Consider the following 144,179-nt stretch of genomic DNA (forward strand, 5'->3'; position numbering starts at 1 on the left):
GATTTCTCTCTAAGATACATGCACTGTCCAAAATGTAAACTGAACCTTTGCTACGAGGTTATGTGAATTTATCTCATTTCCCCCAATACTCTTTATTTCACTTCTGTGTTTCCGTGCCTAGCCACATTTAAATTCTTCTGTTGCTTTTGTGATATAATGCATGTCCTTGCCCAGCAGTTTCTTGCAGTGATCCCCTGTGCATAAAACTCTTTAGATCTCCTTGCTGCACTTAGGACCTTCTAAGTAAAAATTAAGGTTCTAATTTTGCTCTATAATGCTGATACAAAACTTTTATTCTTATGTAATATAGCTCTAAGATAACTATTTTTTAAAAAACAGTAACTAAAGGTAAAATATTAACAAATTCCATGTGTGGCTTTACATTATCCACTTTCTCCTTTCTGCAGCTTTTAGTCAACACAGCTAGTCCTGCCACATCTGAACACTGAGAATTTACATCAGTCTTTACAGCACAGTGGCAAGATTCACATTAACATTCCTCCAAAATACATGTATTATTTCCTTCCAAAGCACAAATGGATTGCATGATTACTATGCTTTTGTCTGTAATTTTCTTTTCTAAATGAAAATAATAAAGTCCTGTGTCCTGAGTTTGGCTAGGACAGGCTTAATTTTCCCCAAGATGGCTGGGAGGGGCCCACAGGAAGGATAGCCAGATGAGCCAGCCAGTAGGGCTCCACACTGATCTGGTGTACACTTTTACAGGGGGAGAGCTGGTCCTGGCAGGCATGGAAGTTTTCTGGTGGAGGAGTTACTGCGCAAGATCACCACATTTTATATAATTCATTTTATATATTACTTCATCAATATTATTGTTATTCCTGATGTTTCTTCATTTTTTGTAGTGTTTTATCAAACTCTCTTTAATTCAGCCTGTGGGGTTTTTACTTTTTTCCCCGCTGATGCTCCTTTCTATCCTACTGGGTGGTGGGGTCATGTGAGCATCTATATGGGGCTCAGCTGCCAGCTGGGCCCAAACCAGGACATCCTGTTTAGGCACAATTTTAAACAAGTAAATATCAATTTACCTCTAATTCCTTTCTGAACCTATTAAGTGAGAAAGATGTGACTTGTTCTGAGAAGTTCATCATGATTACTTACTTAAAGGATTATGTCCCATTGCTCTTTGGGTCAGATGCCAGCTGTGCTAAGTCCCATCTTTATGAGTGTTAAGGACACACCTGCTAAAGTCATTCTTCTATCACAGGCTTGTCTTTCTGTCTTTGACCACACTTTAAGAACACAGCTTCACTGAGACTTTCTCTGACTTTCCCTTTATATGGTTTACTGGCTTCATTATATTAGATGTGGTTTTTGCTTCTGCCTTCAGCATGTATGCAGGTGGGGTTTTTTTTGTGTTTTTTTCCTTTGGACTGAGGGAAAAAAAATCCTTCAAATTAAAATCTGTATAGTTTTTACTTTACCTTCTCATAAATCACTTCCTTATTACACCTTCTCACTAAGGACCATAACCTCATCTTCCATGATATGGGTTAGAAGTATACATAATTATATTTATATAGTAACTGTTTCATATATTTACTATTCATTGTCACATTCTAGCATATCAGAAAAGATCTGTAATTATACTGAAGCAGCAGATATGTATATTTTCTTACATTTTATTGTTTGGCACCTTAAACAATGGAATTTTTGTAACAGCAGTAGCTGTAGCAAACAACTCTTAATTTTATTATGAATATTAAACAGATAGGTGCTAAATACACAGAGATGAGTACACCTATTCTAATGACTCTGAGGTACAAAGCTTTTTCATATGGAGTTGTAAGACCTGTGGGCTTCAGAGATGGGCATTGACAGCTGCTGATTGAGCATCCAACCAAAGTCACAGAAGGAACAGCAGGGGCTAACACTGGTGCTGCTATGGGCTGAAAATAAAATGAGTTGGTGGGAAACTGCTAGTAGTTTAAGTCTGTGTGCATGTGTGTAGTATTTATGACTACTGGGTATAAATATTGTTACATGTTATATGCATTAACATAGAAGTAATTAGGGTTATGATGTGGAGCATACTATATATTTTATATTATATTTATACATCCATGTATTTTGTTAGTGCTACAGTTTAGAATAGAATAGAATAGAATAGAATAGAATAGAATAGAATAGAATAGAATAAACCAGGTTGGAAGAGACCTTCAATATCATCGTGTCCAACCCATCATCCAGCACCACCTAATCAACTAAACCATGCAACCAAGTGCCCCATGAATTCTTTTCCTAAACACCTCCAGTGACGGTGACTCCACCACCTCCTTGGGCAGCCCATTCCAATGGAAATCACTCTCTGTGTAGAACTTCCTCCTAACCTCCAGCCTAAACCTCCCCTGGCACAGCTTGAGACTGTGTCCTCTTGTTCTGGTGCTGGTTGCCTGGGAGAAGAGACCAACCTCTGCCTGTCTACAACCTCCCTTCAGGTATGTGTAGACAACAATAAGGTCACCCCTGGGTCTCCTCTTCTCCAGGCTAAGCAGCTCCAGCTCCCTCAGTCTCCCCTCATAGGGCTTGTGCTCCAAACCCCTCCCCAACTTTGTTGCCCTTCTCTGGACACGCTCCAGCAAGTCAACCTCCTTCCTAAACTGAGGGGCCCAGAACTGGACACAGTACTCGAGGTGTGGCCTAACCAGTGCAGTGTAAAGGGGCAGAATGACCTCCCTGCTCCAGCTGGCCACACTGTTCCTGATGCAGGCCAGGATGCCATTGGCCCTCCTGGCTGTCTGGGCACACTGCAGGCTCATGTTCAGGCTACCATCGACCAGCACCCCCAGGTCCCTTTCTGCCTGGCCTCTCTCCAGCCACTCTGACCCCAGCCTGTAGCTCTGCATGGGGTTGCTGTGGCCAATGTGCAGAACCTGGATACAAGAATACTTTCTAACTTCTTCCTGTATTTTATTTGGGCTTACAGCAGTCCTTGCTTTCAGAGCTTATATGAAATGGTGTTATAGACTGTGAGAAGAAGCAACTGTGACTGGCTAATCTGTCTCCAGTATAAATAGAGGGCAGTGTCAGTCTGTCATTTGGTAAGCTAGCATATTTATTTTAAAAATTACTAAAAGGAAATAAACATAAAATGAGCACAACAAATTACTAAACTGTATCAGATCAAATACTTGCATTAAATAGAACAGATTGATTTAGTTGCTAATTTTTAGTGCTGCTAGTGATAGCTGAAATAAGTAAAAGCTCTTACACAATGTCTGTAAGTCAACCAACATTAACAGACATCACATTTTGAGGAGTGGGTAAATGGAGAGGTTTGTTCACTGTGGCATTATTCTTGCAAGAAAATTGTGCCATTATCTATGAAAAGTATCTATTGCTTTTCATGCAAGTTACTAAATGTCAAAAGGAGGAGGGTACTGACCTTTGCATGTTTTAATTCCCCAGGTCAGTCTTGTTTGCTGCAATCAGTGTGCAATGGGAACTTGAGTCAGACTCAGATTGCATCTCTATAATGGTTAGTTAAAAGGGACCAAATGCCATCTCGCTGATGTTTCCTGGAATATTGTGCTCTGCTGAAACAACTTACATTTGGTCTGGTTTTAGTCACTCTGATTTCTTTGGTTAGAAAGATTTTAGCTACCTATGTTTCTTTCCTTTCAGCTCTGCAACACACTTGTGTAAACTAAATTGAGGCAGGGGCAACTGGATGGCTATGGGTAGTTTTTGGTAGGATGTCTACATATAAACTGGATTGAGCTGGAGCCTGTTGGCAGTAACTGAAAGGTATGACTGCACCTGATTGCCTAATGTTGATGATTCATAGAATCATAGAAAATATTTCTGTAAGGGACCTTGTAAGAGAGCTAGTCCACCATCCTGTCTGTTAAGGCACCAGCAAAGTTCCTGATAACTCTTACAAACTCAAAAAGAAACTTGTACAATTATCCTAATCAATTTACTTCAGAGCTCTCTTAGTGTTAAGAAGGTTTTTCAAATATTGAAACTGGAAATTCTCTTACTTAGTATCATAGAATCAGTCAGAGTTGGAAGGGATGACAAGGATCATCTAGTTCCAAACCCCCTGCCATGGGCAGGGACACCCCACACTAGATCAGGCTGGCCAGAGCCTCGTCCAGCCTGGTCTTAAACACCTCCAGGGATGGCACCCCAACCACCTCCCTGGACAGCCCATTCCAGGGCTTCACCACTCTCATGGGGAAGAACTTCCTCCTCACATCCAGCCTGAATCTTCCCACCTCCAGCTTCATTCCATTCCCCTTAGTCCTATCACTTCACCTGAGAAGTCCCTCCCCAGCCTTCTTTGTAGGCCTCCTTCAGATATTGGAAGGCCACAATTAGGTCACCTCAGAGCCTTCTCTTCTCCAGACTGAACAGCCCCAACTCCTTCAGTTTGATAATTTGGTTCTTAAATGATCTGTGGTAAAAATAAGGATATTTGTTTATTAACATAGCATAATGGAATAGAACAGCCCTTCTGGATATGTCAAAAATCAACACAACCAATTTTGACTGGTCTCAACATATTTGTAGAACTAATCTTATCTAATGGTTCTGGAAATGGAAGAGCTTCCACAGGAGCAGAAGTTTTCCCTGCAAGGCTAGATGTGATAATAAAATGCTGTCATATGATGGTCACAATTATATCAACTTTTGAGAAGAGCTTAGTTTCTAGGATTAGGAATTCAGGATTATTTTGCAGAGTTTGTTACTGGATATGTCTTTCATTATAGTTTGATTTAGTAATCCAATACAAACATATTGGCAGAAATGTTTAAGCATCTGTTATGCAGTGCAATAGTTTCTTGATTTTCTTTGACATGGCTATTACATGTAGAGTAGAAGTTAAGGGTTTGGGTTTCTGGGATAGGCTGTATGTAGCATGTCTACTTTTCATGAGAGTAGGGATCAGTGGTTCCAAGTCCAGCTGGAGACCTGTAACTAATGGAGTCCCCCAGGGATCAGTGCTGGGTACAGTCCTGTTCAACATCTTCATCAATGACATTGATGAGGGGACAGAGTGTATGCTCAGCAAGTTTGCTGATAACACCAAACTGGGAGGCTTGGCTGATACACCCGAAGTCTGTGCAGCCATTCAGTGAGACCTTGTCAGACTGGAGAGCTGGTTCTCCTCCTCCTCTACTCCACCCTAGTGAGGTCCCAGCTGGGATATTGCATCCAGTTCTGGGCACCCAAGTTCAACAGGGACAGAGATCTACTTGAGAGAGTCCAATAAAGGGGTACTTGAATAATTAAGGGACTGGAGCTTGTGCCTCATGAGGAGAGGATGAGAGACCCAGGGGTTTTTAGTTTGGAGAAGAGAAAACTGAGAGGGGATCTAATAAGTGTTTATACATATATGAGGACTGGGCATTAAGAAAGAAGGGACAGACTCTTCTCATTTCCACCCTGTGATAGGACAAGAGGCAATGGATGTAAACTACTGCAGAGGAAGTTCTACCTCAATATGAGGAAGAACTTCTTCACTGTAAGGGTCACAGAGCACTGAAAAAGGCTCCCCAGAGAGGCTGCAAAGTCTCCTTCTCTGGAGACTTTCAAGAACTGTCTGGATGTGTTCTTGTGTGACCTCTTCTGGATTCTATGGTCCTGTTCTGGCAGGGGGGTTGGACTCCATGATCTCCCGCAGTCTCTTCCAAGCCCTAACATCCTGTGACCGACGTCAGTCCGTATGAAGCTAGATGCTGCAGTACTGCTTATGTGTTGATCTGCAGAAGACCATTGAGTAGAAGAGCTATTTTTTTTTTCATTTCCCCCCACCCCCCCATCTTAAAAGCCACAATGGAATTATTGACATGCCAAATAAAGTGTGAGAACAACCATACAGTACACAACTGAAAACTACCCTCTGAAATGTTCTGCCTCCAACGCAGAGCAGATTTACAGTATTTCCTTGAAGTACATGTCCAAAGTCTGGTAGTAAGAAGCTGAAGTAGTTCCTGGGACAGATCCTGGTATCTTGACTTAGTGGGACTCAGTGGACAAACTGAGACAATGGTCTGAAGCTCAATGAAATCTTTTATGACAAAATAAATGACAACTTTGGGGAAAACCTAATGTACATAAGTAAGGTTTAAAAGCACAAGCACAATACCTGTACATAAATTCTGTGGAGTGTTTCACTTTTTCAGTATGAATACAGGCTGAACCTTGCTGCAGGATTTTGTATGTAAGTACTTTTACTGCCCTGACACTGTACCTTCCTGCTGTACCTCCCTGTTACCATAGAAATGTAATAATTATAGCTATCAGCGAGACTTTTCTCTTACACAATATTGTTCACCTCGGAGCATTTAAGAAGCAACCAAATAAATGAATGAATTAAATTTTATCTGTCTCTGTCAGGCAAAGGATACAGTGCTCATTTAATAGGATAAGCAGAATCATATATCTTTTTCTAGAGCTGGAATCTTTTAGCTTAATCTATACTTAAGTGAGCACAAACTGTATGCTGTATCAGTAGCACTCAGTAAGTCAAGTTGGATGATGATAAAGAAAAGAAAGAGGCTGACCCTCCTTTTAAAAGTTTGCTGATATCTCTATTCTATTTCATCACTGAAATAAGACCCAGTGAAAGAGCACCATATGCCATGTATGGGCTACCAATTAAGAAAATTAATAGAATGTAAATAAAAATAGTAAAATACTTTGCTTTTGTGTCCCTTTCCTTGTCTGAGCCACGAAAAAAGCAAGAAGGAGAAAAATACAGTTTAATTTGCAATGTATATTGTGCATGGTAGTTGTTATAATACCCAAGCCATCTTCACAACACTTACTTAACTTTTGAACCTAATTTGCATGTTTACTACTAAGTATATGGGCAATTTCAAGGGAGCCCAGGATAGAATAGAATAGAATAGAATAGAATTAACCAGGTTGGAAGAGACCTTCGAGATCATCATGTCCAACCTATCATCTGACACCACCTAATCAACTAAACCATACAACCAAGCATCCTGTCAAGCCTCGCCCTGAACACCCCCAGCGTCGGCGACCCCACCACCTCCTCAGGCAGCCCATTCCAGTGGGCAATCACTCTCTCTGTGTAAAACTTCCTCCTAACCTCTAGCCTAAACCTCCCCTGACGCAGCCTGAGACTGTGTCCTCTTGTTCTGGTACTGGTTGCCTGGGAGAAGAGACCAACCTCTGCCTGTCTACAACCCCCCTTCAGGTAGTTGTAGAGAGCAATAAGGTCACCCCTGAGTCTCCTCTTCTCCAGACTAAGCAACCCCAGCTCCCTCAATCTCTCCTCATAGGGCTTGTGCTCCAAGCCCCTCACCAACCTTGTTGCCCTTTTCTGGTCACGCTCCAGCAAGTCAACCTCCTTCCTAAACTGAGGGGCCCAGAACTGGACACAGTACTCAAGGTGCGGCCTAACCAGTGCAGTGTACAGGGGCAGAATGACCTCCCTGCTCCTGCTGGCCACACTGTTCCTGATGCAGGCCAGGATGCCACTGGCCCTCCTGGCTGCCTGGGCACACTGCAGGCTCATGTTCAGCCTTCCATCAACCAGCACCCCCAGGTCTCTCTCGGCCTGACTGCTCTCCAGCCACTCTGACCCCAGCTTGTAACTCTGCATGGGGTTGCTGCGGCCAATGTGCAGAACCCGGCACTTGGATGTGTTAAATCTCATGCCATTGGACTCTGCCCATCTGCCCAGCCTGTTGAGGTCCCTCTGCAGAGCCTCTCTACCCTCCAGCAGATCAACTCCTGCCCCCAGCTTGGTGTCATCAGCAAATTTACTGATGATGGACTCGATGCCCTCATCCAGATCATCAATAAAGATGTTAAAGAGCATGGGGCCCAGCACTGATCCTTGGGGCACACCACTGGTGACTGGCTGCCAGCTGGATGTGGCACTATTCACCACCACTCTCTGGGCTCGGCCCTCCAGCCAGTTCCTAACCCACCGCAGTGTGCTCCCATCCAAGCCATGGGTTGACAGTTTGGCCAGGAGTTTGCAGTGGGGTACGGTGTCAAAGGCCTTGCTGAGGTCCAGGTAGACTACATCCACAGCCTGCCCTGCATCCACCAGACGGGTCACCTGATCATAGAAGGAGATCAGGTTGGTCAGGCAGGACCTGCCCTTCCTAAACCCATGCTGGCTGGACCTGATCCCTTGGCCATCCTCCAAGTTCTGTGTGACTGCACTCAAGATGACCTGTTCCATAATCTTGCCTGGCACTGAGGTCAGGCTGACAGGTCTATAATTCCCTGGCTCATCCACTCCAGGATTACTGCATCTCTTTGCCCTGTTCTGCATAAAACCAGAATTGAGTCTTAAATTTGTGGCATTAATGACACCATACTGCAGACATCAGTCATGCAAGCTCACTCAGTGAACCATTTATGAATTTTCTTTCTTGGAAGGAAGCCTTAGACACGGTTTGCCACATAATTCTTGTGGACAAACTGGCTGCTCGTGGCTTGGATGAGCACACACTTTGATGGATAAAGCGCTGGCTGGGCGAATGAGTGGTGGTCAATGGAGTTAAATCCAGCTGGTGGCTGGTCACAAGTGGTGTTCCTCAGGGCTTATCTGAAAGAACATTGTGGAGAGGCTGGTGCTGGTCTCTTCTCTCAGGTAATTAGTGATAGAACAAGAGGGAATGGCCTCAAGCTGTGACTGGGTTAGTTTAGACTGGACATTAGGAAAAAAAGTTTCATGGCAAAAAGTGGTCAGGCATTGGAATGTGCTGCCCAGGGAGGTGGTTGAGTCACCAACCCTGGATGTGTTTAAAGGTCGTTTGGATGTGGTGCTTGGGGATATGGTTTAGGGGTGAACCTTGCAGAGCAGGATTATTGGTTGGACTTGGTGATCCCGAGGGTCTTTTCCAACCTGAACATTTCTGGAATTCTGTAATCACTATGTGTAAAAGGAAGGTATCACAGAAAATTACTGTAACTGGATAAAAATACACTCCACATAGATGTAGAAAGGTAAATTGAAAAGTATACTTTAAAAAAAAGGATTACATGAAGAATGTGGGTTTTGAGGTCACTTTTAAAATGCAAATTAAAAAATGTAAAATATCTCTGATAAATACTTATGTTGTAATTTTTTTTGCACTGAATACCTTGATTTTTATTGTGATTTGTTTGAAAGGAGCTATTGACTGTAAGGTCTAGATGGTGTTTATTGTTTTTTTGCACCTCCCGTAGCCTGGGACTTTATTCCAGAAGAGGCAAGAACTGGACACAGGACTCAAGGACTCAAGGTGTGGCCTAATCAGTGCTGAGTACAGGGGCACAATGACCTTCCTTCTCCTGCTGGCCACACTCTTCCTGATACAGGCCAGGATGCCATTGACCTTCTTGGCCACCTGGGCACACTGCAGGATCATGTTCAGCCTACTGTCAACCTGGCTGCTCTCCAGCCACTCTGACCCCATGGGGCCCAGCACTGATCCTTGGGACACACCACTAGTGTCTGGCTGCCAGCTGCATGTGGCACCATTCACCACCACTCTCTGGGCTTGTCCCTCCAGCCACTTCCTAACCCAGTGCAGAGTGCTGCTGTCCAAGCCATGGGCTGACAGCTTGGCCAGGAGTTTGCTGTGGGGGACAGTGTCAAAGGCCTTGCTGAAGTCCAGGCATACTACATCCACAGCCTTCTCCATATCCACCAGGCAGTCACCTGATCATAGGAGGAGATCATGCTGGTCAGGCAGGACCTGCCCTTCCTAAATCCATGCTGGCTGGGCCTGATCCCTTGGCCATGCTGTAAGTGCTGTGTGATTGCACTCAAGATGACCTGTTCCATAATCTTGCCTGGCACTGAGGTCAGGCTGACAGGTCTCTAATTCCCTGGCTCATCCAACCGGCCCTTCTTGTGGCTGGGCATCACGTTGGCCAGCTTCCAGTCATCTGAGACCTCTCCAGTGAGCCAGGACTGTTGAAAAATGATGGAGAGTGGCTTGGCCAGCTCATCTGCCAGCTCTCTCAGCACCCTAGAATGGATCCCATCTGGTCCCATGGACTTGTGGGGATCCAAGTGGCTAAGGAGACCTCTAACTACTTCCTCCTGGATCACAGGGGAACAATACTGCTCCCTGCCTCCATCTGCCAGCTTAGGAGGCTAGTTGTCTGGAAGACAACCTATTCTGTTACTAAAAATTGAGGTAAAGAAGGTGTTCAGTACCTGTGCCTTTTCTAGTGATGAGGAGAACGGAGAATCTGAATCAGTTAAGAATAGGCCTAAACAGGCTATTGCAAAGGCTGCTTTGAACGGTACTGTTGGTGATTCTGGCAATCAGCCAACGACAGTGGCAGCTCCTAACATGGTGGCTTCCATGTCCTCAGCAGGCATTACAGGGGCAAAGCCATTTCCTTCTTCATTGGCAGGACTGGAAGTGTCCTCTGCAGCAGCTGTTTCATCTCAAAATCTGTCAGCTTCTGTTAAGGCAGTGAATTCAAACACAGCTCCAATTAAGCAAGTAGCAGCTTTAGATAGGAGAGGTGGAAGGCGCAGAGCTGATCCAGGAGCTGATGGGGGAAAGCAGCAAGATACTGCTGCTGATGAGGGAACTTCTGCTAAAAATGATCCTGCTGAGGAGGAAGAAAAGGTTTATCTTAAAGATACAGCTGAGTTATTGAGATCATCACTGGATGGAGATCCAGCAGGGCAGATTGCAGGTCCTGGTAAGACAGCAGCTAATGGAGGTGCTTCTGAGCTTAAAGAGATCCTTAGGAGAGTGGCAGCAGGAACATGGGGACAACGGCTACAGGAAGATGAGGCAGAGGAGGAGTCAGATGATGACATTTAGAACACTAGCACCCCTCACCAAGAACTGTGACGTGTGAGGAAGGATTACATCAGAGCAGAGAATGAGCCAGTTCTAGCTTGGCTTGGTAAATGTTTCAATACAGGTGCACCAGTGGGAGACAAGTCAGCAGCTCAACTAGGCACTCTCTCGAAGGATAATGGAATAGATAGACATCTAGGCAGATGTGTCAGTAAGGTTTCTCTGTGGGTATGCCTTTTATTGGCAGCTCTCATGAGATACTCATCCCAAGATGATCTTCCATGGAATCCTAAACCCTGGAATACAATGGATGAGAGAATTAAGTATCTGAGAGAATTTGCTGTCAGAGAGGTACTCTGTGATAACTATGGAACTCTGAATCCTGATGAAATTCCTGTAGGAACTGGTCTTGCAAAAAAGCTGATCAAACTTGCCCCTCCTAATTATGCAACTATTCTGGCAAGCAGAATTGTAGCAAGAAATTATGGTGGAGCTACTCCTATGGTTGGCCATTTCACTGATCAAATAAGACAATTGGAGGATAGTCTCACACGTGGTTTTTTGGTTTCAGCCATTGAAACTCTGTCTGGAAAAACTGAGAATTGCATGAGTCCTGATTTTCTTGGACTTCTGAGTCATCTACATCTGAGGATAGCTGAAATGGACTATGAAATTTACTTACAAATTGTAGATATTGTTTTAGATTAGATGGAGAGTACGAACAGCCAGTGAAATTGTTTAGAAGGGGTGGATTGTGACTGTTTTAGGCTGTGCCTTTAAGAAAAGACAGCTACAAAATTCTCTAGCTGAATGTTTTGGTGTAAAAAGGAAAACAAAGATAATTCTAAACTAATTTCATTGGTAGATTAGTAGGAGTACAACTTTAAGGATTTCAGTCTGTTCAGCTGTGTCTGTGCAGCTGCTTTCTTTCTGTTCTGTTCTTGGTGGTGCTGACCTTGGACTAATGAGATAAGAAAGTAATTTTTTTCCCCTTAACAATTGCTTTGAACTAACAAAATTTCCCTTAATATTCATTCTCTCTCAGTCCTTTTTGGGAAAAGGGGAGGAAGGGCGAAAAGGGGTTTTGGGGAGAACCTGGAGGGGGAATTCTCTTCCGGAGGGAGTTTTCTGTGTTACGTTCTTTCTTGTATATTTTTGTATATACTGTAAATACTGTATATTTTGTATATATTCATTGCAAGTCATTCTGCTTGTAAAATACAGACTTTTCCAACGACTTCTCCAACTGGGTGAGCTGTGGTTGTGTGGAGTGTCGCTTGACAAAGTGCCACGAGGCACCACCATACAAGCACTCAACACTTACAGGATGGCCAAGGGATCAGGCCCAGCCAGCATGGTTTCAGGAAGGGCAGCATGGTTTCAGGAAGGGCAGGTCCTGCCTGACCAACCTGATCTCCTTCTATGATCAGGTGACTGCCTGGTGGATGTGGAGAAGGCTGTGGATGTAGTGTGCCTGGACTTCAGCAAGGCCTTTGACACTGTCCCCCACTGCAAACTCCTGGCCAAGCTGTCAGCCCATGGCTTGGACAGCAGCACTCTGCACTGGGTTAGGAAGTGGCTGGAGGGACAAGCCCAGAAAGTGGTGGTGAATGGTGCCAGATCCAGCTGGCAGCCAGACACTAGTGGTGTGCCCCAAGGATCAGTGCTGGGCCCCATGCTCTTACATAGAATACATAGAATAAACCAGGTTGGAAGAGACCTTCAAGATCATCGCGTCCAACCCATCAAGCAATCCAACACCGCCCAAACAACTAACCCATGGCACCAAGCACCCCATCAAGTCTCCTCCTAAAAACCTCCAGTGATGGCGACTCCACCACCTCCCCAGGCAGCCCGTTCCAATGGGCAATCACTCTTTCTGTATAGAACTTTTTTCTAACATCCAGCCTGAACCTCCCCTGGTGCAGCCTGAGACTGTGTCCTCTTGTTCTGGTACTGCTTGCCTGGGAGAAGAGACCAACATCCGTCTGTCTACAACCTCTTTAATATCTTTATTGATAATCTGGATGAGGGGATTGAGTCCATCATCAGTAAGTTTGCAGATGACACCAAGATGGGGGCAGGTGTTGATCTGTTAGAGTGTAGGAGAGCTCTGCAGAGGGACCTTGACAGGCTGGACAGATGGGCAGAGTCCAACAGCATGAGATTTAACACATCTCAGTGCCGGGTTCTACACATTGGCCACAACAACCCCATGTGGTGCTACAGGCTGGGGTCAGAGTGTCTGGAGAGCGGCCAGGCAGAAAGAGACCTGGGGGCACGGGTTGACAGTAGGCTGAACACAATCCAGCAGTGTGCCCAGGTGGCCAAGAAGGTCAATGGCATCCTGGCCTGTATCAGGAAGAGTGTGGCCAGCAGGAGAAGGAAGGTCATTGTGCCCCTGTACTCAGCACTGGTTAGGCCACACCTTGAGTCCTGTGTCCAGTTCTGGGCCCCTCAGTTTAGGAAAGATGTTGACTTGCTGGAATGTGTCCAGAGAAGAGCAACAAAGTTGGTGAGGGTTTTGGAGCACAAGCCCTGTGAGGAGAGACTGAGGCAACTGGGGTTGCTTAGCCTGGAGAGGAGGAGGCTCAGGGGAGACCTGAAGGGAGGCTGTAGCCAGGTGGGGTTTGTTCTCTTCTCCCAGGCAACCAGCACCAGAACAAGAGGACACAGTCTCAAGCTGTGCCAAGGGAGGTCGGCTGAATGTTAGGAAGAAGTTCTTAATAGACAGAGTGATTTGCCATTGGAATGGGCTGCCCAGGGAGGTTGTGGAGTCACCATCACTGGAGGTGTTTGGGAAGAGACTTGATAGAGTGCTTGCTGCCATGGTTTAGTTGATTAGATGGTGTTGCTTGATGGGTTGGACTTGATGATCTCGAAGGTCTTTTCCAACCTGGTTAATTCTATTCTATTCTAGTCTAGTCTATTCTAGTCTAGTCTAATCTAGTCTAGTCTATTCTGCCTTATGTTCTGTTTACTGATGGATCTTCTGTGGTAGGAAACCATAAGTGGTGAATAGCTGCTGTATGGAGTCTTGCACAACAAATTGTTGAGGCTGCTGAAGGAAAAGGCGAATCAAGTGGGCTGCCTGGGGAGGTGGTGGAGTCACCATCACTAGAGGTTTTCAGGAGGAGACTTGATGGGGTGCTTGGTGCCGTGGGTTAGTTGTTTGGGCGGTGTTGGATTGGTTGATGGGTTGGACGCGGTGATCTTGAAGGTCTCTTCCAACCTGGTTTATTCTATCTATTCTATGTATTCTATGTATTCTAAGTCAATATGCAGAAGTGAAAGTCATCCAACTGGCTGTAAAGATTGCAGAGTACTTTAAACAGATTCCTGGATGGTGGATAATGCCCTGTGGGGGTGGCTACGGCAGTGGAAGAAGTTCAACTGGCAGTGCAGGAGTAAGCCCCTCTGGGCTGCTTCATTGTGGTAGGACATTGCTGCTTGGGTAGAAAACATGACTGAAGGTACTCTGTGTTGATGGTCATGTACCTAAGAGCTGTGCTCATATACCAAACCAATGAGCAAGTAGACAAGGCTGCCAGAATTGATGTAGCTTGAATGGATCTTGACTGGGAGCATAAAGGTGAGCTGTTTGCAGCTTGATGGGCCCATGAAACATCAGGACATCTAGGGAGAGGTACTACATACAGAAGTGCTTACAACTGAGGGATGGACCTGACCGTGGAAGCCATCACACAGGTCACACATGACTATGAAACCTGTGCTGCAATCAAGTGAGCCACCATAGCTAAGTCTGCCTGGAACAAAGGGCAGTGGCTGGGTTTTCTCTATGGTAAGGCCTGGCAGATTGACTATATTGGACCACTACCACGAACAGGCCAGGACAAGCACTACATCCTCACCATGGTAGAGGCAACTACAGGTTGACTGAAGACATACACTGTAAACCATGCCACTGCTTGGAACACCATCTTAGGCCTTGAAAGGCAAATCCTGTGGTGGCATGGTACACCTGAACAGACTGAATCTGACAATGGGACTACTTCCAGGAACAATGTGTGGTGGTTTAAACTGGGTGCCAGCCCCTGATGCCACTGCACAGGACACACCTGGGATGGCCCAGCCCAGTGGGTGGTCACAGGAAGCCAGGTATTTCATTCCCATAATGCCCTGCTCCCCTATAAGGCATCAGTGAGGGGTCCTCCATCTCTCTTCTTCCCTGCCGCTGCCTAGGTAATGGGCTGAGCCGCCTGCCTTGGGCCAGGCCCAAGGCTGGGTTGGGGGGGGTGTGGGGTGTGGAGGAAGAGCCCTGCGGGGGTTTTGGGTGTATGGTGAGGGTGGGACGTTCTTGGGTATGTTCTGGGATCTCTCTTTTGTCACGGTGCTTGTGGTTTTCTGTGAAACTTTCATTGGGTTTTGTTTGGGTTTTTTTGGTTTTTTTTTTCATTTAAACTTTCCACCATTTTTGCGATCCATTTTGTCTAAGTCGTTCTTTTGCCTGTGGTGGGAAAATTGGTCTCTCAACCCACTACATTTAATGGCAAGCCAGGCAGGAGCTGGTTGCTGTGGCAAACTGCAGATCGGATTGCAAAAGATGGAGAGTTTAAAGTCAGATCTGGGGCTTTGCTGGTTTGGAAGTTGGGGCTCAAGTTTTCTTGCCGGGGCAAATGTGTGAGCTTCTATGGACTACAGGAGGACACCTGGTGTATGGCTGATGGCATGGAAGTCCCTCCTGTTGCTTGAAAGCAGTGAGGGGTGGTTCTTTCTGTGACTTTCTCTCAGGGTAGCTTAAGAATGTGAGGCCTGCCTTTTTTCCTCATTGTTCTCTGCGGAGTGGCAAGTGGCAGGGAGCGGAGTGGAGGAGGGGCAGCAGCAAGCAGACTGAAGTCGGGCTCGCTGTCACTGCGGGGGAGGGCCACCCATGGTGAGTGGACAAGCAATGGCTTCTGAAACCTAAGAAAGTGAGTGGAGACTTCATCTGGAAAGCCGTTCTCAAAGGTTCTGGGAACGTGCTTGTGGCTTTGGCTGGAAAAGTCGCTTGGGTGCCCAAAGGGGTGGAGATGACTTTGATTCTCCATCGTGGTGATAGAGACGGTGGGAGCCATGCCGTGCTGCATTTGAGCAGTGGCGGCAGCACTGCCTGTGCTGCTGCTGTGTTCAGGCAGCGGCAGCTGTAAATTATTTTCCTGGTTTTCGGATATGTTCCGAAAATGGCACCTAGCAACTGGCTCCCCCTCCTCTCTTCTCAGTGAGTTGTGGTGCAGCTGCTCCCTCTTCCGGGGGAGGGCTGTGTAACCAGATGCTGTCATACCTTGGTACATGAACACCCAGTGGGGGGGGGATGTACCTGTGATGTGCATTTGTGCAGCCTCAGACCATGGATGGAAGCGGTCAGCTGTGGCTCCCTGGATGGATGGGGAAAAAAAAAAGCGGTCGTGGAGCCTGATTGCTCTGACTGGTTTGCCCCAGGGGTGGAAAAAAAGCCATCGAGTACATGTAAATGCAAGTAAAGGCTTGGCTGAGAAGTTGTGAGGTCCTTCCAGGTGACCAGGATGTCCCAACAAGTCCACGAAGAAGTCACACTGCAGAAGAATGACTGTGTGTCACTGGGAGGTTCCATCACATGAGGAAGAAGAACTGGAATGGACTGATACTTGAACATGAATGAGAAACTGTGTGGAAGGATGCCCAGATGAAGATACGGACTTTCACTAGACATGTCCTCAGAAGAGTTTTAATTTGATGCTATGTTTTGGGTGCAGGAATTATGGTATGAAATAAGGGGTGGCATGTGGTAGTTTAGGCTGGGTGCTGGCCCCTGATGCCACTGCACAGGCTACACCTGGGATGTCCCAAGGGGCCAGGCCCAAGGCTGGGTTGGGTGTTGGGGAGAAAGAGCCCTGGAGGGGGTTTAGGGTGTACCCCCAGGTGGGGGTGGGACATTCTTGGGTATGTTCTGGGATCTCTCTTTTGTCACGGTGCTTGTGGTTTTCTGTAAAACTTTCATTGTTGGTTTTTTTTTTTTTTTCATTTAAACTTTCCACCAATTTTGCAATCTGTTTTGTCTAAGTCTTTCTTTTGCCCATGGTGGGAAAATTGGTCTCAACTCGCTACACAATGCCATCAGTCCCTGGGCCAAGAAACATGGCATTGAGGGGGTGTATCACATTCCCTACCACCCACAAGCCTCTGGGAAGATTGAAAGATATGACTGACTGTTAAAGACCATGTTAAGAGCATTAGGCAATGGGGCATGGAAGCACTGGGATGCAAATTTAGCTGAAGCCACTTGGCTGGTTAATTCCAGAGGATCTGCTAACCATCCTAGTTCTGCCCAAACAGAATCATTACACACTGTTGGGGGGAGATAAGGTCCCTGTTAGTGCACATGGGAAAGTGTCTGGGAAAGGTAGTGTGGGCTGCTCCTCCCATGAAAAAAGGCAAACCTATTCATGGGATTGTCCTTGCTCAATGGCCTGGATGTACTTGGTGGGTAATGAGAATGGTTGGGGAAATTCGGAGTGTACTTTAAGGCAATTTAATACTGGGGTAAAAGTAACTTGAAACGTGAGTTGTATATTGCAGGAAGTGATGCAGTAAGAAGGACCAAGACTGATGGAGTTTAGCAAGAAACAAGAGCAACACAGTGGCCAAAACCAAGCTGAGGTTGGTACCCAACAGTAAAATATCCTGCTTCTTCTCTCCTGAACAGTGTCACAGGTAACACCTGGAGGAGTGGAAGAACATCTTTCTGTTAAAGATCTGGGATACTGATCAAAATGTATAAATCTGTGTATATTGGGTATTGAGATGGTTTAAATATGTAGTTCAAGTTGTGAGCGTAAGCAAGAAGGGGTGTCAGTATGTGAATAAAATGAGACAGTAAAATTAATTGAACTGTGTGGAACCTGAGCATGATGCAAGTGGTATGGAATAAGGGGTGGAGATTGTATTTGGTTTGGCTGATCTGGAGTTAGTTCTCCTCAAACCATCTCTCTAATGCCGTGTTTTGCAGTGCTGTTGCGGAGTGTTGGTAACACAGCAGTGGTTTTGCTACTGCTGAACAAGCGTTGAGGATGTGCTTTACCAGCATTTCCCTGACCCAAGAGTATGCTGAGGACCATGCAAGATCCTGGGAGGAGACACAGCCAAACCACTTGACCCGAACTGCCCAAAGGGGTATTCCATGCCATATGATGTCAGCTCAGATATAAGAACTAAGTGAAAGGAGGAAGTGTGGGGACATTCTTCTACAACGTGTCCTCCAGAGAAACCACTACATGTAGAGCCCTGCTTCTTGGGAACCACCAACCATGGTGTGCTGATGGGAAGTAGAGAATAACATCTCTCTTTGCTTTCACTTCTGCATATGGTCTTTTTGCTTATGTTTATTGTTATTATTATTAAATTGCTTGTGTCTTATTACTGGCTTTGTTATATTTTCCTCTCTCCCCTGTCCATCTAAGAATGGGAGTGATAGAGTGGCTTTAGTGGGCATTTGGTCAAAAGTTCATTAATTATTAAACCAATTTCACAATGAAAAAAAACTATATAATGTAAATTAAACCAAGCCATAGAATAGTTTGGATGAATGGCTACACCAAAGGCACTTATTTATGTACTAATAAAGAACCTGTAATATCTTGAGTCTTCATTCACTACATCATCACAAGATAAATATAGACTCAGAGCTTTAATGACAGAACAATTGAGGTTGGAAGAGACCTTTCAGATCATCAAGTCCAACCACTCACCTAGAGGTAACACTGCTAAGCCACTGCCACTAAACTACGTCCCTAAGCACCTTATCTATGCATCTTTTAAATACCTCTAGGGATGGTGACTTCAACACCTCCCTGGGCAACCTGTTCCAGTGCCTGAGAACCCTTTCAGCAATTTTATTTTCTTAATATGCAACCTAAACCTCCTCTGGCACCCCCCTTGTAAACAGTCCCTACCCAGCTTTCTTTTCAGGTACTGGAAGGCCAACACAAAGTCTCCCTGGAGACTCTGGTTTTTCTGTTGTGCTACATTATCTAATACACTGAACTATGCAGTTGGTACTTCCTTGTATTGTTTTCTTTTCTTCCATTTTTTGTTTCCAGTTATTGCAATTCTCATGTCCTCATATTTGGTCACCGCTCTTACAGAACATGTATTTCTGATGACACCACCAGCATATCCATTTATTCAATTGCATGAGTTAGTATTTTGCATTAATGGCATATGATACAGTGGCATTACTAAAGGTTCTGGTGAGGAATTCCAGGAATGCAAATTCTCCTCATTTATACTGCACTAACTCAAGAGATCACTGCTCCTATAACTGTTAATGGAGGCTCAGTCAGGTTCCTTTATTTTCCCTCCACAGGAATATATTTTCGTTACATGATATGGGTGGGAAAAGGAAATACCACTTTTTTTTTTTTTTTTCCCTTTCTTCTTTTTCTGGGATTAATGAGTAAAAAGTCATCAATCAGGCATCTGAGATTCATTGTGTTTCATTAGAAAATCCCAGAATTCATGTCAAGAATATTTCCATGTGCAGGTCAGTTTAACTATAAATCCCAATCTGATAGGTCCAAAGCGAAGCCAATTGATTTTTCATATTCTGTTTCTTACTTATAATGTGTTTGCATGTGTTTGGTAGTTTCAGTGGCAAGGAAACTGTTTCCATGAGCTTCTATTGAAAAATACAATCAGTAATCACACACTGACTAGCTGCAGCAGAAAATGTGTTTGTGTTGTTGCACTTTTCTTTCTCCAATTTAATTGGAAATTAGGAGGATGAACTCTGTCCCACAATCAGACTTAATAGAGTAAATAATGATACTTGATACTTCAAATAATGATACTTGATACTGTCTTCAGGCATTTGTTTCAGGATGACTCCTTGAAGCAGTTGCAACTGATTGTGTGAACAGATACCATGTTTCAGCAGGGACATGAATTACAAAACTGTGGTCATACACTGGTATTGTATTTCTAAAGCTTACTAAATTAATTTTATAATGTGAAATGTCTTAAGTCTTATATAATACATAACTATTTTTCCATTTCTGAAGTTTACTTTAAAAATGTGAGCACATGTTCCTCTTCTTAAATGCCTTCATTCTTTCATATTAATTGGGGAGAGGGTTGTTCTTGGTTTTGGTTATTTGTGGTTTTTTGTTTTGGGTTCCCCCCCCCCCCACACACACTGTATAAGCTAGGTGTATTTGAATACTTACAGGAAGAATATAAAGCATTTGGTTGTTATTAGTGTATAGTGTTAGCTAACTCACACGTGAAAAATTCAAGAAACTTACAAATTGTCAGGTGATGCCTTGTTTTGTTCTAGGGCTACACATAATTTTAGGTTAATAAAACAAACAGACAATACTCTTATTGTACTCTTATTCTCTAATCCCCACATTTTATTATTTTTATTTAAATATAACATACTATACATTGTTGCTCAATGATTTTTGTTTCCATTTTTCTTTTACAAATCCCCATTTTCCGTTTGCTCAGGAGTCTGTTATGCTGAGGGTGACAGAAGACAGAGCCTAAGGTTAAGCATTTATGATACACTAGATAGAATGTCTGCAGTTTGCTCCTGCTACAGTAAATATTACAGCACACCAAATGCACAAAAATCATTGATTCCTTCAAGGTTTTGTTTGGTTTGGTTAATTTTCAGAAACCACTACTCATGTTACAAATGGCTCCTGACTCACTTTGGAAAAGTGCTATTACCCAGTTTTGGCCTCTGAGCAGTATGGTGTTTTGACTACTATGATGTTATTTAAGAATAATTCTTACACTGACAAAGTCATCTAGGTAATTCTGTCAAAAGATAACTTGCTTTGTACCCTAAATGTTCTGTAAGCGGTCATCCAATACTGTATTCATCCAGGCTTACATTGCATGTACACTGTGGGTAGTCCACTGTTACCAATTACAAATTTAAACAACAGAGACTTGCTTTTATCATGGTAGTTAAGTTTTGCGGTTACCTGAAATTGCATTTTAAATTTGAAATTCTCACTTCTTTTTCTAAAAAAAATCTTATTTGCAAAGAATAAACTGTAGATAAAGTATTGTGGCATACAATGCCAGCTGTGTTCTCTCTCAATGAATTTCTGGCTTTAAAACATTTGACTTTATTTAAGGACCAGAAATACAATCTGACAATTTTGTATTTTATGGGAAAGCTATTTTTTTTTAACCTTTTTTTTTTTTTTTTAAACAGTTAATATTTAAATAACAGATTGAGATTGAAGTGCTGGTTAAACACTGACTTAAATAAGTTATAGAAGATTTCAATACCACCAGCCCTTACAGAGGTTAAACATTCTCAAAAAGACACAGTAAGCAAGGCTCTCCTTTGTACCAAAAGACAACTTCCAAACAATAAAAATAAACCAAACTTTTTTGCAACAAGAAATAATGAAGATAAAGCTGCAGTATCAATATAATCTCGTAGTTATCCCTTAAAGTATTTAGAACAAAATAATATTACACTACTTTTGTTTCTTACTAAAGACACTGCAAAGGCTTATTTATTTATCTAGTGGAATACAATGTGAAGACAGTGGTACAAATTCTTTGATGTACTGTTTTCTATTTATCTGCTCTAACAAAATGAATCTCAATATGGTTACACTGGTGAGCTATCCAGAGCTCTCTAAAATTACAGAGTAAAGTAAAACATAAAACAAACCTTATGTACCTTTAACTGAACAGACTTCATATTATGCTTAACTTTATTATATTGCAGTCGCTCAAGTTAAACCATGGGACTAATAACACTTCATAAAAATGTGCTGGATATTATGTATTTTGAGCCTTCAGTTACTATGATGGATATGAAAGGCATGCTAAAGCTGGATACCAGCACAGCTCTTTGATTGGCTCTCATATATAATATACATGTGATTAATAATCTCTGATAAAAGCATGCGCATGTCTTTGGATCTCTTGTCCCTCAGTCCTTACTTAGGTATTGCTCCCACTATATGCCTGTGATCCAAACAAACAAGGAGGAATGTGCTGAATGGGTATATAAATTGAACAAGGAGTTCAGGGCTGTGTTACCTTTTTATTTACCTTTCAAAGGCCAAATTTTACACTTGGGAATTACACACTGTAGAATTCTAACATTTGCAACCTCAGGTCTGTCCACATCTAGGTTCCAGCCCAAAGCTTGCTGCAGAATATCACACTGATTGCAACTCTAATGCAATTTTAGTTCCAAATGGCAACCAAAGTCATATGAGAATACACACCAGTGCACTAACACCCAAGTACAGATGTGACCCCTTCTCTCAATTTGAAAATAGCAGAGAGACCCTTTGAACAAAGTATTTATTGAAATTTGTTCTTGAGTGTTGCTAAGTAAAAAAAAAATCCCTTATATAAAATCACCCAATACCATAAATCCAAGCACGGCTTGTTTGGTCTTTTTGCTTAAGTGCAAGCAAGTTTAGGAAAAAAAATGGATTATACACCTTAAATTCTGCCTTTAAAGCCTTGTCTAAACCTATTCTCAGAGTACTATGGAGGTCTTGGCATTTTAACCTATTAGCCCCTGTGTGAAGTACTCAGAAAAAGGAAAAATAACAAAGAAGCAAATCAGGAAAACATTTCAAAAAGATATTTAACATCCTATTAAATAAATAACTTAGAGAGAAATAAAAAGAAATGAATTTAGAACATACAAGCAAACCATACTCTTCGTTTTGTTAGAACAGTTTTACATTGCTTTGCTTAGATTCCTTAATCCTATCCACTCTTCCACAAGGCTCCTCCAGAAATGTCATTATTTGTGCATATGACCCAAGTGCTTCCAGTAAATACTTGTGTGTCTAACTGTTCATTGGATCATTAGGCTTGAATAAGCAATTAAGGTCTTTGATATGAATTAGTATTCCATAAATAACTTTACCATGAAATCCCCATGAAAAACTTCATGGGATTCAATAGATCCCCATGCACAGATTCAACAGATTGTCTGATGTCCCTCAAGTTCTGTTGCAGAAATTAAAAAAAAAAAAAAAAGTTCACACTGGCAATAACTTCCATCCCATTTGATCCAGCTTGTATCTTGATTATAAGATATGACACCGAACTAAATAAAAGTATTTCATGTGCCAGCAATGAGTACAAAACCTTCAAAGGCTTCCCCTGCTCTCTTTTCACACATGCAGATGGCTGTACTATTTCTTTGCCTTTGCTTTTCAAGAAGATTACCAAATATTCTTGACATAAGAGCCTTTCGTGCAACTGAATCAATAAAATGGTTCATTCATTTATGACATTACTACCATTGGAAGAAAGTGAGCTGAAGTATTTTTCCTTCGTGTTTTCTGCCCTCTCTTTGTGGCTCCCCTTCCGTTCAGGGCCACAAACATTTGCCTTCCATTGTGCTTCCAATTTAAGGATGCATATGTGTTATATCCATTTTCTTCTATTCTCTCCTTCAGTTTGCAGTCACTGTTAAACTCCTTCTGTTAAAAGAGAAAAACAAATGCACAAATTTAGAATTAATATAATCCTTCATAGTTGCAACACACTGGATGTAAATAGTTTCTGAAAATGTTTGGAAGATTTCAGTGTTCTGTATGTGACAGTGTATTTAAAGAAGAGCTTCACTGTGTCCGTAACATTTAAGCATTAGACTGCAAAATGTGAAAAGAACGAAAGACATAATCAGTTATTTAGGGCATCATTATAGCATCGAAATGATATAATTCACTCACATCTGAAATTAAACTCTGATGTTGGAATATGAGAATAATAGTAAATCAGACTCAGTCATGTACTCAAAGTATGAGGTACCAATATAGAATACATAGAATACATAGAATACATAGAATAAACCAGGTTGGAAGAGACCTTCGAGATCATCGTGTCCAACCAATCAACCAATCCAACACCACCTAAACAACTAACCCATGGCACCAAGCACCCCATCAAGTCTTCTCCTGAAAACCACCAATGATGGTGACTCCACCACCTCCCCAGGCAGCCCATTCCAATGGGCCATCACTCTCTCTGTATAGAACTTTTTCCTAACATCTAGCCTGAACCTCCCCTGGCGCAGCCTGAGACTGTGTCCTCTTGTCCTGGTACTGGCCGCCTGGGAGAAGAGACCAACATCCGTCTGTCTACAACCTCCCTTCAGGTAGTTGTAGAGAGTAATAAGGTCACCCCTGAGTCTCCTCTTCTCCAGGCTAAGCCTTGATTATAACCTTGATTATTGATACCATATGTTAAATAAACATTCATGGCATAGGCATACTTCTTAATTAAAGTAAGATACAATACTGTGTCCATGTAAAAGGGGATTTTAGGATGCATGCTAGTCACTGTTATGTGGCTGTTACAATGGATATAAGGCCTATTTACTTTGCTGACCTGAAGTGTGGCTTAGCCTAAAAAAAACCCCAATGTATGATTCTGTATCTTATCGACTAAATAAAATTCTCTTTTTAAAGGAGAAGCAGTTTACAGTTTGGTAGAAAGAATGAAAAATACAAGCATGTAGAATCATGTAGGGGAAGGCTTTTTTTCCCTGTAATTTTACATGCATTTCTGCACAGATCTTTTTGTCCATAGTGAAGCCAAGAATGTTTTGATTTTTCAAACAAGTAACTCTCACATATAAACCCCTGTAGTTTTATCAAGTTACTTAAGTTCCATTTAGAAGGCTTTTGAAAATCTGACATTTACAACATGCACATCTTGCAACCGAAAAATACAATTTGTTTTTTCTGTATTTTGGAAAATAAGATGTTAATTCACAACTAAGGCAGAAACATGCCAGAATACCAAAGCATGATATACCAACTACATGTGGTATTTTCAGTGTGTCTATGAAAAGAAATACGTCTGAATAGTAAAATGATTTTCTTGGTACAGATACAAACTTCAGGGATATTTTATCTTCCTAGATATCCAGCCAATAATGATACAGAAAGTATTCATGTTAATAAAAATTACATAATAAAACATTTTAAAATATTTTTCCATTCCTATTAATTTGAATGAGAATTCTTAAACCAGTTGATGTTCAGTACTTAGATACAGTAAGAATTTTCAGGTCAAGAATTGTTTTATGTAGTTGCTGCTGAAACCATAGAACACATGCTTATGTTTACCCAACAGAATTCTTCATACTGAAACTCAGTTTGGCTCCCCAAATGATCTCTGACTGGGATTGGGGTTGGTAGTTAGTTGAACAGTGATTGGTGGGAAAGTCACTATGAAGAGAAGACTCTACAAAATGACACATACAGACTATTGAGTGGCATTATGGTAGTAAGAAGACAGATAATCATCAACCACAGCTCTAAACCACACTAACTTCTCCTGTCTGCCAGCAGCTCATTTTATAAAGGAACCAAATAGTGAATTTTCTTTTGCTTCCTCATTCTAACCAAAGTCAGTCAAATGGAAAAGTATTTGATAAACATAGAAACAGTCTTATTTAACTTGTTTTCCCAGATGCAGAATTGTACTCAAATCCAAACTTTTACCTCTATTCTTAGATAATAGAGAACAGGTGCTGTTGTGATGTGGTTAAGAAGTCTTATTGGCAGGAACATGAATTTTAGCCTAGGACTGCTTTCCTCATTTCAAACAAATTTCAACATAACCCTGCATCAATGTCTATTGTGCACATGCTTAAGAGTGTTTTTAAAATTTTTATTGGTTCTGGTTTTCATATTCATCTGCAAGCTGCCACACTGTAGTAATATGAGTCTTAACTGCAAGTCATAGGAGGATGGAAAAATAATAACAGAATCATTCCTGAAATCTCTCAAGTATTATGGAATGAGTTTTGATAAGTCATTATATTGCGATTTTATGATGTGAATATTGAAAAATTATCTCAGCTGGAATTTTAAAAAAGGCTTTCCACATTCATATCCTCCTGACAACACTATTTCTAATACACTACAAATTAGGGTTGGAGTGGCCTCTCATCATACCAGCTATGGCTAACAACTTGGGTAGGAAGGCTTATCATGAGCATTTGGGATGGACCATGGTTGAGAAGCTTGACATGAGACTGCAATGTGCTCTTGCAGCCCAGAAGGCTTCTTGCATCCTGGGATGTATCAGAAGAAGTGTGGCCAGCAGATTGAGAGAGGTGATTCTGCCTCTCTACTCTGCTCTGATGAGATCTCTCATGGAGTTCTGTGTCCAGCTCTGGGATGCCCAACACAAGAGGAACGTACACCTGCTGCAGTGGGTTCAGAGAAGGGCCACAAAGATGATCAGTATATGAAGGGGACCCACTGGAAGGATGGGGAAGGACTCTTAGAAGGGCTTGTAGTGATAGGATGAGGGACAATGGTTTTAAACTGGAGCAAGGTATATTTAGTTTGGACATAAGGAGGAAGTTCTTCACAATGAGAGTTGTAAAATACAGGAACAGGTTGCTGCAGGGATGTGGTTGAGGCCCTGTTGCTGCAAACATACAGAGATGGCTCAGCAGAACTGCCCCCTTGGATTTCCAGTGGGAAGACTTTGGCCTGTTTCAGAGACTGGTCAACAGAGCTGCTTGGAAGGGAGTCCAGGAAGGGCTGAGGAGTCCAGGAAAGCTGAACACTATTCAAGAGAGAAGTCTTAAAGGCACAGGAGCAGACACTCCCCAAGACAAACTGGCTGGGAAGAAAGTTGGCCTGGATGAATAAAGAAATCTGGTTGCAGTTTAGGGAGAAAAGGAGAACCTATGGTTGTTGGAAAAAGAGGCAGGGCACTCAACTCAACTCAACAGGACTGCAAAATTGTTGTGAGACTGTGCAGGAAGAAAATTAAAAGGGCCAACACACAACTAGATATTAATTTGATTTCAACTGTTAAATAGAAAAGGAAATAATTTTATAAATACATTAGCAACAAAAGGAGGATTAAGGAGAATATCTGCCCTTTGTTGGATGCAGAGTGGAACATAGTGGTGAAGGAGGGAAAAAATGTGGATGTATTCAGCACCTTCTTTGCCTCAATCTTTAGTAGTAAGACCAGCTGTTTACTGGATACCCAGATCCCTGAACTGAAGGATAGGGATGGGAAGCAGAATGAAGCCCCCACAATCCAAGAGGAGATGATTAGTGACCTGCTGCACCACTTACACATACATATGTCTATGGGGCCCAAAAGAATACATCCAAGTGTGCTGAAAGAGCTGATGGAAGTGCACCCCAAGCCACTTTCCATCATTTACCAGCAGTCACAGAATCATAGAATCAATAAGGTTGGAAAAGACCTCAGAGATCATCAAGTCCAACCTATCACCCAACACTTCATGACTAACTAAACCATGGCTTCAAGTGCCACGTCCAATCCTTTTTTGAACACCTCCAGGGATGGTGACTCCACCACTTCCCTGGGCAGTCCATTCCAATGGCAAATCACTCTTTCTGTGAAGAACTTTCTCCTCAACTCGAGCCTAAACTTCCCCTGGCACAGCTTGAGACTTTGTCCTCTTGTTCTGCTGCTGGTTGCCTGGGAGATGAGACCAACCCCCTTGTGCCTACAACCTCCTTTCAGGTAGTTGTAGAGAGCAATAAGGTCTCCCCTAAGCCTCCTCCAGGCTAAGCAACACCAGCTCCCTCAGCCTCTCCTCATAGGGTTTGTTCTTGAGACCTCTCACCAGCCGTTGCCCTTCTCTGGACACGTTCAAGTGTCTCGATGTCCTTCTTAAATTGAGTGGCTGAGAACTGCCTAACTGGGGAGGTCCCAGCTGACTAGAGACTGGCAAATGTGATGCTCATCTACAGGAAGGGCCAGAAGGAGAACCCAGGGAATTACAGACCTTTCAGTCTGACCTCAGTGCTGGGGAAGGTCATGGAGCAGGTCATCTTGACTTCCCACACCTTCCCCGCTGCTCTTGAAAAACAGGTATGGGGCACTGGAGATCGAGGGTGAGGTGGTCCTGTTACCAGAGGACACACCATCTGGGGTTCTCCCTGAGGCTAAAGAGCCTAAGGGTAAACAACCTAAGGTTAAACGGCCTAAGGCAAAACAGCCTAAGGTTAAACAACCCTCCCCTGGCATCAGGACCTGCTCCCTCAAAAAAAAGAGGAGGGTAATTGTTATTGGCGATTCACTTCTGAGGGGAAAGGAGGGCCCCATTTGTCGGCCAGACCCATCTCATAGGGAACTCTGTTGTCTCCCTGGAGCCCAAATTAATGATGTTACCAGAAGGCTACCCAGGCTGGTACAGCCTTCTGACTATTATCCTTTGCTACTTATGCAGATAGGGAATGATGATGTTGTAGTCAGAACTCCCAGGGCTATCAAAAATGATTTCAGGGCCCTGGGAGATCTGGTTGAGGGGACAGGTGCTCAAATAATTTTTTCCTCAATACCCTTAGTTGCAGGAGGGAATACCACAAGGAACAGGACAGCAGCCATAATCAACAAGTGGCTTAGAGGCTGGTGCAGACAAAAGAATTTTGGGTTTTTTGATCTTGGTAAAATTTCTACTGCACCAGGCCACCTGGCAACAGATGGAGTACATCTGTCCCAAAGAAGGGGAAAGGTCACAGTATATGAGAATGGCCTGTCCCCCAAAGGTAAAAAGATTCTGGGGAGGGAACTGGCAGCTCTCATCGACAGGGCTTTAAACTAGTTTTGAAGGGGGGAGGGGCTGAAACTAGTCCCCTCAGGCAAGAGTCTGGGGGCAGTAAGCTAGGGTCAGAGGCCAAACCAGCAGCCCAGCTGAGGTGCATGTACACTAATGCACGAAGCATGGGAAACAAACAAGAGGAGCTGGAAGCCTTGTTGCAGCAGGAAAGTTATGACGTAGTTGCCATCACAGAGACGTGGTGGGATAGCTCACATGACTGGAGTGCTGCAATTGATGGCTACAGGCTTTTCAGGAGAGATAGACAAGGAAGAAGGGGTGGAGGGGTGGCCATGTACATCAGGGAGGCACTAGATGCCATTGAGCTAGAGATTAGGGACAATCAGGTTGAATGCTTGTGGGCAAGAATTAGAGGGAAGACCGGTAGGGCAGACATCCTGGTTGGAGTCTGTTATAGACCACCCAACCAGGAGGATGATGTCGACGAAGCATTCTATAGACAGCTTAAGGCTGTCTCAAGATCTCCTGACCTTGTCCTTATGGGCGACTTCAACCTGCCTGACATCTGCTGGGATCTCAACACAGCAGAGAGGAGACAGTCTAGGAGGTTCTTAGACTGCATGGAGGACAGCTTCTTATCCCAGGTGCTGCGTGAGCCTACCAGGGGCAAGGCTATGCTTGACCTCCTCTTCACCAGCAGGGAAGGGCTGGTGGGTGATGTGGTGGTCGGAGGGTGTTTAGGGGCCAGTGACCATGAAATAATAGAATTTTCGGTATTTGGTCAAACTAAGAGGGGCAGCAAGAAGACCTCCACTCTGGACTTCCGGAGGGCGGACTTCAGGTTGCTCAAGGAAATAATTCAGAGGGTTCCTTGGGAGAAAGCCCTTAAAAATAAAGGGGTCCAGGAGGGCTGGACCTGCTTCAAGAAAGAGCTGATGAAGGCTCAGGAGCAGGCTGTGCCAGTGTGCCGGAAGAGGAGCCGCCGGGGCAGACAGCCAGCCTGGATGGGTGATGAACTTTTAATAGAACTAAGGGAAAAAAAGAGGGTGTATCATCTTTGGAAGAAAGGTGAGGCAACCCATGGGATGTTTAAAGAGGTTGCTAGGGCATGTAGGAGGAAAATTAGGGAGGCAAAAGCACATTTGGAACTTAAACTGGCCTCTGATGTGAAGGACAACAAAAAGTCCTTCTATAAATATATTAATAGCAAGAGGAAGGGCAGGGACAACCTCCACTCCTTGGTTGACATGGAAGGAAATGTTGTAACACAGGATGAGGAAAAGGCAGAGGTACTTAACACCTTCTTTACCTCAGTTTTTACTAGCTGGAAAGAACGTCTACCAGACAGCTGGCCTGCAGAACTGGCAGAGGGAGCCAGGGAGCTGCATGGTTTCCCTGTGTTCCATGAGCAAGTGATAGGAGCTCTCCTCAGCAGCTTGGACCCCCACAAGTCCATGGGACCAGATGGGATCCATCCTAGGGTGCTGAGAGAGCTGGCAGATGAGCTGGCCAAACCACTCTCCTTTATTTTTCATCAGTCCTGGCTCACTGGAGAGATCCCAGATGACTGGAAGCTGGCCAACGTGGTACCCATCCACAAGAAGGGCCGGTTGGATGAGCCAGGGAATTACAGGCCTGTCAGCCTGACCTCAGTGCCAGGAAAGATTATGGAGCAGGTCATCCTGAGTGCAATCACACAACACTTAGAGGATGGCCAAGGGATCAGGCCCAGCCAGCATGGGTTTAGGAAGGGCAGGTCCTGCCTGACCAACCTGATCTCCTTCTATGATCAGGTGACCCGCCTGGTGGATGTGGGGAGGCCTGTGGATGTAGTCTACCTGGACCTCAGCAAGGCCTTTGACACCGTTCCCCATAGCAAACTCCTGGCCAAGCTGTCAGCCCATGGCTTGGATGGGAGCACACTGCGATGGGTTAGGAACTGGCTGGAGGGCCGAGCCCAGAGAGTGGTGGTGAATGGTGCCACATCCAGCTGGCAGCCAGTCACCAGTGGTGTGCCCCAGGGATCAGTGCTGGGCCCCATGCTCTTTAACATCTTTATTGATGATCTGGACGAGGGCATCGAGTCCATCATCAGTAAATTTGCTGACGACACCAAGCTGGGGGCAGGAGTTGATCTGCTGGAGGGTAGAGAGGCTCTGCAGAGGGACCTCGACAGGCTGGGCAGATGGGCAGAGTCCAACGGCATGAGATTTAACACATCCAAGTGCCGGGTTCTGCACATTGGCCACAGCAACCCCATGTAGAGCTACAGGCTGGGGTCAGAGTGGCTGGAGAGCAGTCAGGCTGAGAGGGACCTGGGGGTGCTGGTCGACGGTAGACTGAACATGAGCCTGCAGTGTGCCCAGGCAGCTAAGAGGGCCAATGGCATCCTGGCCTGCATCAGGAACAGTGTGGCCAGCAGGAGCAGGGAGGTCATTCTGCCCCTGTACACTGCACTGGTTAGGCTGCACCTCGAGTACTGTGTCCAGTTCTGGGCCCCTCAGTTTAGGAAGGAGGTTGACTTGCTGGAACGAGTCCAGAGAAGAGCAACAAAGTTGGTGAGGGGTTTGGAACATAAGCCCTACGAGGAGAGGCTGAGGGAGCTGGGGTTGCTTAGCCTGGAGAAGAGGAGACTCAGGGGTGACCTTATTACTCTCTACAACTACCTGAAGGGAGGTTGTAGACAGACGGATGTTGGTCTCTTCTCCCAGGCAAGCAGTACCAGAACAAGAGGGCACAGTCTCAGGCTGCGCCAGGGGAGATTCAGGCTGGATGTTAGAAAAAAGTTCTATACAGAAAGAGTGATTGCACATTGGAATGGGCTGCCTGGGGAGGTGGTGGAGTCGCCGTCACTGGAGGTTTTTAGGAGAAGACTTGACAGGGTGCTTGGTGCCGTGGGTTAGTTGCTTGGGGGGTGTTGGATTGGTTGATGGGTTGGACGCGATGATCTTGAAGGTCTCTTCCAACCTGGTTTATTCTATGTATTCTATTCTATGTATTCTATTATGCAGCATGTGCCAGGCAACCTGGTGATCAGGCCCAGGGTGCATGGGCTCATGAAGGGGAGTTCCTGCTTAATGAACCTGATCTCCTTCTGTGACAAGATGACCCATTTAGTGGTTGAAGGAAAGGCTGTGGATATTGTTTATCTGGACTTAGGTCTTTGACACCATTTCCCACAGCATCCTCCTGGAGAATGTGGCTGCTCATGGCTTGGGTGGGTGGATGATTTGCTGAATTAAGAACTGGCTAGATAGTTGGGCTCAAAGCGTGGTGGTAAATGGAGTTAAATCCAGTTGGCAGCCAGTCACTAGTGCTGTTTCCCAGGGATCAGTACTGCAGCCAGTTCTCTTTAATATCTTTATCAAATCTGGAAAACGGAATTGAGTGCTCCATCAGTAAGTTTGCAGATGACACTATGCTGGATGGATGTGTTGATCTGCTTGAGGGTAGGAAGGCCCTGCAGAAGGATTCGCACAGGCTGGATCAATGAGCTGTGAGGTTTAGCAAAGCCAGGCAGCAGGTTCTGCACTTGGGTCATATCAAGCTCATTCTGAGGTCAGGCTTGTGGCAGAGTGACTGGAAGACTGACCAGAAGCAAAGGACCTGGGAGTGCTGGTTGACAGCCAGCTGAAAATGAGCTAGCAGTGTGCTCAGATGGCCAAGAAGGCCAACAGCATGTATCAAGAGCAAGGTAGCCAGCATATGTAGCAAAATAATTGTGCCCCTGTACTTGGCACTGGTGTGGCTGCACCCCAAATAGCGTGTTTAGTTTTTGGGCCCCCACTACAATAATGATATTGAGTTGCTGGACCGTGTGCAGGGAATGGCAATAAAGATGGTAAAGGGTATCGAGAGCAAGTCTTACGGAACACAGAGAAGTAGGATTTTCAGTAGGTAAGAGAGGCAACTATGCTGCCTATTGCAATCCATTATGGAAGTTTAAAAGTACTTACAGAACCGTAGACTTTTCCTTTCCTGTTCATGGCTAAATAGTAGTTGCTCTTAATGGACTTAACTGCCACAACTCCGATTTCTACAGATGTTATCTCCAGTATGCCTAAAAAAAAAACAAAAATTGAGCTGTTTAAACACTTCTTTAGAGGATTTTCTCACTACAGAAAATACAAGAAACCTGAAAAATACTAAACTTCTAATACTTAGAACCAACTGACCAACAAACTTTAGCAAAATAATTATCAGAACCATTGCAAGAATAGAAAAAAATATTGTTTCAATTAGTATGTTTCTTTTGCTAACCTTCGCATTTTAAACCCCATAAATACTGAAGCAGTTCCATTCTTCTTACTACAGATTTTACTAAAATTTGTGAGAAGAGACATCTGAACCACAGAATCAAATTAAATCTGTATCATGTGTCCATAGGATGTTACATTTACCCCAGTCTTCAAAACCAGTGGTAAACTATTCCTTGCAACACATTAACTAAATCTCTTGGCCGCACTGAGCTGATAAATTCACTACAAGCAAGCATGTTGACATTTTGGGATATAGTAAGACTAACCTTAACAGTCACGTTATCTTTGTGATTCGGATATCTGAAACGTTGTGTACTGTTTATAATAAATATTGGGGTTTTTTTTCATTAAAAGAAACTATTTCTTGGATACTGGATGGCTTGAGGCTTTTTTCACCTCTGTATTTTTGGTGTATGAGCATTCTGATTTGGGAGTAGCAGAAGTTACTACAGCTTACACAATGACTTTAGAGATCCCTTTTCAGCTATTGCTAGTGTAACTGGATGGCTGTGTTGTTTTGGTATTGAGTCTTAATACAGGACAAATGCAGCTCCAACAAACAAACTTCTAAGTGGCTTATCCAGATGGTATACCTGACTCCCAACAATTCTAATACTAAAGTAGCATTAGTCAGAACAGCTCATCTAACTCAGTTGTTATTAATGTCTGCCAGTGTGGGAAATTACAAGATCAGGGTATATTTTTCCATTTACTTAAAAAACTTTTGATAACCAAATATGAGATAACTGATGCAAGTAGTGTAACTTGGTATCCAGTATTTTTTCTGGGAATGTTAGTTTTCTGTCCCTGAAAACCCAATGCACTCTGTTTGGACTGTGGAACCAGTCTCTAGCTTGCAGAGGAAGAAAGAAGGATCACTGTAAATTTTTTTTTTTTAAATGTCACTGTAATTTTTATTTTTTAAGGTTGTTCTGTATACAGTGCAAAAGCCACTCTGAACTGCTCTATGCAACTCAGGAGTAAGGGTGTTGTTCTGTGATTACAAGTAGATAGAGGCCTTGGTGTTTGCTGGGCAGTGGCTGTGAATGAAGCATGAAAAATTAATAGCTGATTATTATTGGAAAGTAAACTGATGACATAGTTTATGCAGGTGAAAGAGAGAACATCTATCTAGACCATTTAGCAGGAAAGATCTTTCATTGTTAAGAAAGGAGAGGTAGCATATCCTGGGGATGCATTTCTAAAATATATACAAAATCCTATACTTTATAAACTACATAAATTTTGATATAAAGATATGCAAATTACAGTTCAGTTATCACAGTCTTTGTGTTTACTTAACAAGAAGCATTAGTCTGGCCTAGTTACAGGTCTGTAGTCTTTGCATATGGGAAATGCTTCAGTGAGAAACACATGAGTAGGTCTAGAATCTAATAAACCTTTTCAGAAAATGGACCCTATTAAACCAGAAATACTGCATTTTTAAAAAGAGATTTCTTGTCCAAACCTATAAAGAGCTGCAAGCAGAGGATTATTTCAAATATTTGTATCAAAATTAACACATAAATGTTGACAGACACAAATGTAATATCAAAAATCACATCCCTGATAAAGCCTTTTTCTCTGAGATTTATATTGTAAGATTCTTAATTGCATCATGAAAATGCTTTAGTGCTAAGGATGGAGTTGTAGACTAAGAAAACTTCACCTATGCTATGGAAAATCTGAATATCCAGTGAACTTCCTACAGCTGTGTGAAAACTGTTTTTCACTAATTGCCTCTTAGGCTTGAAACACAGATTTGAAACAAACAGAGAATGAACAATTACATACGACACTGTCAGTTTGCTATGTTTCTGGGGATAAAAATAACAGTTCCACAAATAAGCTCAGTCTGTCATCAGTGTTATCCAAACTATCAGCAGCAAAGGTCCCTCTCATATTTTGAGCTGACTGGTTTCTGCCAAGTAGAGAAGATATAGCTGGTTATTTAAATGAAAGTTCTAAACACAGCTTCTGTTACTTGTATGTAATTTTAGCTTGCAATTTAGCACAAGGTGCTTAGGTGGAAATGAGAGGATCTGTAATTTAGGGGATTTCTGTAATCTAGGAAGACCCAGAAAATGTGAGGGAAGAGTTAGTTAAGACCCACTATCTACTTTAAAGGCTAACCTGTCTGCTGTTGCAAATGAGCCATATACCATGTTCTGTATGTAAGATTAAGAGAAATAATGCAGAGAAGCAATCTTTAGTATTTCTCTCCTATGGGACATGCCCTAAAGCATTTGGGCTCAAAGTCATACATAGTTAAGGAGCGTGCCCTAAGTTATGTGGACGACAATCTACCACAGAGCAAGCATGTGGTGTGAACACTGCTACAATGCCCACCTCTTTTTACATGAGTAACATGTGGGGTTTTTGTATTTTTCATGCCAACAAGTGATGAGAAGAATTTAGTCAATTCTTTCTACAGAAATTAACTGCAGTAACCCAAAGCATGGCACTAGTAAAACTAGACTGGGTCCATTTCTAGCAAGTGTAGTAACAAAACTAGCAAAACCCAGGAAAGATACTGGTATAACATGTGCCATTTTTACTGTCTATGTAGAGATGGATTAAACTGAGTTATATTTTATCATATTCTTATAACAACATTATTAGACCATTCCAGGTGACTATTACACTTGCAGCTGAAGGGGAACAGTACTTAAATTAGAAACTTGCACTAAATTAACTAATTTTCAGTGCTTGCAATTCAATGATGGAGATATACTGATTTTCAGTATAGTACCTAAGTTAAAGCAACAGAAGTATTTATATAATCCATTAAAATATAGTAGTATTTTCTGGTAAAGTTTGCTTGCAATATCATAGTCCATAATGTCTCCAGTGGGGCAGCTGAAAGGAGGTGATCAAGACAATTTACATTATATCCAAGGTAACTAGCCTGATTACAACTAATTTTGCTATTTAACCAGAGCCATTTGTAGCTGAACTCTTTGGAGCTATTACCAGCTTGATCACATCACCAATGATCACAGGATCACAGAATGATAGGGGTTGGAAGGAACATCTGGAGGTCATCTAGTCCACACCACAGCCAGACTAAGTTCACCTACAGCCAGCACAGGATTATGCCCAGGTGGGTTTTGAAAAAGTCTAAAGATGGATATGCCACCATCTATTTGGGGAGCCTATTCCAGTATTCTACCACTCTCAAAGTAAAGAAGATCCTCTTCCTGTTTAGATGGAACTTCCTATATTCAAGGTGGTGCCCATTACTTCTCATCCTGTCATGAGGCATCACTGAAAATAGACTGACCCTATCCTCTGGACAACCATCCTGTAAGTAAGTTTTTGTAAGCATTGATAAGATCCCCTCAGTCTTCTCTTCTCTAGACCAAAAATACCCTGTCCCTCAGCCTTTCCTCATAAGAGATATCTAGTCCACTAATCATCTTCACAGCCCTTTACTGCACTTTCTCAAGCAATTCCCTGTCCATCTGGACACAGGACTCCTGGGCAGAGTAGAGAGGGAGAAGAACCTCCCTAAACCTGATGGCCACACTCTTCTTGATGCACCCCAGGATGCCATTGGCCTTCTTGACCACAACAGCATATAGCTGGCTCACTAGGGCATCCATCTCTTCCACAGAGCTGCTTTCCAATAGGTCATCCCCTAACCTGTACTGTTAACATGACCTTTAGGCTATGCCTTTAAAATTTTTCACAGATCTTGAGCAGAAAAGTAATAAAATATAAATAAATCACTATTGCATGTGAAAAGGAAAATAAAGATAATTCTGAACAATTCCATTGGAGAGATGTCCACCATGAGACTGGTTGTACCAAAACAACTTCTTCTTGTCTCTTTTCTTCTCTCTTCATTGCTCTGAAGAGATACTAACTTGCTTCTGCTTTTACTTGGCTGCATTGTTCTGGTTAAGTCTAACAGCAACTTTCTCTGCTTCTTTCTCCCTTCTTTGGACAGGAGGTGGTGGGAGGCAGAAGAGGAGAAGCTACAAACTTCCCCTGGTCTCTGACCAGGGGGACTCTTGTGCTATTTATTAATTGTAAATACCAATAAATATTGTAAATACTGTATATATGGTACAGATTCATTGCATTCCATTGTAGAGTGTAGTTTTGCCTGTAAATATAGCTTTCATTTACTTCCACCTGAGCTGGTCTGGCAAAGTTAATGTTGGTGGGTGGTGGTGGAAATTTCAACCATCCACACCTTGTTGAACTTTGTAAGGTTACTCTCTTTCTAACCCTTCAGCCTGTTCAGAATATACTGGAGTGCAGCATAGCCTTCTGGTGCAACAGCCATCCTCTATGTCATCAGCAAATTTGCTGAGGGTACACTATCTCCTTTCCCTGGTTATTGCTGAATACATTGAAGAGGACTGGACCTAGTACTGACTCCTGGGGAACACACCTTGTTACAGATCCTGGATTTTTTAATTTTTATTTTTTTTTTGGTCTTTCCCCTGTGTGTATTGGGAATTTGGAAAATGTACAGTTTTCAATTAAGAGTTTGCATATTCTATCTTCTGATGTATTTTGTCAGGCAAAATCTTAATGGCTGTTTCTCTTTTAAATTAATTTAATACTCTTGTTCTATTACCCATCGGGAAACAGTGACCTAACTTGGTACTTGTCAACCCAGCCCTGGAGACTTCACTGGAATTACGTGAACTAGTTTCTGTCCAGACTGCATATTATTCAATATCATTACAGACTTTTCTCAGGAGATGCTCTCATGAGACTGACAGCTGTCTACTAAAGGCAACAGAAGTCTTTTCACAGGTGTCAGCAATGTAGACACAAATTTCAAAGACCAGCACAAACCCACGAATTTATCTGACATGGATGTACAAGCAGAAATCGTAAAGACTTTTCAGAATGTTGGAACAGACTGGATTGAAGGGTGGAAATATGTATTTGGTTATTATTAAATTCATTATTAAATTCATCAGGAATGTATATTAAAAAAAGTGACACATACAATATGCTTAAAACTGTTGTGTTTTCACCATTTAATGGAACTGACATCTTCAAGAGCACAAAAAATGTGTATTCTCTTAAAGGTGTATTAGTAGAGTCACAGATCATGATCGGACTTCTATACTGCTGTAATAAAAAATACAATTTCCACAGAGTTCTAATGCTGCAAAATTTCATATTCTTGAAGAGTTGTAGGCACGTAGGTAAGAGTCTGTGTGTAGTGGTAGACAACAAGACTGAAAGGATGCCAGACTGCTGTGGGTATTCCACTGTGTTAGTTAGGAAAGCTATTCTTCACTGATGATTCATCTCAGGCACCTTCAAAAAAATGAGAATTATGACCTCATGGGACACCTATTCTGCTATGCACAATAGAACACTTTTTAGTATCAAATCTGAATGGTCTCCTTGTAATTTGATCCCATTAATTCTTGCTTAAGATGTAAAATAACATACCTTTTCTTTTTCTTTCCTTTGCAGAAACCTTTTAAATATCCAGGAATTATTGTCACACTTATCTATCTATCTACTCACATTTACTCTCTAAACAAGCCCAGATTTTCAATGCTTTCATCAAAACTTTCAGGTTTTCTAGACTTTTTTACACTCCGTTTTCTTGAGCCCACAGCATGATTATAGTACCCTCACTGAACTGCTGTTGGTGCATGAAGAAGCAGTTCATATTTTCTGCAAAAGGTATTTGAAAACTTTCTTCTTTGGTTGGTTGTTGTTCAGTTTTTGTCTTCTTTTCTTTTCTTCTTCTACGTTTTTTTTGAAATTTTGTTGTGTTTGTTTTAGTTTGGTTTGGTTTGGTTTTTCTTTTACATTGATAATAGATTCATACATGATTTATGATCCACCAGACTCAGATACATAGAAGGAATAAAAGCAACCACTTCTATTCTATATTTGAGAATCTGATTGCTGATAATTAAATGTTGTACTTTATACATGCCCCAGTTCAGTGGCCTCTTGGGTTTTTGGTTTTTTGTAACTTACTTTGCCAAATGTTGTTTTAAGTTCTTATTCAGTCCTTCAAAATTATTGGAAGTTTCATGTTGCTTGCAACTTTCATAACTTTATTTTCAATTACTTTTTTCAAATTGTTAATGAAATTTTATTTAGGAGATACCTTGAAGATACTCCTATGGAACCTGTTTGTTCTGTTCAGATGGCAGTGAAAAACTGCTAATTCCCAAGTACGGCTTGCAATATGCAAGACTTTAACTTAGATTTCGCTTGCTGATCTCGGTTAAGAGAATATTGTTATCTAACTTTAATTGACTAATAACATTAGCTTCAAAAATCATTGCCAAAATTATGGCAACTATTGTTTCTCTCCTATACATGAAGATTTTTATCACATCACAGATCAAAATTACGCTGGCTTGGTATTACTTTTCTTTGATTAATTATTTGATTATTCATTGTTTAAAATTGCTTTTAAATATAGATTTAAAAATTACTCTTCCCATATTTTGGCTCAGGTTAGCCTGTTACAGCTGATTTGTGTCTGGATCTTTGGTTGTTTTTTTTTTCTCTTTTTTTAAAGACAGGTATTATATTTACTACTTCCTCAATTAAATTGAGTTGTTTTTGTCCTCAAGTTTTCAGGCTGACTCTCTAGAGGCTTGCCAAGTCTACTCAGTAAAGTGAGTAAATTTTATCAGGCAGAAATCAGATAAATCACCCAACTAATTTTCATTTTGTTCTTTTACTCTTCCAATCACTGTTAGCCTCTCTTTGGAGCTCCTGTTTCTTTCCTGTGGAGGCGATGCCCCCCGCCCCCTAAAGAAAAAAAAAAAAGGGCAGGGCATTTGCACATACTTCCTTGTATGTTTCTTTTTACTGGCTCTTTATTACTGCTTGTGTTCTTTCTTCATGAGTTAAAATTTCTTACTTCCAGAAAATGTGTAAAATAAATAATTTCTGTGATATATAATGTGACTTGTAATTGGGCTTGATAACAAGCACTACAAAATATTGATATTCTTGGGAAGAAAATTCTTGTTAGTAATTACTCATTTCTGGTTCCATGCTTTTTAGGAACTTGGAAAGGAAAATAAAATAGTTTTAAAAGTGCTGTCACTTCCATTATGGTTTTAAAACAGATAGAACACCATTATTTTACAACCATAACTCTGTAAACTTCAACAATTCTAACTAACCTCCTTTGATCACATCCACTGTAAAAACATGGCTTTCAATATCCAAACCATTTCCAACTCATTATAATTAAAAACATTTCAAATATCAACTTAAGATGTGCCCTCTATCTATGCATGCACTCTCTTCACAGGTCCCAAAGTTGAGACATTTATCTCCAATAGAACTCAGATATATTTACCTTAAATAGACTTTATTTTTATAGTTTATAGAAGTGATCATTATAGAAAAGACTAGAGAAGAGAAAGCTGACTGGCTATTTTGCTCTGCTTAGAGGGACTATAAAAAAATAAAGTGAGAAATTGCACTTACATAATTCTGTGCGCTAATTCCAAATGTTATAAGCTTCTATAAAAATGCTAATCATGGGAAGCAAGAAATGTACAAAATATCCTAGAAATAGCCTAGTGAAATTATGTCAAGCAATTTGTTAGGGAAGACAACTTGACAGAGTACCATATGTATTATCAAGGCAGTATTGCAATGGGTCCAAACGTAGCATGCCATGGGAACCACTTGATTCTGGGACCAAATCCAACTTCTTTGTAGAGTGATGCAGTGACCATTTTTCATTAGCTGCATCATTTGTATCATAAGTTCTTAAAACACAACTTTAAACATCTGCAAACCTAGTTGCAATCCTCTTCATGTAGAGCAACCGGACCACCTTGCATCTTCCTTCCTCTTTCAAAGATTCTCCCATACACATGGCAACCCACAGGCAGTCCCTCCTTCCCTTGCTTTTTCTTCTGTGTGCAGAAATACCACAGAAGAAGAATGAATTCAGCTGGACGGAATGTGATGATGACTGAGAGTTTCCCAAAATTTTCCATTTTCCCAAATGATGACAAGAAGCTGCTGGATTTGTGAAGGCCAAAAGCTGCTGCTTTTGGTGGGTGACTGGAAACTGACTTTTCAGTACCCTCCAGGAGCTTCTCTGAAGGGGTACCGTCGAGTGGCATTGGTGATAAGGCATAAGGTAAAAGATCTGATAGTTCAGAAAGATGCTTTTAGTATGTGGCTTGAAAAAGGCTAGTTTGGAGAAACTAGAAGACTGGTTAAATGTGGTCATGAAAGAGTGATGGGCTAAGGAAATATGAGGCCTCTGACTGTTTCCATTGTTTCATCATATACTCTTGTACAAAACAACATCCCCAAATGAGAACTTATTCTGCTATTTCTATCATTTATTTATTTTGCATAGGAATTATTGACAAAAGAAAGAGGATGGTAGTGGAGTGAAAGATAAAACAAATTCAGGAAACAGAAGATGGGCTAAGCAAGACTTGTGTTTGGAAACTTTTTCAATGAAGCAAAGTAGTTCCACTGAAATGTAATCTTACAGACTCTGCAGTTTTCCTTGGAATGCAGCTTAAGTTACAGTTACGAACAGCAATATCAAATATCAACCAGCTTAAACCATAACCTGTGCTTGGAATTAAAACTGAAGCTTTTTTTGAAACTAGATTAATTTAGTTGGGGTTTTTTGGGGGTGTTTTGGGGTTTTTCTTTGGTTATAATTTATTATCTTCTGAGACCTCCATCCTTCCTGCTTTAAATTAGATGTGAAAGTGCTTAAAGAACACAAAGTAAGCTGCTAATGTGTCATCTTCAGATCAAGTGTAGCCAGAGTGTGAATGTCCCATGAGCTTTCCAGTTCAGTTCCCACATATCGTGCATTTGGATAAGCCTGAGACATGTATACAATGTTTTGGAAGGCTGTAGCATGAGGACTTCTGGGCCTTCCTGCATTGGTGCCATATAAGCAAAAGATGTGAAATCTCCATGGTGCATAAAGACTATGTAAAAGACTAATTACTGCAGCCCTTTCTTAGACCAATAAGGTGATTATAGGTAACTAAACTGCTTTTTGTTTTCTTATCTCTTACTTTTATGGCTTTAATTTCAAAGCAAAGCAAGGACCACTCAACAGTCCTCTGCAGACCAAGTAGATGGAAGGGTGTCAGTAGGAGGCTACAGGCTGCAGAGCTACAGGCTGGGGTCAGAGTGGCGGGAGAGCTGCCAAACAGAGAGGGACCTGGGGGTGATGATTGACAGCCACCTAAACATGAGCCAGCAGTGTGCCCAGGTGGCCAAGAGGGCCAATGGCATCCTGGCCTGTATTAGGAATAGTGTGGCCAGCAGGAGCAGGGAGGTCATTGTGCCCCTGTACTCTGCATTGGTTAGGCCACACCTTGAGTACTGTGTCCAGTTCTGGGCCCCTCAGTTTAAGAAGGACATCGAGACACTTGAACGTGTCCAGAGAAGGACAACAAGGCTGGTGAGAGGCCTTGAGCACAGCCCTGTGAGGAGAGGCTGAGGGAGCTGGGATTGTTTAGCCTGGAGAAGAGAAGGATCAGAGGTGACCTCATTGCCCTCTACAACTATCTGAAAGGTGATTGTAGACAGGAAGGGGTTGGTCTCTTCTCCCAGGCAACCAGCACCAGAACAAGGGGACACAGTCTCAAGCTGTGCCAGGGGAGGTTTAGACTCGAGGTGAGGAGAAAGTTCTTCACCGAGCGAGTCGTTCGTCATTGGAATGTGCTGCCCAGGGAGGTGGTGGAGTCACCATCCCTGGAGGTGTTCAAGGGGAGATTGGAAATGGCACTTGGTGCCATGGTCTAGTTGTGAGGTCTGTTGGGACAGGTTGGACTTGATGATCCTTGGGGTCTCTTCCAACCTTGGTTATACTGTGATACTGTGATACTGTGATACATGGGAAGAGAGAACCTCAATAGTAATGCAATAGTGAGAGCTGCTAGGAAAGAAGTTTACATTTAGCTACAAGAATGTCAGGCATCAATATAGGTAGCATACCTCCTGACTTGTGAAATAAACAATTAATTCAGGAGCACAGCTAGCCTACATTTCCCCAGCAAAGAGAGGGAATTTCAAAAAACAGCTCTAAACACCACCACTCTGTTAAATGTACAAACTTAGATGGGTTAAACTTAAGCCAAGAAAATTCAGGAAGTGACTTTGGGGATCTATCTGTGCCTTGTGCAGCATTTTTATCACTAATGTGCAAGGTGACATGCTCCTTTCTACAAAGTGATGAAACTATCTTGAAGGAGGGAGGATAAACCTTTGCTTTCTTTACATGGACTTCCTTCATTCTGTGGAGATGGGATGGATAGAGGTAGAGCCAGTTATACCTAGTTCTGTCAGTCATAGCTCACATTTCTTGAACTCCATACTTTGAGGCAAGATGGGAAGAGATACAGCCAGCTACTTGAATCTTGATGAAAAATACAAGGGTCTTAACATTTCAGCATGCTTGACACCAACACTGAAAGATTTGAAAACTTGTAGATTTGACACAGTATCAGGAGTCATCATCTGATCTGTTTCTGGGATGGAGGTCATCAGTTAGAACAACTCACATCAACCAAGGAATAGTAGCAGTTCATATGCTAAGAAAAAAAAAAGGGAAAACAAAACACCCCCACTCCCACCTAGTATATATGGTTAGAAGCAAGATTGCAGTTACCTGACTTCTTAGATTTCTTTATAAAGATGACTTAGGGAGTTGCAGCCCTCCCTTCTCCCAGATACATTTTCCTGTCTCTGTGCTGAAGTTCACCAACCCTTCAAACATAACTGTTTGTGGAGCAGCAATATAAACAAAATAATTGGAATGATCTGGCTTGGAAATAACTCTCAATAGAAAACAAATCAATCTAAAGCCCCAAGGACCAAACAATCCATGTTTTTGCAGTCATTCCTAGTAGTATATATTTCCTAGACCTCCTATTGCTTTCTTTCTGGTCTCTTTCCAACTGGCTAATTTTTTTTGAAGTTCAGTGCCCAAGACTGGACCAATGTTCTAACTAAGGCCTGATGGGTACTGAATTGAACAGAAAGATTACTTCACATGTTTATAAGGAAACTTGGATCCCAATCCAAATCCTAATCGAAAATTGGCAGTCCATATATGTTTCCATTTAGTAGACAGGACCAGGCACTCAGGATTTCTGCCAAATCTTAAATTTCTAGGTTTCCACAGGAGAATGGAAAGGTTTTAAAAGACTAGCACAGCTCAGGAATTTTTCTGAGTGGTGTGTGCAGCTGCCTGTTTCAGCCTGGGTGTAATTTTGAGTTACCTCATGACCATTACATACATCTCCTGCACTTTACCTTTTGTATAAATGTCAGTGTGAATAAGAAAAATTGGAAGAAACTGTGGGGGTTAAGGCTGATCTATTTTTGCCTCTCCTAGTACACAAGGAAGGGATAATACCTAGGCAATGGCACTACAGAAGAAACAGTCAAAATGTATGATGAGTGTCAGGAGAAGTAACTGTCCATCACCTGCAGTTTCGGGAAGGGTAGGTCTTCATTGTTCAGTCAGGATCTTCTAGCAGATGCAGTACAGACAGTTTCAAATGGGGCACAAATTGTAATTAAATGGAGTCAGTCATTAGGCATTGACAAGTTTGAGCAGTTGGAAGTGAACTCTGCTGCTGAAGTGGCCAGAGTATGTACAAAGAGGTGAAACCAGGTATCCCTATGAAATGTTGTATGGAAGTTGTGAGACTTCATTGTGCTACTTGTCTGTCAATGATCTATCTAAATGAGACTGAGACTGCCTGATGCATGCTGCAGCTAAAGCTGCTCAGCTGCACATCAAAATGAGACAGCTTATTTCAACAGTTATGTTTAATTTAGGCCTCATTTGTTCTTATGATGGATCTCGACTCCCCATTGTGTAAGAAAACAGGACTGTGAAAATATAGTCTCTCATTTGCTAGTCTCAAATACTTATCTTTTTGTGGAAAGCAGGGGACAGAAGGAAACTGACTGCACAAATGCACTACAAACCTTTCTTTCAATGTGCATTGCACTTCCTATGGCAATTATGATCCCCTCCTAAATCTGTAGGAGCATAATGACCTAGTAACGGGTAAAATTAAAAAAAATGACCAAGTTCTACAGGCATCTCTGTAAGAGACCATGACTAGGTAAAGTTCCTAGCAGTACCATTCTATTGCCATGTTTTCCTAAAAAATAAAAAATACTAAAAAAAATTAGTATTTCTTATTCTGCAAATCAGAAAGTTGCCAAACACACCCACCACATCAATCAGTTGTTGCTTCTAGGGTTTATGTCTATCTTTGCCTCACAGAGGACAAAGGAATCCATAGCATTTTGAATTGTGGGATCCATATGTTTATAATACAAGATTACCCTTGGATGGCTATAATGATCTTTGTGGTAGCTACTCATCAATACTTTCAGCAGTTTTCTTCTGCAATGCCACAAATATTCCCAATATGGCTTGGTCACAATAATAACATTTTCCAAGGAAACATTATAATGACTGTGGGAACAGAAGCAGTATCTAAGAAGTATATATTATAGCAGCTGTATGGTATGGATGGCCAGCATTAAGAAAACAACTGCAAACAGTATTTAATATATTTTAAAATTACTAAGTCTTGCATGTCCCTTGTAGTCTCCCCTTACCTTACCTGGATTTGATCACATAAAAGGCAAGCATCTTACCCTAATATTGGTGTTTACATAGCTTGGGTCAATGTTGTATATAATTTAAGATGACCAGTCATAGATTGTGACTAGCTTATAACCCTGTAAGTACTTTGTAATCAAACTACAGTTTACACTTTTGCTGACAAAATATTTCTTGAAAGACAAATTATTATAACAATTTTTATTGCACCATCTTGGAGTAAATAAAAATTTGTTACTATGTGAGAAGATGTTAGGACAAACAGTTTAGAATAGAATAAAATAGAATAAACCAGGTTGGAAGAGACCTTCAAGGTCATCGTGTCCAACCCATCAACCAATCCAACACCACCCAAACAACTAACCCAGGGCACCAAGCACCCCATCAAGTCTTCTCCTGAAAACCTCCAATGATGGCAACTCCACCACCTCCCCAGGCAGCCCATTCCAATGGGCAATCACTCTTTCTGTATAGAACTTCTTCCTAATGTCCAACCTAAACCTCCCCTGGTGCAGCCTGAGACTGTGTCCTCTTGTTCTAGTGCTGGTTGCCTGGGAGAAGAGACCAACATCTGCCTGTCTACAACTTCCCTTCAGCATCTGAAGCGTCTTTAGCATCTGAAAAGAACTCAGTGACCTCTGGTCACCAGTTTATTGTCGTGTCCACTGATTTCTTTGCTTTTCTCTGGCATAAATAAGTCTATGTACTTAATTCATCCTAAATAACAAGGAATCAAAACTATGCTATTCAATAATCATATTATTCTTGTCATAATGCTATGCAATCAGCTTTCCTTTTTTTTTAATGCTAGATTCTATGTTTTTAATTTATCTTAGATATTCTGTACACTTACTTCATCATTAAAAGTATTCTGAAACACTGAAACAAGTAACAAGGTCTCCTGCACACAGATGTAAACTATTGACTAATATAGTGCAGACACCTGATACACGTCTTTCACAGTGTTTTCATCTTTAATACTTGTCTCCCTTGAAACCTGGCTGGACCTGGTATCTTCAGCTTGCTAGTACAAACAGTGTTTTTTAAACTTTGATGAGCGGTGATAAGCACAATCTTCTTAAACATTCTTTCAACACCTCATCAAAAAGTGGGGTGACAAAATCGTCAGTCTTACACAGAAACTTAAAAGGATAATCTGCAGAGCACAATCACTTCACACCTTTCTGCTTTCATTATTTTCAAGTATCCTTCTGTACTGTTTCCCATCTTCCCTGCTGACATCCTCAGATAGCAGCTAACAAGCATGCTTGTTTATGTGATCTAACCGCACATGCTTGCACCTCTTGTCTTGCCCTTTCATACTGATTCCCCAGCCTGGGTTGCTGAAGTTCTTTTGGTTTACCCATTCCTTGAACTATGAAAGTATTTTCCACAAACACTAACAAAACTATGCCCTAGGACTTTTAACACAAAACTGGACTCAGAAAGTTTGATATATTCTTTCCAGCTTTTCTGCTCTTATCCTAGCAGAATCCTTGTTAGGGGACATGTAGAGGGCAGGCAAAGAGTCTCCCATCTTCCCTATGCACTTTTATGTCAGGCTCAGAGACACCTTTGCTCACAATACTGTCTAACATTGCAAAGAGCACTTGCCTTACAGGCCATTTTGTGAAAACTGGATGACAATCATATCCACACCTTCTAGGGTGGTCTGGTGCATCACTGAAAGTGCTTGGTTCAATCTTCCTCAGACTATTACCTCTAGGGACTTTATCCATAGCCCTAAGAGGTTTGTGATTTTTCTGTTCTGAGTGCAAAGAGTGCAGTTTACTATTAATGTAGTCTGATGCCAAGATCATGTAGACATCCTCTTGCAGGGCCTGGCATGAGAATGTATAAAACCAAAGAAACTTAGCCTGGCTTGGTCTTGTCCATAACTCCCCTTCAGAGTGGTGCCTGCAGTGAACTAGATTGAAAATTTTGGGGAGCATCATGGGATGAAACAGCAATTGCTTGAGGAGGGGGAATCTACCAAATTGTAGGCAACCTTAAGAAAGTGAAGAATGAGCAGCTATGTACTGAATCGTAAATGAAATTATTGGTCAAATCTTAAAACAATAGAAAGTATCTTTCCACATTTGTTAGTAAGTCATTCATAGGATATCAGTTCACTCGAGCTGAAAAGCAAGCAGAACAATTAATTTCAACCATGTGCTCCTAGGACAAATAAATACATGCTATCATTTGTCTCTGAATTGCATTACGACAGACACTAGGAAAGTGTAATAAACAGTTAGCACTTTAAGTTCTTCTCTTCAAGCTTCTGCTGTTGCTATTGTTAAGAGACAGGGAACCAGCCTGAACTTAGTCTAAAGCAGTGGGGTTGCCCTGTAATTCTTACATATCGTATATATAGAATACATAGAATACATAGAATAGAATACATAGAATAAACCAGGTTGGAAGAGACCTTCAAGATCATCGCGTCCAACCCATCAACCAATCCAACACCGCCCAAACAACTAACCCACGGCACCAGGCACCCCGTCAAGTCCTCTCCTAAAAACCTCCAGTGATGGTGACTCCACCACCTCCCCAGGCAGCCCATTCCAATGTGCAATCACTCTTTCTGTATAGAGCTTTTTTCTAACATCCAGCCTGAACGTCCCCTGGCGCAGCCTGAGACTGTGTCCTCTTGTCCTGGTACTGCTTGCCTGGGAGAAGAGACCAACATCCGTCTGTCTACAACCTCCCTTCAGGTAGTTGTAGAGAGTAATAAGGTCACCCCTGAGTCTCCTCTTCTCCAGGCCGCGCCAGGGGAAGTTCAGGCTAGATGTTAGGAAAAAGTTCTATACAGAGAGAGTGATTGCCCATTGGAATGGGCTGCCTGGGGAGGTGGTGGAGTCACCATCATTGGAGGTTTTCAGGAGAAGACTTGATGGGGTGCTTGGTGCCATGGGTTAGTTGTTTGGGTGCTGTTGGATTGGTTGATGGGTTGGAAGCGATGATCTTGAAGGTCTCTTCCAACCTGGTTTATTCTATGTATTCTATGTATTCTATGTATTCTATGTATATATATATATATATCATGTATATATATATATATATCTCCCCTCAAGCAGAGAAATGGAAGAAAACAAAGAAACAACCAGCAAAGACTTTTCAAGAGTAAATTCCATTAAATCTGATTTCACTTTCTCACAATGTAACAGGTCATACTATGACAAGAGCTACCAAGTTAGGCTCTTGAGGCTATCACATTACTTTAAATACACTACTTTCTTATAAAACTGTATTTAAAGTAGGATGATAAAGTGGCTAGAAACATGTATTTAGAGAATAATTCTGAATGACTCATGGCCAAAAGAAGTACTCAGGAAACACCGATACAGGATTTTGCAGAAAACTGCCTGGGCGGCTACTGGTCCACAATCTGGGCTTGAGTGAGTGACATAAAAACCAAACATCTTCCCAACATGTCTAAACATAAATATAGTGTGTGAAATAATAATAATAATAACTTTCTGTATTGTTTGGCACTTGAATGGCTTCATCTGGGCTCTATGCTAAATCCAAGGTATGTCTAAGGAGAACAAACAGCACGGGCATAGGTCTAGAAAATGTGACTGGTAAAGGAAAATTAAATAAATTAATTCTATTAATCTTAAGAAGAGGATATTCTGGAAAAGGAGGTGTATAGGTAGCTTTCAAATACTTAAAAATGTCTGGAAAAGAGAAGGGGAATATCCCATGCAAGAGGTAATACAAATAATGGGCTGAACAGCATAGAAGAGTAAGAGAGGATATTAAGAATAATGGCATTCCATAGAAGCGGTGAAAAGTCTCTGTATTCATTAAAGATGCTTTACAGTGTGTGCAGCCTTTAAAAGCAGGTGATAAAACTATCCAGCAGACTTGATGATAGGTATCATCCATTTGTACACTGTGGGACAAAGGTATACACCATGTGATCTCCTGAGTTCTCTTCCAAGCCTGTAAAACTATGTTTCCACACAGAAGATCATCATGTTTCTGACTGGACTTGAATTATAACTATGCTACAAAGAAGTATTTTGTAGAATATTTGCATTTGAAGCAAAATACTTCCAGAATTGTATGACTTACAGTATACATGGTGTGCGGCTGATATCCTAAAGTAGTCAGATTTTGCTCATGAAAGCTTCAAAAGTTGTTTCAGTGTGTGGTCTTTAAGAATTACATATAAACTTTGGAGATCTTGCCTCTTAAGTTGTAAACTTTACATTCCTCATCCTCATGTTCTTCATTTGTAGGTTTGTGCTTATTGATCCTAATTCACATCAGACCAAATGTAACACTAACCATAATTCTTTTTTCTTTGATTAGAAACTATTCAAATATTTCAGTCAGTGGTGTTAAGAACCGAGACACCTCTTTATTTCTGTAATGAAATGCATAGTTATGCCAACATTACTAGACCTGCTATACTAACTTTCTACTTTAGAAAACAAACAACAAAACAGAAACCAAAAAACTAAACAAAAACCACAAAACCAAACAAAACTCCAGACAATAAGCTTGCATGCTGACATGCAGAACTAGGAATTCAGTATCTGAAATCTAGACTCTCAGCTGTAGTTCCTACAAGACTTACAAATTTGTGGAACTCCTTTCACAAATCAAGCTCATAGACAGCATATATTCTACAAAGCAAACCATGAAGATTACAGAATTACTTCTGAAAATTTGATTCTTAATATTCATCCTCCTCTGCTCACTTCTAGGCAATTGTTTTCTATTCATCATTTTCCTGGTGCCTTTTTTACCCCTCAAGCCGACACTGTAATCTCCTCCTGTCTCCCTGTAGCAGACACTAACGAAATAACTTGATAGAAAAAGATTAAGTTGAAACAGACAAGAATCACAGTGGCTTCCTTTAAACTGTCAGTTTATTTATTTACTTCATTTAATTTGCAGTTTTTAAATCTGTGTGTGCCAAGACCACTCTCTGGGAGATCCTTGCTGTGTATAAACTAATACAATAATCAACAGTTGCAGGACACTGTTAAGTCTATTGTCATGCATCTGCACAATTATAATTCATTTCCGTGCAACTGGACTGTCTGACCCCACTCAGTCCCACCAGTTGCATTGTCATCTGCCTATGAAAAAATGAAAGCCCTCAGAGAAAGCAGAATATAATAAACCACTCTCCGGTATGAAAAATAGAATTATTTTATTTTTTTAAATCAAGATAGTAGCTATATTGCAAATGTTTCCTTTGTTATGACAATGGAATAGTATCAGTGTATTACTGACATTTATATGCAGCTGTTTTTTAATTTCTATGTGCCATATGTTTCATGTACACACTGAGTAACAGCTGGTGCTCTGCAAAAACTTTAATGTGACAGAGATGATGAAATCCCAGTTGTCAAACCAGTTTCTCAGTTCTCTAGTACCCAAGTGGAATGGTTCTGGTGAAAGGAGTTCTAGCATTTTTTTCCTGAAGGTTCCCAAAGCTGTACATGCTACTGCTCCAAATGTAAATTGAAAAGACCCAGTGCCTACTGAGCTCAGCAATCCCTTCTAATCCTAACTCTTTACTTGTCAATCTCTGATTTCCAAAGTAACAATTTCAGTGCTGTTGAGAACATAAAAGGGAGATCTGTGCCCACATTCCAGACAGACTGCCCACAGTCAGGAAGACTGGAAGTCTCCAAGGGCTGATACAAGTTTATGCCAGATCTACCCTTCCTTAAATCCCATTTCAACAAGACACATTAGATGAATTGATAAGTGACCAGTCTGGCACAATTCACAGCTGGTTGATCATTATTTGCTCAAAAAGATTTTAAGTGCAGTGGTCAGAAAATGCAAGATTTTAAAGAAGCAGTGATTAGTACTTCAACAATTTCTTATTTCTGTACTGCTTATGACAAAATATACAGAGCTCTTAATGTTTTTTCAGATCAATGGCTGTTTGTTGATTAAATCTATTATTTTCTTAGCATAGAACTAACAATTCATCACTTACTTGATTGCTTGCCCAATTATCTCTTAAGAGCTCTACTTTAATTTTTTTAATATGAAAACTGAGCTATTCTTTAACAAACCTGAATGAAAATTTCCAACAGACGCAAAACTTACTAGGAGAAAACAACTGACATGAATACTTAAACCTTACTTCAAAAAACCTGGTTTATGTCTTAGTAGCAAGTGGCCTAAAGCAATTCACTGGTGGATTAGTTATAGGTCCACTCTACACATTTTTCCCACTCTACCCTCATAAAAGACATTCCATCATGGAGGTTGAAAACAGGCTGTTACCTGTTTACCACTAACAGGCAGGCCCATGAATGCCATATCCCCTTTATGTGACAGGTTTGTTGGGTATCAGAGTCAGGATGATCAGTTTGAGAAGCCAGTAAACACTGTTGATTCAGGATATTGAAAGCTTTGCAGCAGTGATTCAGCAGAACAGCAGCAGAGGAATCAGGAAGCCGGAAGCAGAGGAATCAGGAATCAGGAAGCAGAGGAAACAGGAATCCCACAAGTTTCTAATTCAGTGTTTTATCCACTAAGGCTACAATATTTAATAAGAGTAAACTTACCTAACTAGCTGAAATTATTAGATTACCAATTATTGATTCATGTCTTAACAATTCCAGTGTTGTAGGACACAGAAAAGCTTTCTAGATACCTTTTCAATTCAGACAATTTCTTAGGCTGGAAAAAGACTTTGGAAATCATCTGGTCCATACCTCAGGGGCCAAATTAAAAATTTTATAAAGTTGTTGTTCTTTTTGGTATCTATGCTGCCTCTGATGTGGCTGTCTTAGAAAAGAGGTAAGTGACTTCAGTGACTGAAGACCCTTAGAATCAAGAATGCCTTCCAGAACTTGTTCTGCCACATGCAAACTGAAATCTCAGTGAAAGTCACTGTGGCAGAATGCAGAATCTGGTTCCAGTTCTACAGTAAATAAATTAGAAGCATTAAGCTTGAAGAAGCTCACTGACTTTTGACAAGAAGGTGGCTAATGTGGCACTGTAAAACATATGCAAGAAGACAGTGACAGCTGATTCATATTTCTCTTCCAACATGTGGATTATGTTACATCCACTCAAATGCTACGCTTTCATCTCTAACAGCTGTGAAGGTGAAGGCTTCTGGGGGTCTCATTCTCTAATTATCCCTGACTTAGAATTCACTTAACTTAGACTAACACAGATAGGAAGTCAAGTTCTGTTAGCTGTTCCACCTTTCACCTTACCACACATCTGGGAAATATTCAGATCAAGATCATAACCTTGCATTTTGGCATTAGCTACCTAAAAAAACATTAAGATATCACCAACAATTTGCCTTTGACTGAGAAAATTAGAAGCATATTTGAGATATAAACACTGTTGTGGCACTAATATTGCTGGTAATGATTAAAGCTTGTTACTTTAATTATAATGGGAGAAACCAAAACTGACAGCCTTAGTCCATGCCCATTTTCAGTTTAAGCAATATATAGGAATCCCAGTGGTATGTCATACTATGAATGAGGGGTAAGGCTGGGAACATTTAGAGATGAGTATTTTCAGTGAGGTCTATAAATGGAAAGCAGTGTGTGTAAAGCACTGTAACAAATTTGTGGTTACAAAGCAGAAGTGGGGATAGACTCCGTTTTTCCTGCTGTAACAGGCCACTTCTGCCTCTTGAACTTAGGATGAATTGTCCTTAATTGTAAACAGGCTAGACCTATGTATACCCTAGAGTTAAAGCAGTAAAAGGCAGCATTCATTAGCCAAGTTATTTCATATTAACTAGTTAATTTATTATATTATCATCACCATCATTATCATTTTACTTTAAGAAAAATGTAAGAAAGCAGAAGCTGGTAAATAAGAAGTTTGAGAGGAAGTGCAGCTGGGGCTATTCATATGCAAGAATGAGGAGATCCAAACTATCTTTCCCCTACTGTTTCCAAGTCAAACACTCAAGTCTAAATTTGCTGTTAACAATCATACTGGCAAACCTTGCTCACTTCTAGGATTATTTGTGTGTTGAAGTTTCAGCTCATTAAAAACAAACAAACAAACAAAACCAAACTGACACAAACAGAACAGGAACAAACAACAAAGCCCCAACAAACAAATAAATCAACCCCCCCACATACAAATAAAAAAAGAAAACAGTGTCTGCCTAATGCAAAATACTCAAGACTTAACAGAGATCCAATTGTAGAAGCTGAAGTTAGGGAAATTAATTAAGAACAAAAGCATTTTAATATAAATTTTCATCACACTTTGAAACTAGCTAGCAAAGAAACTTCAGTATGAAGATTCTCTACAATGTGTCTAAACAAAGACTAATGCCTCTCTGGACTATATGATTACCCAAATATTAATTATGCTCAAAGCAGAAGTTCTTATTTTCTTTGCAGTGTTAACTGTAGAAAATGCAGCTGGCTACAATATAAAAGCAATCAGACTAGATTATATTTGTCTTTCCATATAATTAAGAAATCTAAGAATTGGTAAATATTAGCAATTTATTAACTTTAAATTTTTCTCCCAAGCTCTATTTTTAGGTTAGAATTGCTGTTAAAAAAGAGACTTCCCTCCAGAAGTATCAAATGTATCAAATTTTCACATCATCGAGCAGCAAGATATCATGAAGCTGTATATGCTGCTAAAGATGGTGAAACGAGATACAGCACAAGGTAGCAAAAGCATCTGTCTTGCATGTTTAATTTCTTATGTCTTTGAAGTGTTTCAAATATCAGTAGAGGCTTTTCCTCATCTTCCCCATTACAGTGCAAGTTCAAAGAAAACAATAAAAAAGCTGAATTGTAACAAAAGCTTTCTAGCAGCTTTGAACTGCCACATACAGTTTTAGCATTTGTAAGAAATGTTCTAATATCTGAACTAAGATCACTAAACATATTTTGTTAGTTGGTGACCATTTATCTATCACACAAAAAATAAATGAGGGCAAGGGAAACAAAGTATAGATGATTGAGGACATTGGGATTATGCAGGCAAATTGAATGCAACAAACAAGTTTAGCCAGAAGAAAGCAAGACAACCCTAAGCAAGCAAAAATTTGGTTCAAGGTAAAACCAAGGATTTTAGCTACAACTGGATTTGAATGTCAATCTAACTCTTGTATGAAGGAACATCTAAATGTAGAAAATCTGGGAAAGGTAGAAATAGATGCAAAAATTGGAAGCCACTGTCAAATATCACCATAGATAAGGAGCTGAACAGGGAAAACATAACTTGCAGAATCCGAGAAACAAGATATTTTCACAGTCTCCATCTGCAAATGGATGCATTTTAAGTTGATTGATAACTTTTAAGATTCATCTCATCAGTATATGCTTTAATTTTAATTTTAGAAAAGTGTGCTCTTTTGAAATAAATAGAAAACGTGCCTTATTCTGCCATTGTAGTAGTTTGGGCTGGGTGCCCTCTGCTGCCCTCTGCTACAGGGGTGTTTCCTTCACAGAAAGAGTGATCGGCCATTGGAATGTTGTGGTGGTTTAGGCTGGGTGCTGGCCTGGATGCCACTGTACAGACCACACCTGAGAGGTCCCAAAAGGGTCCAGCCCACTGGGTGGTCACAGCAAACCAGGTATTTCACCCACAATCCTCTTCTCCCCTATAAAACATCCAAGTGGGGTCTTCACTTCCTCTTTCGTCCCCCACTGGTGCCTAGGAAAAATGGCATGAGCTGCCTCTCTTGGGCCTGCCCAGGCCTAAGGCTGGGTTGGGCGGGGGGAAGAAAGAGCCCTGGGGGGGTGGGGGTGGGTTTGGGTGTACCCCCAGGTGGGGATGGGACGTTATTGGGTATGTTCTGGGATCTCTCTCTTTTGTCACGGTGCCTGTGGTTCTCTATAAAACTTTCATTGGTGCTTTTTTTTTTTTCCCCATTTAAACTTTCCACCATTTTTGCAATCCGTTTGTCTGAGTCGTTATTTTTGCCTGTGGTGGGAGAATTTGGTCTCCCAAACCATGACAAATGTGCTGCCCAGGGAGGTGGTGGAGTCACCATTACTGGAGGTATCACAGTATCACAGTATCACCAAGGTTGGAAGAGACCTCGAGGATCATCGAGTCCAACCTGTCTCCACAGACCTCATGACTAGACCATGGCACCAAGTGCCACGTCCAATCTCCTCTTGAACACATTGAACACACTGGATGAGGCACTTGGTGCCATGGGTTAGTTGATTAGATGGTGTTGGTTGAAAGGTTGGACTTGATGATCTCAAAGGTCTTTTCCAACCTATTCTATTCTATTCTATTCTATTCTATTCTATTCTATTCTATTCTATTCTATTCTATTCTATTCTATTCTATTCTATTCTATTTCTATCCTATTCTAATAACATTCTAAACAATACAAATTTATGATGTTCAGAAACAACATGTATAATCACATGTGTTAGTGCTAGCTAGCTAGGTAGGAGTTTGCCTGCTAGAGGGAAATTAAAATACCACAGTGTAAAAAAATGACAATAACTCTTCTGAAATCCTTGGAATTCATTAGTGTCTATGACTAGACAAACTTGGGTAATGTCACTTAGAAGAACAATTAAAACAAAACTGCAGTTTTGAAACATTTGAGGCAGCGCAGAATATTTCTTAAAAGGAAAGGGGATTAGTCTGCTTGTTAAGACATCTTAGCATCAGAGAAAGCAGCCTTGCCAGTGCAACGAACACCTATGCAGCTTGGGTGCCTGCACTGATTTATATGAATAGTTTAACACCTGTAGAGGCATTACGGTGTATCTGATAAAAAATAAAACCAAACAAATATTATGTTTAATGCCATGGCATTTTTAACTTGGACTGTCTCCTGTTTTGTTCTTGTACTAATTGCCACGATGGATTTCTAGGTGCTCAGTACACAATATGTTAGCTCTGCAGAGCGATTCAGCCCAGTGCCATGTTGTCTCATATTTCTACTCACAAGACAGCTGTCAATGTTGTCTAATGGACAGATCTCCACTAAGCTATTTCCCATCTGGAGGTAGGCCAAACAAAAGAAATAACAGATAGAACCAGAGAAGGATGTCTTTCAGGAAGTATTGCAAGTTTTTCACCAGTTATGGGTATCTTCTCAATTCAGCTGTGTTTAGTCAACTTCTAGCAAACATCTCTGAAAAAATCACAATTTTCTTTCGGCGACATCAGCTAACATGTATGTTTACAATGTCTGCTAACTGTAATCTAGTTGATGACAATTAAGATCATTAATCCAGGTGTTTTCATTTCTCTCCACATGAAAGAAATTGTCTGCCAGATGTCCAAATGAATAATTAGCACTCTATTATATTATAAGCAAACAGAAGCATCATCAAATGACATACAAGGAAAAAAATAATGAAAACTGAAATTGATGGACTATATTGCAGCATGCACGTCAGCACAAGGCTGAAGGGTACTCATAAAGTGTGCTCACAGAGTACAGCGACACTTCATTAATAAAGATGAGATTGCAATGAAACATTTGCCTGTCTTTGCTAGAAAAGAATTGTGAAATGTAATTATGAAATGCAGTATCTGAAAACTGGCACACAAAATGGCTGTGGCTTATAGCTTTTCTTCCTGTGAGCCATGAGCAAGGCTGGAAAACGCAGTGGTGACAGAGGTTTTAGGAGACGTGCGTCAATTATAGTCAAATCTCCAGTTTGCTCTCTGACCTCTCCACATACAATACTTTCACTTTAAAGCCTGGAAATAATCTAGTGCATGAATAAAAGCACAGGCCCCTAAATACTATGTGAGTAATAAAAATCAGACTTCAGTGCATATTGCAGAATTAATAAGTATTATAGTGCAGAAGAACACTTACAGTTCACCATGCAACTTCCAAGACAACAATATTTTGTTGTATTCATTGTAGTAGTATTTAATGTGTGCCCGTAGAGTGGCCAAGTAAGATAAATGCACAGTAACATTTAATATTGACCTAAATCTCAACAGTCCATTTTTGTGCTAATTTTGCTTCTACTAAAATCAATATTGTATTTCTTTCAAAACTATACCCCCCTGTCCCTTTTTAGAATATTATGCTTCCTCAGCATCTAGTGATTGAGCATTTGAGTTTTAGATAACTAAACCAGTATTGCTTCTATTGTACTGTACAAAAATCTGAGTAGAATGTTGGGTTTTACACTGTTCTTAGCTGGCATTGAGTTGATTTTATTCAGAGCAACTTGCATGGAGTTGTGTTTTAGATAGGTGATGAAAGCAGTATTAGTAACATGAAGTCTTAGTTATTGCTGAGCAGTGCTTTCACAGAGTCAATGCCATTTCTGCTTCTCACCCCACCCCACCATATGAAGGATATGTATGAAACATTTAGCTTGAGAGTTTTACCAGAGAAAATAACTTCCTTACTATGACCTGTGCAGTTTATTCATGTTACTAAGTCATCCATTCAAAGTTAAGAAGTGATTGGGATTTTGAAAGTTGGTGGAATTTGTAACACGAAATAAATCCAGAGAAGGGCAACAAAGTTGGTGAGGGGTTTGGAATACAAGCCCTATGAGGAGAGACTGAGGGAGCTGGGGTTGCTTCGGCTGGAGAGGAGGAGTCTCAGGGGAGACCTTATTGCTCTCTACAACTACCTGAAGGGAAGTTGTAAACAGGCAGATGTTGGTCTCTTCTCCTAGGTAACCAGCACCAGAACAAGAGGACACAGTCTCAAGCTGTGCCAGGGGAGGTTTAGGCTGGAGGTTAGGAAGAAATTCTACACAGAGAGAGTGATTGCCCATTGGAATGGGCTGCCCAGGGAAGTGGTGGAGTCACATTGGAGGTGTTTAGGAGGAGACTTGATAGGGTGCTTGGTTGCATGGTTTAGTTGATTAGGTGGTGTTGGATAATAGGTTGGACGCGATGATCTTGAAGGTCTCTTCCAACCTGGTTTATTCTATTCCATTCCATTCCATTCCATTCCATTCCATTCCATTCCATTCCATTCCATTCCATTCCATTCCATTCCATTCCATTCCACTCCATTCCATTCCATTCCATTCCATTCCATTCTATTCTATTCTATTCTATTCTATTCTAAATCAGTGCTTAAAAATAAGGTGTGTAGGATGAATTGTACTACTTTTAAAAACCCTAAGAAAACAGTATCAGCAAACAGCCAGTTTGGTATACTAACTGCACACACTGCTTTTGCTTAATAAATTGGCTTATGCTAAATGCAAAGTGTATTTTGACAAATTACTTTTTAGGTTTCCAACATAATGTCATTTAATGTAATTTTACTAACAGAACAATGTCAAATTGTTGGTTTTGATATTCTTTTATTTACAGGCTAATTTCTTTCCAAATGCAGCTTGACAAAAGCCATATGTAAATGATTATGTTGTAAATAACTAATTTATCATCCACCATTTTCCAGAAAAACAAAAAGGAAAAGTTTTGAAACTAACTGTTCATTAAGCCACATAACCATGAATGCACAGATCTGCACACAGTCTGTGGTTAGCAAAGAGGAGTGTTAAACAATACCAAGCACTGAAAATCAACAAGATGCAATAAAAAATCAACAAATGTAAAATTATTATTTTCAAATTAAATATTCCTGTTGAATGCCTTAAGTCACGGTAGCATAAAATCAGGCAGTAAAGCTGAATTAAGTTGCTTGTTATGTGATGAAATCACATCACATACTCATAAGCTGATAAGCCTTAATTTCTGCTTAGGTTTTTGTTGGGAGAGCATTTTAAAAAAATCTCCTTTATTGTACAGTTAAACAATATACATTCCAGCAAAAATATTAGAGGGTTGTTTTTTTATACATTTTCTTCTGTATCAGCAGTCTCTTAGTGTAAGCATATTTGTAATGTTACTCCTTTTTATATTTCTGCTTAAATATATTAACAGAGAAGTCTCACATCCCCTTTTAGCGTTCCCAGCCCACCCCCACCCCCCCCCAACTTGGTTCAGCAAGTCAGGTTTCTTTGAGACTTCCTGATAAAACTGTTCCTCTCCATTGCAGAGCAACCCACAGGGTCATTTTTGCTTCAGGTCTCATTTTTAAACTAGAATCAAGCATTTTATATCAGATGAGCTCTTATCAGTGCCAGAATGTAATCCGAATTACTCCACCTCTCCAGGAACTCTCTAAAGCAGAACATTAGAGACTTTTGTTTATATTTTTCATTGCTGCATCACATTAGAAATTTTTATTCAGTCTGCAATGAAGCTGTATGCTTTTGGATTCATGAATATGTTCTTATAACACATTATTTTTACTAGCCCATCATGTCTTGCTCCTTAAACTACTAAATTGTCCCATCTCTTCACTCACCAGTCGCATCATATACTTCCTATTGACTAAAATTGCTTTATATTTTTGAGAGTTCTTAATGTCACATCACCTAATTTAATACATTGACTAGTTATTGCTGAAAACTTTGAAAATGCATCAACTTTCATGAAGTCCAGCCAGAGAGATGAGATTTCATTGATTTTCCTTGTCCACTAAAAATAATCATCAAAGTGACACTATGCCCCTTTGGCAAATCCCTTCCAGATTTTATCCCATTTTGTCTTTCTTTCCATGTACTTAAAAGTGTGTGTATGTATATGCATGCATAAAAAGTATTTCTGTTTAGTTGTAACAGTGCTTGAAGATCTCATGCAGAATTTACTGCCCTATTTTGCAGGGGTTATGTGCTCAAGCTGACTCTTGAAATGATCCTGGTCCCAGGAGTTTTCACCATAAAGAATATCAACAGGAAGAAACAAAGAGAGTAAGTGAACACAAGTTAACATGGGGACAGTGTGGTAAGGCCAGTTAGCAAGTCTTCTGGGTGGGCTGCAACGTATGAATCGGAAGCAGAGACTGGAAAAGATGGTGCAATGGTTTTTGCACATTTTTTGAAAGTGTGAGAAAGGTGAGAAGAGAACAGCAATGGCATTTGCAAAACCTGGAGTTAATGGTCAAGAACAACTAACATGGCAAGCAGAAGACGAAGTTTACAAAGGTAACAGCTTTCAGAATTCATACCAATAGCCTTTGTTCAATGAGTCATAGCTTTGTACGGTTACCATTTCTTTGTGCGGATAAAAATGCAAAGATGAATTCTGGGTATAATAATGCCTATGTGAGAAAAATGAGTTGGAAATTATTTGAGGGAAGATTGGTGGGAGATGAGAGACAGTGATCACAGAGAGATCATCTCCAGATGTCAAAGAACTGAATCTTTCAGGACAGCCATGTGTTGAGTAGGGGTCTTGGAGACAAAACTATGTTGAGAATAAGATGCTGTGAAGGATGAGTTCAAAGTCATGTTAAAATACCTATCCAGGATCATTTTTCAGGATGATGCATGCTTGTCTCTAATGCAAAGCAAGAAATTTGATACTTTGTCATCCATCCCAAGCAAACAATAATTTTTATGGATCATTAAAGCTTGGAAACATAAAATGGGAATCTTCTGGGGTACTCTGAGAAACAGGGATATAATGATTGCTAGGCTTTTCAACCTCCTTACCTAAGCTGAAACACATTTTAATTCTTAGCTCTACTTAAAACAAATATTCTGCCAAGACAGCCATGTTAGAGTTTGATTTATCTGTAACTGCATTTAAACCTGATTTTAAAACCCCCATTGAAAATTTACAGAGTAGCTCTCAAAGACAAAAGACTTAAAAATAAAACAAAAGTCAAACACATGCTTGAAAGATTTTCCTTCTCCTCACTTCACAAAGAATTACTTGGGTTTTAACACCACATTTTAACAAATTTTGGACAGCCCAAATTGTTGTGTCAAACTAGTTGCTGTTATTCTTCAGTTGTGAATCAAAAGTGCAGGACAGCATGTTTGAGTATCCTCTGAAAATATGGCATCTTTAATTTGACATTCATTAGGAACTGGACTCAAAGTTCACTGGACTCAGTGGAAACATGTCCATGAATCTCAGACTGGACTCTTCAATGGCATATGTATGAGTGAAGTCCATTTCACTCAACTCAAACTCCACTCTCAATCAGAATAAATATTACTTTATCACAGTCTGAAAATACATACAGAAAATGTCTGTAAAATAAACTATACCAAAATTATGTATTAATGTATGTTGATTATCAGCTATGCCTGCGCTAGAGAGTCTACAGTTGCTTTTTATCAGTCTACAATGAAGGACATCTTTTTCTTTAGAATACAATAATTATAAGCACTATCAAAACTCTCCACAAACATATGCAAAGGACTATTTCCTGTTTGAGCTCTTAAAGGAAACATTTGGATACCAAAAACAAAACAGCAAAAAGTACTACCAAGCCATCCCACTCACAAACAAAAACCTCTGTAACTCAGTGAAATAAAAGGATCTAACGCTAATCTATTTGATACCTACCCCCCTGGAATCAATAGAGTATATATCCTCTTTTTGAATGGGGAAAGACAAAGGCACGAAATTGCCTTCCAAGGTGTGAAATTGCTTTCCCTTTCACATGGGGACATGCCCATTCTTCCCACCAGGGCGGAGGTCCCTCACTGGTATGTGCTGGTGGGGGCTGTCTGCTGGGTTTGGAAACTATGATTAAGCGGGTGCTTCACACCCCTTTTACAATGGCCTTGGACATATTGTCTAAAAGCCCCTTAAATAGGGTGACACCAGAGAGTGGTCGGGTCTCTTGCTCTCGCATTCGTCTTGCTTGCTCCATTTTCAGCTCTCACCTTGCTCAGCATTCGCGACGAAATAGGAGAAACCAGCACTTGGACATGGCTTCTCCCCAGACCTGCCTGCCTTGGGGTCCTGCTCCCTGCCTGCTGTGAAACTGCGGCTTTCTTGCACTGCTGAGACAGTGCTGTGGCATGGGCCTTCCCTCGTGGCAGCCGTGTCTACAGACACTTTGATTCTGGCGGGTCCCTTTCCTTGGGGTTTGTGCTTTGGATTTGTTATCCACAAACTGGATTACAAAACCTGCAGTTCTGGAGCCTGCCACCGAAGAGAGACCTAGGGCTCATCTATGAATTCTTGCTCCGTCCTCGTGAGTAAACCAGGAATTCTCCTACTTTCCCCTAGGGTTCCTGGCTTGCCTCTGATTTAATAAGTGGGTGAAGCTATTTGTGGCTTAGCCTTTTCCATTTTCTGAATTCTCTAAATGGTACTAAAGTTGCCCATAAGCATCCTGGTAGAATTTGTGACCGAAGAGAGTTTTATGCATCATCTTGGGGTGAGGCTTTCTGCAAAAATAAAGATATCTGTATTTGTTTAATTCCCACCTCATTAATTGAACCCAAATCAAATCAGTGAGTGGGGTGATACATAAAGGCATTGGTGGTACCTAACAGTCTAATGAAGTTTTTAGCTTCTGGCATTTCAAGTCATTTAGTGACTTTCAAATGGTAATGCTCAGAGCTTTTGTCACTTGCTTGACATTGCTAGTAGTCCACAGAAACAATAAAATCCAGGAAATCTTGGTTGTTTTCTTTTTTTATTCATTTCTGTTACACCAAATTAACAGGCTACTTAAAAAAACTTCCAAGGTCTTTATATGACAATGGCAAAAATACTGCTGGTTTGAAGGAAAACATCAGGTCCTGCAGTTCTAGCTGCTGCTTTCTGATTGTGGTGTAATACAATTAACAGATGCACAGAATCCACTAAGGATGTGCTACTGATTTTGTGTCTGTCAGAAAACTAACTTAGAAAAGCAAAGCAGTGTGTTTTGTTACTCTATGTTACTGATAAGACATGCACCACGGTGTCATGGGAAGGTAACTTCTATTTACATTATAAAGAAAACATTTCCCTTGGGTTTAAGCAAGAGTTCTTTAGTGCTCTCCACCAAAGAAACAAGAGGGTAAATGAGAACTAAGAAAATTGCTTGAGGTAAAACAACAACAAAAATTCTCCTCTTAACACGTTTTAACTGCTGAACATTCTTTCCCTTTTAGTCAAAGCTGCCACTAAATTACTCAAGCAAATGGAGGGGCAAGGACCTTTTACAGTGTGTTTCAGTGCTCTTGTCTGAGTTCAGTCTAGTGCTATGAGTTTGCCCCAAGAACCAGTTTCACAGCATCACAGTATCACCAAGGTTGGAAGAGACCTCGAGGATCATCGAGTCCAACCTGTCACCACAGACCTCATGACTAGACCATGGCACCAAGTGCCATGTCCAATCTCCTCTTGAACACCTCCAGGGATGGTGACTCCACCACCTCCCTGGGCAGCCCATTCCAGTGACGAACAACTCACTCGTCAGAACTTTCTCCTCCCCTGGCGCAGCTTGAGACTGTGTCCCCTTGTTCTGGTGCTGGTTGCCTGGGAGAAGAGACCAACCCCTTCCTGTCTACAACCACCTTTCAGGTAGTTGTAGAGGGCAATGAGGTCACCCCTGAGCCTCCTCTTCTCCAGGCTAAACCATCCCAGCTCCCTCAGCCTCTCCTCACAGGGCTGTGCTCAAGGCCTCTCACCAGCCTTGTCCTTCTCTGGACACATTCAAGTGTCTCGATGTCCTTCTTAAACTGAGGGGCCCAGAACTGGACACAGTACTCAAGGTGTGGCCTAACCAATGCAGAGTACAGTGGCACAATGACTTCCCTGCTCCTGCTGGCCACACTGTTCCTGATGCAGGCCAGGATGCCATTGGCCTTCTAGGCCACCTGGGCACACTGCTGCCTCATGTTTAGGCAGCTGTCAATGAGCACCCCCAGGTCCCTCTCCGTTTGGCAGCTCTCCAGCCACTCTGACCCCAGCCTGTAGCTCTGCATGGGGTTGCCGTGGCCAAAGTGCAGCACCTGGCACTTGGACTTGTTAAATGCCATCCCATTGGACTCTGCCCATCTGTCCAGTTGGTCGAGGTCCCTCTGCAGAGCCTTTCCACCCTCTAACTGACCAACATCTGCTCCTAACTTGGTGTCATCTGCCAATTTTCTGATGACTGACTCAACCCCCTCATCCATATCATCAATGAAGATGTTAAAGAGGACGGGGCCCAGCACTGATCCCTGGGGCACACCACTGGTGACTGGCCACCAGCTGGATGTGGCACCATTCACCACCACTCTCTGGGCTCGGCCCTCCAGCCAGTTCCTAACCCAGCACAGAGTGCTGCTGTCCAAGCCGCGAGCTGACAGCTTAGCCAGCAGTTTACTGTGGGGGACGGTGTCAAAGGCCTTGCTGAAGTCCAGGTAGACCACATCCACAGCCCTCCCCACATCCACCAGGTGGGTCACCTGATCATAGAAGGAGATCAGGTTGGAGAGGCAGGACCTGCCCTTCCTAAATCCATGTTGGCTGGACCTGAGCCCTTGGCCGTCCTTCAGGTGTGCAGTGATTGCCACCAGGATAATCTGTTCCATCACTTTCCCTGGCACTGAGGTCAGGCTGTCAGGCCTGGAGTTTCTGGGTTCCTCCATCTGACCTTTCTTGTGGATGGGGACCACATTGGCCAGTTTCCAGTCATCTGGGACCTCTCCAGTGAGCCAGGACTGGAGGAAAATGATGGAGAGCGGCTTGGCCAGCTCATCTGCCAGCTCTCTCAGCATCCTAGGATGGATCCCATCCGGTCCCATGGACTTGTGGGTGTCCAAGTGGCTCAGCAGGTCCCGAACCAATTCTTTTTATCCCTTTCACACAACTCAGAAAATGTGCCAGAGCACATTGCAGTGGTTCTACTCAACTTCCTCTTCCATTAAGCTTATAACTAGAAAAGGAAACCTTCTGTTTCATAGAATTATAGTATCACAGAATGGTAGAGTTTGGAAGGGACCTTCAAAAATTATCTAGGCTAGCTTCTTTTCAAAACAGCAGACCATACAGGAACATCCCCAGGTGGGTTTTGAAAGTCTCTAGAGAAGGAGATTCCACAATCTGTATGGGCAGCCTGTTCCAGTGATCTGTCACCCTTGCAGTAAAGAAGCTTTTCCTCTTGTTGAGGTGGAACTTCCTGTGTTCCCATTTGTAACCACTGTCCCTCATTCTGTTATTTGACACCCACCATTCTGATATTTATAAACATTAATAAGATCCCCTCTCAGTCTTCACCAGATGGAACAGTCCCAGCTGTCTTAGACTTTCCTGATAAGACATATGTTCTGGTCCTTTAATCATCCTTGGAGCCCTCCAAAGGACTCTAGTATCTCCCTGTCTTGAACTTAAGAGTCTAGAACTGGATACAGTACTCCAGATGTGGTTTCACCAGGGCCAAGCATTCAGGGAGGAGAACCTTCCTTGGTTATCCTTGGTATCCTTGGATACCACTGCCTTCCTCCTAAACCAGGAGCAATGCCTCATTTTGCAAGGTTAAGGTCTTTAGCTTGAAACAACATACAGAATTTAGGGCAATATCTCTTTTCAATTGCAGCAGCAGAAAATCTAATTCTTTTATTGGCTGTTTTATTAAGAAAGAAGTTGCATTCTCTGGATGCTTAATTGCACTTTTAATTCACAACTTAGGTTTTCTAGCAGTTGGAAACACAAGTACAACTTAGTGATATGAACCAAAACGAAATTACTTATAAATTGCAATTGACTGATTTGCTTTGGTGTACTGTATTATCTGCTCCTAGTTACTTTCTTTTTCTGCTTAAACATCTGTTAGACACAGCTGAAAGACAGTATGTGAATGGCACTGTTCAGCACTTGTATACAGAGCAGCCTGACCTCAGTGCCAGGCAAGATTATGGAACAGGTCATCTTGAGTGCAGTCACACTGGCCAAGGGCTCAGGCCCAGCCAGCCTAGATTTAGGAAGGGCAGGTCCTGCCTTACCAACCTGATCTCCTTCTATGATCAGGTGACATGCCTGGTGAATGTGGGGAAGGCTGTGGATGTAGTCTACCTGGACTTCAGCAAGGCCTTTGACACTGTTCCCCATAGCAAACTCCCGGCCAAGCTGTCAGCCCGTGGCTTGGATGGGAGCACACTGCGATGGGTTAGGAACTGGCTGGAGGGCTGAGCCCAGAGAGTGGTGGTGAATGGTGCCACATCCAGCTGGCAGCCAGTCACTAGTGGTGTGCCCCAGGGATCAGTGCTGGGCCCCATCCTGTTCAATATCTTTATTGATGATCTGGATGAGGGCATTGAGTCCATCATCAGTAGATTTATAGATGACACCAAGTTGGGAGCAGGTGTTATTCTCTTAGAGGGTAGGAGGGCTCTGCAGAGGAACCTTGACAGCCTAGTACAGCATGATGGCATTTACCAAGTCCTAGTGCCAGGTGCTGCATTTTGGCCACAACAACCCCATGCAGTGTTACAGGCTGGGGTCAGAGTGGCTGGAGAACAGCCAGACAGAAAGGGACCTGGGGACACTGGTTGATAGTAGGCTGAACATGAGCCAGCAGTCTGCCCAGGTGGCCAAGAAGGCCAGTGGCATCCTGGCCTGCATCAGAAATAGTGTGGCCAGCATGAGCAGGGAGGTCATTGTACCCTTGTACTCAGTACTGGTTAGGCCATACCCGGAATCCTGTGTCCAGTTCTGGGCCCCTCAGTTTAGGAAAGATGTTGAGTTGCTGGAATGTGTCCAGAGAAGGGCAACCAAGCTGGTGAGGGGTTTGGAGCACAAGCCCTATGAGGAGAGGCTGAGGGAGCTGGGGTTGCTTAGCCTGGAGAGGAGGAGGCTCAGGGGAGACCTTCTTGCTGTCTACAACTACCTGAAGGGAGGTCGTAGCCAGGTGGGTGTTGGTCTCTTCTCCCAGGCAACCAGCACCAGAACAAGAGGACACAGGGGAAGTTTAAGCTTGAGGTGAGGAGAATCTGCTTCACAGAAAGACTGATTGGCCATTGGAATGTGCTGCCCAGGGAGGTGGTGGAGTCACCATCACTGGAGGTGTTCAAAAAAGGCCGTGGCACTTGAAGCCTTGGTTTAGTTAGTCATGAGGTGTTGGGTGATAGGTTGGACTTGGATGATCTCTGAGGTATTTTCCATCCTTACTGATTCTATGATAACCTCAAGCAATGTCTTCCATTTGTGCGTTCATTATGCTAGCTAGTAGCACTTGTGAAATAAGAAAATATGGTGAGATGATGATTATGATGTGATTTTAAGCAGTTAAAGGAAAAGAATACTTTTAAAGCATTCTTAAAATTAGAAAAAAAAAAAAAAAGAGATTTGGGCCAGATGATACAGGCTGGCATGCTGTAGTGAGATTTATACACAGACACTGACATCTCTAACTGCTTTTATATTTTATATGAGATAATAATGCAGAGAGTTTTTGCCTGTGGATACGAAACCTCCAATTATCTCCATGAGATGAAGAAATACTCTCAACACTGCGATGTTCACATTCTACTTCAGACTCTGTGAGTATTATGGGAGTGGGGCAGTGGTAATCCTTCCACCTTACAAGAGAAGGAGTGGTGATTGGTTGACTACTGTTTCCAGCCACAGCATTTAGGCTGCAATGGAAGTGCACAGGTAAGGTGCTGTAAGGTTCAACATAGGCTGTTTCCTTGTACAATTAACACTGTCATACAAACACCAGGACTGAGTTTAGCAGTGATTAAGCCTGAAAACTCTGCAGAACAAAAGATAAATAAACCTGTATCAAGGAAAACTGCTACGGTGGGAAAGCTGCCCTCTACATGTTGCCACCAACAAAGGCATATGACTTCTAGTGACAGCTGGGTAGGAAACCATCTCCTTAGCCCAGAAAACATTTAAAAATTTAAAAAGTGTTCCCATTCTGCACCAAAGAGGCTGTCCAAGTCACTGCTATCACTGGAATCAGATAGTTGGGTATTTGAGTCCTCAGTAAAATATTCTACAGAGCAAGCCAGACAGTTACAAGATATGTTTAAAAGTAACAAGACTTTGCAAAAAGATATATTAAAAAATAAACTCAGACTTTCTTACATTACAATAGGAGAAACCCAATCAGAATCCTAGCAGCCTGGCAAAAATTTTGTAAAGGAGAATGGAAAAATCCCCAAACAGTTGCAGCACACTTTCCCTTTTCAAATATGTAGTTTGATAGAATCTGGTCATTGTATAGTTTAAGACTGGGGTAAGAAAAATCCTGAATGTCATAGGGCAGATCCAGAGCATCATAACCAAGCCAGTGGCCTGTGCCCTATTGCCTTCTTTCTTGATGACCCTGTGACAGGGGCCACAATAAAATGTGACTGTTCGTAATGCACTCTTTTGATCAAATCATAAATGCAATTTTGTCCTCAGGTCAAAGTGATAGTGATGGGAGGTCCTTCAGTGCTTCTCAGCTTTTCTTCATAGATTGACAAATACATTAGAAGACTGATCCAAGAAGCATATAATACCACAACCTACAAATGCCCTTGATAGATACATTCTATTTCATATTACCTATAAATAATGGAAATATTTCCCAACCATGAAAATAACATTCCAAATGACACGGCAAATAAAAATTGTCCATAAAAACCTCACAAGGCTAGGAGGTGTAAGAGGCCAATTCCCTCAACATCTTCATAATCCTATGATCTTCCAGTGATATGAGATATGCCAAGGAAGTCTGGGAGCAGAGCAAGACATAAATTTGCAATGATGCAAATGGTTGTGATGCTAACAGGTGGATTTTTTGCATTTTAAATGGATGTTGATGGCAAAGCCTACAATTTGGAAGACTTCACAGAGAAAAATGATGTCTCCACCTACCACACTATTAGTCCAACTAATGTTCAAGACTTTCTTAATTATACATGTAAGCTGCATATGTTATCCTGCTACATCATGTTCAAAGTATTCCAAGACTTTTAATGTTTTCTGTGCTTCCAGAATGTTGATTGGATCATGTTGCTATGCTTTGAAAATTTTAAGTCCAAATGGTAAATATTATTCCATTCAAGAGATTGATCACAGAATCACTATGGTTGGAAAAGACACTACTACACTATATCCTCGAACACCATGCATAGATGGCTTTTAAAAACTTCCAGGGATGTATTTAAATACATCCAGGGATGTGTTCAACCCCTTTCCTGGGCATCCTGTGCCAGCCTTTGATAAGCTTATTGGTGTAGGCATTTTTCCTAATGTCTAAATTAAACTTCTGGCATAATCTGATGTCATTTCCTCTTATACTATCATCTGTGACTTCTGAGAAGACACCAACACACCCCTCTACAACACCCTTTGGGGTAGTTGTATAGAGCAACAAGGTCTCCCCTCCTTCTCTTCACACTAGTAATTAGCATGACATTGCCTTTCACAGCTTTGGTATTTCAAACAAGAAACATGTAAAATTCAGGATGAAGAGATTTGGCATTTTGGCTGGTGAAGTGTGCTTGCTCTATACTTTTTCTCCATGCCTTGTACAGAAAAGAAAACAATACTTTCTCCAAAGCCTCCTGATCTATAAATCTTACAAAACAAACCAAAACACAGCAGACTGAAGAATAGTCTCTATGAATAAAAAACACCTTGGAATGCTGTGTTTGAACACAATGCTGTAACATCATCTCAACTAAATGTTCCTCCTGTATATATAGGAAAGAAACCATCAAAGCACACTAATGAACTTGAGTGTCTGATGTGTACAAGTATTTCAGTAACAGTGAAACATTGTTCAGTTGCCTCTTCTAAGCGTTCAGTCCAGTTGAACAGGAAACCAAATGGTCCTAGGCTGTTAAATAAATTTGGTGACATCTGAAAGAAATGGTGTGCTCAGTTGGGCAGACAGGTTTTGCATGGGAATATGTTGCATTAGGAAAGTTATAAAGCAGCTGGAGATTTAATACAGAATCTGTGATGGATAAATTCCAGGGCACTGGCTGTGCTTACTGCCTGCTCCCAGTTACACCATCTCTATTCAACCACCACATGCAACATATTAACAATGCAGTAATTAGTACACATTCCTGTCTGCTACTTAAAACTTCACTCCCAGATGCTGCTTTGGTCTGATCTCAATTTTACTACCTTTGATGATTCCCTGCACTTCATAATACCAGGTTCCGTTGCTATTCATTAGGCTCAAGAGTGGTTAGGCAGACACTATCTGCAGCCAGGTTTCTAAGAGTAATGCCCTTGCTTTTATTGTGTAAGGCTAACTTCTGTAAATTGTTCTTCTAAATCCCCTGCTATATGTGTCCATGCATTATGTATCTCAGCAAAACAACTGCAGACATTGAGAACAAATCCAGGCAGCTAGACAACAAGCCAAATGATTAATTATTTTAAAAACTACCAACAGACCCAAAACTATTATTTTGCAGTAAACCACCTTGAGTAAGATAACATCTGCTATCTAATCTGGTGTTTGTACATACACATAGACTCGTATATACACCCACCTACTATTTTAATTCTTAATGTTTTTCTACACCCATAACACTACAAGTCACCTAATAATCTCCTACAGCTGGGCAGTGAGACCTCGTCATCTTACATAGCCATTTCTGCTAAAATAATGTTCATGAGATGTATGGCAATGATGAACCTTGTTTACAATTTTAAATAACCAGATTTATCATCTTTCATATTATTGTTCTAGGACTTGTCTCGTCTTTCTTATCTACTCCTAACTATTTTGTTGCAATGCATGTGAGCAGAGTGAAATTATTTGGCATATCTTTCTGGACAGCAGCTACAAATGCGTCAATGTTCAAAAAAGCATGCATATTTGGCCACTGTCAATGGATACTTGAAGACTTAGCATACAGTACCCAAGATTTTAAAGTTCTTTTAATTCAAAATAAATATGCAAGAAAAGAGTCCATACAAATAGAAGCCATCAAAATTTGGCTTGCATCAGTTCCAACAGTATACTACTTTAAAACATTTTTATCTTTGCATATTGATGCAGTTAAATGTGCTAAGAAAAAAATATCACAAACAACAAAAACCTGAAACAAATTAGCTAGTTTGCAACAACTGGAAATATTCACAGTAAAGCTAGAAACTGTGAAGCTTAGCAGGTGATTAATGAACATTTTGGGAATGAGTAGTTACAAGTGCTTGTATACATTCAAAAAGGAGTAGTGCTGCTGCTATTTTTGTCTATGTGCATTCTTTCTAGAAACAGACTTTTAAAACTATTTTTAGTCAGCAAAACTCAAACAAGAAAGCTAATGCTTGAAAGAAAGAGTATTATACATCTAGACTGACAGTGCAACTGCTGTTGTTGATTTTTGACAGCTTTATTTTGAAATGGCTTAAATCCACAGTATCTTCAAATTTTGACTTCCCCCCCCGCCCCTAGAAAAATGCTTAATTCACTTTGAAACTATTCCTAGCTATAATTCTTTCTGTCCCTCTGTTTTCTTAATATCTGATTTAGAAGAGTGCACCTCTAAACTGCACAATCCACATGAATCTATGAATGGTGCAACAGTTTAACTTCTACTACCTAAAATGAGAAATTTTTCAACATGGACATTTCACATCATGTTCTTTTTCAAGATATGTTTTAACCTACTTAATGATAGGATGGAATAAATACACAAAAATATCAAGCTACTCAAATTCATCAAATCAGACAATAAATAATTAAGTGTTAGCATCCAGAAAGGGTGTCAAATCAAACAAGGGACAAATGGAGCTTGTTTGCCACACTCCTAATCAAAACCCCTCAACTTATGAAACATACAACTGGTCATCTTGATAATGCAAAAATAAACAACAAACAGAATTTATAAAAGCTGGGGTATGCAGATTTTGTCCAACTGAAAGTGCCTGAACAACTTGCAAGAAAAACAAAGCTGATCTTGGGAACTCCTCCATAGAACTGATACTTAACCTCAAGAAAATTATCTAAGTGCCTTAATAAGGGTTTTGATATAAAGAATCAGATATTTTGAACTTTACATGTACTCTGATTTACAAACAAACAAACAAACAGAACAGGAAAAGGCTGGTCTAGTTTTGAGAACCAAGATGTCAACTGACAAAAAATACTAAGGTATGCTAATTCCCATGGGCTAGCTTCTACCATTGAATGTGTAACCCCGAGTTTTTTGATTTGCAGTGTGACTTAAAAGACCTTTTCTCTAGTGCATGGCTGTCCTGGGGCCAGGAAACTTTTCACCTGCACAAAAGAGAAGCTGGCTACACAGACACTTGCTAACAGGAAATAAAAACTACTTTGTTTTAAGGTTTCTCTTTCCAACTTGTCTAAGAAAAACCTACCATCTCATAGCAGCTAGTTGCCATCAACAGCTTAGTCCGTTTCAATTAATATGAACTAGAATTCAACTCTTTCCACTCACTCTCCCCAAATCCAGTATTAAATATAAACTCAGTTTAACACCACTCTGCCAAAACTTAATAATTTCATTAACTAGACTACCTAAAACTGTTCTATTACACAACATATGAAATTACATAAACATAATTTTTGGCATATGTGTATTTCAATTCAAATCCTGATTTGGACAGCACAATGCAACATCTGGCAAATCACAGTCTTATCTTAGCTTTTGTAGTAATAGCATCTAAACATAAGCTGACATTTACTGGCAACAGCAAATAGCAGAACTCGTGTCTTTTCCTTTTCAGAATTCACGGTATCATGTTGGCATTTTTTATACATTTCTAAGCACATTTTGACAGCTAAAAATGTCCCACATCATATCTCAATGTAATGGCTGTTTTACATTATATTTTTATATCTAATCCAAAAAATGATGATCCAATTATTTTTGGTACAAAAGAATTCCTTAGAAAATCTGGTAATTAAACCTAGCAACCTGGAGAATTCTTTGAGTGTCCTATGATTATTTTTTTTTTTACCCTGTGATCTCATGTAAGCAAATTCAAGACAGCTCTGATGCAACCTGTGTCCAAGTTGCTTCAAGCATATGGGCCATACCAGATTTAAAAGATTATTGTGCTGCTGCTCTGAAGAAGCAGGAATGAGGTGAGACAGAAATGAATTGCCACACGTAGACCTCACTGGCTGACCTTCCAACCCTTCCTCAACTTGTTCCTGCACACTCCAAAGCATAAACCTGACTTTTCTATTCAAAAACAGTAAAGAAAATGTGTTGGAATGTCAAGAAACTATCATAACATGAGATAGAGGGAAGCAGGTCTTTGCACTTTCTTTGTTTTGCATAACAGAGAACTAATTTCACTGGAGTTTGGTGTAGAATAAAGTAATTTTAAATGAGACGTGATTGTCCTGATGATTGCTTTTGTTTGAACAAAAATGATGTTTTATGTTTTTAACCTAACATCTGCATGGTTTCTATTAAAAAGAGAGCAATGATTTTTCAGTATGTTTACACTGCACTCTTGACAACACTTCTGTTTAATCAGTTCTAGTGTTTTCCCAGTGAAAGTTAGCTTCCAGCCAAATATGGAATTTTCATTGGACAAGAGAGAAAACTGAAACTTCTTAAAGTAGCAAAATGTTATCATAATAATAACATAATATATGCAGGTGCTCCACCAAAATTAACTCAAGATTTGTTACTTCAAATAAAAAGAAAGCTTTCACAAAGGATAGTTTTGGTGTTAAAATACCACACACAGGATTTGCAGATGACCAACAAACTTATCTGAACACATAAATGTACAACCATGTGTAAAGGCTTTGAAATGCAAGCACAGAGTATAGGGGCTGGGCAAGTGCAGCTCTTCTGCTTTGCTAATACCTTCTCCCAGATTGTTTATGTAGTGTACTGAGAGTGTCAACTGATGTGGGTAGCACTGGAAACTTTCAAGCATAATTAACCTTTGTAGCCTCTTAATGCTGTTTCATCCATAATCCACAGGTCTCTATCAGAGAAGAGCAGAGTTTATTCAGTGTCAATTGCAACATTTCACGAGAAGTCACTGATTAAAGCCAGACATACAGACAGTAAAAGAAAAAGAAAACAGGAAAAAGAATTTGTCATGTGGTGCCCATTATCTCCATATATCAGCTGCAACAGTCCACACTTCTATGACATCTTGATGCATCAGTTGAGTGCTAAGAATAGCCTTGGTTTGATGTATCTATTTTAGAATAGCAGGAACAAGTGCAATTATACCTGAAGGCTTCAGGAGATAATATAGTGAAAAGACCTGTCACAACATAAAAAAAAAAAAAAAAGCCAACACATTCTTCTCACCCCTCTTCAACATAGCAGCAGTAGACCTATATGGGTTTTATCAGATGTAAATACAGAGTCACATAAACACACTGTTTCCCAAAGTGTTTTTCTAAATGCATATGCATGTTTAGCATGTAAAAAAAACCCCAAAAACAACTTAATGAAAACAAAAATCCTGGTTGCTCATTTTGCACTCACTGTATCCTCAACAAAGAACAGTTGTCTTGCCACTCAAAAAAAGAAAAAGGTAAAAAAAAAGGGGGAAACAATGCTTTGCTTGGGGAGAAAACAAGTGTATTTCATATGGTATAGCTTGAATCTATTCATAATGCTGGGGAATGATGCCAAGGAAATAAAGGCACAGCTCTGCCTGTTCCCTTCTACTTGTGGGACAGAAAGGTAATGACCCACAGGCAGGTTTCTGCACGAAAACCAACAGGTCTCGGCACAGTGTTAAAATCCTTAGTGGTATACACCTTAATTCTTTATCGTTACTAATTAAACAATTCAGTAAGTCTTAGACACTAAAGCTACCTAAGGATTAGCTGGGACTATGTATTCATTCAGTCCTACAGACATCAGTGCCTTGAGCCTCAAGTAACTGGACCAAGAAAGAGGAGAAAGGCCTGTGCAAAACACAACATAGTCATACTCCAGTTTTGGCATCATATGAGTAAAGAGCCTGATAATTTTGGCAAACAATGCTACAGTTCTCTTCCAAGCATTTATTTGCTCATCTTCCAATTCTTTTCCTATTCTGAAATTGGTAAGTTATATATGGAATTTTTATGACCAGGTGTTTTAATTAGTGCTGTGGGTGTTGGTCTCTTCTCTCAAGTAACTACCAATAGGACAAGAGGAAATGGCCTCAAGTTGAGCCACAGCTGATTTAAATTGGATATTGGGAAAACTTTATTACTGTAAGAGTATTCAGGCATTGAAACAAGCTGTCCAGGGAAGTAGTGGAGTCACCATCCCTGGAGGTGTTCATCAAAGGTGTTGACATAGCACATCAGGACCTGTTTTAGTGGTTGTGGTAGTGTTGGGTTGATGGCTGAAATTTATGAACTTAGACATCTTTTCAATCTTAATGATTCTATGATTTTACATTATTTAACTTGAAAATACTATTAAATTAATTCCATGCTCCCATATAAATAATGGGCTTCAACCCGATTTTCAATTCAACTTTCTAAAAATGATGGTAAAATTGACTTTTTGTACATTCAAATCAACCATCGTGTTAAGCTTATACTGTAAAAAGAAGTTTCAGATTGGACAGTTATTATTATATATTTCTAACTAATTCCCAAAAAATGTCATGCCTCATCTATACTGGCATTAGTTTGGACTTTGATTTTGTAGCAGTCAGTTTCATTACATCATATTCACTCAAACTGGAAAATGCTTTGCCACTTCAACATCTTTAAGAAAGTTGAGAAAATAAGTTTCCTCCCCAAAATACACATAAAGGAATATTCTCCTTTCAAATTTCAGGAAAGGTCTTAAATGCAAGTGAGTAAGAATAAAACATAACATGATAAATTCTTTCAATCCGCTTTTGTCTATATGAGCTATATTCTGATCATTCTGATCAAGTACTCAAGTACTTGAACTTTTCCAACATTCTGCCCTGTCAAACACACTGTAAACCAGGCCTATTGCCATACTACACATCTTTTACTCCACATTCCTTATATGCCATATTTCTTATATGCCACATTTCTTTTACTAATGGTGCAGAAGGCAGCCTTTCGCAAATGGCAGATGTGAGATCTGTTTCAGGGGTTTAACAGGAGGTTTTGGCAGTCTTGGAATTTTGAAGTCTGAGACATGGTGTGCAATTCTGACTTAAGATGAGCCACATAGAAGGAGTTCTAGAATGGCAGGAGATGGAAAGCTTAAAAAGAAAAGGGCCTGTCAACACAGAACTAAACAGAAGACCCACAAGAAATATGTCAAGTGAAACTGCTCCAGAAAAGCTATCAAACTTGGGTTTGGAAAGGAGCACAGCTAGGTTTCCAAGATGCCACACAGGAATTAACATGCTCCACCAAGTTGCATAGCTTATTAGTCCATGTGGACATGGCAGCAAGAACCAGCATGAAGATGTTGGGCTGTGTCTCAGTACACTGTTTAGCAATGAACCTGGTATATTACATTTAGTAGACAAAACAAAACAAAACAAAAGCAAAAACAAAAAGAGAATGTAATTGTCTCCTATGTGTAGGGAAGTGAAGGATGCTCCTGCAGAAAAAAGGTGGGAAGAGTAGCACCGATTATGAAGGTATATTAACTGGTATAAAGGTGTCTTAGCCCTCAGAGGAGCAAGACTGTGGAACAGCCTTCAGATAGAGTATGGAGAGCAAACCTACCTGGTGTTAGCCAAACTTGATAAACTTCTGAACAAATTCATGTAAAAAGGACTGATAATAATAGGGGCTATATCTGGGGTCTTGGGAGGTTTTCCTTGGTCCTGCTTAATCTGACTTGACACATTTTTAATTAATGGATGCACAATCACCAAGTGTAACAGGTTCATGTCAAGGCTGTGCATGCCACAGAGCTCCCCAGTCATCATAAACTGCAGCAATGCTGCCTGCTTCCAAAAGCTGATATTAAAAGAAGAAATCAGAGAAAGATGAGCAGAGATTTTTTTGGTACTGTAAGATCACTGGTTACACATTACATGGCTTTGCAGAACTTGAGCCACAAACACTCCCTACCTACCAATCTGCCACAGATGGGATATTTGTAAGTGGAACAGGTCATGTGGAACTGCCTATCTGTGGATGAGAGAGAACTTTGGAAGCATAGAAAAGATGCCATTGATACCATGCACAGACTGCATAAACTGCTGAAGCTATCTAGTAGTAATGTTTTACCTTTGAAATTTATAAAGGTAAGGATATGCCAGAGTCTCTAAGGTACTTGAAAGATAAATTTATTGTGTGAATTCAGAGTACTCCTACCTACCCGATGCTGCTTCCAGCACAAAGAATTAATTTTTAATTTCCTTTTCCTCATTGTCTCACAACTGACTTTACCTTAGGCTATTTCAGCACAAGGTAAAGCTGACATTTACAGCTTTTTCCAGAATTGGCACAACCCCAAAAATCAACTGGTATTTTCTCCTGGTTTAGATTCTAAGGTGGTATTATTACTTTTATAAGGTGCTAAAATTATACTCTTGATAGAAATAGAAATCACAATATGCATAAACTGGCTATTTTACATTGCCAATTTCAGAGAAATAAAAGGCATGTAAGCTAATGAATTTCTACACTGAAGTATAGGGTCAAAATTCTATCCTCTCTGTTCAAAGTCTGAATGATTTGGTGATTCTTCTCTTTTCTCTCATCTCTTCTCTCTTCTAATGAAATTCACCAAGGGCAAGTGTAGTCTTGCACCTGGGAAAGAGCAAGCCCATGTACCAAATAAGTTGTGGACTGACATGTTGGAGAACAGTGAAGGGGAAGAGGACCTGGGAGTCCTAACAGATGGAAGGTTGACCACGAGCCAGCAATGTCCTCTTGTGGTCAAGAAGGCCAATGCCATTCTGGGGTGCATTAAAAGGGGTGTGGTTAGTAGGTCAAGAGAGGTTCTCCTCCCCTTCTATTCTGTCCTGGTGAGGCCACATCTGGAATATTGTTTTCAGTTCTGGGTGCCTCAGTTCAAGAAGGACAGGGAACTGCTTGAAAGAGTCCAGCACAGAGCCAAAAACATGATGAAGGGAGTGGAACATCTTCCTTACAAAGAGAGACTGAGGAAACTGGGAGTCTTTAGTTTGGAGGAGACTGAGGGGTGATCTCATTAATGTTTATAAATATGTAAAGGGTGAGTGCCAAGACGATGGAGTCAGGCTCTTCTTGGTGATGTCCAGTGACAGGATGAGTGGCAGTGGGTGGAAAGTTGAGGCATAGGAAGTTCCATGGAAACATGAGGAAAAAGTTTTTCACTGTGAGGGTGACAGAGCACTGGAACAGGCTGCCCAGGGCAGTTATGGAGTCTCCCTCTGGAGATATTCCAAACCCACCCAGATGTGTTCCTGTGTGACCTGCTCTAGGTGATCCTGGTCTGGCAGGGGGGTTTGACTGACTTTCAAGGTCCCTTCCAGCCCCTAACATTCTGTGATTCTGTGTTTCTCCTCTCCTCTCATCTGTCTTTTCCCTTTTCTCTTCAAATAACTTTCCTTTTAACACTCCCCTTGTATTGTCTTTCTAAAATATCCTGCACCCCATATATGAATTACGAGTGAAAAGAAAAAGAAAAACCTCTATCAGCCAATCTTTATGTGACTTCCCCAGTTTAGCTGCTCTCCAAACACTCCAGTGTACACTTGTTTTAGATAATATCAGCCAGGACTGCTGAAATCTTGTACTTAAGCCAGTAAAGCTATGATGTGTGATTTTGCATGAGGGAAGTTATAGAATGCTAACATGAGCTGGTGAGATTTAGTAACCTTCAGCAAAGGAGTTAGAACAACTGGCTGGAGGGCTTTTCCTCTACTCACTCACTTCTGGTAGTGATTTCCAAATTACAATAGTCTCATTTTTTTAAGGTCAGATCTGTTTCTACTGCCTTTCTGTAGGCAATATTCTTTTGTTCTTAGATAACTACCTTTTCTCAGTTAAATCTCTCCTAAATATGAACTCATTCATAAAAGCTTAACAATATGAGAAGGGAAAAAATAAAATTACAAACTTAGAATCCATACACAAAATCTACTGGTCTTTAGACTGTGCACTCCCCAAAAGACACTCTCTCCAGCTGTTATCTGTAGTGAATACATGAACAGTGCTTAAATCATTTATCTTCCACAATATAACAAACTCAGTTCCCAAATTCTTCCAAAGGATAGCTTATGGGTTGCCAGAAGCTCCTAGCTTTGCTCATTAAGAATAATGAATTGGCAAACATTGCCAGTTTTCTTGACTCCATGGGCTGATATGTATTTTTATCAAGAGAAGACACTTTCCAATACCTGTGTTTAGAGAGTCTTGCCTATTGTCTCTTTTCAATCACCTCAGCAGACTTTTCTTCTACTTTCTATATGTTTAACCATGCACACCTATGCTGGAGACAATCTGCTACACAAAATAAACAGTATTACACTTAATTCTTCAATTCCCATTTCTGTTAGGGACATGAGTATCATCTTTTGAATTGTGAACACAAAATAAGTAACAGAATAGAATCATCAGTTTTGATTTATGGTCGAATAAGCTTGAATAAAGATAGAGAAAATCATGCTCTTTAAACTCTCTGCCTCAGACTCTGTCTCTGAAAAAGGTGAAAATTACACATATTTCAAAATTTGGTTGTATAACAGTCATAGAGATTAAAAAGTCTAACACTGAATAGCAAAGCTAAGATCTGCAGCATGATGCTTCTTTATTTTCTTAACATATGAGAATTTTAACTGTTTATTACTTTCATTTTTGCTGCAACTCAACAAACTTCCTGCCACAATTTATCAGAAGTAAATGTAGACTTACTGTTACAAGTACAGTAGTATCACTATAGCAAAAAAGTCTGCTGCCTTAGTGCATGAATCTGTTATACTGTTGTTTCCTAAAGAGCTCTTTTTCAGTTGAAAAGTTCACCTTACCATATCAGTTATTTTTGTTCAGAGATATTTTAACTTTTGTTCCTAATGGAAGCCAATTGGAAAATGAGGGCAAGAGGTTAAATATCCATCTGGTCTCCCTATTCAACACAGAGGTTTATCTTTTGCATGTTGCTGATGATAATTAGTGGAGGGGGTGGGGGTGGTGGAGAAGGGGAAAGGGGAAGGGGAATAGGGACACAAAGGAAAACAGAAACTTCCCTGCCCTAACACTTGCATGTTTTTCTGTTATGAAAGCCGCAGTCTCAATTTCTCATTTAAGATATGAAATAACTTTGCTGTACAAACCTGTGTTTTTCAGCTTTGTGTTTAATTGTTGAAGTGAAGAAAAGGAGGTGAAAAAATAAGACAGATCTTACTTGGACTGATACTGTTTAGAAAACAGGCTGTGGCAAGCATGGCTCTCATTATATTTAAGTGAATTAGTCTGTTTCCTTTAAAAAAAGAAGGGGGGGTGGGGGGTGGGGGAGAGTGATTAACAAGCCACCAAGATCCTGTGGTAAGATCTTGACACTTTTAGTGGCTTGTAACATACGACTTGTGAGTATCAACTTGCCTTCACAATCAGAAAACCAATCTAACATTTGGACAAGGAACACCAAAAACAAAACAAACAAACAAACAAAAACCAACCCAACCAAAAATCATCCCTACAACTACAACAACAAAAGGCAACAACAAACAAGGCAATAGCAAAAAAAGGCAACAGCAAAAACACTTCTGCAAGGTCACGTTAACTAGGATTCATTAGCAAGGTTTTTATTGGAACTAGAGAATGAGGTAAATACTTTAACTGACTGAAGTCTGAGATTGTTAGCAGACACCTACAAGTTGCTGACACTTTGCATCCTTTGCTAGGTAAAAAATATCTTGTGGTCCTCCTGAAGACAGTCTGTCATCTCTGAATACTGCAATCATGACAGCAATTTCTACTTATTCTCAGGATGTTTCAAATCCGGAGAGTTTTCACATCATAAACTCAGCAGAGTGAGCTCTCAAATGTGCTCAGGGCAATAGGATTACACCCGAAACTGTAAGTGTGCTCTTCACTTAAGGCCTTACAGATTGTCTAGAAACTTCACCTTATGCAGTACATTAGTTGCATCATCACGCAAACTACTCTTGCATCATTGGTATGTCTGTAAATGTGTAGCAGGAGCTTTGTATGTAGAACTTCCATAGCTTGCACAAAAACCATATCTATAAAATAAAGAGCTTGTGTATACATATTGATGACTGCCTACTGCTAAAAGCAGAAAGACACTGAAACTACCATGAATAAGTATTTAGTTGAAAAAAACAATAATACAAATATTAGATTGAAATTTAGTCAAAAACCAAAATTATGTTCCCATCCACATTACAGACTTAATGAGAACTTCTCGTACTAAGCACAAGGTTTACAGCAGCTTTTACATACTGGTTGTCTTGCTTATCATTAAAGATGATTCTTGAGTTTGCCCTGGCATGTGAACACAGGTAATTATACTCCTCACACTTGTGGCTCATTTTTTAAAAGATCTTCACCTGTGATCAAGGTTTAGCGGTCCTTGGATAAAAGAGCTTACTAACACTTCCTCCATACACACAGTGGTTTTGGTGATGTTTGTAATTTGTTTGTTTGGTTTTTGTTTTTCTTTTTTCTTTTTTCTTTTTTTCTCTATTATTAAATTGAATAGTTCAGACAGCACTAAAGATCTTACTAAATGAAAGTATAATAGCTTGCCCTTTTATAACGTTTTGTTTTGAACACGAATTTCTATAATTCAGTTTGTGCTTAAAAGCTACATCAGTCTTTCTTACGCTCTGAGTACAGCTGAAAACAGAAAGTTGCAACTTGCTGACCCTTATGCTCTACTGTGTACATTTATAAAATTGGCAACTCCAAAAAGGGAGGAGTTCCACTGCAAAATTATAGGTATTTTACAATAGTGTTTGTCTCTAGATCCTCATCTTTGCAAAATGTTTCCTGTTTTATAAGCAGAATCAGCTGCAAGCAGAGTGTACAAATGCATGTGTGGCAGAACTGAAGGAATAAAGCAAGTATGGTGAATTTTAAGCAAATCTGGATAATGCTTTGAGGAATTATTTGGTGTGTGGTCTGAGGCAAGAAGCCACAGAGAGGCGGAAGTTAATCTTATGTACTCTCCAGCTGCAGATAAGTCTTTTTGAGAACAGACTGAAGTAGGAGACAGAACAAATGACCAAGAGACCAGATTAATACCACATGAGCCAAGTGTCAGCCTCATTAGATGTTTTCACTAAAGTTGAAAAGACTTTAACTTGGATGGCTGTCATTTCAAAGAGAAGTTGTGACATAGAAAAGTAACTGTAATAAATTAAATTGAAAGAATAACGTCTGTGACACTAAAGGGGAAATAAAAATAATAATAAAAAAATGGTAAGAAAAGTAGAAACCAAACAAATAATTCTAGAAGCTTAACTCCAACACATAACCACTATTTAAGTGAAATTAAGGCAGTCTCCAAAATATATTTTATATATATAACAGGGCCAAACACAACAAATATTAGGAGATAATGCTCAAATTTCTTTGACTGATAGGCCTGACAGTAAAGATGGTGAAATTACAGTTATAAGTGTTTAATCATGGAAATTATATAGATCCTTGAGCTAAAACATCCTAATGTTCATACCTTTAAAGGAAAATATGTTTTGACATGGCATGTGACTACAATGTTCATGCAGTTTAACCAATCTGGAGCTCATCTTGACAGAAAGATCCAAGTTGTGCCTACAACCCTGCTGTTTGCTTAAGAGCTATTCTGCTATTAACTTCTAATAGGCTATGCAACAAATTTGTTGAGTACTCTTGACAGAGTATTTGTGTGAGAGACTATAGAATATTTTTTGTACAGACACTTAAGTCTGCTAATTAAGTAGGCTACTCTTTCCTGCTTTGCAGAAGGACAAAACTGCCCTTGCTACTTGTTATATCCAAAGCTTTCTGTAAAAAGAGAATGATTACCATCTGGGTGGGCTTTTTCTTCCTGGTACTCATCACAGTGTTACCAGTGTGTTTCACATATAATCTGTTTTCATAACAAACTTGCTCATAAAGAAAGTATTACTATCATCATTTTATAAGCAGCAAAGAGCCAAAGAAAGATTAGAGTCAAATAAATTCAGAGATATTGGGGTACAGTGCATAACAAATATATAAGACAAGGTATTTCGTAATACCTAATACTATATGGTACTCCCTAAACTCAAATGTAAGTTTCTGTGGACTGCCCTTGTGCCAAATTATTACATCTTCTCCTCTATCCCATTAACCAGATTCCTTCTCTTTGTTGCTTGACCATCAGCAGGAGAAGCACAATGAACTCACAAGAGTCCCGTGGCTTCCTTTACACCCAGCGGAGGACAGAAGCCTTCACTTTTCAACAATCCTGCTTCATTATACCAGCCTTGATGCATTTCAGTCTTGTACTGATTTAACAAACCAACCAACCAACAAAATTCCATTGTGGTCATTAAGAATATTTCTAAATCCAGAAACTTTTCTACACAGAAAGCTGGTATTAGATCTTTTCTTTCTCAACCAATTTAGTTGCAGCCTTGATGGAGTGGCTGTTCTGTGAGGCATACCATCCAGATGAAATGCATTTTGCTATCAAATGCCCTTCAGCAAGGTATTTTCCTCACTGTGTATGTCTTCTATACAATGACCTTTAAATGTTTTTATCAATGTTGGGGGGTTCAGTCATGTGGCTCTGTAATACACAATTATCATCTGCTTTGAAACAATCTGTACTTGCTGCTCTTGACTGGTTTACAGCACAAGAAAAGGAAGTTCCATGAAATAACTAAGAAGCATATAGCTGTTACATAATGTAAATGCCACAGGATCTACACAATGACTTCCTGTTACGACTACTCAGGTTATTCAGGCACATAAAGCTGTGACAGAAACTGCCCATTTCTCTACATAATACATTGAGCAGAGATTTTCCCTAGTATCGTTTCCCTTCCCCCATGCTGAAGTATCTTCCGCTCTGTTTCAGCAACAGGAAACATCATTACTGCCAGGACTGATAGAATTTCTGATCTGCATGATGTCAGCATCTCCCTCCATCCTCCTTAGCCTAGGACTAGGCTGCCCACAAAGCAAATCCCAAAGCAGCAGCAAAACTGAATTGAAATGACTTCTGGCCCTCATAAAGGACATAATTTGTACCTCCTGGTGCTGACCTTAGTAAATTTTGGGTTAGCTGCTTAAGTGATTTAAATTATCCATTTCCCTAAGAAGTGAGAGTCACTGCTTGTGTGTGCTCATGGGTCTTTGGAAGCAAAGGTAATGCTGGTCTGTGAATAAAAGCCAATAGACATGACAGCAAATGTTACTGTTCATAATAATTCTGGGTCATTCTGAAGGTCATCTTTAGGCACTTGGAAGAAAAGATATCAGGAGTAGTCAGCATGGATTTACCAGGGGGAAATCATGCTTGACTAACCTAATAGCCTTCTATGATGTCGTAACTGAATGGGCAGATTCAGGCAGACCAGTGGATGTAGTCTACCTTGAACTTAGTAAGGCTTTTGACGTTGTCTTCTGTAACACTGTCTTCTGTAACATCCTTGTGAGCAAGCTCAGGAAGAGTGGGTTAGAAGACCAGACAGGTAGGAGAAGGGCCTGGGAGTCCTGTTGGATAACAAGTTATCCATGGGACAGCAATGTGCCCTTGTGGCCAAGAGGGCCAATGGTATCCTGGGGTGCATTAAGAAGAATGTGTCCAGGAGATCAAGGGAGGTTCCCTTCCACCTCTACTCTGCCCTAGTGAGGCCTCACCTGGAATATTGCATCCAATTCTGGGCTTCCCAGTTCAACAGGGACAGGGATCTACTTGAGACTCCAACAGAGGGCTACAAGGATGATTAAGGCACTGGAGCATTGCCTTATGAGGAAAAGCTGAGGGACCTGGGGCTGTTTAGTTTAGAGAAGAAGACTGAGAGGGGATCTAATAAATGTATATAAATATCTGAGGACTGGGTGTTGAGAAGAAAGGGACAGCCTCTTCTCACTTGCACCCTGTGATAGGACGAGAGGCAATGGATACAAACTACAGCAGAGGAAGTTCCACCTCAACATGAGGAAGAACTTATTTACTGCAAGGTTCACAGAGCATTGGAACAGGCTGCCCAGAGAGGGTGTAGAGTCTTCTCTGGAGACTTTCAAGACCTGTCTGGATGCATTTCTGTGCAATCTGTGCTAGATTATATGGTCCTGCTCTGGCAGAATGGTTGGACTCGATCTCCAGGGGTCCCTTCCAACCTCAGACATCCTGTGATCCTGTGATAATTGCCATACTTGAGCAACATGTATCTTCAGCCAGTACCTTACATCTGCTCATGTAAGAAGCTGAAACAATCATTATTTCCTTCCATTCTTACATTCTACTCCCTTTCCAAGTAATTTCTGTTAGAAGTAACAGTTGAAGTGATAATTTTAAGAGTCTGTAATGGTTTGGGTATGTGGTAGTACCTCAGAACACCTTGTGGAAACTCAGATTGTACTAATTTTCTGCTGCAGTTTACACATGGTGGCACTTCAGCTGAGCTCTTTGGAAAAACTAACTACTGCTAACTCAACTACCTGATAAAGGTAACAGTAAAACTACATGTGCATCTTTTCAGTATCTGAAGAGGCAGATGAGCAACCAATATTACATCTTGAAGCAGATTAGCAATAAGCAGCTGCAGCTCAGCTCACATGGTTAGCTCTAGACTGCTTCTGCTGCTTCGTTTAATCTTACCATTAGTTTTGCATTTAAAGATCCCCAGCACACAATTTATGTATTGCAGTTTTCAGCACTAGTGTTTTGAGAAAGGAAAGGTGTCCTGTTATTAGAATGTGAGCCACATGCATCACCCTGCTTCCCTGGAGACGGGGGAGAAAGGCACAATGAAGTCAGCTAGGGTTACAGTTCAGGGAAAGGTTTTCATTGGTTTCCTTGCCTCAAAGGAACAGGTGCCACAGGTATTAAGGTACTTCATGTGGATGAGAAGTACTTGTAGGTTGAAATGATTTACACTCTTAACGTTTAACCCCAAGAAAAACATAGGGAAAATAGTACCTGTGAAATGCACAGAGATCAGATTTTACCCTATTGAAGTCAAAAGACTTTTAAGTGAACACCAGGAACTTTAGCATCCCTTAAAATGTCATAAAAGATATGAAAAGACTAAATGTCAGACTTATAAAATCCACTTCATGTGAAATACAGTCATTTCATATCCTATTCTAGATTATATATTCCCTTGCTCACTGAAGCAACAACAACTGAATACATGAACTTGTAACTATTTAACTACTTTAGGTCTTATATATACAACATACTTAATAACACTAAACATGTAAACAAATACCCCTATTCAACTCTCAAAAAATTCAAACAGAAGTTTAGGAAATCTTCATGTTCTTCAGGTGCATATTTCTGATGACAGATACAGTAGATTATAGTAATATAATGAAAAATTGAAGAGAAAACATCCAATAAACTTGAAGAGTAGTTTTGCCCATCTTTCTGCTTACAAGTAGTCTGTACTGATTTTAACATTGGGAATAAAGCACATTTTTAATCCTCATGAAAAGGATAATGTGGAGAAGTGAATCACAGAGCATGTGCCAAATAGTATTTAATATCTATAGATTAGGGCCAGAGAAGACAAAGAAATTGAGAGGGGAAGACATTGTATCTCAACACCAATTACACACTTTTAGACAAATTAAACAGTCACCTTAATGGCTTCATAGGTTCAGTCTGTGAGCAAATTGATGATGCAGTGAGATGAGACAGGACAATTTAACATCACTGACAGTTCACAGCTGCCAAAATGCCTAAGATATGTTTTCTCTCTCCTCACATTTCTTCCACTCATGACACATGCTGCCCTACTTCTTTCTTGTCATCCTTTCTAGTGTTGCTCTGGCACTCATCACACTTCCAATCTCCTTCCTCTAATGTAGGCATGATACCACTGATTCATACCCAGTCTCCACTTAGCACCATGCCATAATTCTAATTAAACAACATCCTGAATCCTTCCAAAATACTCAGTGCTCCATCTCCAACTCTCACACACATTGACTACAGCTGCACAGATGCGTATCATTGACCTGAAAGAAATCATATTTCCTTTATTTCTGTGAAATGTTTGACCCTTTAGTATCAGTGACAGAAGGAAGAGCAACTAGATTCCACAGGCCTCCCATTTTCACTTCTGCCTCTCATGTAGGAAGAGGAATCAGGGACTGCAAAACCCAATGAATTTTATTGTCTTTCACATGTTTTCCAGCATTAAAGGAGTAGGTATCATGTTGCTTTACAAATTCAAGGTTTACAAGAGATGCGATCTTTGTTTATATATAAAATTCATGAGTATTCATATTTCTAGAATTAATAGCCTTTCCTCTCTTGCACAACAGAAATTATAGAAGGGGGAGGGAATCAACAAAATGAGTGATTTTTGGTGCAGTTTAAACATTTCCTTTTGTTTTAAAGTCAGCTTCAATGTGTGTGAAAATTCCTCTTTAAAGGTACAAGATATACACTACTGACAGATTATTTAGAGGTAAATGTGAAAGGGGACAGGCTAATAATTCTTTAGGCTAACTATGAAATAGGGGAATGTTTCATAGCTGACACCGTGAGTATATCAACCCAGTAATTGAATGCACGTGTTAGTAGCAGTAAAAAGGCACTGTCCAGTTGTCCACCTTACATGGGAATCTACTTTGAGTGTGTTCTTTGATTTACTGTTGCAATTAGAACTGAATGTTCAAAGAAAGAACACAAGTGACCTAATTTAAAAACAAAGAGTGCCTTTAAAGCCATTATTTAGTGTGTGACCTGGCTTACATGTAACCATTTCTTTTCCCTGCAATTTCCATTTGTTGCACTGTACTCATGAAGTAGCATAATCAGTTTTAATAATCCATTGAGCTAATGAGTTCACTTTTAATATCCATTCAGTGATTAAAGATTAAGCCACTTCCTTCTCACTCCTGCCCCTGAAAAATCTTAATTTTCTTCATATGCAGTTTTCCCAGGCTGACTTTCCAAAACTTCATAACTGTTTCCTGTCTCCTTTTTACTATGTTGTAACTAACAAGGATGTTTTACAACAAACTGGCACTAGAAACAGAAGGAATTAATATAGTTCAGAAAAACATCTTTCTAGTTAACAGAACTAATGTTTGCAAGTACCATTGACTACTTTTCTGTGTCCAAAGCATTTGAGCTGTGGAAGGCTGCAAGGTAGTGAAGTATTGCATCAAAGTAAGTTGCTGAAGCAAAAGAAGGATAATGTTTGATAAGTCATGCAGTGAGACTAGCAGTACAGTAGTAGTACACCTAGCAATCAAGATATAAATGTGTGCTAACATTAACTAAATGCTTCCTCCATTTCTTATTTTGTAATTTTGTTTCATAGACCAAAGCAACAAAAGGTTGCTTTTCATGCAGTCTCACCATGCTGGCCATTGGTTGTTGATAAACATTTAAACTATTTGTGATGTGAAGAGGTCATTAGACAATAACCCCCAAAATATTAATTTAAGGTAATTCAGTGGCTTATGGAGACAGAAAACAGTGGTAGCCAAGTGCTCAAAATGTTCAAAATGAAATTTCAGCTTAGAGTAACTTTGAGGAAGAAGGAACTGTTAAGAGTTTGATTTAGAAAACTCTTCAGAAAACTGAGAACACAAAAACAGGCCATGAAAGGAGCATTGTAACAAATTCCAGCTGACCAAATAATTTCACTGCTTTGCTGACACTATCTCTGTCACTTCAAACATTATTTTAAAATATTTGGTCTTTATTTGTTGGAGTGTGTGTGTGGTTTTGGGTTTTGTTTGTTTGTGTGGTTTTGGTTGTGGCTTTTGGTTTTGGGTCATCCCCCACATTTTTCATAGTGCAATTGTATTACCTGCTCGGAGGAAAAGTCAGAAATCCTCCATAAGGGATGATGCCCTATGTTAATACTGGTACCTGCTATTTTTAACTTAAGACACATAGGTTAACAACACAAGGAAGGGATTTTACTTTCCCAAAATGAAAGGCTCTGTGGAATAAGTGAAAACTCCCCTATTGCAGGATCTGATCTGACTCCTGTTTGAAGGCCCCTATTCACATACACCGCTCAAAGACATCTGAAAGTCATCTTAAAATGCCTTATTTCAAAACAGAGAATCTTATCCTATGAGTGAATGCATCCAAGATGTTTCAGAAGTGTAAGCACATTCTATAGTGCTCACTCAGCTAACACCATCTTCAAGGGAAGCTTTGACAGAGACATGACCTGAGAACACTCCCAATTAAAACAGTAACACAGCATCTGTCTCTTCCAACCTGGTTTATTCTATTCTATTCTATTCTATTCTGTCTATAAGCCTGTATGTCTCTTTGCTTCTTGGTTTCTCTCTTCTGAGTTTTTTTAAGAGCAGTCTTCCAACTGATCCCTCACCACTTTTTGCAAGTGGCTATAAATTAGATTTATGAAGACAAAAAGACTTCTTATAACAGGGTATTTTGAACAGATTTATGACAGGGCTACAGTACCAGCATGGAGGGTCCACAAGGCAAGAATGCAGTAAGGGTAAGAGGACAGTGTTGTGTAGACGTTAAATAGCACAATTGTCTCCACATTCATAAATTCTAAGTGCCCAAAGTTGTATACTGCTGGAAATAAATTGTATAACTGAATTCTGTGGAAGATTAAAAAAAAAAACCATCAAGTGAGAAATCATCTCCAGAAGAACTTACACATTCTGTTTTAAAGATCCTAAATTTTAAATTACTTCACTAAAGCAGGATTATTTCCTATTTTAAGTCTTTTGATAATAAAGCAAAACCAAAAAACCCTCAAACCAACAACAACAACAAAACCCTCAAAGCAAACCACACTCCCCCTCTCACCTCCCCTCCCCCCCCCCCCCACCAGATATCTATGGAGAGTAAAACATTACAACACATATGCCTAACAATCAGTCTTCAGAAAAACAGAGACAAGTTCTCACATTAACTTACAAACAGCACCTCATAAGGAGTCAATAGCCCCGAACAACTAGCTAAAAAATGTTCAGTAGCTAAAGAACGCATTTTACCATAGTAAAAATATTGCAATACCAAGTATTGTAATCTGGTTTGAGCTTTACAGATGAGGTTAAGGTTCCCATGTAGCTTGATTTTATTGCACCTGAGGTATAATAATAAAACAATCTAAATGAGCATACTTAATCAAAACATATTTAATGCTTTTATGTATATAACCCAATATATAGTACACATATATGCCATAGATATATATAGACATGCATGCAACCACTTTAAATTTTCAGTAGTAATGTTCAGTGTTTCTAGTAATTCGAGTGGTTGCTTACAATCTTTTAGACCACAGAGTAAGTCTCAAAACTTTCTTGCTACTAGTCACTATGTTGCTAATCAGATGCCACACTAACTAAAGCTAATCAAGAGACTAGCAGGAGCTTCAGCAGATCCTAAAGCTATGTATAAAATACAGTTGCGTACTCAGGAGGAAAAGCGTGGAGCAGGTTAGTTTGTGGGAAGTAGCCAATTACTTCACACTAGCTCTCCCAGTAAACGCTCTTACTCTGCAATTGCAGTGCTCTGGCACTGTTCAGATTAATTCTCTGTGAATGTTCAGAAGGCCAGAATCTCAGCTGATGCAGCCCTTTTACCTTAGCTAAGGATCTAGCCCCTTGTCCACTTCGAGTAGAGGTGACACCATACAGTGGCTGTGCCGCCATCTACCGAAGGCCTTGCATAGCACTGTTTGGTCCAAAGCCTGCAGGAATTGCTCTAGCAATTCTTCCCAGTAATACTCAGGCTCAGTGACACAAACTCCACTCCCTAAACACGTACCTAAGTAATGGCCTGATCCTACAGTTCTTACTCAGGCAGAAAGTCCTCCATCGACTGGAAGCTGGCTGCTGCTAATTAAGCAATGTGTTACCATTCTTCAGCTATTAAGGATCTGTCCTGTAAATGCAAAGCTTATACGCCTCACACCACTATTAACAACAGTTGCTTTAAAAATCATCCGAAAATAGTATAACATTTGAAAAGAAGTTCAAGTTTTCCTGAATCAGGCTTATCTATCATGTAGCCCCCAATGCACGCCATCCATTAAAATCAAAGATTTTCACCTAGTTTCAAGAAAGTTTTCAAGGTGCAAGTAAAGTCAGAATCTGCACATATGCAATTCTCTCTCAATTTTAACAAGGCTTAAGGGTCTCTTGCTCATCCCACATCTCAAGTTACAGTGGAAGCTTTTGTAAATGCTCTTTGGAGGCTTTTGGGTTTGTTTTTCTTAAAAACTACTGAAGCCACCAGAAAGCAGTACAGCTCTCCTTATTTATACATGCATATGGCTCTGTCAAGAAGAGGGGCAAGGGACTTCACAGCTGTGGTGCTGTAGTAATTAAATTTTGAGGACAAACTTCCAGAGCAATAAAATATACCCTAAAAAGTGTCCTACTTCTGTCTGGTGACAGACACTCTCCAGCTATGCCAAATGCTGCAAGTTCTTCCAGCCTCTTGACAGAGCATTCAGAAGCCACCTCTGTTCCCATTATTCTGTAGCTACAGAGAGGCCCATGGAATAGTTCCAAACAACCAAGTTATACAGCAAATCTACAAATGCTGCTTGAGCCAGTTAAAGGATAGAGACTAAATTCTGTTTTCTGAATGTTTATTCTGACTTTCTCCAACTGTTCTTGCTTGATAGTGCTTTCATGGCTGCCAGCCATGAAAGCTGTTGTCTAATTACACATAATTTACCTTACAGCTCTACAGATAAAGCATAAATGGCTTTTAAACATTAGCACATAAGAAAAAGAATAGCCCCTAAATTACAATATTTCAGTCGTGTGTCAATAGTCACTATTATTTGTTTAGTGAAATATGGTTTCAAAAGTGGAACTTACATTAAATAGTCTCTAATGTTAAACAGGATACAATGTAGAGGGCTGGCTGGCTAGCTCTTTATGGAAGACATAAAACTATTTACATGTAATTACATATTTCAGAGTATCTTAAAGATACCATATATTTGCATGGAATCAGTCCAACTGGGGATTACAGCAGTATTATGAAAGCACAGCTATGTGTAGAGATTAGAAAACCATGGATTTTATTAATCACTTCCCTTATTTTAATATGCAGACACCATTGAAATAGGAGCACAGTAAAGGTATGTTCTTCAATAGTCTCAGCCTAGGTACTTCTACAGAAAACAATGTCACGCTGCAAATTATAACAACCGTAAAAGGAGAATTGTTTGGCTTCTGCAAATGAGATTCCATTTGGTTTGCATTTAAAGATCTTATACACTAGGTCTGTCTTTGTGACATGAGGTTAGCAAGTTGCTAGTTTCAAGATGACAGGCGTCCTTTCTTCACTTGTACATAACCTTGAAAGGCAAGATATAATTATGCATAATAAAAGTATTGTTTTACTTTTATAAGAAACCAGTTACATTCTCTTCTCTTTCAGCAGATACTCTGCAGAAGTGACAATAACCATGATACAACCAAGAATGTCAATTCTCTTTCTGATACACTAAGTGGAAAACTCAGAAAAGAAGACTCACACCCTATCATTACAGGGAGTTGTACTTGCATGTAGAGTGACAAAGCAGAAGTATGCTTTTGTGCGTCTCAGTGCATTCTACCTGCTCTTTGCAGCATGTCACAGAACATGCACACATGCAGTGTTTCTGCTGCCTAAGTGGGGCTTGCAATGATAGTTACTTCCCAAAAGCATACTGTTGTCAGATTGAGCCTTTGCAGCAGAAGTGCTTTATGGAGAATGGCTTGAAGTTCTCAGAGAAAGCTTTCAGAAGCCTGTGTTAGGCAAATGATGCTGTCCTCCACAAACAGAACTAGTCTAAGAAATATAGTTAGGACCTTGTTCTACACAAATTCATCAGTGAAGTCTTCATCAAAGCTCTGTTTTTCCAAGAATTTGTCTTCCTATAAAATGTAGAAAGGGAGGTGGCAAGATTCAGCTGCTCTGACATTTAAAGCTTTCACAAAGACCAAGATAAAGTATGAAGTTGCAAGGTGGAGCAAGTGAAGCAGTGACATATGATACACCAGCCCCCTCCTTCCTGTTTGTAAGCCTGCATTATAGCTATTTAATAGAAATACAGCTGAATTAACAGTAATGCTTATCATACAGCATGGTGACCTGCTTAAGTACTGCATACTTTACATGTTAGCTAACATGGGATCTACTTGAGTCACTTTAAGTTGTTTTAATTTAACAAATGATTTACCCCAGGTTTATCTGGATTCATGTAAAACCCACGAACCAAAACATGGTTCTCAATCAGTGAAGCAAGTCAGAAAGTTTCCTCCACCAGCTGCATAACTGAGCTTACTTTCTCGGCATGCTACTGGTGGGACGCAGGCACAGAAGAGTTACAACACAACATATTGTGATTTACTACACTTACTGAAATTTGAGATTGCACAGGCAGGAAAACCAAGTAAAGGTTACATTTCTAGCACTAACAGATAAAAATACGTTACAAGAACCATGCTATTACTAAAAGCCTAACAAGTACTACAGAAGGCTCAGAACTTCGAGCCATGGAAACGGCCATATGACTTTTGCTTTGAAATAATTTCTTTAAAAAAAAAAAGACAATGCGACGCGTGTGAGGTCCGTGCGAGACCAGCACCAGATGTTGCCCACGCCGCGCGTAGCGGGACAGCGGCCGGCAACGGCAAGGCGCTCGCCAGGCACCGCACGGCCCCACTGGCTCCCAGCGACCGCCCCGCCAGGCACCCCGCGGCGGGGACCAAACCCAGCTAACGTCCCGGCCCGGAAAAAAAACCTGTCCCGGGCTCGGGGAGACGGGGGCGCGGAGCGGAGAGCTCCCGTGCGGCGCGGGGAGGAGAGCGCGTGCGCGCGGAGAGGGGAAATCGATGCATTGTTTCAATACAGGGCTCTCGTCAAAGCACTGTAATGACAGCGGGTAATGATTTTCAGATTCGGGAGACAATGCCCACACACACACACTCCGCGCCACATCCTTATAAGTCTTTCTAATTTGCTCTTCTGCCAGGCAAAGAAACGAACTGCGCTCGGCGAAGCCACTTGCAAAACAAATGTAACCGGAGAGATCTGCAGATACGGGCTCCGGCAGGGAGCGGTGTCCCGGGAGACCCCACCCTACCTCTGCCCCGCGCCCCCTCCCCGCCGAGGCGTCACCTTCCCTTTCCCTTCCCGGGGCCGGGGCGCTGGGGGCGGCTGGCAGCTGCTGCCCGGCAGCGCGGCGGCAGAGCCGTACTTACTAAAGGGGCAGTTCTCCTTCTTGGTGCCGCTGACCTTGCCGTTCTTCTCGATCTTGAGAAAATACTTGTTGTAAGAGTAGAGCTTCCTCTTGCGCACATCTCCTTGGAGGTGATTGTAGCTCCGCACGTGTCTCCCCGCACTGGAAGGAGAGGAGAAGGACGAGGGGAAGGAGGAGGATGATGAAGAAGAAGAGTTGGTGGCCTCCGGGGACAGCATGTCCTGGCCGAGGTCATGGCAGGTGACAGGCACAGAAGACACCAAGAAGAGCAGCAGCAAGCAGCAACAAGGCAGGTGGGAAAAGGCTGAGGCACCATTTGTCAGTATCCATTTGCACATTGTACTGAAACTCTGGGCGCTGGAAAATGTCTTATCAAAAGAAACATACTGGAAAGGTAAAACCTGGTAAAAGGCAACTGGAGAGCCGGTGGTTGCTGCTTCTGGTTAGATCCCTCTGAGCTCTGATCTGGCCTGAAGTAAGTGCACCAACATCCATAACTCAGGGGAAAAAAATCGCCTCAGAAGTTGCTGCCTTTTAATCCTTCGAGTCCTCCCTCAGAAAAAAGAGCTGTTGGTGTTTTTGGGGGGGTTGCTGTGGTTAATCCTCTTTCCTTTTTCTCTTCCCCACCCCCCGCCCCCCCCACATACACACACACTCCCCAACCTGGTTTGAGACTTCCCAGCAGTTATTTTGCTCTCTTCCTCACTCCTTTCTTCACCATCTTAGATGCAGAAAGGTCTGAAAAACAGATGACAGCAAAGTGAAAAACAACAACAAAAAATAATAACTACAAGAAAGGGGTGCTGGAATGGATTTTTCACACATACAGCTTTACACACAGAGGCACTCACACTTTGTGGCTTTGCACCTTCTTTTGGTCCCTAACCCCTTTGCCTTTTTGCAAACCCCCAACCAGTTGCACAACTCGTCCTTTCTCACTGACGACCCCAGAGGAGGCAGTTTCTTTGTTTTGAATTCTCCAGAACAGTATTTAAAAAAAAATAAAAATCCAGAGAGATTGAAAGAGGGAAAAATCCCAACTTGTCCCCCCCTTTCCCTTCCTTTTCCTCCCCTTTTGGTTGTAAACAGGTTGGAAGCTGTAGCCTAAATGTCAGCGATTACAAGTCAGAGGTAGGATGTGCCTCTGGTGGTCAGCCCTTGTTTGCAGGGGGTCAAGCAGCGGTGGGACATCTGAAACCTTTTTGCAGTTGGAGCGAGCGGTGCCTGCTGCGGAGGGAGCCTCGGGAGCTGCCCTCGCTTCCTTCTGGGCTGCTGCGGCAGCCGCCGCCTTCAGCTCGCTGCTAATTGCTCCTAAAGCGTTCTCCTTGGAGCGCCGGCCACCAGCATGGCTTGGAGACTCATGCTTTACTAATTTCCCTGTCTTCCAGGCTGAACCAATCCCCTCTAGGGAGGCTTCCCTCCCCTTCCACCCTCCTAAAAAGAAACTTGTTTTCTTGCGGAGGATTTTATTTTATTTTTGGCAGTGAAATGGTTGAGAAAGCCACCTGGAGCTTGTTCCCTGCTAGATCTCCCCCTCCCCCCTGATGGAGGAGGGGTTGGGTGGAGAGATTGGAAAGAAATATATATACACTACAGGCAGACTCTGGAAAAGCAGATTATATGCTGGTCAGAGAGAGTAAAGAGGAAGGAGACGTAATTAGCTCCTTTTCCCTCTTCTTTGCCAGCTTCCATGGAGGTCTTTCGCCCTCCTTTAATGAATCACTGATTTCTCACTTCCGTTGCTGAAATAAAAAGTTCACACTTTACCCTGCTCTTCCTTTTAAGCCTCTCACGATTTATTGTGTCTCTTTCCCCACACTCACCCTCCTTGTCTCAAAAGAAATCAGGGCCCTAAATGACCATATTCTAATTGCTAACATGAGTCATTTACTGAATCACACATCTGACTTCAAAGCAAAAGGGGCTTTATTGGGATTGGAAAGATTTCCCTATAAATCTGTCTGAATATTTTGCTGTGTGTGTTTTTGTGTGTGCGTGTTTTTTATGTGTGTGTGTGTTTTTGTGTGTGTGTGTGTTTTTCTTCTCGTTATCCACCCCCTCCACCCCCGTTTGATTGGTTGGGGCTTGTTTGTTTGTTTGTTTGTTTTTAGTAATGCAGTTTCCTTTGGCAGAAAGTAACAATTTTTCCATTTTCAAGGCTATTTTCAGGCGATTTTTAGAAACTATTATTTTTCTAGGAGGGCATATGTTGTTCGTTTTTCCTTTGATTCCATCTTTCCTAATGGATTTGTCATTTCATATATTCCTAACCCATCACCAAACTGTCAACTTTCCCTGTAATTAATGAGGCAGCTTCCATGTGATGTACTATCTTTTAACACCAGAATAAGGCATCAGAAACTGCGAGGATATGGGCAGCATCCAAGGTTTTGTTTCTGTATTTAGTATTGTAAAATAACAGTTTTGGAATGGAAGTAGGTGGAACATTTGCTAAGAGAACAGAGCAGCAGAGGAGTGAAGTGGTACAGAAACACAGTGAGTAGCTCAATACATAAATCCAAGAACATTTTTGAAACAGAGGCACTTTAACAACAGTGGAAAGCAATGGAAAATCACCTATGCAGTGACATTTTACGTTGGAGTAAATCTTAATTTAAGCATTAGAAAATGCAGAAAAGAACAAATAGTTCTATAATTAGTCTGATTCACTAGATTATGATGTTAAATATATTGTTAATTCACAACAGAAATCAGAAATTATTTTCTTTAATTATAGTGATGTTTTTTTTTTAATGAAGAGAAATGGCTCCTAAATCTAAACATGCAGCTTCTGGGTTTTGACATTTAAACAGCCTTACAAATGGAACCATTTAATGTTAGAATCATTATATTTTATGATATTGTTTATGGTACTTCAGGATATTTATTCTGCATGCATTTACAATGAGTGCAAAGCCTTTCAGTGTTCCCCCCCCCCCTCCCCCCCCCCGAATCTTAATTATGCTTTCCTTTTGTGGCAACTAGCAAGAAAAGAAATAAAGCCAAAATGCTTTTTGGTGGATGCTTAGGAGCTTACATGTATGTCTACGATGGTGATGTCAATGTTTACTTGCTGTCCAGATCATGAAGGTGCACTGTGTGAATTTCTGAAATGGAAGCTTTTTTTTTAATTCTAACAACTTGAATCATAAATAATTACTATAATGTCTTAAAATCATACATTTGAAGAAATCTTCACTTTTTTTTCCTTTCTTCTTACTGTGACAAATACTGAAAAATAGAGTGGATTGGCATTTTAGGATTGCTGGTGGCAGGATAAAATAGAGGATTTGGAGCCAAACATATATTTAACTACTATTAATTTTAAAAATAGGTATTATCAATGTATCTATTACTGCATGTTGGTTGTAAGACCTTGTGGTTAAGAACAAAACCCACATATCCAGAATTTCATATTATATCTGCCTCTGGCAGGTGCAATATTCGGTCCAATACTTAAAATTACTACAACACACAGAGTCATTTTCTATCCTGTATGATGACAGAGAGGGCATTAACAAAAACAGAGTCCAAATGAAAAGCTGACATAGCTTTTTAGATCATATCTCATTCTTTTTTTCTGCTTTCTGTATAGCCTTTCTTTTATAGCACAGTTGAATCCCTAAATACCCCACTACTTTGTATTGTCAGGTCACCTCTTAAGTTAGCCTCAGAAAGCCTGAGAAAAGTTCCACAGGAAAGATGCACTATTTAATGGAATTCAATCTGTCCCAATAGATTTGAATCACTAACATAAATGTATGAATGTAGATTATATCTCTGTAATGAGGCCTGAATCATTCTCAGTTACTTCAAAGGGCTGAAATTCAACCTTCCTTTTTAGCAGCAACAATCAGACCTTAATGGGTTCCTTTATTAATTGTTCCATTGCTAAGCTTGAAAAGCAGCTACCTTCAGTACAGGTCCTAGACTAGAAATGGTACCTGCTTCTTCTAAAACAATGTTTCTGTTTCGCCTTTCACTGCTCTAAGATTCTGTGAAAAGTTCCCTGTGCTGCAGCTTTATAAATGATGAATTACTCTGACCCATTCAGAATGAAACAAAGAAAACCTTTTCTTTAAAAAATGTGCAAACAGTAGGAAATGTATTTTAAGATTTTGTTTTTTTTTTTTTTTCTGGGCAGTTTTCTTTCCAAAGTATGTTCAGGGAAATTAGTTGCACAGGTGAATTTTAATAAAAAGCAGTCTAAGCAAAATAGTTTTTTGATACTTATAGCTTTTGTCTTTTGATCAGCAAGGACGGATGTTCTGAGGCTTTTTATTTGGGTGGTGCTGGGTTTGTTTGCTTTTTTGTTTGCTGTTTTGTTTTGTTTTGTTTTGTTTTGTTTCTTTGTGATGCCAGGCCCTCAGTTTGGATTGCTAGAAATTAATTATGAACATTTGCTGCTTATAGTATGATGGGAGATGCACATTCATCTTCTAGTCATGGGACCAAATTCTGCTCTTATTCAAGGTGTTGGAAAATTTGCCAGTGATTTCATTGAGAGAAATTTGGGCCAGGAATGTCTCTGACAGAGAATCAGCTTTCCCAGAATTTCAGCAAGGAATGCCAAATGCCAGTAGCAGCTCAGATGCCTTTATGTCAGTTCCAAACTGAAAGACGTTAATCTTGGTTATAAAGAAAAGGTAGTGGCACATAGTTCCCACAGTTGCCACCCAGCAATGAGATAAGCTCTTTCATTTGAGATGCACTGCTTCTTGCTGAAGTCTTTATGCAGTGGAGTTCATACACACCAGCAGCAGGGACTGAAAGCCATTGCGTTTTATCTGACTAGATTATGTCTTGTAGTTGGAGAAAAAAAGAATAAATCATCACTACATTTGTATTCTTCTGAGAAGTCTGCAAAATTAATAACATTGTATTTATCTTTAACTATTCCATGTATTTCCATGTCATTAGTAAAAACAAACAAACAACAAAAAAGGGGGTGGTGGAATACTAATAGTCTTATTTTATGTATAGAATAAAGTATAAATTAAGCCCTAAAGTTGTCAGATATCAAGACTGAAGGCAGTGTGACTCATCTGTGGTGTATGAAGCTGGAATAAGCCACATACAGTAAGAATACCATTTTAGCTGCCTGTAGAGGGGAATTGGTAGTGTGTGCAATGTATCCTTGGCTTCTTTATTCACACTCTTTTTCAACTAGGTATCTGAAACTGGAGAACTCAAGCAGAGTTTAGCAGTTAAGAGTTTTCGTTTTTTTCTTTTCAAAACCACTTGTGTTTCTATATTAGGCATAACAACGGTCATAAGTGAAATGAGTCTGAGAGAAGCAAAATGTAGTCAAGCCAGACCTGGTTCCGCCCAGAGTCACCAGTAAGAATGGCCAAGTGCCCTGACCTGATGGCAGGATGAAGAGTGGGTTGGGCTGGCACTGCTTCTGGTGATAAGTAATGTTTAGCTGAAATATATCATGGTTTATGTTTTCCTTTTAAGAAACTGAATAAAAATATGGCAGCTGTTAGGACCACACAGATCTTCCTGTGAACATATAAATTGTGGGACCAGGCAGGATTTCCCCCATTATTTAGATTAATAGTATGTGTTTCTCTCTCATGGATGTATTGGCAAAACTTTCTGAATGATGTGCTTCAAGCAGACAATTAAGAAAATTGTTTATTCTTCTTAAAATGCTAATTATGGCTTCTCTCTTAGAATATGTTTATAGTTAAGCTATGTCTAACAAATTGCAAAGAGCTGTGTGACTTTTGAAAGTATCTTTATGATCTTTATTTGATAAATACAACTATTGAAAAAAAAATAAAAGAACAAATAAGTCAAAATAAAAAGCATTTGGGGGAGGTCAGCTAGAGGATACTACAGACCCCCAGACACTGAGCTGCAGTGCCATAAATAGCTATGTGTGTGGATTGGGTGCTGACCATATTTAGTAATGGTCTGCTAGAAGCCAGTTTTGAATATTCTGCAGCACAAATGTAATTAAAAAGGCAATATTTTCAGGAATTTTGCTTTAATCTTGGAGGATTTGTTTTTCTTTCTCATTTCATACAGAATTATCATGAATGCAAGCCACTTCAATACTTCTATTAATGTGGGTGATTGAGAACAAAACTGTCAGAAAATGCCAGGAAAAGGCAAGTGTCAGTCAGGCCTTTGGAGATTTATTTTTTTTCACCCACTCAATGTCTTCAAAGCCTACATTGGAAAGTGTACCAACACTCTCAGGGAAAGCTTTATGTGCTCTGATTTAGCTTCCCACCACACACGCCTGTGAGTTTCCTTGTAGTGTATTATGCAGGTGGTAATGAATTATTTTTTCACCCTATACTGGTTATTTCAGCTGTTTACACAACTTCTATGAAAGATGAACTATAAATATTTTCACTTATTGTTCCCAGGATCCAAACCTTCATCTGAAAGAAAGTATTGGCTTACTTGTGACATTGAAGCTGCTGTTCACTGGAGGAAGCTTTCCAGAAATAGAGATACTTTGGTATTTAAATGTCATCTTTGACTCTTCAAATTGTATCTGTTTACTGGGAAAGGTCCTTATGTGAGATGTGACAAAACCAAAAAAAGTTATACAAACTTTTTTATGTACAGGGATGTGTACCCTGAAAGGTGCTAACTATCCACTACTCTTCCTGGATACACCCAAATTCCCTCTCAGAAAGGCGACAAAGCCAAACTAAAACTGCTGCGCTGCTAGGCTCCATCCTTCTTGAGTACTACTAGAAGGGAGTGAAGAAGTCAATTTTAGGCATTGCTTGTGGAGCTGTTTGAAACAGAGCTGACAGCTAGGAACATCAGCCCAACAGCTGAACATGTTTGCCTCACCACAGGCAACTAGAGTAGCCAGCTGGGCTCCCCCTGAGCTAGTTAATAGCTCACACATTGCCGGGGGAGGTCACACATTGCCTCGTCTTTGTCAGTTAATTCATAGCAGTCGCTGGAATTACTTCTGTCAGTAAGCACCTCTCAGTGTGAGGAAGGGTGATGAAGTGAGCATTTTGGTAGCAGAAAAGTGTAAGGCAGGGCTGGGAAGCAAGGGACATGCTCTGACTGAGCAGGTAGTGCCAGAACTGCTGCAAGTCAGATTGGGCGCCTCTCAGCTTTCCTGTGTATGTCATCATCCAGGAGATGTGGAGCACAGTATCTCTTAAAGTGTGCAGTCCACCTGTGTTTCCAGAGAAAGGCTGCACAGGGGTGGACACCATATTTTCTGAGACTATACCTTTCCACATATATGTGACAAATATGTCTCATCAAAGATACCATGAAGAGAAACCCCAAATGTGGAGTAAATATATGAGATTCTTTTTCCTAAGCAGTTCATAATTTAGGGCATACTAGTACCCTTAAGAGTGGTAGTAAGAACACCAGGACTCAGATAAAATTGCGCAGCTAGTTACACCCTTATTATTTAGTCCTGGAGTTCAGAAAGAGCAGCCAGGCTTTACTGCTGTTCTAGGCTCTCTATCAAAGAATGAGTCCCTCAAAGTCATCTTGCTGCAGAGTTGTGATCTTTTCAAACATGATTTTCCTCTTTTTAAAGGGTGCTCTCCAGCTGCTGATCATGGTTTTGGAAATACAGCTTAATAAGTTGTATATTTCTTAGCAGATTGTTTAGCTTTTTCTTAACATCAAAACACAGAGACAAAAGGATAATGGTATGATCTTTCTAGCATTATTTAAAAGGTTTACAACATGTTAAAGATTTAAGCATCTTTCTGAAGAGCAGTCATGCAGTCTACGAGGCTTAAATATATTCATTTTATTTATAGCATATGGGTAACAACTGGTCATGTGGATCCACATTATTGCAGATTTTAGCCATGTTGCCCATTACTGATGATAGTGATTCCTCCTAAATGCCATATTCAGTAAACTTAACATCATATTTCAGATATCCTACTTGTAGTTAAAAGCAGTGAACTTAAAAAAATGACACGTGCTTTTTGCATGGCAATAACTGGTAAAATACCTTCCGTGGACATTTCTGCATATTAAAGAAACTGCTGCAATTTTCTTCAGCACTGATCAGGGATATTCCTCCTAAACCAGGTTGGAATTTGGCAAAATGAGAGACATTACTGTTTGTAACAAGCAGTGGAAGCCTGTGTTTATGTCATAAGCTGAGTAGTTTTAAAAAAGCATCGAAGTTCCTCTTGCACTCAAAGATGGAGGAAGAAAGCCAAAAGAGAGGGACACCTTCATTTCTTTCTTTTCTCTGCTTGTACTTGCTCACCTCTGTTGTTCCTTCCAGCCCTGAATCATCAAGTTGTGCTATTCACAAGATAACAGGGAAAAGAATATAATCTTGATGCCACTGGTGTGTATCTGAACCATAGACATATAAACAACAAAGATTAAGTTACTTAGTTATGGCAAATGTTGACTGTTGTCTGTGAAAACTACTTAGTACAAAATACTGTCTAAGCAGAGGAAAGCACATGGAAGTGCTAAATAGATAGGCCAGTCTACAATATCCACAGGTGATGCAGGAATGAAAATACTTAATTATTTTCTGAGGCATTCAACACTACTGCTTTTAATGTCTTCTGAACTTCTTTGATTTTGTTGTACAAACAGTTTAACAAAACATTAGTGACTGTTGCTTCAGTCTGCCCTAGATCAGCTTTGCTCTTTGGTGCTTGTGTCAGGCATACACCAAAAAGCAGAAAACCCTTCAATTAATTAACCATCCTCTCCCTCTCCTTTCCCCTCTCTCTCTCCCATTAATTATTTAAACACTCACTACAAAGTCTCTAGGTATGAGAGACAACTTAGTTGAATTCATGATTACTGGATGGTAATGAGTAACAAAAACTTTAAAAAGCATTTACAAATAATTTCTTCCTTCATAACATACAATTTAATTAACAGAATTCTTTCTGGTCCTGGTTCCCTATGGAGATACAATCAAATCTGACAACAGCTCAACAGTATTAAATAAGACCCCTCTCACTGAGGGGGGTGAGCAAAATAAAGCACACTTTTTTTTTCTCTCTACAGTCTGCAGTCAGAGGTGCTCCTCCAGAAGTCTAAGATTTGGAACATATGCACAGCTCTACTGGTGGTCTTCAGAATGAATATCCTTCCATTCTTTTGAAATTACTGAGTATCCTCAAATGGGAGCTAGGGAGAAGCCATTCATCCTCCGAAATGGAAACTTGTCCTTGAAGATTTGTTCAGAAATGCACAGTATTGTGGACCCTGAAAACAGCCTGTCCTATTAAAATGGAACATCTGCAGAGAAGTGAAGGCTGAGATGTCATCTTACCATTTTTTTGACTGATGGTTGATAATCTCCTTTCTGAACATTAAACACAACTGGCAGTAAAGAGCAGCCTGACACATAGAATACATAGAATAAACCAGGCTGGAAGAGACCTTCAAGATCATCGCGTCCAACCCATCAACCAATCCAAATGACAACTCAAATGACTATGTCCAGCTGGGATTTCTGACAAAAGCAAACCATTTGACATTAACTTAGGTGTATAAAGTATTGTCCTCTATTACAGCAGCAAATGTGGCAGTAATATCTATGAATAAATAATCATGAAGGTTAATTTAGGGAAATAAACACAAGTTATATCCCCAGATCAAGACATAGAAAACACTATCTATAAATAAGACCCTCTAATCTACTAGCAATCTTCAAGCAAAACCAGGTTTGGTCCTATGGAACTTTAAGCACTTTGCCAGCCATCTACACAATTTTGTATGCCTGTGTTCAAGCACCTGCACATGCAAGCACAGAGCAAGCTCATTCTTTCCTAAAATTCATTTCCCATTTCTTTTTCTGAGGATCCCCTCTCTCTAAAATTCTAATTCTGTGAAACTTAGAGTTGTTCTCATGTACTGACCAAACTGCAGAAAAATAGATCAGGGCATGACAGTTCCAGAATATCTCTGGAAATTCCCAGTACGGACTAAGTAAAACAGTAATTAAAGCTCATTCAAGCTGGGGGCAGGAGTTGATCTGCTGGAGGGTAGAGAGGCTCTGCAGAGGGACCTCGACAGGCTGGACAGATGGGCAGAGTCCAACGGCATGAGATTGAACACATCCAAGTGCCAGGTTCTGCACATTGGCCACAACAACCCCATGCAGAGCTACAGGCTGGGGTCAGAGTGGCTGGAGAGCAGCCAGGCTGAGAGGGACCTGGGGGTGCTGGTTGATGGAAGGCTGAACATGAGCCTGCAGTGTGCCCAGGCAGCTAAGAGGGCCAATGGCATCCTGGCCTGCATCAGGAACAGTGTGGCCAGCAGGAGCAGGGAGGTCATTCTGCCCCTGTACACTGCACTGGTTAGGCCACACCTTGAGTACTGTGTCCAGTTCTGGGCCCCTCAGTTTAGGAAGGAGGTTGACTTGCTGGAGCGAGTCCAGAGAAGAGCAACAAAGTTGGTGAGGGGCTTGGAGCACAAGCCCTACGAGGAGAGGCTGAGGGAGCTGGGGCTGCTTAGCCTGGAGAAGAGGAGTCTCAGGGGTGACCTTATTACTCTCTACAACTACCTGAAGGGAGGTTGTAGACAGACGGATGTTGGTCTCTCTTCTCCCAGGCAGCCAGTACCAGAACAAGAGGACACAGTCTCAGGCTGCACCAGGGGAGGTTCAGGTTGGCTGTTAGGAAGAAGTTCTATATAGAGAGAGTGATTTCCATTGGAATGGGCTGCCTGGGGAGGTGGTGGAGTCGCCATCATTGGAGGTTTTCAGGAGGAGACTTGATGGGGTGCTTGGTGCCATGGGTTAGTTGTTTAGGTGGTGTTGGATTGGTTGATGGGTTGGACGCGGTGATCTTGAAGGTCTCTTCCAACCTGGTTTATTCTATGTATTCTATGTATTCTATGTATTCTGCTTCTTTTTTGTTCTTCCTTTATTTTCCCTCGTGTAATATATTTTTGTTGTGTGCACATCCACTAGAGTATGATTTAGCAGTTTATTTTACACAGTGCACTACCAGAGAGTGTGACTGTTTGATCTCATAGAATAATAGAATCATAGACTGGTCTGGGTTGGAAGGAACCTTTCAAGGCCATCTAGTCCAACCCCACTACACAGTGAGCAGGGACATCTTCATCTAGAGCTCACTAATCCAGGTACTTCATTAATTCAGAAATATTTAAAAATGAGAGTTAAGCTTCCCAAACAAATTTCTGGACAATGCAGCTGACATTCTGGCACTGGCATAGTCAGTGAAGTGCATTTCCTTAGGGACAGAAGAGGTGGTTCACAAGTGACTCAAGTGACTGTGCACCTACATCATCAAAATTAACTTACATCTGAGTGAAAAAAATCAGTAGCATAGTAGCAAAAGGCTTCTACTTTAATTTGTAATCCTTGGGGTTTGTTAGCTGTGTTTGCATTTATGTAGAGTTTACTCTCTGGATAATAAAACAGGCAATGACAACAACAAAAAAACCCCCACGAAAAACAAACAAACAAAGAAAGGAATGCTAATAATCCATTACATTCTGGGATACAAATGTCCCCTAGGTTTAAATTGACATATTCCTTAGCTACTGATTTGTTGGCTTTCCCCTCCCCGCCCCCCATGATAATTACTCTGTGGTTTGGATTTAGAAAGACCAATGGGCAGCATTCAAAACCTTCAAGACTCACGATTGCAATATATGGATAATTTTGCTTTTTAAGTGAGTATTTGTAACCAATTAGTCTGAAGAATGCATCTTTACAGCTGAGAGAAAGAGGACTTCTTCTGCTGCCCTTGATCTGCTGTTGTGGACATTGGTCTGCTACAGCAGTGGTAAGGAAACTTTTGCTTGTGATGTTATCAGCCTTTGTGGAAATGGAAAAAAGTCATGAGAGGCTATCTGACTCAGAAAGACTTCTTCTGAAATGATGCTGTTTATTTGTCACTCTTACTCAAGGCTACATTAACAAGCCAGGTCCTGTAAATGACCCTAGACCAGTTTTGGAGCCTGTTTACTTTTAGAAGTCCTGCCAGTTTTAAATTGTCTTGGAAATGTAAAAATGTTAATCATATGAAAAATTTTAACTATGTAAATACTCCATTTTATGCAGTCGTGTATTTGCCTTTTATTGAACCACAGTTTGTAATATTTTCTGTATAAATAAAAGATGTGAAAAACAGGGTACCAAGTACCATATCTTCAGACAGCTGACATTCAATCAAATAATATAACAAAAACTCAGGAACTTGTAATTTGTATTGCCACATATTCTGACTGAATCAACCTCTTTAGAAATGTGCATGCACAGCTACAACCCTACTTGTGCCCACCCCCCTACCCCCCCTACTGAGTGCTTTTTTCCAGCATTCTTTTAATCAGCTGGGTTAAGGTACTAAGGACCTGAACTGAACATGGAGAGTGTCTGACTCATGACAGACTTCTCACTGATTATGCCTTTACTTAGTGTGTCAGAATATAATTTCTAACTGGCAAGTGTGAAATATCTAAAATATTCTTCCTGTGTACTTGAATGGGGAAATGTATGACTTACAATGTTGGAATCTGAAGTGAAACACTGTAAAAACCACCAAAAATTGCTGGGTGTCTGGAAAAATCGTCATATGCACAAGAGAGCTCCTTTTTCTGTGCAATATAAGTTCCATGAGGATCTGTTTATAATAATGGATTCTGGCACTGTAACATTTATCATCACAGTCCCTAAGTGTCAGATACTTGGGTATGCTGGAAGAAGCTACAGCCTCTTGCATCTGGATTATTATCTGTATACCTATCAGAAAACATTCTGACCTGGTCAGCAGTCTGTTGGAGGCATAGGTACTGTTCTTGTATTAGAAGATCATGCACTCTCTTACTGTGAATTTGGAGACACTTCAGGTAAATCTTTGTTCAAATGGAGTAGGAATCACTACTTTGAAATACAGGTGAAAGCACAAGAGGTTCTAGTTTTTCATATGCTATGGCACTTTTCAGTTCAAATCCCTCTGTCTAAAGATCATTGAGGTGCATGTTTCCAGTCCAAAGAACTGCCTGAGCAGTGAAATAATCTTCTTACTCAATCTCCTTATTAGTCAAGGTGAAATAATCTCCTTACTTAATTATAACATTGTTTTTCCATTTTGTATGCACTCATGTCCAGAAAAACAGCAACTGTGGCCTAGGGTTAAAATTTTTTGCTTAAATACCTAGGTTTTGGTCATTGCTTCATGGTATGTTTATACATTTTATGACTGCCTAATGCAAAACAAATAAACAGCAGTGAAATTCAGGTCTCCTCACTACTATGATTGTTAACACACACTGGATTGAATCCCTCATGGAAACAGCAGATACAGTTTCAGGATTCCAGCAGGACATGGTTCTTATACCACAATACAAAGTATACACTAGAGCACAATGTTGCTTGGTCCTGTCCAGTTTTAGGTGCTTAGGTGACATTTTTACATACTAGAAGTTGATTTGTGGAAGTCTGAGGCCTTTAAGAGCTTTAAGCAATCTCTGATCGAAGGTTTTTGAAAGTTCAGTTTATTAGATATATGTCTGCCTTAAATCCCATCTTGGATAATGCAAACAGTTCTGAGTTAACATTATTTGTCCAAGGGTAGTGCTGTGGGATAGATTATATCCCATATCCCCAAAATGTATTTTGCTTTCAAAAACAATAAAATCAAAGTGAGATATCATAACAATACAATTTAGCTATGAGAGCATTACCAAGAGACCTCCAAATGCTGTTTAGAGGAAATCTGTGTTGCAAACTGCATAATTAAGGTACAGGCTAGGGAAATGACATGCTGAAGGTAACCCAGAAGGCCAGTAGCAGAGGTAAGAGTCAAATCTCCAGAATGCAAGTTTGCTACTCCATCACTTACTTTTAAAATAGCTGGCAAAACAAGATTTTGCTCCTCTTCTTATTTGTTCATTTGGCATTTTGCTCATCTGATGCTGTTTAAACTTTTAAGAAACAAACCATTGAATTTGCTTTTCTCTTTCTCAATTGCATCGTGTCTTTCTTTTAAAATTACTACCAGCTTTGTAGCTCTCTTGCTTTGAACATGGTATGCTTTCTTTAAAATATGGAATAAAGTTTACACTTGTTATTGATGAAGATTCTATTTTATTTTATTTTATTTTGTTCATAAATGCTAAGGCCAGGAATAACTACTGCTATTGGACAACTATAAGGTATCAGATGTATCTTCTGTTCTAGTGCTCCTTTCCTGTTTCTATATTCCACACAATTCCTGTGGCTAGTACAATAACTTGTGGTTAATAGTAGCTTTCCAGAAGTCTCCAACAGGGGATTCCAGTCAACACCGTGAAGAGGAACAAGGTCTGAGTATGATATTCACTATCTTCTGGACTAAAAATTAATGAATGTGTACAATAGCCTTACCCTCAAAAAATCAAAACTGAAACAATGAAAAGAGGTTCCAGTTACATAAAAATGAAACAACTGGTGTCTAAGTGCAGGACATCTACTTCTCAATGAAATGTTGAAACTTTTATTTTCTGCTCTTACTGTATGTTTGAGATTTTAAACTTTCCCATCACTTAAAAAAACAAACCCAAAACCAAACAAAACCCAAAAAAACCTCAGCTTAATTCGTGTTCATAGGCAACAGATGCATTCAGAAACATTTTCCCTTTCCTGATGGTGATATCACAAATTAGCTTTAGTGCTGATGAAAGAAAAAACAGTTTTATAAGTCTTATAGACTACTGTAGTTTTTCTTCATTGAAGGTAAGGACAGCTGAACTGATTCTGCTGTAGTTTTTGAGATATGGAAAATATTAATGTTGTGTAAATTGAGGGCTGCCATTTCTGTGTCACTGGTCTTTGTGCTAATCAGGATGGCATGGAAGAAGACACTGCAGTGAATCAGATTTTACAGTAACAAAGTTTTTGTGTACACTTTCCTTCAGAAAAACATACTTATTTATTTTGATGGGAAAAATAAATAAATAAAAGAAATGGACATGCCTAGGTGTGTGGGTTGTTTGGAAGTTTGGGATGTTAGATTTGGTTTAAAATTTATTTCCATGAAAACCTGAGAGAGGAAATAAGACAAAACCAAACAGCTAATTTGTCTTGATGTAAGATTTAAAATCATTGAGCATTAGAAATTAACAAGATATTTGAAGAAGAAAACACCCTGTATTAATTATTTTCTAAAGCCTTTGGGTGCCATATCCCAATAGATCCCAGGTAAGTGCTGTTGTTATAACCTTTAAGTTCACAAACTGAATGAAACCCTACACAAACAAGGCTGTTTAAAATTCCTGAGCCAAAGGTCTGTCAAATCAACTGCAAAAAGTTCTCCATTAATATTAGTGTTTTCTGGATCAGGCTAATAGTATGTTAATTTGAAGTTGTATACAAGCGTTTACGAGAGCCAGCAAACATATTGCAGTATCCCAGCCTGCTCTTAGTCACTGCAGTAATGTAACTTTGTTGGTGAGTTTTCTGTGCCAATTTCAGGAAGTTTCCACTATATGGCTGTCCTGCTGTCCTGTTGGCTGTTGTGCCCTGTAGCTGAAAGAACAGTAGCCACAGAAAAGGCATTGACTGAAAGATTTGGAAAAGAACTTGTGAAGGATAGCTATTTTTACCCTCCTTCTCTCTTGTGAGAACTTGATGACAGATCAGCTACCAAGCACTTTTGTAGAGCAGAAGATTGAAGATTGTCCAAGACATTACAATATGATAAAAGCAGCATATCTATATAATAAATGGTACTTCTTGTCCACAGAAGGACCCACATTTCCTGCATGGCTTACATAAACAAATATCCTTAAAATACTATATGCCACCTCCATTAAAAATAAACCCAAACCTGACTTAAGCTGTTACGGTCGCATTTACTCTTGAACCAGTATTAGCACAGCAATTATAAATCTTTGGAGAGATTCAAGATATGGGAGGCTGGGAACACCACAGTGTATTTTATTTCATAATTGATTCTGTGCTGACACCCTGAGAAACATTTTTTTACTGGTAGTTTGATATACTGGCCACCTTTCTTTGCCACATGGGCACATTTTGGGTCAGAAGAGCTGTGCAAGCTTGACTCATTCTTGGAAAGTTGCAGAGGTAATCGCTGAACTTTGGTTGTGATGTTCGTGTCAGTGTTACGCAAGAAGAATCCCTTAAAGTACTTGTTGTAATTGGTGGCTGTATGTTTTCTTTTGTATAACTCTGTAGGTAAGAAGCAGAACTGTTCTAGCCTCTGAAACATGTTACTGGTTTAAAATACACTGAATCAATCCCTTTACTAAGTATGCTTATAACAATATACCTTAAGTAACACAGTGTTCAGTAAATGTGAATTCATCTAGAGAGCACTGGCTGCATCAGTTTTAGGAATCCACCTTTAACTGAGCGGCTGCTGCTGGCTGTACAGGCAGAGACTCCTTCCAAGTTTCTTTTTCTTTAAAATCCACCTTTAACATGGAGAGGCTATTTGCCTTGTTGTGGCCCAAGTGGGGCCAATTTAAAGAGACTGGGTTTTTTTCATTTCAACAAACAAATAATTAGACAGTACCACCACAAATGCCAAGTGAAAAACATCACATGCATGGAGCTTACTGAGTGACTATAAGGCTTTTTTGATCTTTCAGCATGGACCTCTGAACCCAACAAAATAAACAACCCAGATTATGTCCTAATTGCTCCTAGAGAGCAGAGCTGCAACACCTGGGTGTGTGGTTTCCCTTTATAAATTAAAAGGTCAAGCTGGCCCCTCCTCCCATTAGGAAAACATCCTGTGCCTAGCTGCTTTCAGTGGCCTTAGGCAGCTAATCAGTTTTGTGCCAGTGGGTTACTTATATGTGGGGTTGTCCAGTTTGAGTATATTTCCCCTCCTCCCCTTTATTTTATTCTTTCCTGTTGGTTTCCTTTGAAAACATTCCTACTGTTTAAGCATTGAAGGGATGATGCTTAACAAATGGAAGCACTTTCTTATCAAGCCTTGAGCTCTGCAGGGATACAATGAGTCTTCAAAAACCCAATGTAATCTGTGTAAATAGCTATACTAATTTATACAAAGTACTTTGCTTCCTTAGGTCTTTAAGGAAAAATCATCCATTGGGGATGAATTCCCAATCACACCAGATTGCTGTAATGTGAATGAAATAAGAAAGGAAGATAAATGTTTCTTAATCAGAGCACAGAAAAAAGTTAAGATACTAAAGTTAAGCAGAAAGTTGAAAAGAGTGTGAAAAGCAATCATTCTCCAGGTTGCCACCTCACAGCATTTCCTTTTTAGCAAGCTTGAAATAAGCAACTGAGGGCAGAAGAGAACTCTGTAAAACATCTGCTGTGTTTCAATTCCCACATTTCCTTCAGACTTTCTTTCAAAGTGCGTGTTGTTCCTTTCTCTCGGTAGGTCTAAGGTTAGGGTGATTGTGATTGGAAAACACACGGCATGCTGCCACCATTTGTGTATTTTTCTTTAAGAAAGGTAAAAACATTTTACCAGTCTATAGTGTTGACAGTTTGCTTTTCCACTTCCCTATATAAAACCTGCTGGTCTTTCTGAAAGTACTGCAGATACATTATATTTTTAAAATGAGTATTTTTATTAGCATTTCTCTCTAGGAATAAAAGTGTTTTGGAAAAATAAACAATAAAAGAGTCCAAGTCTTGACATGGAAAACAAGAATATTATAGACATGGATTTAGCATTTGTATCTAACTCAGCTAAATACTGTGCAATAGTTGAAGCTCACAAAACCTTATATATAATACCAGTTGTATGAAGTAGATAATAACAAAGTGTGGCTTCTAATTGATAAAAGGCATTGTTCCCTGAAAGAAAATAACCTAAATATGTATTTTGATTTAGTACTTTCTTGCTAGGGCTGCTAACAGAGCAATGATTCTAAAATACTTACAGGTGACTTTACAGTGTCTGCCAAACAGTTACAGTGGCATAACTTAGTTTATTTTTTCACATGTAAGCCAGATACAGAATGTTGTCTTTTGACTGGACTGTTTTGTATGTGTTTCTGTGGAAAAAATTTTGCTTATGGTGTGTCAAAGACCAGACACACTGAGCTGGGTGACAGCATCTAGACATGGAGGGGTGAGTTTTGCACCCAAGAAAACTTAGCTGAAGTGGGGAAAGTATTTTGCTTTCTGAACATCTCAATCTAGAGCATTGCAGACTGTATCTTCAATTTCTGCCTGTGCTACAATGAATTACTTTTATTTTTATTTCTTTTTTTATTCTCTTTTTTTCTTCTTTTTTTCTTTTTGATGCAATATAGACATGCTCCTTAGCTATAGGGCTGTGGGGTGAGCCTGTATCTGTATCTGTACACTGGTGTGCTGAGGGACTGCTGTGTCTGAACTTGTAATAACCCATCTACTTCTCTTTCTTTGAGCTCTGTATGCTACAGTGTCTTCCCATCCTTGTTTGCACAAGGTCTTTCTAAAGGCTTGTTTCTAACAATGACAATAATTAATGACTGTATTTCAAGGCTACCCAGTACATCCTGTCATTTTAGAGCCTGTCTTCTATATTGTAGGTTCTGAGAGGCAGTGTTTGTTTTCATGTTTTGTCTTATGCAATGCCAAACAATTCACCTCACTCAACAAACAAGTGCATGACATTTTGCTCCATGTTGTACTTCTGCAAGTATTAAGACTTAAGGCAAATGAATGTATTTTTTTATGCTTTGTTACATGTGAGTGTATACCTGCGAGTATAAATCTGTGTCAGATTTTTGTCTTTACTGGCATAAGGAAATTTTTCCTTGGTCACCTAAAGCACTCTATGTATTTTACACTGCTTAAGGAGGAAAACTTTTTGCTGTTCATTATTCCATCTCTATCACAGCTTCACACTACCCATTATAACTCAACACTGCCTCAGTAAATGCAGCCCTCTTCTTTCCAGTTCTCAGTTGAGCTATTTCAAAGGCTAAAGAGTTTCTTCTGACACTTTCATTGTCCTAATGGTTTGTGACTTGTACAGATTTTGTATTTGGTAATACACTGATTATCAAAGCATGTCCTATTGCTCACTTCAGTGTTATGAATTGATGCATAGATCCTTTACAAAGATTGATAGTCTTAATAAATACTAACATACCAATTCTGTAAGTGCATTGATTTTTTTTGGTGGTGGCATTTTTAATTTATTTATTTTTTTTTAAAAGATGCTAGATGGCACTGCTGGTCCAGGCTTTATTTTGAACAGCTGGGTTTCATAAAGCTAATTCTGCAAGTTATGAAAAAGGCATGTAAGGTATTACTTAAACTTGACAGCTAACACATTCTGAGAAATATATGATGCATACAATAATGCTTCCACTGTAAGAGTATTCAGGTTTAGGTCTATAAACTCTAGTTAGCTGTACTCAGAATTGTTGTACAAATACTGTTGTGTTTGTGTTTTGTTCTCCGTGTTCCTTCTTCACATTCCACCTTACTTGATGGTTGTTGAGTTGTAATAGCATGGAACTTGTTACACATCTTAACTTTTTATTTGAAATGTTGGTTGTGGTCTTTGAAATGCTTTTTTTTTAAATGTAAGAAAAATACACTTTTTGTTTGTTTGCTTGTTTTTAATTGTGAAAATTTATTGCATAAACATGATGCCACCCACGTTGAAAGTAAAAAAATAATTATTTTGCAGTTCTGCAGAATATTTAAGTGTCTTTGTAATCACAGTGCTCTCTGTTTTCTTCATTCACTTGTACTTCTATTCAGTCTGTGATTTACCTTTCTTTTCTAGAAGTTAGAGATTCAATGCCATTATCTGCCAAAAAGTGAGCATTTCATTTTAAAGAAATACATTTCACACCTCAAAACATGAAAGATGGGAAACAAACAAACAAACAAGCTATCTGTGCAATGAAAGACTCCAACAACATGCAGTCACTCCTGCTGCATAAAGATTTGTGGCTTGAAAAATTTTATACAATGTTATTGACTATTCATTCTCTGTTTAGTTAGTATCAAATTCCCTTCTTTTGTTTATTGTGCAGTAAGCTTACAAAGAAACTGCAAATTCTCAGCCTTTTGAGCAGACAATTGGATACCGTGTCTAAGCGTTTGGAGCAACCATACGGAACCTGCAACATTCTGACCACTGGCTGGGTCACTGGCTGGGGCTTAAAGACTCACCTGAGTAACCTGAGAAATCCCTTCAATCTCCCCTTTTGATTTGCCTTTCACAGGCCAGTACTTTTTATTTCTTCTCATCTGTCTGCTATCATGTTAACAAGCAAAGGAAAATCTCAGCAGTTCATTGACAGCATAATAAAATGGGATTTAGATTTCAGTATCTGAAGAATGGCTTGCTTTTAGGGTTTTAAACTTTCGTCTTGTACTTGTATTGCCCCAGTGATCAAAAAAATTCCCAAATCCCACAATGTATGTCACTGGCCTTACGAATTGTTCACCCAAGCTGTTCAGTTATAACTCGCAGAACATACAGTGTATAATTAACTTCGTATGTCTTTGTGATACTGTAATATTAATCAATGAGTATTCTGTGAGGCTTTTCTCAGGTAGTTATTTCTGTCTAAATAAAGTTGAAGATGCAATGTCTAATTCAACACAGTTGAACAGAGAATTGCCCAAATTAATTCCAGACATGAATTAAGTGAACTGATGAGGTGAATTTGGTGTTGTGTGTCTGCATAGGAAAACTCATACTTCCTCTTTGAAACCCAATGCAAAAGTAACCTTAGATTATTGCTTTGAAAATCTGTATTAGGTGATGCTCTCAGGTGAATATTGTGCTAAATACTTCATAACTGTTGAAAGATATTGCTTAACAATGCTGTGTTTAGTTCCCCGGTGAAAATAAACACTGCCTTGTAAAAAGCAGGCAGGAGTGAGCATTGGCAGAAGGTTATTTATTGTTGATGGAACAACTACAATGCAATGCAGTACTGAAACATTTGCAAATCAATGTAGTTTTTGTTTTTTTTTTTTTAATATGGCTGCATGATTGTTTTCAAATTATGATTCTGTGTATATTTAAACTCATATATTTGTATAAATTAATATAATTTGTATATTTTATCTAAGCAAAAGAGTAAAGAGACTGGTATTGATCTGAATATCGATGTGCTATCTATGAAACTGCAGGTTTTACTCAGAACTGCAGTTCACCAAGTGTGCTGGCAACAAACACAGTGATATCTAACAGTTATGTGTATTACTTTGTCAGCTGCTCCTAATTTTGCATAATTTAGATGCTGTGAACTGGAGAGGTGTACGTTATGTATCAATAATGTATATGTGGATTAGTTTCATATTAGAGAAAGCTGAGTAAATAAAACCACTTTAATGTGTTCTATCTATAATTAATCAGTGCAACAGAATAAGTCTTGAAACACAGTAGATATCAGTAGCAATTTTAAAGACTTGTGACCTACCCTCTACTAAGTTTTTGAAATCCTTGTTTAAGTTTTTCTGATGCAATGGCTAAGCATATCCTATTGTAGGATTTTATGTGATATTTTCTTAATAGAAATAATTCTTTCTTTTGCCTATTCTAATTCTAATCCAAATGCTAATCCATGTCAGCAGGAAAGAATTCTAAACTATGGCCTACATTCATCAGAAAATCCCATAATATAGTGAGGGTCTTGCTGAGAACTTCAGTATCTCACCATATTTCATCTAGGCAAGAAGGTTTCAGTGCAAGGTCAGGACTGAAACTGGCAGAGGCTGAGCACATCTTAAAGAAACTGCATTGTTCTTATCAAACTGGTGCCTGGAACATAGATCAGTGTTAATATAAATTCCCTACAGAGAAAATCTTCAAGATGCAATCCAAACCAGCTGATCAGAGTCACCTGAGCTAGTCTGGGTGGAATGTAGTGAACAAAGCTGGGTTATGCTCTGCTCTTGAATGTTTTATACATTTTGCACAGGATTTCAGAGAGGGATCTCAGTTTGGAAACCTTGTGGAGTGCCAAGTGGGTGGGACACTCAAGCCTGGCCATCTCCTGAGTGGTGGAAACATGGATTTATGCTGAAAGGTACGTTTCCTGCAAAAGGGAAAGGATGTGTTTGCTGGCTTCTGGAGCCTGTTCAGGACATTGGGCTTTTGAATGGAATCTACACCATAATTATTCTGAGCAAATCTTGAGAGAAGGTGAATTGTGTTGTAAATCCCATTACCTACAGTTGATCTCCCTTGACTAGAAGAAAGATTCTTGCTGATGATGTCAGAATGGGTCAGCTACACTGTAGACCCCACCTCCTGCAGCTTGATGGGAGGGTCTTGGCTTCAGAGTGTTGGGTTCATATCTGACCATGGTGAAAGTGGTAAGTTAAGCAGGGAGCAGCATAACACTTAAGAAAGAAGCTGTTTAGTCTGTGTCAAAACCGGAAATAGATATTCACACTAATGGAGGAACTGCAAAGTTTAGGAAGTTGTTGAAGAAAGAGTTGCAGGACCTATTATCTTGGGATTAAGTGCATAAATTGCTCTTAAACTAGAATCAATCACCTAAAGCTGATTTAAACAAACAAAACCACTATAAAGCTATCATATTTATTTCAAGATTTAAGCGTAATGCTAAAAGCCTGATATGCTTGCACTGGAGACAGACTTCTGCCACTACCTTCAACAGGAGCAAAATTTGCTTTCATTGTGTGCACTCATAGTAAATCTGAGGTATCAACAAGCCCTTCCTGACACTGTAGTACTTTTTAAAAAACTGTTTCATTTTTAACCAAGTTAATTAGTTTCCAAGTGAGTAGGATGCTTTTATACCCTCTTAATATTCTCTTTCCAGTGTGTTGGTTGCCTGGGGTTGAAGTGTTTTTTATTAACTATATGCGATAATGAAAACCATGAGAACAACTTTATGCAGAAGTTCTCTCTTTCTGATGTTACATATAAAACAGCGGAAGTCTTACAATATTTAACACAGCTTTTTCTCTCTGCCTGCTCCTTGCCCAATGCCCTGCAAGCTAGGGCTCAAGCTAATTATGGAAGCGTTAGAAGTGGTTGTATACCAAGAGTGTAGTGTTTGTAAGGTGTGCCCAGGCAGAGAATTTATTTTTTTGTTGTTTTTATTTCACTAGGAAGAAGGGACAGCGTGGTCTGATAAGGACACAAAAGAACTGCAGTGAGAGCTACTTTGGTTACTATGAAGTCCTACAGTGTGATCATGTGTAAGACTGAGCTGAGCACATGTGTGTTTGGGGCTTGTTAATGAAGCAAGTGGGATGCCCTGCTCTGCTTACACATTTGGGTTTTTTTTTTGCATTAAATGTTGTTGACAGCTGGATCCTCCTACACCCTGAAATCTATGAAATGGATTATAACCAGTCTGCTGGGACTAAATCAGATGGCTAAATGCTAGGGATTGAGAAAGCAGTTCTGACAATCTACTCTATTCTCTATTATAAGTCTCACTTTTCATGTCAATTCCCACTGCAAAAATCTTTTTAGATATGAATGATTCTCAAGTAAAAATATACATAGCAGGGTATAGTCCCTGGTAAAGACCTGAAAGGATCTGGTTCTTCTCCCAGTGAAATGGGCAGTTTTGCAATTTCCTTTAATTAAGGAAAGACTGAAATCCTTGAAAGAAGGACATGACCTTAAAGGCACACATATTTTGCTGTCTGACATGGATTTAAATTTGTATTAAATAGATTAATTACACTGGCATTCAAATTCACCTTCAAAAATATTTTCAGGCTGTTAAGTCTGTATCAGACTGAGAAAATCAGTCTCTTTCTGCATGTCACTAGTGGGAGGAATTGTAGACTGTTGAGGTTGATGTGGCAATCTCCCATTATTCCATCTTACCTCAGGGGGTGGGGGACAAATGTGGTGGCCAAAGTTCCTTACAATAACACAGAAAGGCTTAGAGAATTAGATGTCTAGAAATAATTGCGGCTATGATTTTGGAGTACATTACTCAGAGTAATAAGCTTGCTGGATATTGTTATATATTTTGTCAAGAGGATATGACACAATACGGTTTTGTACCCATGGAAATTTTGCTGCAGTCTATCATTGAAGAGGAACTGGAACCTATATACTACTAAATGGCATATGTTACAGAAAGAAGATTTGGGCATATGGTGTATTTCCTTGTAATTTAATTTTTTCAGGACCAGAGCTATGCCCAGAATGGAAAATATGAAGCCAAGTACAATTGAGAATTCATTGATACTGTTTTATGCTAACAAAATTACCTTCAAACTGAAGCCAGATAAGATCAAAATAAAACCTGTTGTAGATTGTAGATTTGAGCATTGCAAGCTAAAACTGAACATGCTTTTGGAATAAACTGTTTTGAAGTGGAAATAATTCTACAGCAATTGGAACTGGTGTGTATAATCCTGCCAGGGTCATGCTATTTGTAAAGTGTTGTATGAGGTTAAGAACTTCTTACAGCTTGTTGGCTAGTTACAGTAAGGGCAACAGTTTCGTTGGTATATGTTTGTTATTTAATTTAGTATCATTTGAAAAATGGGCAAACATTTCAGTAGAGGACTCTATGTAGTCACCCTTACTTGTAGCAAAACCAAAAAAGTTACTGAACAAAGCTGAAATAGCCTTTGTCAACACCAAGAGAAGAATAGTGGGTACTACAATGCTTAGATGCAAATAGTGCCATCATTCTTTTTTAAGGCATCTCTCTGTTTCATGTGAATTCTTCCTCTGAAACCACTTAGTTATCCGTCCATTCATTTACAAATGCTGTACTACAAAGGTGCTAAATTAGAGGGATCTAATTAACTCTTTTTACATTCAGGTTAATGTTTCTCTGGTGTACACACAGCTAAATGTTCAACGTAAGAGCAGTGGCTTTGAAAAGGTATTTGGGATAACTGTAATATTAGTTTTCACCAGAGTAGTATTCTGATAGTAAAGAGACATGTCACACCACATCACATTTTGGCAGATGGATGTTGGGCTGTAGTTTGTCTCCCTGCTGGCTCTGCCTGGGATTCTAAATCAGGGTAGAATTTGTCCAGTTGTGTCCAAAGAACATTGCGGTGGAAGTTAATGGGAAATTCAGCAATAAATTTTACTGTTGGGAGGAAAAGCAGGAGATCATACCAGATATGAATCAAAGCCAATGCTCCATTCCCATTTAAATATTACTAGCCTGGTACAGATAAAACCTTTTATTACTTTAAAAATCAAAGGTAACACTGTCAAATGTGAGTCACACGAGTCAGCTTTTACTGCCTAATTGCAACTGCTACAAACACATATTTTAAGAGTTTTTGCAACTAATTTAATGTTACTTATTTGTTTAATTGGATGACCTTTAAACACAACCCTGCATTATTTTATAAATATTTAGCTAACCAATAAGGCTATACCCAGATATCGGTCTTTTGATACGAACCATCTGCAACATTTAAACTTACTGCATGTCCAAATTCTTACTTGTTCCTTTACTTTCATACTGAAAGCAATGTTATGTTTTTCCTTTTCTTTTTCCCTTTTTTTTTAAAAAGCAATGTTAAAAATGTCATACCTAAATGAGATCCTTGCTCTATGGCGTGATACTGGCACACAGCTCAGATAGTTGAAGCCAAGACCAAGTATCAATAGCAACTTTGAATTAGACAACTGCTAAAATGTCTTGTAGATCATGCATGTTTTGGAAATTAAATACTGTAGAAGTGGGTCAAAAATCAGCCAGGCAATGCACTGATCTAGGGATAATTGTTCCTTCTAAATTGAAATTTTATACAGTAAAATCTTTGTATTTCATGAGTTATTTTCAAATAAGGTAATGAATCATTTTTAGAAAGGCAGTAAACCAACTCATGACTAGAAAAGTTCTAGTGATAATAATTTTTCATCTGTCAGTAACCAAAGAAACATTCTGATGGAAGATGCTGATTTGAAGTAGTAGCAAATACAGCTCTTACAACTTAGTTCTTTTTATCTTTTGCAGCTTCTTGTTGATACTCCCTACATCCATGTTATCTGAATTAAAAAACAAAAACCAAAAAACTATTAATTGAACTATTTATCACTGTTTCACCTGTTCCAATTAGACTTAATAAACCAAAATACGTAATTACATGAGATGAAAGGTATATATTTCCTGACAATAATAAATACAGTTCTAATGGCTCTTGAGTTTTCTCTGATGTGGTTTGTGTGTGTTGCTGTTAAACTTTAGGATAAACATCTGTTGTCTGTGCAGAATTTCCTTTATGATTTGATTTCAGGTGCACAGATTAGGACATAATCCCACTTACATCTGCTCAAAGAAACACCACCACTGATCAGTGGCTACCCACAAACCACAACTTTCAGAATAGGGCCCTCTCTCTTTTCTGAATAGAGAATATAAATTGTTTAGTTGGAATAGCTTGTGGCATACAGTCACTTTGTATATAACTCATATGAAAATGATACTTGACACTAAGCAAACTGTCGCATGTAATTGCTCACATTATTAATAACAGTTTTTGAAAAGGCAAAGCTATGAAAGCTAAGGAGGCACGTTGCTTTTTCTCACTCGGATACTTCTGTTGATAGCGCATAAAAATACAAAGGCATTTCCTTAACCATTGTGATATCTGTCTGTTCATGAAAAACACATTATTAGTGTAATATATACAACATAGCTGTAGAAATCCCTTTTATGAAGTCTGTTCAGAACCTGCTGCATCCTCAGCTGTTTTGCTACGGTTTGTATTTCCAGACTCTTGACTTTATCAAAGAAAAACTTTTGTCAGCCTTCATATGCGTATGTTTATCTTCTTCTGGTTTTGTGTTTGTAAAAAGCTTCTGTTTCTCTGGTCTTAATGAGCATCTATCTTTTTAAAAAGTTGATGAGGCCAGAATACCTTTATTGGAGCTCTTTAAGCTTTGTCTGCTTAGTGGAGGCTTACAAATTCTTACTAATGCAAAATTAGGTCAGCAATTTCTGTTTTCCCCTTACCCTGAACACTTGAGTAAGAAGAGGGAACACTATAAGGGGGATAAAAAGCTCTAGCATACTCACCCTGCAGGGCGGAGGATATGGAAGATCACAGTTGTGTCTACCTCTTGGATCTGGATCTTATTAATGTCATAAAGGCTAGAATCCTCTGTTGCTGTAGGCTTGACTTTTCCTGCTGTTAACAGGCCTCAAAATGAACTGAAGTTCACCAAACTTTATGCCACTAAGTAAACTCGGCATTTTTCAAAGTTTTCTCCAGAGCCTAAGATGACAACAAATGGGATAGCTTAGGCACAAAACCCCCCTGGAGCTACTTCATGCCTGCAAACTGACTGGAGTGTGAAAGTATATATCTTGGGGCCTGCCCCTCCTCCCAGCCACTACCTGGCCCTCTAAGAGGGTGACAAAATTGTGCAGGCTGCAGCAGTATGAGGAGGAGACATGGCTCTGCTCCTCCTCTGCCCACTAATTCTGCTGCTGCCTTAACCACAGCAAGTTCTGCTGTTGCTACCTGACTGGCTGTCTTTCATGTGAGATGGACAAATTTGAGACCAGGAAAGAGGAATGCAAAATGCACATAAATATAAAAAAACCAGACAAGCTAAGTGACAGGGGTGGAGGGAAGACAGAACAAAACTCATTCTGTCCTTCTGAGATTTTGAACTCTGTTTCATGTGGAATTTAATAAAGAGGGAAGCTCCTTTCCTGAAATGTGCACATGATAAATTGGATACCTTTCTATTGTAGTGTATTATGCTATTTATAAAGGCAGTCTAAACCTGGGAAAGCTGATTCAACAGATATCCTGTTATATTAAGCTGAAACTGAAATGCTTGGGAAAAGATAGCTTTAATGTCTACAGTGTTCTATGGGTTTCCTCACATGAAAACTGATTGTTATCAGAGGATTTTTTCAACAATGTGCAATATTTTAGAGCATCATTGTTAATTAGCCCAATCACATTGCTTGCCTAATGCCAAATGTTTTCAGAATGTCATCAAATTGCCAGCAAGAATGGATGGCAAGAAATAAATGTAAAATAGATTCTCTTCTATTACAGGTCTCCAGTGCTGCTATTTTAAAAAATCTTGGACTTACAGTAAGATGTTGAGCTAAATACAAGAGACTGGTAACAAAAAGGGTATTCTGGGGTGCCATAGGAATTACAAGTGACTACTGATGGAATTGTCATCTGAAAGTGGTACTACATTAAGTGAATGCAACACCAAGACATAATAGAAATATTGTAAGATGATAAGGAGGTAGAATTTTTTTTTATCCCTTGTTGCATGATAAGGAGGTAGAATTATTTTATCCCTTGTTGCAGCTTAACATTTTTGGAAAGCAAAGCCTATATACACGCTGTTCATTGGTGAAATGTGAAAGGGATTATAAGAGACAGTTAGGTGCCGCACTTCAGTTATGCCAAAATGTCATAAGCATGGAAAAATATTGCAATATACTTTCTTCTAGGTGAAACTGAAGCACGCATTAGAACTGTCACAGGATATTAATGATACATTTAGTACTGTAGTCAAAGTTTCTGGCTTTCAGTAAATTCTTGTTCATGGATCCTTTCATAGCAATAATGCCCACAAAAAACCCCAAACCAACCCAACACCAACCCCCCCCCAAAACAACAACAACCAAAAACCAAACAAAAAAATATAAAAAAAGAAGGTGTGAAGGGTACACTGCAGAGGAAAAGAATCATCCACATATTCCTACATCAATCAGCATATTATGGAGTAGGACAGCATGAGTTTGAATTCCCTGCACCACAGGACAAAGATTTTATTGTTAAATTATTGTTAAAATGATAACTCATACAGATCTGGAGCCCTTCTTCTACAGGATCTCACAGAGCTTTAAAAAAGGAATACTCTCGTGAATGTTTTCAAAGCTTTCCTTAACTTCAAAAGAAAAACATCTTTAAAATGTACATGAAGACCTATGTGCTCCCTGAACAACAGTAGTAAACCAAACAAAACCAGGATGATTGAAATGACTGTGGGACTAAGGTAGCTCAAGACCTGGATTTTCAAAAGAATGGGTTACTACCACACTTCTGTCAAAGAGTATAGTGGTATTTAGTGGTGAAGAGTTAAATTTTATTTGGAAAAAAGAGTCTATTCACAGAATAGTACCACCTAGCACCATATTAGGACATCAATTTGTATGGCTAGAGGAAAAAATGTGACCTATCCATGAGCCCTACTTGCGGCATAATTTTGGGTTGGAAGCCTTCCACCCAAGAGCTGGCTAGAGTGAGCTCTACATCCTCATGAAATGTCAAATTCAATCTAAAATGGGGGTGGTTTGTGAGCGTCTTTTAATTCCTCCCAGAAGAGCACTCTATTTGAAGTCAGATTTAGCAAAAGAATGGTAAAGGGGATCAAAAAATGTTTGGCCTTTGTAAAGCAAAAAGCCTGTTCAAGGTTGCAGTGGTGAGTTTTGTGGGATGTAGTATTTTGCTACGGACTGGTTTTTAAGACAGCATTTCTATAAAAAAATTTAAAAGGGTTTACAAGTTTGAGCTAAGTTCTGGTTTGATACATGCAAAATCAGCCTTAGTTACTTCAGTACTTTAGTTTTACGTAGCTAATTCATGATGTTGTTGACTTCTAAGTGCTCTTGGCCTGTTCTAGATCATGAACTTGGAAGTCTTTGAGCCACTAAGTAAAAGTTTTCTGCTGGAATTGAAAGTGGCTTTCCTATAGGGGGTGTGTGCATGTGTTACTGGAGTTGGAAGCCTGCTTATTACAGTTTTCCAGACATCCCATCTACAAGAGAAAGTAAGCTGGGGGGGGGGGGGGGGGGGGTGTGAAGGAAAATAATAAAGAAGAAACTTGTAAAGTATGTTTTAAAAAGAACTGTCTTGTACATATTTTGGTTTTAAAAGTCTGGAGTTTGGCTCAGAGAGAAATACATTGCTTGTCTTCCATGATGCTCTTTGTGGCTATTTCCTCGTATCTGTTAGAGTGAAAAGGGTAAGAAAAAATTATCTGCCAGCTATTAGAAGATAAATATAAAATATTTATTCATAAGTATTTTAAAAGTTCTTGTGAATAATCTAATTCTGCCACTGCAGATGAAATAAGTTTATGTAGATACAACCACATTACATGTTGTTTGATGAACAGTTTCTTTGAAAGATGTGTAATTAAATAGTGAGATTTGAACTGTTGGCTTTTTTTTCTTTCTTTCTTTTTCTTTTCTAGAATACTTTAGAAAAGATTGAATGACATGCACTACTACTTAAATTAAAAATGCCAAATCAGAAGCCTGAAGAGCAGTAGGTAAAAAGGGCTAAAACCATGTTAATGAATTTAGACTTAATCTCACTTGCTTTTGGGAAAGTGCCAGACAAGTCCTCAGATGCTGTTTGTGTTTTTCATAATTGCTAGATTAGTAAATAGTTTAGTTGGATGACTGAAGAGTTGCTTCTGCTCACTTCACCTTGGTATTGCCTCCCTTGGATTTATTTCTACTGTTTGGCTTGTTTTGTATTTATTCTGTAGGTTGGAGTACTATTGGATCCCTACAACTGCAAAATGAGCACTGCTATAATATCTCTTTTGGACAGAGAATGTTGGCATAAAGAATTAAACTTATGATAAAGAAGTGCTAAGAGGGTGGACCAGAAGGCTGTGAGGAACAACCTAACTTTCACATTTTCTGTATGAGAAGACAAGAAGATTATTTCTTCATCTATTCTGTGGTTCTGGGGTGCTATCCTTGCGATGTCTATCCATCATTTTTCATCCTATCCATCATTTTGCATTCTATCCATCATTTTTCATCAGTCCTGGCTCACTGGAGAGGTCCCAGATGACTGGAAGCTGGCCAACGTGATGCCCATCCACAAGAAGGGCCGGGTGGATGAGCCAGGGAATTATAGGCCTATCAGCCTGACCTCAGTGCCAGGCAAGCTTATGGAACAGGTCATCCTGAGTGCAATCACACAGCACTTAGAGGATGGCCAAGGGATCAGGCCCAGTCAGCATGGATTTAGGAAGGGCAGGTCCTGCCTGACCAACCTGATCTCCTTCTATGATCAGGTGACCCGCCTGGTGGATGTGGGGAAGGCTGTGGATGTAGTCTACCTGGACCTCAGCAAGGCCTTTGACACTGTCCCCCACAGCAAACTCCTGGCCAAGCTGTCAGCCCGTGGCTTGGATGGGAGCACCCTGCGATGGGTTAGGAACTGGCTGGAGGGCTGAGCCCAGAGAGTGGTAGTGAATGGTGCCACATCCAGCTGGCAGCCAGTCACTAGTGGTGTGCCCCAGGGATCAGTACTGGGCCCCATGCTCTTTAACATCTTTATTGATGATCTGGATGAGGGCATTGAGTCCATCATCAGTAAATTTGCTGACGACACCAAGCTGGGGGCAGGAGTTGATCTGCTGGAGGGTAGAAAGGCTCTGCAGAGGGACCTTGACAGGCTGGGCAGATGGGCAGAGTCCAACGGCATGAGATCGAACACATCCAAGTGCCGGGTTCTGCACATTGGCCACAGCAACCCCATGCAGAGCTACAGGCTGGGGTCAGAGTGGCTGGAGAGCAGTCAGGCTGAGAGGGACCTGGGGGTGCTGGTCGACGGTAGGCTGAACATGAGGCAGCAGTGTGCCCAGGCAGCCAAGAGGGCCAATGGCATCCTGGCCTGCATCAGGAACAGTGTGGCCAGCAGGAGCAGGGAGGTCATTCTGCCCCTGTACACTGCACTGGTTAGGCCACACCTTGAGTACTGTGTCCAGTTCTGGGCCCCTCAGTTTAGGAAGGAGGTTGACTTGCTGGAACGAGTCCAGAGAAGAGCAACAAAGTTGGTGAGGGGTTTGAACACGAGCCCTATGAGGAGAGGCTGAGGGAGCTGGGGTTGCTTAGCCTGGAGAAGAGGAGACTCAGGGGTGAACTTATTACTCTCTACAACTACCTGAAGGGAGGTTGTAGACAGGCGGATGTTGGTCTCTTCTCCCAGGCAACCAGTACCAGAACAAGAGGACACAGTCTCGGGCCGCACCAGGGGAGGTTTAGGTTGGATGTTAGGAAAAGGTTCTATACAGAGAGAGTGATTGCCCATTGGAATGGGCTGCCTGGGGAGGTGGTGGAGTCGCCATCATTGGAGGTGTTCAGGAGGAGACTTGATGGGGTGCTTGGTGCCATGGGTTAGTTGTTTAGGTGGTGTTGGATTGGTTGATGGGTTGGATGCGATGATCTTGAAGGTCTCTTCCAACCTGGTTTATTCTATATATTCTATGTATTCTATGTATTCTTTCAGCGAAGCTTCTTTGGTGGCAGCGCAGTTTGGAGGAGTACAAATAAGATGAACAAAGAGCAGAACAAAAGTTGTTCCTATGAAATACAAGCAAAAACAGAGTGCTTGCATCTTCTTCCTCTATTGAATATCTGCTTAGGCACTAATCTTTCCCCCATATTCAAGATGAGGAAGTTTTCCACAGATATTTTTGTGCCTTTTAAAATTCATTTTTCTATAGAAAGCTTTCTGCCTTTTCTTATTACCTTGAAGACAGAAAAAGTAAATAGGAGAAACACCAGTCAGGGGACAATGTTGCTAAATTTAGCCAACACACTCATAAATTGGTGAGAAAGCACAGATTTAAGTCAGAATTTTCAGGCCTTCTTGACAACATTCCTACTATCTAGGTCCTGAATCTTGTGATCCAGCCATCATTTTTGGAGGCTATCTAGATTTAGTTTTTAAAACATTTTCATCTGTTACCTGTCTTGCGTTTATTTGTGCTAATTAAAGATGTCACCACAGACTTGAAGGAGAACATAAATGCTTGGATTTACACCCTGAATGAGCACCCTGAAGTCTCAGGGTAAATATTGTTCTCAAGGAAGCTAATAAGATTTCTTTATGCTTGCTAATTCAGGAAGCCAGTCTAAATATGAAAATATGGATGGCTAACAATTACATGTACTATAAATCCTGGTTCTATCTATCACTGCCTTCTATAAATATGCCATCAGAAAGACCCTTGACTTCTTTGAAGGTAAAACATTACAAAGACCAAGTGTTAATAGCCACACTACAAATTCATCTTGTAGCTCTATCAGCATAAATACAAAGTCATAGAGTTGCCTTTCAGTAGGCCCTGGGGAGGAACAATGCACATCCACTGAGACTTCAAAATAATTTAAATTGCTGTTGTTGTTCTTGAAACATTAAAGTGAATGATGAAAATGAGGAAACGAGTGCTGGCAAGAGGTTAGCAAGAGGCAAGCAGTGTGTAGCCATGTCCATGTAGTCTTTTGCTCATGACCTGCAACGCCCTGAACACTCTAGTCCTGGATCTTTGTGGAAAAGCAGTTACAAGCTGTGCCAAACTGTGTGATGCTTTTGTGCTCTGAATACTTGTCCTCCAGGGGCTAGGATGAAACCACTGCATTCATTTGCACTTGAGTAAAAACTACATTGTTTTTGCAGTCATTTGGCATCATGTTCAAAAAATATAAGGTCAAATTCAGCTCTAGTGTTGCAACATGAATGATTTCAATGGCATTTTGCCCACCTACATCAGTGCTGGATTTGGCCCATCATCTGGATCTACTTAGTGAATGCTGTGCTAAATGTTCAATGCCTTGCACGGGGTTTTAGTTATGTGCTTACCATTGAATTAAACGGGAATTGTATTCTTAGGATCTTATCCAAATTATGAGACTGTAGAACTGTGAAGGGAATTGTATTTTTATGGAAGTTTGTGCAGCAGCAAACACACTAGAACTTAAATTCCTTTTAAAAAGGAATGTATTTTAAAATTTTGCTTAGCTTTGTTAGTTAATGGATATCTGCTAAGTTTTGATGTTTGAGGGAGTAACACAATAAATCAGAAGCCATCAAAAACAGTTTCATTACAACTGTGTGCCCAGGCAGAAGTTGCTTCAGTCATATTTGTTTTTCATAGAAAATTAAATTTTCAAATAGAGGATGGTTTTGGAAGGACATTTCATTTTCTAAGGAAAACCCCTTTACTTCCTGTAAATCTGTTAGGACTTTGGAAAAGCTTGCTTTCAACCCACCACAGATGGCTAGAATGTCTTCCTCTTGACAGAGAACATTCTCATTGGCTCTAGCCTACCTAAAAGAAGTGTTTGACATATGCACCTCCAAGATGATTTTGGATTCAGCACGTGAACAAAGTCTTGGAACAAAAAATTTCTTTCTAAGAATCTGGTTTCTCTAAGCATGAAAGCTTTCTAGAGAAGAAACTAGCAAAAAAAAAATAAATTCAGAAGGGAAGATAAATTTATTTCTTTCCACTGCTGATTGTTTCATATTTGATTACATCAAATAATAGCAATTATATAACATTACAGAGTTAAGACACTTAGCTTTGGATTTATCTAGTGGTTACTTTCATGTGATTGCATTTTGTCTTGTCTAGTTCTAAATTAATGGTGTCCATAAATCTTAAAGTGTTTCATGGTATTATAGCCTTTTGAATCTCTAAGAAGATATGAAATACTTGTACTGACTCTTTTTTTCATTCTTTGGCTAGCAGCTCGATTGCTTACAGTGTGTGTGACGGATAAAAGAAAACATGGAGTGGGGGAGGAAGGATGTGGTGAGCATGTCAGAGGTGAATTCTGCAGCAATTACACATAGACTAGTGTTTAATCATGGTAAAATGATCCTCTAAGATCCTCTAAGTTCAGTGTAAGAACATATGGAAAAGGCCAACTCTATGCAAGAAGGCTTCTGAAACCAAAGTCAGTGAAGCAGAAATGCAGTGCATAAAACTACCATTAGATTGTGGCAGTGAATACACTGGCATTTGAAATTAAAATCTTTGCTCTGTAGAGTACCGCTGTACTCCTGGAGTTGAGAATGCAGAGGTTGACCAAGAATTAGTTAGAAACCAGACCTAGAATACTGCTCTGCTCAAACTGCAAAGTTAGTATCTGGAGAACAAGAGCAGTGAAGCTGATGTAAGTCAGAGATCTAGAGGATATGTTGGAAGAGAGAACCTAAAAAGCAGAAAGCAGCAATTGTAGCTACAGTTCTCAACATACATCATTATATTTTCCAAAATAACAGAAAACTTGAGTAATTTTATCTGGCTTTAACCAGAGTGTGCTAATGATGGAAAGTTATCTGTAGGATTTTATTTATTTTACTTAAAGGTATAAGAAACTAAATAAAGAGCTGATCAGATATCCTCTGCAGTACAACAGAAAGTAGAGGACGTGTGCTGCTCCTGATCCCTAATACACTTGTAGTTCAAGATAGTTAACAGCCTTTTCAGTAGCAGAAAATGTAAAATATTTGGAGTAAAATATGTAGTCTATTTAATTTCTGGTTATAATGAAAGTGAGAAGGGTTTCACCATGGAATGCTTTTTGGGTTCACTGGTGTGCAGTAAGTGATCTAACACAAGTTTTAGGGAATAGAACATGTTTTCAAGTATCTGGATTATTACAACTTCTTATATGGAATGGAAGATGGCTAGCTGGTAGAAGCTCTAAGTATCCTAAAGCTAACCAAATGTGTGTTGCAAATTTAGAGTTCATACCTTAGCACACAGGAAGAGAAAACAAGTTTAAAAGCAGCATCCCTTGTGTTCCTGCACGTCCAATTACAGAACTGCCTATTTGAAAAGGCTAGGACATTTCTTCAAGACTGAAAGGAATTAAACGGTTTTGAAAGTACAGAAGATTTGTATACAGTTTGGATGAGTGGACAATGACACTGTAGCACCAAGTAATTGAGTGACTTTTGACAGAGGACCAGCAAAAGAAATTTAATTGGTGAAGAAAGGATTATTATTAACTAGATTGTATTTAAATTTCCACATTGATCCTAGGCACTTGCAGCTTCTGTATGGGAAATAACTTTTATGCAATGCTGAGAGTTGCTGTGGGATTTGCACTTGCATAAATTGTACTTGATTGGTGCAGAGTTTGAAGCCTGCAAATTAACTTCTTGAAGTCTTGGTGAAGACTATAAATGCTGGAATATAAAAAAACAGTATTTTTTGGTTTTGCTAGTGTTCTTTCCCAGAGATTATTTTTACACATTTGCTTTTCTGTACATTATCACCAGAGTCATCTCTACATAGTTGTCATTGCAGTGTTATATGGCTGCCTTCAGCACAGTATTCCTGAATATAAGGCAGTTCTGAGCTGCAAGTAGACAGTAGAAGCTGAAAAGAAATGAGAAGAATTATGTGTCTATCTAGGGAGCAGAACATGCTTGGCTTTTGATTAGAAAAAGTAGCCAGGAAAAGAATTCCAAACTTTGTCCCTTTTGGAAAGAGCCTAGGCCAGTAATTAAGAAACTAAACAATTTATTCTTGTTGATTCCAAAACAAAGAGCTCATTCCTTTGTTGAGGACCTGCTGTAGAGACTAAAGAAACATCCCAGAGGGATGGAGATGGAATTTTGAACTATCTTAGCAAGTGTTATGCCTAACAGAAGATAATTTTTGGAGGAGAAATTGCTTGGCTTGAGAGATCTCATTGCAGGTGATAGATCTGTCTAAAAGTTGCTGATATTCTCAAAGAACAAGCAATGCCCTCTGGCAGAAATTTAGTAGAAAACTAATCAAACCTAGTCAAGAGACATGCTATTTTGATTTCAGGAGTTTGAAAAAAAAATTAAAAATCCCAAATTTCTGGAAGATAATTTTCTTTGAACGAAAAGGAAGGGTGGTAGAAAATGGGCAATAATCAGAAGTCCAGTTATCAGAATCTACCAGTTTTTATTTCAGTAAGCAACTAGTATAGTATTGGGCAGTAATAGTTATATATTTTAATAGTTATAGTATTGTGCAGTAATAGCAGTTAGAGGTTTCAGATGTGATTATATAGATGCATTATCATCAGGATTCATAAATGGACTAGGAGATCTGAGGTTTTATATATGTATACTGCTACAGCAGTGTTAAGAACTATTTAAAGTGAACATCAATACTGCTTTGAGCACTGGGTTATTGGAGGCCTATGTATATATGTTCCAAGTATGCTCTTAATCTTCATTAAAAGCATTACTGGCAGTTTTATATTGCCCCCCAAAAATAAATGTAAGAAGGATAGAAAATGTAATGAATGGTACTGGTGATAACTGGAAGGGAATATAAAGCCACAGAATAGACAAGGAGGAACGGCTTTAAGCTGGAAGAGAGTAGATTTAGACTGAATATTAGGAAGACATTCTTTACAGTTGGGGTGGTGAGACTCTGGAACAGGTTGCCCAGGGAAGCTGTGGATGCCCTCTCCCTGGAAGAGTTCAAGGCAAGGTTGGATGGGTCCTTGAACAACCTGGTCTAGTGGAAGGTGTCTTTGCCCATGGGAGATGGCTTGGAAGTGGATGATCTTTAAGGTCCTTTCCAAGCCAAACCACTCTATTGGGCTATGATTTTCAACAATCAATTTCATCCTCTGAGTAAAATTCATTACTCAATGTTTTATATACTTAATCTGCTATGCAAGTACCAGCAATTACATAGCCTTGCTGTGGGTTAAGGAATAGCTGTCCAGCAATAGAGAGGTCCTCCCAGGGGACTGGACAGTCTGTCTGTCCTACTGGGGATGGCACTGGAAATTATGTTATTCCATCCCACAATATTGCATCTTTATCTTCTATATAAACTGACTGCAGAGTCAGTTCTAAGCTTTTTCTCCCTCTCTTCTCCAAATGTGTGCATGGGCTCTCATCTCTCTCATTTGCAGGGGAGCGGGACCTGGTGTGGGCAAGCAATGCAACCTGGTTGGTGGGGAGGCCTTGGGGCTTTGAGGCCTGGGGTATTGGGGCCTGGTTGTGGGGAGAGGTTTTGGAAGGTGATGGCCTAGTGAGGTTTTGGAGAAGCCCAGGCTGGAGAGTTGGGCTGAGGCTGAATATGTTATTTTGGGGTATTTCTGTATGTTTTTGTACTGTTGTTCATAGTTGCGAATATTCTTTCCATTTAAACTTTCAATTCTTTCCATTCCTGTATGCAGTATTTTCTTTCACTCGTTTGGGGGCAGGGGTGGGGGAGGGGTAAAGAGCTTCTGTCTGCTCCCTAAAACAATGACAAGCCTGCAGTAACAAACTTAGAATAAACATATCTTTGCTAGTTTTGTGGAAATAGATGCCAAGTTAAGTTTCCTTCAGCAGACTAGCACATTATAGGACTGGGTTATAAGTTGTTTTGAACAACTAACTTTTACATATAACCCTAATTTGCCAATTTTTTACTTCTTTCTTTTTTCTTTTATCAGATGGCTTCTTTGAAATCTGGTTATTCTGTTTTATGCATCTTCTGTGTGAAATGCCATTCCAAAATCTCTCTCCTCCTTTTTTGTCATCTTTCTCTTGCAAATCTCCAAACCAGGACACCACCACAAAAGTCCTGCCTTCTGTTCAGGTATTCTCATTCAGACTCAGCTGCCTTGCCAAGGCTGTTGTACCCTTAAGCCCATATAATGCATCTCAGTTCCCTCCTCCAAGCAAACTGCCTTGCTTTAGCCCTGCTCCCATGTACTGAGCCTGAAGAGCAAGTTCCAGTGCTGGTTACATTACTGTAGAAAAAGCTGCAAATTACACAGGCTGCCTTTATTTCAAACTTTTTGCTCTTGGTAAGGTCTTAACAGTTACCAGTTTCTATATAAAAGAATACCTTTCAAGTCAATCCAGATTTCAATGGTTCAAGTGTATGAAAGGCATACAGAACGCAAGAATAGGCTGTGTCATTAACAGATCCATTCATAACAGTACTGTAATATATCTGCTTTCTTGTTTAATTATTTTGTTTTATTATGATAGTCCCAAAACCCACTGTGGTATGTAACTAATAGTACAAACTTGTAAGTAGTTATTTTAGGGCAAGTAATAGTTAAAGAATATCCTCTAATAAGTACTGCTGTAACTGATTTATAACTTCAAAAATTTCAAATGTACTGCTAATACTTATGAAACACCTAAGTTTTGTGGTCACAAGCACAATCCTTCTTTTCTTAATTATTTCTTCTACCTCCTGGTATATATTATAATATAAACACATAGTTAATTTATTTTTTTCTTGCCTAAAATTGAATTAGTCTTTTTGCTTTCTATTGTGGCAGGAACACAGAGAAAGTCCTGTTTCTTCCTGTGGGGAGTGATTTCAAAGCTAAATAAATCACTTGACATTTCTTAAAATTGCATGCTCTATTCCAAAGTGACTTAATTCACAGCTTTCTATATTTACTATGTTTCATAAAAAGAAATTGTGTTTGTCTTTGCTGAATAAAAGTTTGAAGGGAGGTATCTTCAAAGTAATAAAACTATTGTGCAAATACCTCAGAAAATCAAATCAAATAATCCTAATCAGATGTTGCTCAACAGTGTTTGGATCCTACAGGCTAAATTCTGATCAGACTGTACAAGCGAAATGCTACAAAAATTATCATGGGTTTACTGTTGTTCTGGCTTCTGAGAGATTTGGATTCCAGCTAGAATAATTCCAAGACCTTAGTGAACATATTTAATCAAGTCTGCTTTTGATGATTTTTTATTTTTTTTTAAACAAGTCTTTCATATCTTGGTGTTGGAATTGTTGAACTGCTTTCTGATCATTCATGCCTATGATTGCTCAGCTTTGTGCTGCTACTTTATTTTAGGCAGACCTCTTCACTTAGCTTTATTTTTCATAATGCACCACTTGTAATAACAAAGAATCTCCGTCTCTAGGGAAAAACAAAGGTGTAAGAATACTTGTATGCCAATTCATAGAATCATAGAATGCATTGGGTTGAAAGGGACCTGTAGAGGTCATCTAGTTCTTCCCCTCTGTGTAAGCTGGGACATCTTTAACTGGATCAGTTTGCTCAGAGCCTCATCAAGTTTGATCTTGAATGGCTCCAGGAATGAGGCCACCGCCCTGGGCAGCCTGTTTCAGTGTTCCATCACCCTCACAGTAAATAATTTCCTAATGCTCAATCTAAATCTAACCTGATCTATTTTAAAACCACTGCCCCTTGTCCTGGTGCTGCATGCCTTTGTAAATAGTCCCTCCCCAGGTTTCTTGTAGGACCCCTTTAAGTACTGGAAAGCTGCTATAAGGCTCTTCTTGGAGCCTTCTCCAGGATGAACAACCTCAATCCTCAGCCCGTCTTTCTGATCATGTTTTTGGTGCCCTCTCCACTAGGTCCATGTTTTTCTTGTGTTGAGGGCCCAAGAGCTGGAAACAGTAGACCAGGTAACATAAGAGCAGAGGTATCAGAGCAGAGTAGCAGAATCATGTCTTTTGATCTATGGCCATGCTTCTTTGGATGCAGCCCAGGATGTGATTTGCCGTCTGGGCTCCAAGTTTGCATTGTTGGCTGATGTCCAGCTTTTCATCCACAAGTACCCCCAAAGTCCTTTCTAATGGGCTGATCTCAATCTCATCATCACCCAGCCTGTGTTGACAATGGGGATTGTCCTGACCCAGATGCAGGACCTTGCACTTAGCCTTGTTGAATATCTTGAGGTTCACATGGGCTCACTTCTCCACCTTGTCCAGATCCCTCTGGATGAACATCTTATCTCTCTGACATATTGAGTGTACCACTCAGCTTGGTGTCATCTGCACACTTGCTCAGGGTGCACTCAATACCACTGTCTGTATCATTGATGAAGATACTAAACAGCACTGATCCCTGAGGGGTTCCCATCTGGACATTGAACCATTGATCACTGACCTCTGGATGTGACCATCCAGCCTCTTCCTTATTGACTGAACAGTCTACCCATCAAATCCATATTTCTCCCAATTAGAGAGAAGGATGTTGCAGGGGACCATGTCAAAAGTCTTCTAGAAGTCCAGATAGATGACATCCATTGCCTTTCCCTTATCCATTGACATGTCACTCCACTGTAGAAAGCCACTAGGTTGGTCTGGCAGGACTTGCCCTTAGTGAAGCCACACTGGAATCTTGTCTTGAATCACTTCCTTGTCCTCCATGTGCCATGCTTCTAGAAGGATCATTTCAATGATCTTCCTAGGTGGTGAGGCTGACAGGTTGGTAGCTTCTGGGGTCCTCCTTTCTAGCCTTTTTCTAAAAAGGGTGTAACATTTCCCTCCTTCCAGTGACCAGGAACTTCAATGGACTGCCAGGACTTTTCAAATACCATGGAGAGTGGCTTGGCAACTACATCAGCTAATTCCCTTAGGACTTTGAGATGTATCTCATCAGGACTCATAGACTTCTATATGTTCAGTTTTCTCAGGTGTTCATGAAGCTGATCTTCTCTTACAGTCAAAGAGACTTTGTCCTCATGGTCCCTGTCTTGTGGTCCTTCAACTTGTGCGGTGTGTAAAAGCAAAAAACGCTGCTGAGAATCTCAGCCTTCTCATATGTTGTTACTAGCTTACCATTCTTGCTCATCAAGGGGGTTACATTCCCTTTAACGTTCTTTTTCTGGTTGACATTTCTGTAGAATGCCTTGTTATTTTTCATATCCCTTGCCAAGTTCAGCTCCAGCTGCATCCTGATCTTCCTGTTCTCATTCCTAGACAAACAGGCAGCATCTCTGTACTCTTCCCAAGATACCTCTTTGGACTGTCTGTCCTTCTTGCCTTGAAGATCTGGAATATTCAGGGATCTTGACTATGCTCATAGTCTGACTTGTGTCCCTTGGGATTGTGAACTCCATGGGTACATGATCACTGCATCCCAGGCTGCCTCCAGCTTCGACATGCCTGATGAGTTCCCCTGCACTAATGGCCATAAGATCAAGTACCACGTCCCCTTGGGCAGGGCTGTCTTACTAAGTTGTTTCTAAGGCACTCCAGGAATCTCCTGGATTGTCTTCAGCTTGCTGTGTTACTTTGCGGCACATATTGGGGTGGTTGATATCCCCCATCAGCATGAAAGCCTACAAGCTAGAGTAAGAAGGCTTTGTCAGGTGGCTTCACTTGTTTGGGCACCCTGTAGCAGACACTAACCACAAGATTGCCTTTGTTGCCTCAGCCTCTAATTCCTGTCCATAATCTTTGAACTTGCTCTTTGCTAGTTTTTATACAGGCATCTCTTTACACTCTATCCATTTCTTAACAAAGAGGACAATACCTCATCCATGTCTTCCTGTCCAATCTTTTCTAAACATGGCTGTTAATAGCCTGTGATGAAGAGGTTATTGACAAATGAATATGAACTATGAATTATATAAATATTAATTTTATTGTTAAAATTACTAATAACCACGAATCACTATTTTATATACATATTCTTGTGCACAATTGTGAGATACATCCCATAAGTGGTTTAGTATTTATAATTAGGACTCAATTAGAATATTTACAGAATTACTTTCTATTAATATAATGCAGGGTGCAATTTCACCACGTGTCCACCAGATGGTGGCTCGATGGGACACTGGTGGAATTGCTTAACTATATACAGAGATATTACAAGGCTTGAGCTAGAAATGTTATACTGCTAGATGCAGGTGCTTTGGGTGTTAGTGAGTGGAAAACATGTGAAAGATACACTGTGTCCTTTGTTTGTAGGAAGGTTAGATTCTGGCCAACTGCTGTCGCTGGGCTGATTCCGAGCTGGTCTGGACGATGATGGTGGCAACCTTCTCCCTTCTGTGACAGCGGAGACAGAGTGGACCTTAGGCTAGCTGGCAGTCAGGTTCCCTTCGCAGGACTTGGGCAGCTCCCTCTGGATGGCTGTGGCAGTCCTGTGGGATCAGCCTGGCAGGGCTGGTAGGGCTGGTCCTGGGACAGGGTTGGCCCTCACAGAGTCAGCCTATACTGCAGGGCAGGGTGATGGTTTCTGGTAGGCGGGCTTGGAGCTTTCCGATCTGGTGCGGTGGCAGGCGGAGCTGGACCTGGTGGGGTTGACCTGTGGCAATGGGCTTTGGGGCCAGCATGGAAAGCCCCAGGGAAGACGCAAGGCTGTGTGGAGTGGTGGCTTCCCCTTTGCTTGGCTCAAAGGAGCAGCAGGACCCTCTCAGAGCAATCCCAGCTTTGAAGCATAGGCACGGACAGTGCTCTAGGTTTCCCTGAAATTCACAAGGCATGGAGCAGTGGAAGTAGCAACACCTCTCCTGCGATGGCGGGGTTGCACAGGCATGTGATGGACACTGTCCTGCACTCTGAGCTGACACACAGAGAGTTGTACAACTTGTCAGTCTGATGCTTAAGGCTGATGCAGATGTGTGGACTTCCGGACTTAGCTAAGTCCCTTCTCCAGCAATTGGGCAGATCTTGCCCTCAGGAGTCCAGTTCTCTTGAAGGCACCTCTGGCTCTTCCAGCTGGTGAGAATGGCAATACAACACTGCAGCTTCTCAGGCTCCCAGCGTTGTTCCCTCCTCTGGAGATACTCTCAGGGCTAAGGCTGAACTGGCCTGCCCGGATACAGGCTTGATAACAAAACTATTGCATGAGCTTAGGCTCAAGCAAGGAGACAGAACAAAGTAAAAGAGGGCAATGTATTTACAAGCTAGGGTAATACGTATAGGTTTCTCAAGGTCAGATTTGGCCAGTGGGCACTATCATAAACAAACTGGCTTCAGCCTACGGGAGGCATGAAGCTAGAATTATGCCCATACTAGGTATTAGCACAAGCATACCATGCGAAGGGTGCTTGCAGTGGTTTGTACCACCCCGGCCTTTGTTCCCCTCATGAAAGGAAGGGGGAACTTGTCCATGTGCTGGGACAAGTTTCAATGTCTGGGCACAATGTGCCTTCAGCACATAGCCCCACTTGAAAACATATCTGAGTATTTCGGCTGCAAATTCTGCAGATTCTCTGAGACTCTCTTTTCCTGTGTGGTTATTTGGGAAAACTATGTGTTTGCTACTTCTATATTCCATTTCTGACATGGGTGTGTTAGAATCATAGAATTGCTAGGGTTGGAAGGGACCTTAAAGATCACCTAGTTCCAACTGCCCTGCCATAGGCAGGGACACTTCACACTAGATCAGGTTGCTCAGAGCCCCATCCAGCCTGGCCTTAAAAACCTCCAGGGATGGCACTTCTGCCACCTCCCTGGGCAATTTGTTCCTGCTGGCTACGCTTCTCTTGATGCAGCCCAGGATACAGTTTGTTTTCTGGGCTGTAAGCGCACACTGGTGGCTCATGTTGAGCTTGTCATCCATCATCTTTTCTTTGTCACTGGGCTGTGATGGTATTGTGCTTGGAAAGAGTTTTTTTCACATCAGTGTTCTTTCTTTTTTTTTTTTTTAAATTTTTAAAATGTCTTTTATATTTTTGTTGGCTTAGGCCATCATGGAGGTTTCACTTGTGCCTGAAGATTCACCCAGAGAAAACTAGGTATGCATTTTTGTCAGCATCTTGGACTAGACTAAGGGATAGTATAATTTCCTCTGGGTTGCAATAGGTGTTCTTGTTAAAAAAGGGGCTTTCATGTATGAAAATGCTGCAGGAGGTAGTCAGAGGCCTGTAGTGAAGGAGCAAGTAATGTAAGGGTGGCCTTGGCCCTTCCACTAATGCTTCAAAATCTGTAAAACTAAGAGATGAACTCTGATTTCTCTCTATGAAAAAAAACATTTCCACCCTGTTTGCCCTTGACAAGAACCCCAATGAAGAGTGGGTCAGGTTATAGCAGCAAATATATTATGAAGAGAGGACAGCAGAATATTTTGATAGCTCTTCTACTCTTCATTATTCTGTAAAAGAGTATTAGCATGGAGAGTGTTATTTTCTTTTGGATGCATTCTATATTGTTAGGTGTTTATTGGCATTTGAGTCTTGTGTATTTAATATGAATAATTACTTTGATTTGAAAAAGGATAAGATAAAGATGAAAATCTCTTTTGAATTATCTAATAGATGCAGAATTTATACTAGTTTTTAATCTTGTGAATGGTCTTTGTGATGATAGGTGGAAAAGCCTTTCAGTTGTAGGCTGTATTTTAAAATGTTTTTTAAATTTTGTTTTAATTATAGAAGAAGGGAAATCTTGCAAAATCATACAGTTTGGAGACAAGGTCCATAAGTTACTACTGAATTAGAATTCTGTATAATATGAAATCCCTTCGTGGAAATGGAACATAAAGCATCCTTAGTTACTAAATTTATTATTTTTCACATTCTGTAGTTGAAGATTGAGGTTAGGTTCAGAACCTAGTGGCTTCCTCTCTAGTGGGCCATGGCTAGAAAGCTCACATTAGGTAAAATTTAGAGAGAGTAAAACCCACGGAGTTCTGATCCTTTCCTCAGTGTAGTGGTACTTGTAAGTCAGGGATGTGTTGCACATTATTCAGTCCCAACTTTGCATGTAGAAGAGTGCAGAGATGCAGAAAACAAGAAAGATTTTATAATGATGTGGTGACACTGCTTTTGGGACTGGACCTAGCACAAAATTCTCTGGTTTGTTGACATTGTATTTGCTAGGATTAAGCTGCCTTAGTTTCCAAATCCTATGCTTCTGCCTGGGATGACTGATGATCCTTTCCGTTTAAATTTCACTGATCTTGGCCCCTGATCAAGAAGGTTGAGATGAGATTCTAAATGAATGCTATTGAAAGGGTAGCTTTTATGTTTGTCCTAAGAAGAGCGAGCATGGAATATGTAGATGGGAGGTAATCCTCTTCTCTGTAAATCCTGTGTAAATAAAATTATGCTTGTCTTGTTTCACTGACTCCTATGGGCTACTCACTTGAGTTAGGAAAGAACAGTTTTGCCCATATGAGAATCTGTGTCTAAGTTATCTCTTTCAGATTCAAAATTATTGCTGTCCTTCTGAGTGTATTTAGAGTTCTAACTAATTCTTTGCAGGTTCTTTAAAGTACATTATGTCATGTGTGTTTTAACTTTTATTGCTCTTCCTGAAGCTCAAATGTTCCTGTTAATACTGTTCTGAAAATAAAACATTTGTGTAACAAGACTATCATATTTTACATTTTTGAGGCACTTTCAAATATAAAAGGCATGTCAAGGTGAACTGCATAATGGAATGAAGAATGCAGACCTTTATCACTGTCCTTGTGGGGAAATAATAATCATGATTCTAATGTAAAGCCAGCTGGAGTGAACTTGGTAAGAGAAGAGGAAGCCTTTTCACAGGCTGCAGATCCTTTGTCTTCTGTGCTTGAACAGTCTGAAAGTTGATTGCTTTCATCAGCATCACTTTGCATTGCTTATTGAATTCTTGACATCTTCTATGTTATAAATTCATGTGTGAGGATGCAAAGTTTGCCACTAAAGTAATTTCTGAGGAAAAAAAAATTAGTGGTTTTTGAACAGTGTACCCTGGAGAAAGAGATACGGAATCCTTGGAGTTGCTTAGGTGGCTGATTGAGTAAATTCAAGCTAGGACCCTAGGAAATGCATCAAGGATGGCATGCAGTCAAACTCCAAGAACTAACTGAATTTTACATAAGATTATATTGAACTGCCAAAATTAATCAGGGTTATTGCCATCCTTTCATCTATGTTTATCTTTGTTATTCACCGTTTCTTCATACAAAAGAAAAAGAAATTGTCCTTTTTTGCCTGTCTTTCAGGGGTCATTGATGAGAGTACCACAGAAAAATGAGACATGAAAGCAGAATAAGCTGATCACAGCTTGCAGCCATACACAAATCTTTCTCCATCATCAGGATGACCTATGATTTTCTAGGGTTGGGGTTTTTTTCCTTTTTTTTTTTTTTCTTTTTCACTGCAGGAAGATTGAACACTATGACAGTTTAGGTGCAGTTGGGCTGAACCATCACACTACAACAAACACATTTTAATATTTGAAGGAAAACACAATTTCTATTAAAACCATTGTAATAATTGCAGAACATGAAAATATCTAAGACTGTCTCCTTTTTAGTTGAAAAAATGATCATTAGATCATCCTACAGAGTTCTTTAAATTACTGTTGTTAATGGTTAGTTTGGTCCAGGTATAACAAATACAAAGCTATTTCAACACAGTCTTTATTCGAAACCTCCTGGTGATTATTTTGTGTGCATTTGTCCTTTTTTTTTTTTTTATCCACAGAGGATGAGCTGTTGCAGACCCTGAATACAAAATCTGCCTTTCTACATCTGCAGTCTGTGGTTCAGGATTCAGGATTTCAAGGTCATCTCTTCACTCTAAAGCCTCGGAATTAAATTCAAGATCCCTTTAAGTTCTTATTTCCATACCTAGAATAAAAAGCCTGATTGTTGTGGTTTTCCAAAATCTCTACACCTGGTTACAGTTAATATATTTTTTATTTTTTTTTTTAGACTTTTTCTTCCTGGATATATTGAATTCTGGTTGTGTATGTGGATGACAAAGTGAAGATAAGACAATAACATACATTTGACTCTGTTTTAATGCCAATAATTTTAATTTTAACAACTCTAGTTGGAATCAGTGACAATGAAGCCATGGGCAGAAGAAGTATAGACTGTGGACAGAATCTGAGTAAATGCTTTGGTTAACATATGCTGATGTTCACACTTTTGCTTCTGCTGTAACACATCCAAGTGCCGGGTTCTGCACATTGGCCACAACAACCCCATGCAGAGCTACAGGCTGGGGTCAGAGTGGCTGGAGAGCAGCCAGGTAGAAAGGGACCTGGGGGTGCTGGTTGATGTTAGGCTGAACATGAGCCTGCAGTGTGCCCAGGCAGCCAGGAGGGCCAATGGCATCCTGGCCTGCATCAGGAACAGTGTGGCCAGCAGGAGCAGGGAGGTCATTCTGCCCCTGTACACGGCACTGGTTAGGCTGCACCTTGAGTACTGTGTCCAGTTCTGGGCCCCTCAGTTTAGGAAGGAGGTTGACTTGCTGGAGTGTGTCCAGAGAAGGGTGACAAGGTTGGTGAGGGGTTTGGAGCATGAGCCCTATGAGGAGAGACTGAGGGAGCTGGAGTTGCTTAGCCTGGAGAAGAGGAGACTCAGGGGTGACCTTATTGCTCTCTACAACTATCTGAAGCGGGGTTGTAGTCAGGCAGAGGTTGGTCTCTTCTCCCAGGCAACCAGTACCAGAACAAGAGGACACAGTCTCAGGCTGCGTCAGGGGAGGTTTAGGCTGGAGGTTAGGAGGAAGTTTTACACAGAGAGAGTGATTGCCCATTGGAATGGGCTGCCCAAGGAGGTGGTGGGGTCGCTGTTTCTGGGGGTGTTCAGGGCAAGGCTTGACCGGATGCTTGGTTGCATGGATTAGTTGATTAGGTGGTGTTGGATGATAGGTTGGACATGATGATCTTGAAGGTCTCTTCCAACCTGGTCTATTCTATTCTATTCTATTCTATTCTATTCTATTCTATATATACGTATCTATGTATGTATATGCAAAGGTCAATCTCAAGGTCTATTAAACTTCTTGAATCCATTTCACTTCATCAGCATGAACTTTTGGATTGCCCTTCTTATTGCTTAAAGCAAAAATATTAGTTGATTTAATGTCAATTAAAATGTATAGCAGGTGGGGGTTTTTGTTTGGGGTTTTTTTTTGTGTGTGTGTTTGGTTTTTTTGTTATGGGTTTTTGTGGGGTTTTGTTGTTGTTGTTGGATTTGGGTTTTATTGTTTGTTTATAAGCAAAAACATACTGTAACACCACAATTTCAGCAGTACTTTATCTAAGTAAGGTGAAGCACTGCCAAGTAGACTATGAGCAATATGTGTTTTGTCCTGTATGGTATGGTTTGAATACACCTTTCTTTTCCATGCCTTTAAAAAAATAAAGTTCTAAGAAGAAAGACACTGATCTCAATCTATATTAAAAGTAAAGAACTACAATTGAATAATTTCTCAGGAACATCCTGGACTGAAAATTTTCAAATTACATTGAAAACTTCAAATATATGTCAGCGTTTCTATAGAGATGGAGTTACTATAGTGATTGTCATGGTAGGGCCTAACGGCCCCAGCACAAACCCAGACAGACCCTAAGGTGTCTAGACATGGTCCTCCACTCCCCTCTCCTTCCTGCAGAAAGTCAGGGTAACATGGGAAAAAGAACAAAGGGGATAGTACCGTGTGTGTCTGGTAAACAAGCTGTATCTGGGGTGAGGGCATGTGGTCTGGCCACAGCCTGGCAGAACCCCTTCTCATTGGGTAAATATGTGCTGGCTTCAGTTACCCTATTGCCCCAATTGAATCTCAGGCAAGATTTATATACAGGCTGATTTCTGGTCACCTGTGCCTTGCTCAAGCCTTGCTTAAGCCTTGCCTAAGCCTTGCCTGTTTGAACCTGCTTGGACCTTGAAATTGCCTCAGGTTGCATAGACTTGAGTTGCCTGGTCTGGGATAAAGCCATGAGCTTATAGAGTGCAAGCTACGAGAGAAGCCGTGAGCTTAGGAGTTGGAGTCAGAGCCAAGCTTGCTTCCCCTTGCAACCAGGATTTTGCTGTGCCTCAGTTTCCCCAGGACAAAGCAAGCGCCCATTGTGAAAGCGTTGTTTACAGCCCACCATCTGCTGAAGCCAGACCAGCCATCAATGACCGCGTGGCATTCCTGCTGCAACCTGCCATGCCTGGCACATGGGAGTGCCCCAAAGCATCTAATACATAGCAGCAGCACTCCCCACTTGGGTACAACCAGCTGTGAGAAATCAATTGCCTCTTTGGCTTAACAGTTCTTGTCAAGTCTCCCCCCCCACTGTGGTCGAGTGGTATTTCACTCCTGGGGTGTTCTCTTTCTGTTATATTCCTCCCATGTTGCATAAACTTATTAAGTTGTTATAGCTGCCCAAATACTGTACATTCCCATTGTAAACATATTCTAACCATACATTTAACTTTTTTATATGCTTTAGCAATTTTCATATTAATAAAAGGGTTATTAATCTCTTTATTAATATTGCCATATTGATTATAAATAAAGGAAATATTATATCCTTTTAACAGTGATGCTACAGGAATGAGTTCCTATTTATCCTCTAAAAGCAGAGGTGTATATCTGGATACACCTGCTTGAGAAGCCTTCACAAGAAGACCACAAACAAGTGATTAAATGAGGTGCCTCATGCAATAGATGCTAGTTCTTTTTGCTGTAAAATGAAAGGAAATCTGAGTCATTGTGATCTTAGAATGTAATGCCAGACAAAAGAGAACCAGACCACAAACAGTGAAGCCAAATACATCATTAAAGGTTAAGTAATGAGAATGACTTACATAAACTATGACTGAAACTCAGGATTTAGCAAATGACCATCAGCCTTAATTGCATCAAGGACAATTAAAAGCTCATTAGTTTAAAAGTTGTCCATCAGGAATAAGAGTCTCATCAATATAAGAAAAAATATTTAAGGAGGACGATTTTTCATTCTGATTGAACTATTTTCCTTTATCTTACATTTTCCTTTCATTTATCCATT

At 40.2% G+C, this 144,179-nt stretch overlaps 1 protein-coding gene across 1 annotated transcript; it reads right to left on the reverse strand.

The window, feature by feature from the left end:
• Positions 1 to 20,972: 20,972 nt before the first annotated feature.
• FGF10 (fibroblast growth factor 10) lies at positions 20,973 to 95,092 on the reverse strand. Its single transcript, XM_054178792.1, has 5 exons — positions 94,944 to 95,092; positions 94,756 to 94,830; positions 94,094 to 94,641; positions 32,274 to 32,377; positions 20,973 to 23,227 (listed from the first exon to the last, which is right to left on the reverse strand). Exons 3-5 carry the CDS (start codon positions 94,428 to 94,430, stop codon positions 23,030 to 23,032), a joined length of 639 nt encoding a protein of 212 aa, XP_054034767.1. The 5' UTR covers positions 94,431 to 94,641; positions 94,756 to 94,830; positions 94,944 to 95,092; the 3' UTR covers positions 20,973 to 23,029.
• Between the last annotated feature and the right edge of the window lie 49,087 nt (positions 95,093 to 144,179).

Source organism: Dryobates pubescens, chromosome Z, assembly GCF_014839835.1.
Source record: "Dryobates pubescens isolate bDryPub1 chromosome Z, bDryPub1.pri, whole genome shotgun sequence".
NCBI lineage: Eukaryota > Metazoa > Chordata > Aves > Piciformes > Picidae > Dryobates > Dryobates pubescens.

What these genes read in the sequence shown, in the direction of transcription:
- FGF10 (XM_054178792.1), bottom strand. Translation starts at nt 94,430, where the DNA reads ATGTGCAAATGGATACTGACAAATGGTGCCTCAGCCTTTTCCCACCTG. An exon ending in GAAGGAGAACTGCCCCTTTA is followed by an intron (nt 32,378 to 94,093) that starts GTAAGTACGGCT and finishes TTTTTTTTTTAG; the next exon opens with GCATACTGGAGATAACATCT. An exon ending in AAGGAAAAGTCTACGGTTCT is followed by an intron (nt 23,228 to 32,273) that starts GTAAGTACTTTT and finishes CTCTTTTAACAG; the next exon opens with AAGGAGTTTAACAGTGACTG.